This window comes from Rissa tridactyla, chromosome 2 (assembly GCF_028500815.1).
Source record: "Rissa tridactyla isolate bRisTri1 chromosome 2, bRisTri1.patW.cur.20221130, whole genome shotgun sequence".
Lineage (NCBI taxonomy): Eukaryota > Metazoa > Chordata > Aves > Charadriiformes > Laridae > Rissa > Rissa tridactyla.
In genome coordinates, this window is record NC_071467.1 from 167593561 (window position 1) to 167727700 (window position 134140).

Genomic DNA, 134140 nt, shown 5'->3' on the forward strand with positions numbered 1-134140 from the left:
GAGAAGTGGCCACAGAGTCAAAGCCCCGGCAGCAGGAGCAGGGTCAGAACAGGCTCCCAGGATCGCCGGGCGCTTTTCTGGACACATTTGATGACGCTCCGACGCAGCCTCGGAGGGCGCAGGGCAGTAAATTGCTGCTGTGGGGGACCCTGGTGACAGCTTCGGCACCCGGCACTGCTGGGGATGGCCCCAGACAGCCCCATGCCGAATTACCCTCCGTTCCCAGCTCTCCCTACTTTGAAACACCAACTGCTCTAGAACCAGAGCAGCCGCTAAATTCAAATTACTATGAAATAAAGCAATCTAGGTTAAGAAAACGAGGTGGACATGATCTCTACGCACAATAAGCGATTTCCCCTTAGAGTTTCTTCAAGAGGCTTCCCACGGCGAAACCCGGGAGTTTGGCGAGGTGGGAACCTCTGGCTGTAATGAGCCGTTGCCCGTTTCACTTCCCCACGACGCATTTTGCTACTAAAACACCGAATCAAAGCTGCAGCTGAGAAAAATAATTAATAGACAACTCCCACCCCCTCCACTCCCCCCGCCACCCACCCCCCAACAGCAGGCTGCCCTTCAGCAGAAACAAGATTTAAGTACAACCCGGACGATTCAACTGCAGCGGTATGAGCTTCATTTGACTGTATTTAAATAAAATAAAGCATTTTAAAAAAAAAAAAACTGAAAACAAACCAGACACTAAAATACCCTCACTGCTTACACCACGTACCAGCCAAGCCCCACGTCAGTGGCACGCGACAGCCTCTCCCCCCACCCCCTGGGCAGAGCATCGGGCAGTTTGTGGATGTCACGGAAGACAAGAAGCCATTTCCTCGAAGCAGCAGAACGAGAGGATTGAGAAGAGTCAGCTCCCAGGTTGCTCGGTTTCAACCTGCAGCCACAAGTTCCAGGGTGTTCCCGGTGGGACAACAGACGAGGAGGGAGCCGGTACCTGATAACCACAAGCGAGGAACAGGGTCGTCTCCCTCCCACTGCAGCCTCCCCCCGACGATGGGCAGCCTTTGCGCGTCCAGTTCAGGCCTTAGAGCTTCTTCAGGCGACTGTAGAGTTCCCTTTTGCTCTTCTCACCAGCCCAGGTCCGGCTTTTGGTGCGGAATCTTTTCAAGTCTTCTTTAAAGTCCTCGTGGTGCATGGGGCGATAGCTCTGGGGCTCGCAGAAGCTCTGGGAGAAGAGAAGATGGTTTAACCTCAGTATGTTAACTTCTGAACACGAATCCAGGCTGGGCGGAGAATGGATGGAGAGCAGCCCTGAGGAGAAGGGCTCGGGGGTGCTGGGAAGGGGGGGGAAAAGCTGGCCATGGGCCGGCAACATGCGCTGGCAGCCCAGAAGCCCCCCGTAGCCTGGGCTGCATCCCCAGCAGCGTGGGCAGCAGGGCGAGGGGGGGATTCTGCCCCTCTGCTCCGCTCTGGGGAGACCCCCCTGCAGTGCTGCCTCCAGCGCTGGGGCCTCAGCACAGGAGAGACACGGAGCTGTTGGAGCGGGGCCAGAGGAGGCCCCGGAGATGCTGGGAGGGCTGGAGCCCCTCTGCTGTGGGGACAGGCTGAGAGAGCTGGGGGGGTTCAGCCTGGAGAAGAGAAGGCTCCGGGGAGACCTTCCAGCCCCTTCCAGTCCCTCAAGGGGCTCCAGGAAAGCTGGGGAGGGACTCTGGAGCAGGGAGGGGAGCCGTGGGACAAGGGGGAAGGGTTCTACACTGGAATAGGGGAGATTTAGGTGAGATATTGGGAAGAAAGTCTTGGCTGTGAGGGTGGTGAGCCCCTGGCCCAGGTTGCCCCGAGAAGCTGTGGCTGCCCCATCCCTGGAGGGGTTCAAGGGCAGGTTGGACAGGGCTTGGAGCAACCTGGGCTGGTGGGAGGTGTCCCTGCCCAGGGCAGGGGGTGCCACTGGATGTTCTGGAAAGGTCCCTTCCCACCAAACCAGTCTGTGATTCTATAAGTCGATGTCACAGGAGCGATGATCTCAGACTTGCCAACAGAACTTGGCAGCAACAATGTGAACAAATACCACCACCAGGACTAGAGCCCCCCACTCTCTGCAGGAGCGTCATACCAGATGCTGCTGAACAAAGGCAAGTGTTACTCGGATTACAGCTCCCTCAGAAGTGATAGCTGTTAAATGAAGGACTTTCAGCCCTGTGTACAGAGCGCTCACCCCAAATTTTCTGCCAGACATCAATACGCAAAGTCAGTCTGTGTAGTATTCACCTGGAAACAGCGCCGATGTACAGAACACTTGTCCCTGGGGGCCGGCAGCCCCTGGCTCACGCACCAGAGCGCGAAAGGCTGCCGTCGGCTGTTCCATGCTGCCACCTTGAGGCCCTCGGTCCTCCCACCTCGGCAGAGGATGGATAACCATAGGGCCGAAACAAAACCCAGGCATTCACTGCCACAGGGGAGCCAGGAGACCGCAGGGAGAGCCAAAAACCAGGAGAGCACTCACTGCCGTGAACATCGGCATCCCCTACGGCAGCCCAAACGCTGGGAGACCCAACATCCCACTGGGAAACAGCACGCAGCCCCAGCCAGCCGGCCACAGGAAGGCCAAACCTCTCACATCTCTCTGAAAACGCACCAAGTGACAGAAGAGGAAGGTAATCTAGGAGATATCTAAAGCACAAGGGCCTGAGAGGGACCAAAGTGACAGTCCGTCCACCGTCTGGTTTGTGTCAGAGCAGCAGGAAGAACTAGGTGGGGAGAGAGAGCACGGCCACTGAAACGCTGAAGCAGCAGAAGCCAAGCGATACGAGAAACGCCATCCTCGCAGCACTGCGAAGAGAGCTGCTGGGCAGTTTTTACTTTCCTTTTCTGAATCAGAGGCTGAAAACTCAAAGCTCGAGTTTTTCAGCGTTGCTATTTTAGTGCCATATGAGACTTCAGGTTTCCATTTGTTATACGGCAATTACTGTCAAGCCTCCCCGCTCTCCCAGTCCTTGCAGGCTGAGCAGTCTTAAATTCCTTTCTCCAAATGACATTTTGAACTCCTACTTGGTATAAAAGGGCAGAAACCAGTTTTATATTTTACTCAAGACAAGCGGAAAAAACCTTGCAGCCACGGCAGCAAGACAGCTCTGAAGTAGGGAATAGGCTCAGAGAAGCGAGGACAACCTCACTGCCAGATTGTACCAGCGCAGGACAGCACTGTGAAACAGAGCAGGAAAAGCTACCCCTGCAAAAAAAATACACCAAAGAGAAGTCCGATTGATTACATCGGTATTATTTATCTATCGTTCCTTCTGAGCGTGAAAGCGCTGAATTTAAGAGACCGTTACTTACACGGCATCTTGAGAAGAAGTCCTTGTAACCCCCCTTCAGGACATAGAGCTCTGGGTAATGGAGGTTGGGGTATTCGTTACCCAGCCTGTCCCGCTCTCTCACAAACCGGCACCTGTCGCAGGAAAAGATCCTCTGTTAAATCTCACGTTCAACAAATAACACATTAAAAGAGCGCTCACTCAAAACTTCCCGTTCCTTGGATTATGGAAGTGAGCCGCTGCCCGTCAGGAGCAGGTGGACAAGCCACGCTGGCTGCAAAGCTGCGGCTAACTGGTTTTCTCTTTCCATCTCTAAGCATTCCAGCCCAACTTCAACTGGTCGCTTACATCATGGGTCGTGTCACCTCCCTGCCAGGTGACAGCCAACACCTACTCACGATACACCGCGTATGACGTAGCGGGCCAGCACAGTAACTGGTGCCCACCCTGAAAGCTCTGCCCTCAATTGGCACAGCAGGAAGGTCTTAGTGGGGGGAGCGTGGGGTAACTCACATTCGAGGACCCCGCTCTGAAGAAAACTCGCAGTGGAAGACGATTATCACTCGTTTGTTCTCCGACGGCTGGATTGGCTTCTTCAGCAAGTAGTCTTCCACGTCCTCCTCCATGTGTAGGTTTACAGCGCCCTGTGAAGGCAGAGTCATGCCCGAGCACAGGCGGTGAGTGGAGGAGAACAATTACAAACCCATCAGACTTCCACGCAAGCCGTTTGCTCATCTTACTTCCCTACGGGAGCTCTGGGAACCCTCTCCAGCCGTTGGGAAGGCAGCTTCAGACCCAACAGAACATCGCAGACAGCCTAACGCTGACGCTGGGGGACCTGGACCTGGTCCAGACGGACATTTCAACAGCTGTCGGTTGGGGCTCCTTGGGTTTCCCTCCCCACCTCGCTGTGTTTGAGGGGGCAGGCCAGCTTGCACAAGCAGACGACTTCAAAAATCAGTCATGTTTCACACAGCCAGTTGTTCTTTGAGGTCTCTGGTTTAAATGAAGTTTAATATTCCAATTTCAGCTTCCCTAGATATCAGGGTGCTGGACACCGAGTGTCTTACATCCTCCTCTGGAACCACCTCCCTGTTTGCCACCCAGGCCACCTCTTTTGCTTAAGGAAAGCAGAATGTTCCCTCTCTTGAGGGAAAAGTCACTTTATGACCCAAGTGCGAGCTCAGGGTCCTGAGACTCACGCAGTGCATAGGTGTGACAGGATCCCGGACACCCGTGGGGCACTCGGGCACCTCAGCAATAACAAATCCACACAGCCTGGGGTACTCGATAGTAAAGAGCGGCTCAACATGGTGCCAAGGGACCCCAGGTTGCAACTTTGACAACTCTACACTGCTCTTACCTTGATGTGTCCTCCTTCGTACTCATACGGGTATCTACAATCAATTATCACACATTCCTTGATGAAGCTCGCGAACTTCCCAGTCAGCACAGACACAATCTAAGGAGGGAAAAAAAAAAAGTTCAGTTATTTCGGGATGTTTTTGTGTTGTTCCCCCTTCCCAGTAAAGGATGTTTCTTACTGTCCCTGGAGCACATACCATTTCTGAGTCGATGTATTTTAAATCTTGATGTTTCCCATCGACAGTGTGGAATAAATAACCCTACAAGACAGACAGCGTTTAATTGAGAAAATTCCAAGAAGCGAGCCAAATAGACGATGGCACAGCGCGCAGCAGTTAATTTTGTAACACAGATACTTGGTTGAGAAGAATCTCTTCAGCAAAGCTCAAGAGTTAAAACTAAGAATTCTAAAATTCAGGGACAGAGTTGTGTGGCTCCTATACTGAAGGGATTTTGTAGATCTTTTTGAGTAACCTCAAATGAATCGCTTTGTGTCTACCCTATGATAGCACCCTTCTCACTGACAGCCTTTCCTAGTCCTTTGACTATGTACTTTAACAGTAGGGAGTGCTTTACTCGGGCTGGACATCTCTACCAAGAGAGGCCATTAAAACACTTGAATTAACACTTGACCGTTAAATCCCTTGAATTACCTTTGAGAAGTCACCGATAAGGTCTCTCTGGTCACTGTCCAAAATGCTTTCGATCTCTGCGGTGGAGGATTGTGTCTTTACCATTTTCAAACTCTAGGGGAGCAGAGGTTAGAGATCAAGGCCGAGCACCGGCAGCAGAGAGACCCTTTAACATAACAGAAAACTCTGAAATCCTGAACTACGACTCCCCCAGCTTCCCCTTTGGATTAAGGCAAAATTCAGGCTCAAGAGCAGCAACTATTGCACCAGCTCCCCCTGACCTCCTGCACTACGCATTGAAGCTGCAGTTTTGCTAGGTCAGCAATTCACCTGGAAAAGCGCTCTCACTAACCATCATAAACTAGACACCTATATTAGATCCCCTCCTAATCAATTCTTTGTTACAAAATTGGATGCCAAGCCACCAACCGTTGAGTCCTCAGAAGGTGTTCCAGGCAGGCTTTTCCTCTTCTTGCTTTTCCCTGGAGAATTCTCTTCCTGGGACCTCTCCATCCTTTTCTGGGGGGTTCTTCCGACAGCAGCAGGCAGAGATGAAGAGCCAAACAACTGGCGGCGTTTGGCCTACGAGGAAGGAAAGAAGTTACAAGTTGTCTAGCAAAGATTTAGCTCAGAAACTAAGCAAGCCTCAGACTTTGAGACATCTTTACAAGACGCCGCTGCGCAGCACCAGCAGGACATAAATATGGTCATCTAAATTCAGGACCTATGTTTCCAGTAACACTTGGTTTCTTGCTGCGCGGACGGGATGAGCTTGGAGCACCATAAGCAAAATGATGTGCTCGCAGAGTGCTTTATACCAATTAGCAGACAATCTATCAGCAGATTAAGGAGCTTTTTGCTGGAGTCTAAACTCCCTTCGCAGTCTGTTATCAGAAGATTGGGCTCGAGGCATTCCAGGTAAGGCTATGCAAAACGTATTCAAGATACATCAGCAAGGATCTGATAAGGGAAGTCAAGATCATCTTGTATTTATGAAGTGTTTTTGTAAAAACAAAAGCTAACGCCTGTATACAAACATAATGAGTATTGTTTCACGCTGACAAAGCCTTCCAGGTAAACAGGCACCAGAGACAGCCGAATACTGAAGGGGGTTTATGCCGTATCTTGTTTTGCTGTTGTTATGAGGGATATAGGAGCAGAGACAGTGTGATCACTTGTCCCAGTAGCGAGAACGGCTGCCAGAACAAAGTCCCCTTCTCTGTTCTGTTGTGCTCTCCCAGAACACTCACCCGATTGTCCGTTTTCCTCATGACTAGCGGCGCAGTCCAGAGGCTCGACACATCAGATGGCATCTCCTCATCGTTCTGCGAAAAAAAGAAAGTGCGTTCTCATCTATTTCACCGTGGGCAGAGACTGTAAATATCTACAGCTTCTGCACAGCTCGGGCAAACGTTCCAGTTGAATTCAGCTGTCAGAGCAGTTTTAGGAATTTAACTCAATTACTAGTCCCATACTCAATGAAATAATGGAACTAAGTCGAGACAGATAGGAGGAGGTAGGTTATATCAATTCATTGCCCAATTAACAATGACGGTCCTCCAAAGCTTTAAGCATTTCAAATTCAGTTAAAAACAGTCTTCTATTTAAGCGGCTCAAAAGCAAATATCACCTCTAGCTCTTACAACAAGTTTAAAAAAAAACAAAAACAACAAACCAGCCAACTGTTCAAATAATTCTCTCTAGTAACGCAGTTCCCATCTGCCAATAGGAACAGCAGCAATTCTTAAACTAACTGCTGTTCACACCCCCAGTAAATCCCTGCTGTCTGCACTAGGAAACACCACATATAAGATGGAGACACCGAAATGCAAGAATTGAAAAAGATTACGACAGCTCAGCTCCCAGGATTCCCTCGTACTTAGCTTTTTGCAGTTCGACTCGCCACGCTGACTTCTGCTAGAATATACGTGCCTCACAGACACACGGAGTTGGCAGACAAGTAACATCAGAGTGAGCTGATTTTGAGATGCCCATCGCATTTCCTTTGTACCTACCTTCAAATCTTGCTCATCTAACAGCTCTAGGAATCCATCATCATCCTCGCTTTCAGAGGATGCCAGAGAAGACTGCTGCGGGAAAGCTGGCCTGTAGTTCTCTTGTTCACCCAGGGGTAACTGAGACAAGACAGTTAGTTTTAACAACGTTTCATCTCTTTACTGCTTGATGCTGTAACCACAGAGACAATGCCCTGCCTCTCCCTGCGCTACAGAAAACACAGTGGTCGTTCCACCACCTTGAATACACTGACTTGAGCAAACCCTGAACTTGAGTTCCAATAATTCTATTTGATGCCTACAACAGCAGAGCGCTTCATCAGCCTGGTTAAGCCATAATCCTCTTCTCTGGAAGAAGCTACCCAGCAAAGGTGCTGGACACCTGTTGACACCAGCATTTCTCCATGGCGGGGGTCAACAGGAACAAGAACTAATAGGAACTCCGCAGTTGATAAGCCCAAGATCAGGAGCACCAAGCAGGATGAAGGACTACCAGATTCAAGGAGCGGAGACAAGACTTGTCCCCACCACCCAGCTCTGTTTCTGTGCAAGGACCCATCATGGTTTTTTTTCAGTTGCTTTTTCTAAGCAATAGAATATGAATAAGGTAAGTATTTTCTTCCTGGATGTCACATCTGGGCAGGAGATCCCCTTGCATCTACACAGCTTGTTTCTTTGTTCCAAAAGCCTCTGCCTCGATGTAAGTTTCTACTTTATCGATAGTGAAAACAATTTCAAACTATCTATCTCCCTCTATTCCACATCCATGTCCGCACCCCCTTGACTTACTGCAGCATAACCTCATCTTTCACAGACTACAGAACAAGCCACATTTCAAACTTCTAGCCATCTCACCAGCCAAAAGGTGAAGACAGTTTTCTTATCTGGCAGATAAAAAAAAAAAAACCCCAACATATCTATTTGGCACGTGAATAGCGGTGATTAATAGCACTTCCTCAGAACCCTGATGCAATTTTTCTTCCTCCCAGGCAGCAGGTATGGAGCAGACTGGGTGAGAATTAGTTGCAAAGAACACAGTAGCGCTTACTGTCTGAGCTGGAGACGAATTCTGCCTCGGTCCAGGAACACCTTTTCCATCACGGGAACGGACGTGCGCAGAACAACGAGAAGCTGGTTTGGTTGGCTTCTTAAACTCAAATGATTCCTGAATTAAGAAGAAGCAAAGTGATCGTTTTACCAAAATTACAAGCTGCTTACATTACTAGGATCATTTCATCTTTTTCTTTTTTCGAAGCTACCTGACATTTTGGATTTGAGTTCCCAGCTACTAACAGGAATAGTCTGAAGGTGAGTGTTTTCAAATTAAAGGTGTTACAATAGCGATTCATTTAACATAATCAAGCTTTCATCCTCTTGATATCACCTATATGCGTAAGGCTTTTCTGTTTCTTATGCGAGTCAACTTCTCAAGTCATTTTTAAGGCAGCCAAGGCTGAACCTTGGTGAACAGAATTACATCTGTTGCTTGGTGACGGGCATCTTCTCCTGACACCCGCTCTTCTGTAGCGACCTGTCGGAGTCCTTCCAATGGGATTTCCAGCAGCAAGGCCTTTGAGACCAAGCAGGCAGAAGGAGTTTTGTGCTGCTGAGGAACCAGAGCTCCCCACGCCAGCAGTGGAGAGAGATGAGGTGATCTATCTAAACAGCTTTCTGGAGGCACCCCTCGTAGCTATCTGAAGCTGGCAGCGTGAACACACCTCCCCTTGCCACAGCCTGAAGGGAGTCAGGTTCAGTAGCAGGAAAGTAGAGCTGCACAATCAAAGTCTTCCAAGTTTTTATTAACCTATAATCAATTTGCAGTCGCTGTCGCACTTCCCTGCCAGTTCCCCTAAGCTAAGCTATGCAAAACCGTGTTATGTCTGAACTACAGCCTGGCACAGAGTAGAAGCAGCCCTTTCCTCCACTTCCAATGCTGGAGCGGGGGGGGCTAATTCAGCTTCCTCGGCTTTGCCTCTTACACTGCATCATTGCGGGCTACAGAAAGCAACACTTACATTCTCCTTATTTTCATCTTGTTCCAACAGTTGAAAAGAATCACTCTCCAGAGAATCGGAATGATTTCTCTTCAGAGCAGGGCTGGATCCCAGGAGGCTTTGCTACAACATTCACACAAAAGTGCCAGTTCAGTATCGTGCAATATAGTCTTTGCACAATGACATTTTAAGCAAAACAAGGGTTAATAAAGACTGTAAGGTCTCCGATTTTCAAATTGGTGCAAACTATGTGCAGGAGTCTCTTATGCTGACATCTGGGTGCAGGTACCAAAATGCTTCAACTGCATTAGTGACAAAGCCACATCACTGACATTTCACACCAACTCAAATGAGACTTCTAGTTTACAAGCTGTAATTTTGACAGCTTTCATTAAGTACCACAGCAGCTGTTCTTGAAGACAGAAAATTAACAAGTTATGGAATGTATCCAACTAAAAAACACTTAACATGCTAAATCCTTTAACATTTATATAATATCAATACCACTTACTGGCAGTGAATGGATTCTTCTGAAAGGCATCCGAAGGCTACGATGAAAAAAGAACCAAGATGTATTTCAACATTTTGTTTTAAAAGACAGCAATGCGAGTAGAACTCACTCCCCACCCCCCCCAATAAAACTCCATGAGCTACAACAGTCACTGACAAAGAAGTTAAAATAGAATTATACTTACTTCAGTCTGCTGGATTCAAGAATTGCTTTCTCAAACCTAAAAGCAAGTGAGATGCCCTAGAGTTAGCACCAAAGGATAGCACCCTAAAAATCAACCTGGTATTTAAGTCATGAAGTGTTACGCTAAGCAGAAGCCAACATGCTTCTTGATGACACTTTTGTCTTTCTCAAAAGCTATTTATAGCCAGCTTATCCCATCCTAGTTTTTGAAACACTAGCTAGACTTCTCCCCCTCCTTTCCTTAAACTCTTTTCAGCATTGTTTAAACAAGAAGCTCAGTTGAAAGAAGAAAAGCTCAGTAAATCAGGGACCAAGGGCATCTGCCCGCCATCCCTGGGGATAAGAATATCGGGGAAAAAAATAATCTAATTGAGTGGCAAATCCAAAGCTCAGAGCAGCAGCCTCAGACTCCTGGCAAGGTGCCAACGTCATACTCAAACAGTCTGGTTGGTACAACACATTAACTCAGACCCAAGAGTCGTTACGTACTCTGGGACGCGGACAAGACAGAAAGCCTAGCGTCTCAAGCTGCCGAGCACTACAGCCCACACTTCTCGAAGCTGAAGAGAGAAGAGCCCACTGCATGCATGCCAGCAAAGGAAAAGCCACATCAAGCCTCTCATTAGCCTACGTTTGTTAATGGCGCAACGTGAAATGCCAGAAGTCAGGCTTAGCATACGGTTACATACGTTTCCTCCATGATATCGTTTGAGGTTGCAGGACCAGGCGAATCCAAGGCACAACCTGCAGAGGAGAGACAGCATTTTCTACCGAGTAGTACCTAGGAAACGCAAAGTATTGGACACAGCTACAGATTTCCTCGGAAAGACCCTGAGCTCGGACAGGAAACTAATGCCGAAAGTCCTGTCTGCAGCCTCACCTCAGTGCAGAAGTAAATAACAGAGTGTAGAAGTAAATAAGAGTTGCAGATACTCCATACCATTGGTTTCAGCCATAGATAATCAAATGTTAGTGCTTGCGGAAAACTAAGAGTAATTAAAAGAAACACCCCTAGCCCTGCCTAGAATGTCATATAGAACATGTTCTGCTACCATAGAACATGGAACACATCTGGCTTATTCGCTCACACACACAACTTAGTCCTTTAGGGTTTTTAAGCCAGGTTTTTAGTTACACCACTCCCCAGGAAGACATTTTGTGCTCATTACAAAAATAGTCAAAAGGCCCTTCTTAATGCATGCTAGTGTGCTAGAAATAACAGCAAGCACTCCATAATCACAAACCAAGCGAAACATTACAGCTACATAGCATTTAAGTACTGTCAAATACAAAGCTTACTGAAACGCAGATTCCCCAAGGAGTTTTTGTATTGTGGTGGTATTCACAAGCCTTAGTGACAGGCCAAGGGCTTCCCAGAACACTCTCTACACCATTATGACAAGACTTGTTGCTACTTCAGTGACTGTGATCTAAACAAACAACTACAAAGAATTAATTTGACTAACACGACAGGTAGTGGTCTTGGCACAGCAGAAGCCTTAATCATGAGTGTTTTGTAAGCACTTAAGGCCTGCTTTGGAGACAGGGGGTGGGGGGGAAAAGGAAAACGCCAAGAAAGTGAAGATGTAGCAAGCTTGGTTATTCTATCCTGCTCTGTGGTGTGTGAGCTGTACTCATGTTTTAGCGGTTCCTTTGAAGGCTGGAAGTACCAAGCACAGTAAGACTGATGCATAACTTCAGGCAGAGACACTGATTTCCATCGCTGGGCTCCCCTGATACTACAAGTTGTCGGGTAATAGCTTATTTCATTTTCACTGATAAAGCATCTCATCTAAAAAAAAAAAAAAACAACTTCTAGGCAAGTATCAGTACTAAGAAACAGCTCCCCATGTTTCAGATAAACAATCAGCTCATATTAACAAAAAGCCACAAAAACCCCACAAAAGAGACCCTGCTCAAGGGCCTCGATTCAAGCATGCGGAGCAGGTTAGCACAGTTTGGGTTTAAAAGAGAGAAACCACACGGTGACAACTTGCTTTCATCAAAGTTATCACCCTCAGAAACTCAAATCGGTCCCATTCAGAGCCAAATACAGATATGCAGCAGACCCTAACAATGAAGAATGGAACACTATCTCCCCATTTTCCAGCCCCAACACACAACAATAAACTCTCACAAGCCAATATCTGCAAGACACCACAGACGAGGGAATGGTGGGAACCCAATTCACCGGTGAAGCCTATCTTGGGCTATCTTTAGCAGCCTTCATCTTCAGCCGTCTCTACTGCAAGAAAGGCTGATGCACTCACGATAAGGCGTTGACCTACCGCCATGTACAGAGCAGAACATCAAGGCAATCAGAAAATGGCAGTGATAAACATCATGCTGCAGTACAAAGCCTGACAGGTCAGCAACCACGTCCTAACAGCCATCCCAAGAAAAAAGGAAAAAGCCATCTCTGTCAGAGTCCCCCTGTGGGGGCAGAACCAGTTTTTCCTTCTAGTTCTACAGTTAACATACTCCAGGACGATTAAAGCAAAATAAAAAACCACCCATCCACAACCCAAACCACGAACTGCAGAAGCTTGCCGAGCGATGGCTTGCCTGCCTCCCTCCTTTGAAGAGCAAGCACAAGGATGAGAAGCGGCTGCAGGGATTGCAGGCAGGCGATAGCTCTCTGTCCAAACCCTGGCAGCCTCTTGCAGTGGAAGCCGTGTAAAGATACAATGCTCTTCATTTCTTACCTGTTATTTATTACTTGAGAAAGCCATACCTGAGTCTGTTGATTCCGATGACACTGTTCTTTGTAAACCATTAGCATTCTTGTTTTCCAGATCTTGCTCAGCGTTTTCATGCTGACTGTAAAGGAAGTTTGGTATTTGTTTTAAATGCTCGTTGAAGTGAGAAATACGATATAGGAGTGCCTGAACGTAGATATACAGCACAGGTAATCACAACCTAAAACCCCTATCATTGGCCAAGTGAAAGGATTCCAGCCTGGCAATCCTGCAGAATGCAGACTCTCATGCTCTGCATGCTGTTGAGCACACGGACAATTCCACCCACAAATATCCTCAGATCTAATACCTACAGGGACCTAAGCTTCAGATTTTGGTTTCTTTAAACCTGCACACACAGTGCTGATAATGTTAGAAGTTAGGCTTCCGAAACAGAGACGGAAAGAGGGTCATTTAAGACAATAATTATCCTGGTTGCCTTTCTGGTCACCTCACACCCAATTACCAAGCTTTTCTCCATGACACACTAACCACAAGGGTTTTCCTTTAAAAATCATGATTTAGAGCCTGTCCTGAGCTTGTGCCTTCACAAATGAAGGTCCTAACATAACAATATGACAGACTTTGCAATAAAACTTTACGACTAAAACTAATTTAAGTGTGCAATAGGTTATTGGTGCCTGGAATCACATTACCACCTCCCAAACTATTCTCTAGAAACATCTATATCGGAGCCCCGTCACCCTTCTTGGGACTGCAACTCTCTCTTCAGCAGCAACTCACTTAATTATTGTTTTGCATAGAAGAATTACCAAACTTCTAACTCAAACTCATTTTTATAAGCAGTTAGCTCTCAAATTTTGTCTTATCAACTAAGGAGGTTCTTCTCTGCCCACATAACCGTTGGATCACTCTAAATCATTCTGCAGGGGAAGGGGCTTGAGGCATCCAGAGCCTGACGGGGTAAGACCAGTCCCTGGTGCGTATGCAAGTACAAACACCACTCTGCGAGCAGGTAGGGACCCCGGAGGCAAGCTCTCCTGCGCAGCTGCAGAGCCACATCAGACACACGTTCGTTTCATACGTGGGCAGGGATCACAGTAGCTTCAATACAGAGACATATGCATATTATGTAGCCTTACTCTATATTACCTTAAATAAGGGAAAAACAACTTGAGTGCGGCTCCTCCATCACATGGGTTAATTAAAAAAAAAATGTGCCAGGGTGCAAGCTAGGGCTACAAACTCAAAGGACAGACTAATGAGCACAGAGGGGACTGGTGCAAATCGTTTGCAGGAATTCCAGGAATCTGAAGGAGGGAAGGATCATAAAGAAAGCAGGTGATTACAGAAATGAGAATAATATAAAAAAAAAGGCAACCAAAGGGCAAATACCAGGAGGGTCAACAAGACTACAAGACTAGAGTGGGCCAGGGCAAAACAGGAACCATACAAGAGACAAACTGTAGAGGTAAGAATAATGAGATTAAAGGAGTGAGAGACTAGTAACAGCAAAATTGGATCGAGCAACTGCATGGCTGGAGTTACAGGGAGAGAGGAGAAGCAGAGCCCAGAGACTGCCGCAATTTCCATATGTGAAAGAGTAAAGAGGAGGGGTGTGCAGGAAGGTTAAAGGAGTTGGGTCACAGGAAAGAGGCAATGGGTGGCAGCGAGGAGCAAGAACAGAGCTGAGATGATGCAGCTCATGTGGGATGAAAGGCAGGAAGGATGGGCACAAAGGTAGCAGCATTAATTTGTGGGAGAGGGGAAAGCACTCAGTCCTGGAGCCAGGCACAGGGAATGACTGAGGAGCGAGGTAGGTGCCCAGAGCAGAACCAGGGGAAGATGGTGGCACAACGTGATGGGACACCACCAGGGGAAGACGGCCCACAGCGCAGGAGCCACCATCACATGTGGGCAGAGGACAGGACCGGGGTGGGGGCGGGGTGGCCTAATCTCGGGGCTCCCTAGGGATAAAGGGGCGGCAGGGCAGGGGGATATCGTGGGGTGTGTGTGGCCTCGGTGTTAAGGCAGGGATTGCGTGTGGTGGTGCTTGGAAGGAGAGGATGCAGCATGAGGTCCTCCAGGCCTCAATTCGGGGGGGCGGGGGGAAGATTAAGAGCTCCTCAAGGCCTCAACTCGGGGGGGTGGGGAGGGAAGAGAAGAGATCCACGAGGCCTCACTTTTTTTCTTGGTGAGGGTAGATGAGGTCCCCGAGGCCTTGCAGCTGGGGGCGGGGGGGTAGAAGACCTCCTTGAGGTCTTGTTGGTGGGGGGTAGGAGAATAGCTCCTCAGGGCCTCGCGGGGGGGGGTGGTGGGCCTCCCCCAGGCCTCGCTTAGGACCCGGGATCGGGGGGGAAGAGGCCCTCGAAACCCCACATGGGGCAGGGCGGGGCGGGGGGGGGGGGGGGGAGAAGGGGGGAAGGAGAAGAACAACTCCTTGAGGCCTTCCTTTTTTTTTTTTTTTTTTTTTTGTGGGGGAGAGGGGGGAAGCTCCCCCAGGCTTCGCTTAGGATCGGGGATGGGGGATGAAGAGGCTCTCGAAGCCCCGTATTGGGGGGGGGAGGGAAGTGGGGGGGGGGGGGCATTAGGCCTCGCTTGGGGTCCGCGTAGAGGTGGGAGAGGCCCTCAAGGCCTCACATGGCGTAGGGATTCCCTTAGGCCTCGCTTGGGTTCCTGAGGGGAAGAAGGGGTGGAATAGGCCCTCAGGAGGAAGGGGGGGGTGCCCGGGGGCAGCACACTGACCGTCGTCCCAGCTGCTCCATGGTGAGGCGGAGGTCAGAAACCGGAGAGAGGTCATCGGGAAAAAGAGACTTGACGACGGCGGGTGAAGCGGCAGAAGCCGGGGAGAGCAGGAGGAGGCGACGGCGGCGGTAAGCACCGCACGGTGTAGGATCCATGGAGCCGAGCCCGCTCGCCGCCGTCCTCCTGTCAGCGCCTCCCGCGCCGCTCTGACCCCAGCCGCTACCCGTCGCCCCGCTCCGAAGCTGGCGCCAAACCTCCCCTCAGCCAATCAAAACAGGGGGCGGGCGCTTTTCCTCAACTCTCCCCGCCCACCCCGCTCGTCCCGACCAGTAGGAACGGCGGCGGGAGCCTCACGCCCCGCCTCCGGCTGTTGCTTGACGTGGCTCCTGGCCAATAGAGAAGCCAGCCAATAGGGCCCTTCAAGTAGCATGGGCGCCCAAAGGGGAACTACATTTCCCAGCACGCAACGCGGAGGGCAAAACGCGTTTGACGCGTTGCCCCCTCCGCGTTGCGTGCTGGGAAATGTAGTCCCCGCATCACTGAGGCCCCTCCTTTCCCGCCCCGGGCCTGATGGGAAAAGGGTAAAAACTGGGAAAGATGAAGGGAAAAAGGACACCAACTCAGCAGGTTATGGCGCCTCGGAGCCCTCCGCGCGTCATTTCTCCTCAAGCGAGCTCTTGGTGAGAAGAAGGAACGAGCAGCACCACCCGAAAAGCAGCAGCCGTTTTTGTGAGGTGGGCGACGAAGAAGGCGGCTGCGCGTATCCCGGCTGCACTGGGATGGGGCTCATGGAGCCATGGCACTTATGAAACTGGAGCGGGAGAACGCCTTGAATGCATCCCAAGCTCGTATCAGTGTGCGAGCTACAGAAAGCAGTGCCATTAGGCCGCTCGTGTCCTCTACCTTCAAGAGACCGCGATATTCACCCAGGTGCTGCTACTTGCTTTTAAAAAATGGACACACGCCCCGCTTTTCAGAGGACCCACGACCTTGCCTTTTCCCTGCCCTGTCCCCTGCCTACAGTCCAGGATGGAGGCAGCAATGGCTGTGCTGGGGAAAGGAGGGGACCTCCCTGCGTGGGTCGTCCCACGGGCCAGCACGGTTGTGGACACCAGAGGTGCGGGAGGAGCAAGTCCCAGCGCCAGAACACACAGTCCCATTTTACAGGTGGAAAAACAGACACTGTGAAGTGCTCGGGACGCGCAGCATGGCTCCGGCTGGTCGTACGTCTTCTCCTCACATCAGGGTTTGCAGATCTCTTGCTGCTGAGCCCAGTCCCTGGCAGATGCTCTCTGCCGGACTTCAATAAAGGAACCTTCAATAAAGGTTTCAGAGGCTGCTGTCTCTGGCTGCAGGGCTGCTCTTGGGTCCAGTGTTCTCAGCCTGATGCAGAGATGTAAAGACCTGGTCAGGGGATCCCACGCCTCCAGGGCATGAGCCGTGTCCCTCTGCCTGGACCCTGCCACCCACCAGGTTCACATGATGCTCCCCGTTCCTGGATTAGGCAAGGTGGCGTTTGCTCCCTCTCTGACCACCCAGGATCTCAAAGATCCCCATCACACCCCCATCACCCTTCCAGCCTGGAGAGGCTCGGGCTGTGCCCTCACTCCAGCTCTCAGATCGGCCCTGTCCCCTCCCTGAACATTTTCCTCTCAAGCAACAGTTTTTACAGTTTTACATGAGAAGTTAGCACTGCTATTATCAGCTCGGTGGCTCCACCCCGAGCTCCTGGATGTGGGGGTGGCTGCGTCCCCATGCTGCCCACAACACAGCACACCACACCGAGCCAAAGCAAGCCATGCAGCGCTGCCAAAGACCAGCATGCGCAATCACAGCATCTTCCCTGCCTCTCTCCGGCTTATTTGTGCATGTCCTCAGTGCTCACAGGGACAGGTGGGACATCGTCGCTGTGATATCAGGCCAGGGATACCAGCATGCAGACACTCCCAGGCAGGACAACACATCTTTAATGCTCCAAGGGACTCAGCAGGAGGAGATGCAGCAATGTGCAGAGGGGATCCAGCCCAGGCAGAGCTGCAGTGAGTTTGCAATGCAATGCTCTGCCATTCCCACATCTCTTGACTGCTCAGCTAGCCACAGGCACAGGCAGGGGACCGGGAGGCATCCAAGCCCATCAGGCACAGAGTTGGATGTAGGTTTCTTGTGACCAAAGCCAAAAGTATGGGAAGACCTTCTCGGTGAAGGAGGCCTTGAGCTGCAAGATCTGCATCATGTTCTCTGCGTTGTAGAAGGTCACTTGGCCCGCTTCGTAGTCCAGGTGGACCCTGATTCTCCGGGGCTCTTCCTTCAGTGCCAGTGAGGTGGGGGGCATGTGTAACGCTGTGTATTTGCGATCCCAGTCCCGCCGCAAGGCCCAGATCTTCCCCATGGCCATGCTGAGCGAGTCCTTCCTTTGCACGGACTCCACAGCCACCCCTACGGCCCAGCTGTCTCCATCCCCTACCTCCAGCTCCCAGTAATGCCTCCCAGCCGTGAAACCCTGGCAGCCCAGGACGCTGGAGCTGCCCATGAATCTCTTGGGGGTGTCGGGGAGGTCTTCCTGTCCGTCTCCCAGGCGCACGGTTTTGCGGTCCTTCGAGAGGATCAGGAACGGGCTTGCCGTCTCCGGGTCCAGCGTCACCTTCACTGATGCACAACAGAGAGAAACATCAGTCTGTTGCCCGCTGAGGAGCGAACCAGCACATCTCCTCCTCTTCCACGGGGCTGGGATGTGTCCTGTGAGCACAGCGGGCGCTCGTGCCCTGCAAGCGCATAGAGGCAGCACCCACAGCCCCCTCAGGCCACATGGGACATGGGGCACAGGGTCCTCGTTGCCACCAGGACCCACGGGCGAAGCAATGCTCCTTGACGCAGGACTGACCCAGGCAGCGTCCCCATGCACAGGGGACAGACACAACGGACTTTGCTACTCCTCCACTGGATATCACGGGGTCTAAGTGTGATGGGGCTGCTGCCAGGCGGGGTGGGGGGAGCAATGTATCCCCCTGGGTGCAAGGAAGCGTTGCCTGCAAGGCAGCAGTGGTGCCAGGCCAGTCCCTGCTCCAGTGATGAGTGCTCACCAAAGGGAATATCAACTCCTAATCCGACTCTGCCGAGTAATCTCACTCCAGAGTCGGAGCTAGCCATTCATGTGGGATGTTCTGCTGCCATCCTGCGGCCATCCCACAAGGTCACAGAGTTGTCACCACACAGTGCCGCCACCCCAGGCCCTCTGCTAAGCCCACTCCTCCAGGGCCCCGGCTCACAGTGGGGACCACAGCGTGGGGGAAACTGAGGCACGCTCATCTTGTGCATCAGGTCCCTCATCCAGAAAACTGAGAGGGCAGAGACCGGCCTCAGCACAAAAAGCACCAGCCAGCTCTAAACCACGCCATGCTGCCAGGACTGCACGGACCCCAGGCATCTACAAAAGGATTTCTGATCTGCGCCTAAGTGCCAGCTCAAAATGTGTACAGCCCCTTTGCTTAACTAGTCACGGTCTTCTGGCTAAAGAAGATAAATTCTCCAGAGACAGGGAAGCCAAGGGCCTCGCGCTGTCCCGACCCTCATTTGGTGTTAGAGGACAGTGTCGCTGGGTGTTGCCTGGCATGGGGATGGACCTGGATTTTTATAGCAGGCCCAACCAAAACAAAGGGACCTGAATTTAGATGCGGTGCAAGCCCATCTCTGCCCCAAGGATAGAAGGAAACTCATTCTGGAAAGCTTTTCTCCCTCGTTTGTGCCCAGCAGCTCCAGAAACTTACCCTTTTCTCTGTCCATCTCTCTCAGCAGGTTCACTAGAGGAAAGAAAGGAAGATGCATGAGTCTCTCTCCTCTTGCGGCATCTTTCCTGCTCCCTATCGGGCTAGCAAGCCAGACGTGGAGCCTACTCCCCAGCTCCCGCAGCCCCTGGCTCCAGCAAAAGCCTAGCTCGGAGACGGGTCCTGTCTGTAGCAGACGTATTTCGCTCCCAAAGCCCGGGCAGAGGGACCAGGCAGTGAGGATCTCCCGCTGCGGCCAAGCCCAGGGGAAGGACAGCATGGGGACAGCAGTGCCTGAGGCCCGGACACTGACTACACAGCAAGGTGTCACTCACCGCTTCTTTGCTTTACCTTTGAATTTGGCCACTGTACCCACGACCAGTTGGCTCATCTCAGAGAGGTTCTTAATGGTCCTCTGCAGCTCCGGGGAAACTGGTTCCGGGATCGGGGCCTTCGCCACCTCGCAGCTGGGGGTAAACAACATGGACAGGAGCTCTGACCCCAGCAGCCAGCCAACACCCGGGGCCAGGAGGGAAGTGGGGGGACAATTCCCTACAGCATCAGAACTCGGGGGAGCTGTGTCCCAGCTATCGGCATGGGAACCCCATCTTTAATGGAGCTGCAACAACGTCTGCCTCCAGAGAAATCCCAAATACTCGGCAGGGCGAAGCCCCCTCCCCCCAGCTGCTGCTGTTCGGCCGCCTACAGCATTCCCAAACCTCTGCCCACGGGAGGAGAGCGACGCTGAGCCCGTTTCGTACCTGCTCAGGGTTTTGTCAACATCCTGGAAGAGAGAAAACACCAGGTCAGCTCTGGCACTGCCGAGAAGGACCACAATCCCCAGGGCAGTGAGTTACAATCGCTCCCCTGCTGCATGACGCAGGGTATTGGGGACTGGGGGGGGTCACTCCACTCTCCTGGGGACTCTCCAGTGACTCACTCACCCAAATCCTGGCCTTCCCTCAGCTCATGCTGCAGGCCCAGACTCACACCAGCCACACCACGCAACGCAGTGTCACAGCCTGGCCGCCAGCACGCTGGCCGGCACCGTGCCACCCTTCACTCCCAGGCTTTGGGCTGCAGGGGCAGCGGGATGCAGAGGGTGCCAGGTGGGTGCCCCCAGCCTCGCCGGGTGTCACAGCGCCCGTGTGGGTGACGCAGCCCTCACCATAAGGAATTCGACCACCGGCTGGTCACGTTTCTTCTCTATCTCTGCAACCAGCGTGTCCAGCAATGATTTCCTCTTCGAAACGCTGGAAACGTATTCGCAAAGCTCCGTGGTGAGCTCGTCGTGTGCCTGGTCAAGCTGGGCCAGCAGGACACCCTCCTGCTCCCGCAGGAACTGCTGCAGCTCCCTGAAGGTGTCCCGCAGCCTCTGCCGCTCCGAGGCCACCTTCTCCTGCAAGGTACCCACGCGGAGGCCCCTGAGCCAGCCCGTCCTCCAGCCGCCTCCGTGCAGGCATGGGGACCCCGTGCTGCGGAGAGCGGGACAAGGATCATGGGGAAAAGGAGGAGAGGTTTTGGGGATGAAAAACTGGGAGAGTGGAGGGCGGGGAGAGAGGTGGCAAGTCTGGGTATTGAGGGAGCCAAGATGACAGTGAAGTCTGAATGGGAGCAGGGTGGAAGAAGGATAGATGGGATGGAGAGGGGAGGAGAGAGAAAATAGTGTTGTTATGGAAAAGGATATTAATATATATGGAGAGAGGGAAACATGGGATGCACCCGTGAAGACGAGGCAGGGGTAAGCAGGCAAGGGCAGGGCGTGCGCAGGGAGAGAGAAACACATACCAGCAGGACATTGCTTTGCTTTTCTCCTTCGGGCTTAAATTCTTCTTTCTCTTTTCGTAGAAAAACCAGGTTGGTCTGGAGTGTCTCCTGGGGAAAAGAAAAAAAAAAAAAATGAAAGAAAGAAAGAAAAAAAGCATATTTGGCGCTTTTGGCGTTACGTTAGTGAGAAGATGTCACCAAACAGCCGTTGTGGGGACAATACGGCTGTGCAGGGTCACTGGGGTGGGTTCTGAGCCGTCACCCGCCTCTCTCCAAGCCTGCGTTACAGCCAGGCCGGGGAGATCCCCACGCGCAGCTGCTTTGGCCAGAAACATTTCTGGAATAGCTTCGTGGGAGCTTTCAGGGAAAACCCTGAAGTTTGTGGTTTGGGTTTTTGGTGGTTTGTTGTTTTTTGGTTTTTTTTTTCTTTCAATTAGGAAAAACAACTTTTGGTGTTGGAAGTGGGATTTGTGGGAAGAGGTTTGCAGTGACAGCAGCACTGTGTCTCAGACGCACTCCATAAATTTGCTAAAGTATTAAAAAAAAAACCCCTCCCGCTCCTCCAAGCCATGCCCTGCTGCAGAGCGAGCTGCTGGTCGGGGGGGGACCCCAGCCTGCATCTTTTGGGGACACCATGTCCTCTGCAGCCCCAGCCCCATCCCTGGGGACATACAGGGCACTAGGGACCTTGCAGGGCCACAGAGGGGTGAGCATCGAGAGGGACCTGTGCCCCTGGATGGGCTGGGGGGGGTGGCGATGGGCAGCGGGAGCCACGGGACAACCAGCAGCCCCAGCAGGGTGGCGGGGACATGACACCCCAGCCCACGGCCTGATGGGGACCCCAAGCCACGGCCAGATGAGGACCCTAACCTGTATCCAGATGGGGACCCCAGCCAGCAGCTGGATGGGGACCCAAATCTGTGGCTGGACAGGGACCCCGACCTGTGCCCCGAGGGGACCTCAGCCCATGTGCAGAGGGACTCAGATCCATGCCTGGAGGGGACCCCAATCTGTGCCCTGAGGGGGATCCTGGATCTGTGCCCCGAGGGGACACCATCCCGTGTTCACCGGTGCCCCCAAGCTGTGCCCTGAGGGGGACCCTCAGATCTGTGCCCCAGGGGAACCCCAGCCTGTGCCCCAGGGGTGACCCTGACCTGTGCCTGGAAGGGACCCCACATCCATGCCCAGAGGGACCCCAGTCCATGCCCAGAGGGGACCCCAGCCCGTGTTCAGAGGGGACCCAGATCCATGCCTGGAAAAGACACCCAGATTGTGCCCAGAGGGGACCTCAGCCTATGCCCAGAATAGACCCCAACCTGTGCCCCAGGGGGACCCCACTCCATGAATGGAGGGAGACCCCAGCCCACGTTCAGAGGAGACCCAGATTCATGCCTAAAGGGGACTCCAGACTTGTGCCTGGAGGGGACCCCTGCCCATGCCCAGAGGGGACCCCAGCCTGTGCCCTGAGGGGACGCAGACCTGTTCCTGGAGGGGACCCCCAGACCTGTGGCCAGTGAAGACCCCAGCCCATGCCCTGAGGGAAGCCCATCCTGTGCCCCGGGGGACTCTGACCTGTGCCCTGAGGGGACCCCAGCCCACGTGCAGAGGGGACCCCGACCTGGAAGGACCCCCAGATCCGTGCCCAGAGGGAACCCCAGCCCATGCCTGGAGGGAGGCCCAACCTGGGCCCCTGGGGGACACCGGCCCGTATTCAGAGGGGACCCCAACCTGTGCCTGGGAGGGACCCCAGATCCATGATTAGAGGGAACCCCAACCCATGCCCGGAGGGAACCCCAACCTGTCCCCCGGGGGGACCCCAGCCCATGCCTGGCAGGTGCCCTGCCCTGTGCCCCGGGGGGATCCCACCCGCGTCCCCCCAGCACCCCCGCCCGCCCCCGGGCTGCCACCCAGCCCGTTCCCGAGGCCCCCCAGAGCCCCCCGTCTGCCCCCTACCCGCAGCTGCCGGGCGGCCTCCTCGGCGGGGCGGGCGCGGTGCTGCCGGTGCGGGGGCTCCTCCCGGCACAGCGGGCACAGGGGCCGCCGGCAGCTCTCGCAGAAGAGGCTCAGTGCCTCGCCGTGGGTCTGGCAACGGGGCTGCCGGGCCTCGTCGCCCAGAGCCTCCGCCAGCCCGGCCACCGCCGCCAGCGAGCGGTTGGGCCGCAGGGAACCAGGGGCCACGGTGGCGCGGCACTGGGGGCAGGCGGCGGGGCGCGGGGGTTTGCCCAGCACCGCTTCCAGGCAGGGCCGGCAGAAGCTGTGGCCGCACTCGGTGAGGACGGGCTGGGAGAAGAGCTCCAGGCAGATGGGGCAAGTGGCCTCGGCCTGCAGGTCGTCGCCCAGGGCCAGCAGGGCCCGCGCCATAGCTGCCGCCGAGCGGCGTTTCCCGGAACGGGGCGGGGGGGTGGGGGAAGGCGGAGGGGGGTGTGTTTGTGTGTGTGTGTCTGCGCGCGGCTGTCACAGAACCGGGGATTAGAAATCATAGAACGGTTAGAGCCGGAAGGGACCTTAAAGCCCCCCCAGTGCCACCCCCTGCCCTGGGCAGGGACACCTCCCACCAGCCCAGGTTGCTCCAAGCCCCGTCCAACCTGCCCTTGAACCCCTCCAGGGATGGGGCAGCCACAGCTTCTCTGGGCACCCTGGGCCAGGGGCTCACCACCCTCACAGCCAACAATTTCTGCCTCACATCTCATCTCAGTCTCCCCTCTGTCAGTGGAAAACCCTTCCCCCTCGTCCCATGGCTCCCTGATCTCCCTGCGGGGCTGGAGCCCCTCTGCTGTGGGGACAGGCTGAGAGAGCTGGGGGGGTTCAGCCTGGAGAAGAGAAGGCTCCGGGGAGACCTTGGAGCCCCTTCCAGTCCCTCAAGGGGCTCCAGGAAAGCTGGGGAGGGACTCTGGAGCAGGGAGGGGAGCCATGGGACGAGGGGGAAGGGTTTTCCACTGACAGAGGGGAGACTGAGATGAGATCCCAGGGAGAAATTTTTCACGTGTGCCTTTGCATTGGTGCGCACACAAGCGTGCGCGTGCATATGTGTTGGCGTGTGCATGTGTGTGCACGACTATATGCATGTGCGTTGGCATGTACGTGTATGTCAGCGCATCTCTGTGCACACGTGTGCATACCTGTAGCCATGTGCGTTGGGGGGGGTGTTTGCGTACTTGTGTGCCTTTGCATGGGCACGTGCATGCGTGCATGTGTGTGCATGCATGCACATGCATCTATGTGCACATGCATGTTGTATGCATGCGTGCGTGTGTGCACACGGATCTGTGTGTACATGTACCTGTGCATGACCTGTGTGTACTTGTACCTATGGATGCATGTGTGTATATCCCCGCAGATGTGCTTGTGTGTTGACACATGCATGTATGTGGGTGTGAGTTTGCATGTTCGTGTACGCCTGTGTGTGAATGTGTGTGCGCGTCTGTGTGTACTGATGTGCCTGTGCACGTACGTGCGTGCGTGTGTGTACGCATGTGCACATGGGCGCAGCTGGCTGTACTTGTGTCTGCGTGCCTCTGCCCGTGCGTGCACGCGTGCGGTGCGCGGGTGTGCGTGGTGTGTACAGGTATGTGTGGGCATGTGCAGCTGTGAATGGTTTTGCACATGTGTGCCTGCATGTGGGTGCACATCTGTGTGTGTCTGTGTGTACATGCGTGCGTGTGTGTGTGTGCATTTGTGTGTGTGTGCGTGCATGAGTGCACCCTCAGTAAGTTTGCAGATGACACCGATCTAGGTGGGAGTGTTGATCTGCTCGAGGGTAGGAAGGCTCTCCAGAGGGCCCTGGACAGGCTGGATCCATGGGCCAAGGCCAACTGTAGGAGGTTTAATAAGGCCAAGTGCCGGGTCCTGCATTTCGGTCACAACAACCCCAAGCAACGCTACGGGCTTGGGGCAGAGTGGCTGGAAAGCTGCCCGGCAGAAAAGGACCTGGGGGTGCTGGTGGACGGCCAGCTTGACAGGAGCCAGCAGTGTGCCCAGGTGGCCAAGAAGGCCAACAGCATTCTGGCTTGTATCAGGAACAGCGTGGCCAGCAGGAGCAGGGAAGGGATGGTGCCCCTGTACTGGGCACTGGTGAGGCCTCACCTCGAGCGCTGTGTTCAGTTCTGGGCCCCTCTGTACAAGAGGGACGTTGAGGTGCTGGAGCGTGTCCAGAGGAGAGCGACCAGGCTGGGGAGGGCTCTGGAGACCAGGGCATCTGAGGAGAGGCTGAGGGAGCTGGGCATGTTTAGCTTGGAGAAGAGGAGGCTGAGGGGAGACCTCCTTGCCCTCTACAACTCCCTGAAAGGAGGGTGCAGAGAGGTGGGGGTTGGCCTCTTCTCCCAGGGGAATAATGACAGGACCAGAGGAAATGGGCTGAAGCTGCGGCAGGGGAGGTTCAGATCAGCTATTAGGAAGAATGACTTTACTGCAAGAGTGGTCAGGCACTGGGACAGCCTGCCCAGGGAGGGGGTTGGGTCACCATCCCTAGAGGCGTTGAAGAAACGTCTGGATTTGGTACTTCAGGGCGTGCTCTAGTGGCAGAGATTGTAGGGGTTTGGGGTTTGTTTGTGTGTGTGTATGGTTGGACTCGATGATCTCAAAGGTCCTTTCCAACCACAAAGATTCTATGATTCTATGTATGGGCACATGTGTCCGTGTGTGCGTGTCTCCGCACATGTATGTGGTTGTTGGTGTGTAGGTGTGTGTCTGTATGGGGGGTGTGTACACATCTGTGTACGTTTATGTGGCTCTGTGTGTGTGCCGGTGCATCCATGTGCTTACATGTGTGTGTGTTGTGCGTGCATCCATGTGTGTATGCAGATGTGCGTGTGCGCACACATGGGGGTGTCTCTGTCTCTCCCTTTGTGTGTAGGTTCCTGCGCCTGGGTCTCAGCACACGCGTGTGAGCGTGTCTCTGTGTGTGTGTGCGCGCGCGTGCAAGCCGGGCAGGAACGAGCAGGAAAACGCTGGGGAGGGGGTGGCACAGGGCCCCGCTGTGTGTGCGGTGCGTGTGCCCACACCTGCACACACGTGTGGCCGTGGCAGCCCATGGGAGCAGGGGATGACACTGGCAGCCACGGCCCGGGGAGGGATGGTGCGAGCGTGAGTGGGACTCCTCATCCCTCCCTGCGCCGGGGATCGGTGCAAGAGCCGGAGCGTGCCATGGGGTGCAGCGGGGCGGAGGGGGTGGGAAATGGTCCCCGTGCCCCCCAGCGCCGCCGCCCAGCAGCTCCTGGATGGAGAGGCCCCTTGAATCCCAGGGGACAAGCAGCCTGGAGCCTCCGCTGGGCTTTCACCCTCTCTGCTTTACAAATTGGTTAAAAAAGGGATGCTGCGGTTCCCCAGAGCAGTCGGAGCCCTCCTGGGCGCCCAGGGCTACAAGCCGACATGCTTCAGCCACTTCGGACACTTTGGCCGCTTAAATAAATTTAATTATTTATAACCTGAAATGCGCCAGGGAGCTTTGCCCCAGCTTGGGCAGGTCGGAGGTGCCGAGTGAGATCCTTCCCGAGGCCTCGCGTTTGCAGGAGCCACTTCCCACCCGCTGGGGTGGGTGGATGGGGGGGTTAATGCAGTTTAAGGGATTGTGTCAATGCGGCAGCTGGGACACGCGGCAGCCGAGTGTAATCCAACCCGTGAGCCGCTTCCCCAGGACCCGCTGCCACCAAATCCCACCAAACCCAGCAGCCGCCCCAGAAAAGGGGGGCTCTGGCTTCCATCCCTGCACCCCGTGTCTCCCCCAACGTCTCCTTTGCCCTCGCCCCGGCCCCAAAACACCCGGAGGGCTTTGGGTGCTTAGGGAAGCGCTGCTTTGTCCCTGCCACCCCGCTGCCTGCTTCCCCACGGGTCCCCCAGACTCCATCCCGGCGGCTGTGGTGGGGTGGACATGATGCTTTCAGGGCCCCCGTTCACCATCATCGCAGCATCCCCGGGTGACAGCCTGGTGTCCCCGCTCGGCCAGAGCTGCTGGGCTGCAGTGTGGGTGGGCACCAGGGTGCTCGGGGGGGGTACTACACTGCCCACCTCACACCCAAGCGGGGACGGTGGTGGCTTCTGCTTGTCCCCTGTCCCTGGGGCTGCTGCCCATCTCTCTCTACAACCACGAAAGGAGGGTGCAGTGAGGGGGGGGTCGGGCTCTTCTCCCAAGGAACAAGCCATAGGATGGAAGGAAACAGCCTCAAGTTACGCCAGGAGAGGTTTAGGATGGAAATTGGGAAAAATTTCTTCCCGGAAAGGGTCATCAAGCGTTGGAAGAGGCTGCCCAGGGCAGCAGTGGAGTCGCCATCCCTGGGGGGATTTAAAAGCCGGGCAGACGCGGTGCTGAGGGACGTGGGGTAGTGGTGGGCTCGGCAGGGCTGGGCTAACGGTTGGACTCCATGATCTTACAGAGTCTTTTCCAACCAGAACGATTCTATGACGTGAGCCCTCGAAGAGGTGGTCCTGCTGCATGATGGTACAGCTGGTGTTAGCATCCACCGCTCCCCAAACGAACCCGCCTGCAATTAATTGGAGGGTGTCGGGAACCTGCAGATGACCTGGGGAATGGCGAGGCCACGTGCAGCACGTGCCACCCCCAAATTCCTGCCCCGTGGCATTGCCACCTCTGCGGTTTTTCGATGCCCGCTGCCGCCCTGAGCCTGGCGCCCGCTGGGGGCTGCGATGGCCACGTGCCCCCCCACAGCGTGGGTACTGTGGCTGCAGCCGGACTGTTGACATTCGGGCCGCTGAAGGTCACCTGGATGTTGTTAAATTCCAGCAGCATCCTGCCACCGACGCCGTTACGTGGTTGCGTGGCCGGCAAGGAGCAGCACGAGTGGGTGCCGCCAGCCCCTGCCCATGCCGGGGTGAGGAGGGGGCTGCCCATCCCCGGGGCTCCCCGGGCAGGTCCCAGCGCCGTGGGGGAGCAGCCAAGCCCCCTTGACTTTTTTGGGCACCTAAGTGGCTGCTTTGCCAAAAAAAAAAAAAAAAAAAAAGCTGAATCTATCCGTTTTTAGGAAGAAAAATTGACAGCACCATGTCAGTGGCACTGCTGGTGCGATGAACACGAGCTGCTGAGAACCAGACTCAGTTCTGCTTTTAATTTCCTTATGCCCCCTAATTGCATTTAGCCCTGATGAGGGATGCGGGGAGCCAGGCCCTCCTGTCCCGCTCCGGCACCTCCCTCCCGCTCCGGCACCTCTTTAACCCCCGTCAGACTGCACACCCCGACCTGGAACCCCAAACTGCTCCCAGGGAGGTTCAAGCAGCGCCCCGACATCGGGAACGTAGGAACCTCGCCTGGACCCTGTCCTGGCAATCCCAAAATGCTCCTCTCCTGGCAGCTCTCAGCACCCCAGTGCCTTTTCTAGCATGGAAGAGGCTGTAAATTACAAATTTCGGAGGGGTTCATACGCACAGAAAACCCTGCAGTGAGGACTTTGGTTCTGCAAAGGCATTAAGAGGTCCTGACAACTTCTCCCATCATCGCTCTGTTTATTGATGCCACTGTCCGACACGAGATCCGACACTGCCGCCCCCAAGGCACCCGTCGGCCAGGAGCCCGGTGTGCGCCGGGGAGCTGGTGTCACCGCTCCGGCCACAGCCCGGCCCTTCGGGCGCATCTCACCCAGCCGCAGCCCAACCACGACGGGAGCTGTGAGGAGGGCGAGCCAGGAACGCAGAGAACTGGAGCTGCCGGAGACGGGAGCTCAAACCGACAGCGAGGAGACGGGCCCGTGTCCCACCCACCGCGACTACAGCCGTGCGGCAAGGGACTCCGGCAGCCTGGGAGCCGGGTGGTCTCCCATGGGCGACCCTGAGCTGGCTGGGGCTTTTCTCGGAGCCAGCCCGGGATCGGAGTCCTGCTTCTCCCGCCGCCGGGAAGCACGCGCTCGATGCTACCAGTGAGGGCAGCCCGCTCGCCGCCGTGGGTTTTGAAGAGAGCAGAGGATCAGTTAAACCACGGCGAGGTCCTGCGCACAGGTACGTCACGGCCCCACCGCACACCGCAGCGAGACTCCGCGTCTACAAACCGCTCCCGCGTCTCGTGCCGGCCGGTGATGCCTCCGGTGACGCTCTCATGGCGCCCGGCGTCACCGCTCACCGAAAGGCGTCTGCCGCTGCGGGAAGGACTAAGCGCTAGAAATGAGTGTCTGGAGGAGCCTTGCTGATGGGGTCCTACCAGAAAAAGGTTCTTTTGCTGCAACTAGTATTTTATTCTATTGTATAATTCATGAGTGCATCACAGCGCCGAGAGCCGGGCAGGCACCTATCAGCGCTTCGAATCTAGACACACACGGAGAACTTCCTTGTCATCTGGATCTATTTATTACTCACCTCCCCCTGGCCGGCAGCTCCTTGTCCCCACGCGCTGCGGAGCGACTGTCGCGTCCAGCCCACGAAGCTGGGACGAGGCAGCGCCTCTGCAGAGCTCCTGGGCAGAAGTGACTGTGCCAGAATCAGCCTACAGAGCACTTAAAAAAAAAAAAAATAAAATAAAAAAAAAAATATCTTGGCGATCCTAGGTTTGCTTATCAAATAAAAAGTTCCTCCACATTTATTAAAAAAAAACAAACAGTAGATTTAAAAAGCAGTTAAGAGTCCTACTCCGGCAAAACACCCTGTACAGGTTTCTTTTGTTGTTGGTTTGTTTGCCTTTTTTTTTTTTTTTCTGATGGTGAGGATTCCCCCTAAATCAGCTGCTTCTGTTAATTTTATATATATATAATCTTTTAAATTTTGCCGCGCGTTGCTTGCTTTAATTAATTAATTTATTTTTCCAATCAGCCTAGCCGTCTCCACCAGACCAGCGGCGCTACCACACAAAGCTTCCTTGATGTCCATGCCCTGAGCCGGGGGTGGGGGGTGGAAGGAGGGTGGGAGAGATGAGCGGAGGAGGAAGAGGAGGAGGAGGGCTGGAGGGATGGATGGAGGGAGGGAGGGGAGGGAGAGGAAGCCGTCGGCAGCCCCTCACTCTCCCATGTGCGTCCTCAGGTGGTACTTGAGGGACTGCTTGTAGCGGAAGCACTTGGTGCACTCGGTGCAGGGGTAGGGCCGCTCGCCGGTGTGCGCCCGCTGGTGCTCCAGGAGGTGATGCTTCTGGGTGAAGTTCTTGCCGCACTCGGTGCAGTGGTAGGGCCGCTCGCCCGTGTGGATGCGCTGGTGCTCCAGGAGATGGTGCTTGCGGATGAAACCCTTCCCGCAGACGGCGCAGGCGTGCGGGCGCTCCCGGGTGTGGATGCGGTAATGGTTGGTGAGCTTGGACTTCTCGCTGAAGGTCTTCTCGCACTGGCTGCACTGGTAGGGCCGCTCGCCGGTGTGAGTCCGCTGGTGCCGCAGGAGGTGGGAGGGCCGGGTGAAGTTCTTCCCGCACTGGGGGCAGAGGAAAGCCATCTCGCTCTTGCCGGCGTGGATCCTCTGGTGCATGATGAGGCTGATCTGCAAGCGGAAGCTCCTCCGGCACTCGCCGCAGGTGAAGGGCCGCTCCCCGACGTGGGTGATCTGGTGTTTGCTGAGGCTCGACTTGTGGCTGAAGCTGCTCTCGCACTCGGAGCACTTGTAGGGCTTCCCCGGCGGCGGGGGCCGCGCCTGGGGCTTGAGGCCGTGCTCGGGGCGCCGGGGGACCCCCACACCCCGGCGCGTATGGCTGCGCTGGTGCAGCAGGAACTGCTGCTTGTTGCGGAAGCTGAGGTCGCAGTCGTGGCACTCGTAGGGCCCTTCCTTGAGGTGGTTGCGCTGGTGGATCATGAAGTTGATCTTGAGCATGAAGCTCTTCCCGCACTCGGGGCAGATGTAGGGCCTCTCCCTTGTCCGGTTCCGCTGCTGGGCGATGGCCGGCTTCATCTCCCCGGAGTCTCTCTCGCAGGCGGGGGGTTTTCTTACCCGGGCGGCCGCCAGGCTCCTGGGCTGCGTTTTGGAGCTGCACTGCGCCTCGCAGCCCAGCCCGGCCTCGTGGCTGGGGAACGCCGGCGGCTCGGTCCTGCCCGAGAACATGGCGCACGGCTCCAGGGTGTCGGGGTCGTCCTCCTCCTCCTCCTCCTCCTCCTCCGTCTTGATCACGATCCCGTCCTCTGCGGGGGGAAAAAACGGAACAGCGTTAGGGTCACCGGGTGGGATGAGGTGGCCTTTTATGCACCTGGAGGGTGCTACAGAAACATCCGCATGGGCTTCTGTTTGTCCCTCCTTGCTCTGCCCGAGCACCCAGACACGAGCTGGCTCCAGCCCGGAGCCCTGGGACAGGGCACGTCCTCTCGCAGCGGCAAGGTGAGCCCACACACCCCCAGACAGGCAGGACAGAAAAGCGCCTCCCGGCCAGGCTCCTTCGGAGGGTGCGGTGAGACCTGCCTGCCAAAAGGTTTTGCAATTTCACGATGCTGCGAGACGGGGATAAAAGCGCCATCGATTTGCGAGGACTCGGGCAGCCGAGCGATTTCAGAGCAGCTCCATCTGCTGCCGTTTCGCTGGGCTACAACAACGCTCCCCACACACCGGCACGGCACCGCTCGAGGGAAACACGGCCGGGCTCCAGCTCCGCTCCCGAGACAACGCGCCCACCCTGGGACTGTCCCCTTCCTTGGGCCTCCCCGTGACGGGGCACCGGGAGAGAATCCCCATCCTTCCCAGAGACAAACAGCGGTGGGATGGATGGCCGCACGCGGGCTCCCGCCTTGTGTCACCGATGCCGGAGGTGACCTGGTGGTTTTGTTTGGCCAGACTGGCCCTACCGGGGACACGTGTAGCAGGACGCGCAGCCAGCGTGTCCCGAGGAATGGCCCGCGGTGGATCCCTCGCATGTCACCCCGCGCCGGACTTTGAGCCAGGCCTATGTACTTTTCTAGGAAGAGCAGCCACGCTTTCCCTAGAAGAGGCAGCCGACGGGAGCGGGATGTATCAAAGCCCTGTCCCTCTCCTCTCCGATGGAGGGGTCAGCAGGGAAAACCCATGTTCCCAGGCAGGAAGGTGTTCCCACCTCCTCGAAGCAAGGAGGACCCGGGGGGCTATCGCTGCTCAAGTGCTGGCCACTGGCACCCGCACCCTGGTCAGAAAGTTGCCGCAACTCCCGTTCAGCCCCACCAGCCCCACACGTTGGCAGAGGTCCTGGGTCTTGGATGAGGATCGGCTCCAGCCCCACTGGTGGCTTGGTTGGTTTCCTTTAGAAAAGCGGGAGGAGACCACAGGACCCAGGAGATGGAGTTGAGGAGGACCTCAAGAGCCCAACTCCATCTTTCTTGGTTTGCGTTATACCATCGCAAAGCCGTCAGAGGGCAGGGAACCCACCGCTCCCGACAGTCCGTCTCCCCGCTTTCCCATCACCACCCTCAAAGCACGTCTGGAGAACCTGGCCCGTATCTCCCACCCAGTCGGCAGACTTCTTCACACGAAGCACCCAGTGCCACCTTCTTGTCTCTCCACTAAATAACCTCAGCGCACCCTTCTCTCCTGGCCGCTCACACGCCACAGGCCTCCAGCCACCCTTGTACCCATCCCCCAGACCTGCCCCAAGCGACGATGTGAGGATCCCACACATTCCTCCGGCAGAGCCTGGAGTCCCACATCATTCCTCCATGACTAACAACCAGGGCAGGAACCCTCAACCGACGTCCTGCCCTCTGCAACGACGGGATTTGGGCAGCGGGGACTCACTGGGGCTCTCAGAAAATGCTGCCTGGGACACGTCTTCCCTTGCTCTCATAACAAGGGCTTTTCCCACCCATGGAGGACCGAACCACGGCTTGCTCCACTCTGGAGCAGGTCAAGTGCGCTCAGAGACCGTGCTCTAAGGCCTACCACGTGTGTGCTGCCTCCTCCTCCCGGCCTGAGGTCTCACCACAGCTGCTCTTGAGGTTTGCTGCAGCCAGAAACTCTCCTTCTGGTGCCGGTTCTGGGAGGATTTAACCCTTCTCTTTCGCCCAAACAATTTCCCTGACCCACCACAGCCCCTCCTGAGCCTCCCCGGCCCCGCGACGTGCCACATGCCGCGGAGCTGCGTGCCGAGCGTCCCACCTGTGCAGCTCCCGTGGTGAACGATGACTCTCTGGATCTCGTTGAAGTCAGCAACATATTCGGATGAGTCACCCAGGCTGGTTCCCGGGAGGTCCCTCGGTGGGGAGACGGAGCCGTAGGGGCTCTCGCAGGCTGCCTCCTCGTCCGGGCTCTGGAAACTCCCCTCTGACTGCCCCGACATCCCGTGCAGCTCGGGGTTTTCAGGGCTGTCTTCAGGTAGGAGCTCCTCCGTTTTGATCACAACCCTTATGCCAGCTGAAGCAAAGAGAGATTCCCACCCGCCATCATTCCCGGGAGCCAGAAGGAAGAAACCGCTCGCAACAATCCCCGCCGGCTCCGGCTGCTGATCCCGCAGAGGGGTTTCGTTTGCTTGGACACTTCTCTCCTTTCAGCCCCTGCCCTTCAGCCATCCCTGCCATGCTCCTGCCTCTCGCCTGGGATCCTCCGCAGGCACAGGGGATTTGGCGCCTGCAGCTCAGCACCCCTCCGCCATCCCACAGCCCCCAGCCGTGGCGCTGGGCCGGTAGCAGAGGATTGTTCTTCTCCCATTCACCTCAGTTCAACTTCAAGATCCTCATGACCAAGAGCACAGGCAGGGGATCGGGGCCACCCCACGTCCGCAGGCCAGGGACAAGGACCCGTGCTGGTGGTGGCCTTGGCAGTGCTGGGTTAATGGTTGGGCTTGATGATCTTAAAAGTCCCTTCCAACCTAGATGATTCTATCACCAGTGGCGGAGCTGACACCATCTCTTCTAGGACACCTCCATACCTCCTTATCAGCCCCCCCTTATCTCAGAGCAAGAGTTGCTCCGGGACTTGGCATCCCCAGTGCCCCGCTCCCAGCCCAGCCCTGCCCTTGGAGAACCCCCTCGAGACCCCGGGTCCCTGCGTGCTGGACGGGAGCAGCCTTCCCTGCCCTGGGAGGATGCTCCAAGGATAAACCCAGGCACCATCTGCACAATGGGAGGGGCTGGAGAGGACTTTTTTGGGTGAACAAGTTGTCTCAATGGGACCTGATTCTCCTTTCCCGCCAGGCACCCCACACGTCCTCAGGACCTGCGCTGGCTGCAGACGTTTCCCTTGCTGACGGCTCCCAACTCTCCGTGCTCCGCTTGCCCTGGTTTATTCGTTAAGCCGTACCTGGACATCAAATCTCTCACCAGCAGCTCCTCTGAACCCAACCTACGGCTCCCCTGGCGCTAAAGCTGCCGTCTCACCTGCGGTGGCATCAGTAATGATCTCGCTCTCCTCCAAGTCCTGCTCATTCCTGACCCGCGATTCTTCTCCTTGCTCGATCTGAGACAAAACACCAGGTTTGGAAATTGCATAGTCTGTTGAGAGACAGAGAGATGGAGGGAGGGATTACTGCACAGGGAATCCGAATATCGGCTTCCACCTCGCCCCAGCGCCCTGGGGGGGACACACGTGAAGACACTCGGGAACATCCACAAAGGGGCTGCAGCAGAAAAGCCTGGTGCTGCAGGTGGGCCAGGCTCCCCGGACGGGCAGAGGAGATTCACCGAGGCAGGAGCTGAGGTGCCACGCACAGATGAACTACCTTGGAGAAGAAACCTGACCCGCACGTTTTCCTGGGAGGGTTTTAGAACTTCTCAAGCAAATTCCTGGCTCTCCTGAAGCCAAAAGCGTTTCACCTCTAGCCCCAGCAGAGCCGGAATTTCTCCTGCAGCTTCAGCAGGAAAATGCCCCAAAGGAGCGTAGCTCTGATGGTATCAGACAACTCTTCACTCTGCAGAAGTTTCCTCTAAAGGGAAAAGTTTCCTCCAAAGGTACCAGCATGGGCTGGTACTCGCTGCTGACCCAGAAGATGATGGGAAGCCCTCCCAGCAGCCACGGGGAAGGTGCTGGCTTTTCATCAAGTAACCTTGGCTGGAAGGAGCCTCAGGAGGTCTCCAGCCCACCCACCCACGGGTGGCCTCTACCCAGCCAGGACAGCACCGCGCCCCAAACCCAGACGTTGCCGGAGGGATGCCCTTTCCCAAATTACAAACATCCTCCTGTGTTTTTAGGTCTCCATTTAAAATGGGACATTTGGGTCTCAGGGGGATCCAAGAGGATCTCCAGGGAGGACCTGGAAGATGCCCAAGCCTGCAGGCAACCAGGAGCCCCAGAGAACGTGCCTTTCGCCAGGGCGAGGGTAGCCCGTATTTACCCAGGGAGATCAGCGACTCGTAGTTCCCCTTCATCACATTCTTGTACAGCTCCTTCTGCCACTCCTCCAGCTTCTCCCACTCCTTGTTGTTGAAATACACGGACACGTCGTCAAACGTCACCGGCACCTGCAAACCACAAGCAGCACGGGTTCGGGCGGCCGCCTCGCTTCCCCGGGAGCCCAGCGCCTTATCTCCAGCCGCCAGCAGCGGCAGCTCATCCCACTCAGACACGGCCAGGCTTCAGCTACTTCACAGCCACCACCGAGTTGGGTTTTATATTTAAAACAACTCCCGGACAGGAATTTCTATGAGATTAAAGGTCTCAGCCCAACGGCTGGATGCCGGTGCTGAATTCCCAGCTTGATTTCCCCAAACGACACCCAACTCTGGGTCCCCGCACCAGCAGGGACGGCTCTGCAGAGGAGACCGGACTTGCGCCCGCCTGGAGGCAGCGTAAAGGAGATAAAAATCGGGCACCAGGGCTGGACCTCATCTCTATTGATGAGCTGACGTAAAAACCCAGATTCAATTACCCCAGAACTCCAGGGAAAACTCTCCCCGGGCCTGAAGAGCTCCCGGTTATCCTTAGTTATTGTGTGCAAATTGGCCGGCAGCAGCCCGCAGCCTTCAAGCCTGTTCGCCAAGTAATAATTTCTAAGGAGAAATTCAGGATGCGGAAGCCGGGCTTCTGCACCCTGACTGTACTAACGGGGTGTCGGGGTGTGAACCCCCCTCTTCCAGCCCCTCCTCCGGCAAAGCGGTGACATTCCCTTTGCCGTGTCCCCCGTGGTCCCATCTGCAAACTTTCTTTTAGCGAGACCGTCGCGAAATGCAAACAGGAACTGAAGAATATTTGAAGAATATCGGTGGTGGCTCCTTCTGATGCTCGGCTGAGCCCAGCCGCGAGTGCAGGGAGCCCGTCTGCTTTCCCTCGAATCCCAGAGATTCCCCCTTCCCCGCAGCAGCAGCCCCCCACCCTGGGTCCAGGAGAACCCTTGGCGGCACCAAGGTGGGAAAAGAAACGGTGGCGGAAAAAAAAAGAACCTCCAAATGTGCCAGGTTTCTCTCAAAACGGTGGTAAAAAAAATAAAATTAAAAGAGTAGATGGTTCCCGGGCTGCGCAGCGCGGTGAAGCAGAATTGAACCCCCCGGCCCCTGTGTGGGGGGACGTTCCCCACGGGTCCATCTCCCACCGCTGGTGGGTCCCAGCGGGGGGGACACCGGGAAGCGGCGAGGGGCAGATCCAGGTCCCAACGACGAGCGACTTACCTGCGGCAGGGCCGTCCCCGCTCACCCACCGCCTCTCCCCCCGTCCACAAGCGTTTGGGGAGCGTTTTGGGCGCAGACCCCCACCCCAGGACACCGTTACCTTGGGGACCTCCCCTTTCCTGCCCGGTGGCAGCCGCAGGATCCAGAAGTTCCTGTTCTTCAGGAGGTTCTCCATGTTCTCCAGGCGCCGCTGGAGCAGCCCGTACTCCTGGATGAGGGTGCCCAGCGCCGCGCACTTGCTCTCCAGCTGGTTCCCCAGCTCCGCCGCCGTCTTCTCGCAGTCGATCAGCTTCTTCTCCGCCATCCCCGTCCGCCCCTCCAGGTCGAGCAGGCGGGTGGAGTGGGAGTCCACCTTCCTCTCCACCGCCTGCACAGCCGCCACCACCGTCAGGGACAGCTCGGCCGTCTGCGTCTCCCGCTCCGAGGTGCGCTCGGGGACGGCCGCCGGCCGCCGGGGCGAGGGGCAGCGGGGCTGCAGCACCGGCTCCTGCGGGCAGAAGGGTGCAGGGGGGTCACGGCGGGGGGACGGGGGACACCCCCAGGGCGATGGGGGCCACCGCAGAGCAGGGTAGCGGGGAAGGACGTCCCCATGTCCCTGAAGAGCGTTGGGGACGCACGCCCCCATGTCCCTGAAGAGCGTTGACCCCGCTAAGCTGCTTACGGTGGTGGCCCCGGGTCCCACGGGACGGGAGGTGACACTGGGGGGGGGGGTGTGTGTGTGTGACACAGGACAACCGAGCCCCGTTGCCATGGGCACGGCGAGGGGACACCCGGGGCGCTGTCAGGGGCCGGGCGGTGACAAGGGAGGGGGTGGCCTGTCACCGCGGGGGGTGGTTGGCGATGGCGGAGGGTGGCCGAAGCCGCTCCCCGACCCGCAGGGCCCAGCCGCCGGGACGGGCAGGCCCGGGCCCTCGACGGCAGCTCGGGCGCCGCCGCCGGCGGAGGCCCGGCCGCGGCTCGCCGCACCCCCGGGGCCGCCCGTCCCTGCCCGTCCCGTCCCGTCCCCCCCCCGGGGGGCGCGGCGGCCCCGTGGGCTGACAGATCCCCCCCCCACCCGCCCTCGCCGCGCCGCCCTCCCCGCCGCGGCCCCGACGGCGCGGCCCGCCCCGACGTGCGGCCCGCGGGGCGCCGGGCCGGGCCGGCCCCGCGGCGGGGGGCGGCGGGGGGGGGGACCTTACCTGAACGGGAGCCCCCTCGGCCATGGCCCTTTGTTCCCTGCCCGGGGCCCCGGGGGCCGCGGCCGGGGAGGATCCAGCGCCCGTTCGCTCCTTCACCTCCGCCCGCCGCCGGGCATCGGGCTGGGCCCGGGGCGGCGCGGCGCGGCGGGGGCGGCGGCGGGGCGGGGGGCGGCGGGGCGGGGGCGCGGCCCGACGCCACGGGGTGGGGGGGAAAAGGCGGCGGGGCTGCGGGGTGTGCGTGAGTGTGTGTGTGCGGGGAGAAGCGGGGCGGGGGGGGCGGGGGGAGCGGCGGCGGCGGCGAGAGACCGAGCGCGGCTCCGGGTCCCGGCTCCGCCGCTCCGCGCTCCGGCCCCGCCGCTGCCCCGCCGAGCCGGCAGGGGGCGGCCCGCCCGCCGCCGCCGCGCGCCCGCCGCCCCGGGGGCCGCGCCGGGCGGGGCCGAGCGGGGACGGCGCCGCCGCCGCAGCGCCCCCTGCCGCACCGACGGCATCACCGCCCCGCCGGTCGCCGGCACCGTCGGGGCCCCCCCCGCCCCCCCCCCCCTCCATTACACCCACCCCCCCACCGCGACCCGCCGCGCCGGGAACCGGGCGGACTGGGAAGGACTGGGGGAACTGGAGGGAACCGGGGGGACTGGGGGGAACCAGGGGGACTGGAGGGGACTGGGGGGACTGGAGGGAACCGGGGGGACTGGGGGGACTGGGGGAACTGGAGGGAACCGGGGGGACTGGGGGGAACCAGGGGGACTGGAGGGGACTGGGGGGACTGGAGGGAACCGGGGGAACTGGGGGGGACTGGGGGAAACTGGAGGGACTGGAGGGAACTGGGTGGGACTGCGGAAATTGGGGGGGACTGGGGGGAACCGGGGGAACTGTGGGGGTGTGGGGAAACTGGGAGGGACTGGGGGGATCGGGGGAACTGGGGGTACTCGGGGGGACTGGAGAAATTGGGGGGGACTGGGGGGAACTGGGGGTGTGTGGGGGAACTGGAGGGGACTGGGGGAACTGGGGGTACTCGGGGGGACTGGAGGAATTGGGGGGCACTGGGGGGAACTGGGGGTGTGTGGGGGAACTGGAGGGGACTGGGGGAACTGGGGGTACTCGGGGGGACTGGAGGAATTGGGGGGCACTGGGGGGAACTGGGGGTGTGTGGGGGAACTGGAGGGGACTGGGGGAACTGGGGGTACTCGGGGGGACTGGAGGAATTGGGGGGCACTGGGGAGGGGCGGGGAAATGTAGGGGCTGGGGGAGACTTGGGGTAACTGGAAGGAACTGGGGGGGACTGGAGGGAACCAGGGGGACTGGGGGAACTGGGGGGGACTGGGGAGGACTGGGGGAACTGGAGGAACGTGGGGGGACTGGGGGGAACTGGAGGGGACTGGGGGTACTCAGAGGAACTGGGGGGACTGGGAAGGGATGGAGAAATGGAGGGGCCGGGTGGGACTGGGGGGAACTGGGGGGGGGTCTGTGAGGAACTGGGGAGGGGCTGAGGGGGACTGGGAGAACTGGAGGGAACCAGGGGAACTGGGGGAACTGGAGGGGACTGGGGAGATCGGGGGAACTGGGGGTACTCGGGGGAACTGGGGTGGACTGGGGACGTTAGAGGGGCTGCGAGGGACTGGGGGGACTGGGGAGGATGGGGGTAACTGGAGGCAACTGGGGGGGGACTGGGGGGAATTAGAGGGCCTGGGGGTAACTGGAGGGAACTAGGGGGGACTGGGAGAACTGGAGGGGCTGGGGGGGACTGGGTGAACTGTGGGGGAACTGGGGTGACTGGGGAGAACTGGAGGGACTGGGAGGGGACTGGGAAGAATGGGGAGGGGCTGGGGGGGAACTGGGATGACAGGGGAGAACTGGGCGGGGGGAGCTGGGGGAACTGGAGTGAACTGGGGGGGACTGGGGAGGGAGTGGGGGGAACCGGGGGGGCTGGGGGAAACGGGGATGACTGGGGAGAGACTAGGGGGAACTGGGGAGGGGCTGAGGGCTACTGGGGGGAACTGGGGAAGGACTGGGGGGAACTGGGGAGACGCTGGGGGTGGCTGGGGGCGTTGGGGGAATGGAGGAGGGTCTGGGGGAAACTGGAGGGGCTTGGGGCGACTGGGGGAAACTGGTGAGGGACTGGGGGGAACTGGGGGAGACGGGGAAGGGTTGAGCGGGGGGGGGTGAGGGTGATGGAGGGGGGGGAGTTGGGGCGGCCCCGGGGGTAACTGGGCCGACTGGGGAGAGACTGGGGGGGCACTGGGGCTGTCGTGGGGGTAACTGGTCGGACGGGGAGGGCTGAGGGGTGACAGGGGGGTCCCGGGCGGGGGGGGTGGGGGGCTGGGGAGGGGCTCCCCGGGCCGCACCGTCGGGCGCCGCCATGGCGGGGGGCGGGGCTGGCGCGGCGCCCCCTGGCGGCCCCCCCCCGACACCGCGCCCCCCCCCCCCCCCCCCCCCCCCCCCCAACCTCGCGCGCCCGGCGGCCTCGCGCCCCGCGGGCCTTGAAATGGCGGCCGAGGGCGGCGTCGCCATGGAAACCGACCGGCACCCCCCTCCCACACACACACACATCCCCCCCACACACACACCGGACACCCCCCCACCGATCCCGGGATGCGGGCGGGGCTCGGGGGACACACACACACACAGCGCCCGCCGCGACGGACCGTCCCCTCCCGGCCGTGACATCCCGGCCCGGCCCGTCCTGCTCCGTCCCGTCCCAACCCCACCCCAGCCATCCTGTCCCGCCGCACCCCGTCCCGTCCCATCCCATCCCCATCCCATCCCATCCCGTCCCATTCTCCCCCTGTCTGCCCCTGTCCCATCCCCATCCCATCCCATCCCCCCTGTCTGATCCTGTCCCACCCCATCCCTCCCCTCCCCATCCTCATCCCATCCCATTCCATCCCCACCTCTTCCCATCTTCATCCCATCCCCATCCCCTCCCCATCTCTTCCCATCCGCATCCTCATCCCATCCCCATCCCCTCCCCATCCGCATCCTCATCCCATCCTCAACCCCATCTCTTCCCATCCGCAGCCTCATCCCCAACCCCATCCTCATCCCATCCCATTCCATCCCCATCTCTTCCCATCTTCATCCCATCCCCATCCCCTCCCCATCTCTTCCCATCCGCATCCTCGTCCCATCCCCATCCCCTCCCCATCCGCATCCTCATCCCATCCTCAACCCCATCTCTTCCCATCCGCAGCCTCATCCCCAACCCCATCCTCATCCCATCCCATTCCATCCCCATCTCTTCCCATCCCCATCCTTATCCCATCCCATTCGCATCCTTTCCCATCCCCATCCCATCCCCACCCTCATCCCATCCCCAAGCCCTCCCCATCCTCATCGCATCCCATTCCATCTCTATCTCTTCCCATCTGCATCTTCAACCCATCCCCTCTCCATCCTCATCCCATCCCATCCACATCTTCAACCCATCCCCTCTCCATCCTCATCCCATCCCATCCACATCCTTTCCCATCCCCAACCCCTCCCCATCCTCATCCCATCCCATTCCATCCCATCCCCACCCCACTCCCCATCCCATCTGCATCCGCATCCGCATCCCATCCTGTCCTGTCCCATTCCCATCCCATTGCTATCCACATCCCATCCTGTCCTGTCCCGTCCCCATCCCAGCCACCCTGTCCCATCCCAGCCCCATCCCATCCTCATCCTATCCTGTCCCGTCCCATCCCATCCCTATCCCTATCCCTATCCCATCCCTGTCCCATCCCCGTCCCATCCCATCCCTGTCCCTACCCCATCCACCCTGTCCTATCCCATCCCCACCCCATCCCAATCCCAATCCCAATCCCAATCCCATCCGCCCTGTCCCATCCCACCCTGTCCCCATCCCCTCCCCTCCCACCCCGGCAGAGTCCCCTGCGTGGCAGCAGCCCCCTGGCACACGGCCCTGCTCCCCGTCCTGACCTCAGGACCCCCGGCACGGGGTGACAATGGGGGGGAAGTCGGTGACACCGCACACGGGGAAGGGCAGGAAACCCTTTGGATTGCGGAAAAAGGGAGGGGACGAGGGGGACACGGGGACGAGGCCACATCCCGTCACTGCTGCGATGCCGGAATGGGGGCATGGCCGCGGCATGGCAAACACGCCTGTGGCTGGGGGGGTTCAGTGCCCGTCCCCACCCACCCATGGACATGGTGGCAGGCGGGGACCCGGATTAGGGACCCCCGTCCAGGCCCCTCCCGAGGTGTCCCAGGGAGCTGCAGCCCCCAGCGCAGGTGACACCCGTCAGGAGGGGACACCGGGAGCAGCTCTGGGATGAGGGGAGAGGGCACTGCCCCGGGGCTTGGATGTCCTGGTGCAACTGGGTAAACTGGGATCCAGGGGCAGCTACTGGGCTGCATGGATATATATACACATATATATATATTTATGTGCATTTATTATATATATTTATTTCCCACTAATGGCACCGTGATCAGACAGAACGGGATCAGGATGCGGCCCCTGGTGCTGTGTTCGTGTGAGCTGCTGTCTGCCCGTGGTCTGGGCTGCAGGACGTGTACGTATGCGTGGAAATATATACATATATATATATTTAAAAGTACATATGTGTGTATTTCTGGCCTCTCCATGTGCTCGTCCCAGGAGCCACGCTCAGCCTCGCTGCTGGCCACAGCCGGGGCACGGAGCCACCCTGCGCTGGGGCGGCCGGATCCAGCACGGTGCTTTGTCCCCTGTCACCAGTCGCCCCTTTCCCCTCCTCCTCTCCCTCCTCGGCATCCCCGTCCCCGCACCCCGCCCTGCGTGGGGCAGCCCCATGGAACCACAGACTGGTTTGGGTGGGAAGGGACCTTAAAGGCCACCCAGTGCCACCCCCTGCCCTGGGCAGGGACACCTCCCACCAGCCCAGGTTGCTCCAAGCCCCGTCCAACCTGCCCTTGAACCCCTCCAGGGATGGGGCAGCCACAGCTTCTCTGGGCAACCTGGGCCAGGGGCTCACCCCCCTCACAGCCAACAATTTCTGCCTCACATCTCATCTCAGTCTCCCCTCTGTCAGTGGAAAACCCTTCCCCCTCGTCCCATGGCTCCCCTCCCTGCTCCAGAGTCCCTCCCCAGCTTTCCTGGAGCCCCTTGAGGGACTGGAAGGGTCTGGAAGGTCTCCCCGGAGCCTTCTCTTCTCCAGGCTGAACCCCCCCAGCTCTCTCAGCCTGTCCCCACAGCAGAGGGGCTCCAGCCCTCCCAGCATCTCCGGGGCCTCCTCTGGCCCCGCTCCAACAGCTCCGTGTCTCTCCTGTGCTGAGGCCCCAGCGCTGGAGGCAGCACTGCAGGGGGGTCTCCCCAGAGCGGAGCAGAGGGGCAGAATCCCCCCCTCGCCCTGCTGCCCACGCTGCTGGGGATGCAGCCCAGGCTGCGGGGGGGTTTCTGGGCTGCCAGCACTCGTTGCCGGCCCATGGCCAGCTTTTCTCCACCCCAGCACCCCCAAGCCCTTCTCCTCAGGGAGGAGATCTCCATCCCACCTGGTTGCTCCAGAGCTGGGGGGACTCAGCCGGGGGCTCACACCCCGGCTCTGCGGGCACCCAGCCCGGTTTGTGGCGGCCGAGGAGCCCCAGCCCCGCAGTAAAGCCAGGGACCTCTGGGGCCATGAGTGCCACGTCCCTGTGCTGCCTCTGACCCACAGGCCCCACGGGGTGCCCCTGCCTGTGCCCCACACTTGATCCCAAGCCAGAACAACCCCTTGTGCCTCATCAGAGCTGTGGGGTGGTGTCCGGTGGCTGCTCCCCGGGGAGGCCAAGCGGCAGGGCTGGGAGAGGGGACAGTCCCCCTGCACCGGGCTCTGCCTTCACCCAGGGCAGCCAGGCTCTGGCAGGGAAGAACCGGGGGAACACTGGGCTGGGGGCAGCTCCTGGAGGGGTAACGTGTCCCCCCCCAGCACCCTGTGTGCGGCATCGCCTGGGCACGCCGGTATCTCCTTGCAGTGGTGGAGGGGAGCAGGAGCCGGGCGGCTCCAGGATGGGAATGTGGGAGAAACAAAGAGCTTCTTCCACCAGCCAGGGCTTGGGACGTGTGTGCTGCAGCCTGCAGAGCTGCGCAGCAGGTCACCAGGAGGAAGGTGGCAGAGGGGACACGGGGACAGATGGCATCTGGGTGCAGAGACCCAGCAGCAGCCCAGGGAGCTGGTGCCAGATGAGCCAGACCCAGCCTCGGGGCAGGGACAGGCTGTGCCAGTGTCCCCTCCGCAAACACCAGGTACGTCCCCATGGGTTGAGATGACAGGCTACAAGCCCAACCTCCTGGGGAAGGGCAGGACCCTCCTGGGACATCATGGGGCACCCGCTGCCCCCCCCTGCCAGCCCCACATCCCCAAGGCCACCCGGTTCAGCCCTGCCAACCCCACGTCCCCAAGGCCACCCGGTTCAGCCCCGCCAGCCGGCACTGCCGTCCCTGGGACGCGCGAGGCCCGGGCGCAGCGAGACAAAAGGGCGCGTTGCCCTGCAGGACCAGGCCTGGCAGGAACAGTTTATTGGCAGCCCCGGTACAAAGAGCTCGGTTACGTGTGAGCGAGGAAGCGGCGACGCAAACCCCCCCCGATGGGCAACGGGCACAAAGCGAGCCCGGCCCCGCGCGCCAAGGTCCCTCCAGCTCCGCTGGGACACCGGGGGGCCAGGCCACCTTCTCCTGGGTGATGTAGGAGAGATGAATGCACACCATTATTGGCTGGACCCTTGTCAGAGCACTCCGGGGCCCTTCTCGCACGCAGTCGGTGCCGGAGGGTCAGTCTGGCATGTCCCAGCCCCGAGGCAGCGCCACAGCCGCACACCGGTGCTTCTCCCGGCACGGGACTGTCCCGGCTCTACCCCGCAGCAGAGCCCGGCAGCCCCTCGGCCATTGCTGCAGCGCATTTCTGCACGGCCCGGGGCCAGCTCCCAGAGCGCGATGTTATTCTTGTGTGTAAAACCCAAATCTGCTTCCAGCTGTAGCAGCAGCAGAAGAAACGCATAAAAACACGAGCCCCAAAAGCCGGACGCCGACCGCGGCATCCCCAGGGCGGCGCAGCCTCGTTTGCCGGACCTGCCTCCCCGGCGTGGGCAGTAACGGACTCGAGCAGAGCCCGTTCGGTTCGTGGGTTCGTCAATTCTGCGAGTTACCTGGAAAACGCTAATTAACACCAGCCGGGTGGTGGGCAAGGGCGCTGGCAGGCGTCACGGCAGGAGAGGGGCGAGCACGGACGAAACACGGAGGCCAGCGAAGGGACCGGGGCTGCGATCACTCAACCCGACACGGGCTTCAGAATGGAAACACTGTATTGACGGACTTTACAAAAAGTTATTACAAAAACACGATCACGAACCAGCAGCTGACGATAACACAGCGGAAGAGACACCACTTACAGCCACCTCAGGAACAACACCGATTAGCTCCGAGAAGTCAACCAATATTTACACAGACGTTTGAAAAACTCCGGTCAGTTATCTCATACATTTAAGTGTTTTAGATCAACTGTGAAATATAGTGCCACATGTTTCCTTGTAGTATTATAATAATAATAATAATAATAATTAATAATAATAATAATAATAATATAATAATATACTACTTCTAGATTAACTAAAAACCAAACAGCTCTTTACAGGGGTTAGGAGAAGTTGCTTTCACTCTTCTGACTTACCTGAGTGTGAGACCAAACCCAGTTAAAAAATTATAATAAAATCGCCTTCATTGACAGGAGTTCGTGTGAGGGACCAGCGGCTCCGTTCCCTTGGGCCAGAGGGAAACTACAGCCCGACTGGCGCCAGTAACATCCTTCGAAAGAACAAAGACGCGTCCTCCTCGGGCGAGTTACCCGACCGCGCCTCCGCACGCTGCCCTTCCCAGCTCCTCCTGCTCCAAATGTCCTCAGCCCCTTCTCCTGCCCGTCCTTTCCTCCTGCACCTACTTTTTCTCACCTTGCTCTTTGCCGCTCTCTCCTCTCCACTTCTTTTTTTTTTTTTTTTGCCTTCGACAACTCCTGCGTCGTGCCCCTAACCACGTCTCTGCCTCGCCTCTCTTCCCTTCATCCCAGCCCTGGCCTCGCAGCACGGGGCTTGCCGTTGGAAGCGCGGCAACGCAACGGGAGCGGGCGGCCAGTTGCCTGGGAACGGCACCTTCCTTCCCTTCCCTCGCGCTTCCAGCCTCGCGGTGAAAACGAGTGGAAAAAAGAAAGCGAAAGCTCGTCACTCCTGAATATGCACAAAGATAGGTGGGGAAACACCTGTTAACACGGCCCCCAGAGAATCGCTCGGGATTGCTCTCCGCAGGCAAAATCCAAACCTGCGCAGGGGACAACTAGTACAAGGCCTACGCCGCTATGGAAGTCTCACGTAACCCCGCGGGGTCGAAGAGGTGCCCAGGCCGTCCGGATCAGAGTTTTTAAGAGGAATTTTCCTTTTGATGCTTCAACAAAGCGGGCTTTGTAGCATGACCACATGGATTAGCTGCGATACAAGTTCACCTCCCATCATGCTGCACGTCCACCTGCCAGACCGTTACCGTAACCGCGAGCCCTTCTGCCCCGGCCTCCCACCGCAGCCGCTACTGCTTAGTTTCTTTTTTCACGCAGAAATGGCCGGTTTGAGTTGCCGACTCCAGGTTGTGCTGCGAATCCTCCAAGGGCCGGGGGTTGCGGGAATGGATTTTCTGGTGGCAATTCAGCGACTCTTTGTAACGGAAGTGCTTCCCGCAGACGGGGCACTGGTAGGGGGTCTCCCCGGTGTGGACCCGCCAGTGCTTGAGCAGGTGGTCCCGCCGGATGAAGCTCTTGCCGCACTCGGTGCACTGGTAGGGCCTCTCCCCGGTGTGGATGCGCTGATGGCGGATGGCTTTGGAGAGGTCTCGGAAGTCCTTCCCGCAGTAGGTGCACGTCAGCGGCCCGTCACCCTTCCCCGTATGGAGCTTCTGGTGCAAGATAAGGCTCACTTCCAGGCTGAAGCTCTCCTTGCACTGGGAGCAGGTGTACGGTCTCTCCACCATGTTGTTCACCTGCCTGACAAAACCGTACTTGAAACCGGAGCTTTTCTCCCCGTCAGAGCGCTTGGAGGGTTTGGAGCGGGAGGCTCCTTGGGCTTTCGTAGAGGACGCTTTGGATTTCTGCCTGAAGCTTTCTCCGTGCTCCAGGGAAGTGCAGGCTTCCTCGCTGGCGTGCGCTTTCTGATGGGTGGCAAAGAGCTGCTTGTCCAGGAAACTCTCCCCGCACTCGCAGCAAATGTACGGCCCCTCTACTGCGGCCACGTCCTCAGGAGCGTCTTTCTTGGCCAAGTCTCTCCCGCGGCGAGAGGAGCGCCTCAGCCCGTTGCCTGTTCCGGTTCTCTGTTGCGGGGTCGATCCGCTCCGGCTCTTGCCGCTTGGCTTCATCTCTTCCTCTGGGCTTGAGAAAACCTCTTCCCACTTTCCTGCCAACGAGCCAGGAAGCTCAAGGCTTTCGGGACCTTCCTCATCACACTGCTGTTCATCTGGCAGAGCAGAGACATTCATGTCATTTCTCTCAGATAAGAACTGCCTCATTATTTAGACCGCAATTCTCTCGGGTCTCTGCTTTGCACGCTCAAGACAGTACCTGGCACTACGGGGTTGCAAGTCCCGTCTGGGAGCTACATAAGCAGTACCGGAATATAAACAAAGCCAAAGTATATTGACTTAGAACCACAGAATCACTGAGGTTGGAAAAGACCCTTAAGATCATCGAGTCCAACCATTAGCCCAGCACCGCCATGTCCACCACTACCCCACGTCCCTCAGCACCACATCTTAAATCCCCCCAGGGATGGCGACTCCACCACCGCCCTGGGCAGCCTCTTCCAACGCTTGACGACCCTTTCCGGGAAGAAATGTTTCCTAACATCCATCCTAAACCTCCCCTGGCACAACTTGAGTTTCCTCTCGTCCTATGGCCTGTTCCTTGGGAGAAGAGCCCGACCCCCCCTGGCTGCCCCCTCCTTTCAGGGAGCTGTGGAGAGCGAGGAGGTCTCCCCTCAGCCCCCTTTTCTCCAGGCTGAACACCCCCAGCTCCCTCAGCCGCTCCTCACAAGACTCCTGCTCCAGACCCCTCACCAGCTCCGGTGCCCTTCTCTGGACACGCTCCAGCCCCTCCGTGTCTTTCTTGGCATGAGGGGCCCAAAACTGGATGCGGCCCTCGAGGTGGGGCCTCACCAGTGCCCAGGACAGGGGGACCATCACTGCCCTGCTCCTGCTGGCCACACAATTCCCAGTACAAACCAGGATGCTGGTGGCCTTCTTGGCCACCCGGGCACGCTGCTGGCTCATATTCAGCCGCTGTCGACCACCACGCCCAGGTCCTTTTCCACCGGGCAGCTCTCCAGCCACCCTGCCCCCAGCCTGGAGCGTCCATGGGGTTGGGGTGACCCAAGAGCAGGACCTGGCACTTGTCCCTGTTGACCCTCACACCATTGGCTTCGGCCCGTCCATCCAGCCTGTCCAGATCCCTCATTAGAGCCTTCCTACCCTCCAGCAGATCCACACTCCCGCCCAACTTGGTGTTGTCTACAAACTTACTGAGGCTGCACTCGATCCCCTCGTCCAGATCATTGATAAAGACTTCTTGGGAAAGCTCAGACAGTACAATGGTGAGATCTCTATATATAGCTAGACAAAGGGAAAAAGTGGGTTCCTTAGCAGGAGGTGAAGCAGAACAGGTCTTTCAGAACATGTGGTTTAGGATAAAGGCCAAAAAAAAAAAAAAAAACCAAAAAAAAAAAACCTGAAGGAAGGGGAATAAAACCTCTTTTCCTTCTGGGCTCGTACAGTGCCTGGGGCCGAAGGATCTCCCGTGGTATAAAGGGTAACTCAAAGCAACAGCCAAGGACCCCGGCAAAGGGAGGATGAAAAGAGCTCAGAGGATCTGGGGATATGGAGAAGAGGGTTGAAAACCCAGAGGTTTCTGCAGAGCGCGAGAAGGTAAAGCTGCACCGAGCACTTGCGTGCCCAGAGAAGACTGCTCGGCACTGCCTGTCACAGGGCTCTTCATCTGCTTCTCGCTGTGTCAGACATCTAAACGCGCGGCTTGAAAACGGGCCGCTTTGTTCGCATCGGGCTGAAACTCTGGAAAAGCATCAGCCAGAACAGTTGAGCTGCTTCACGTTGTCCCCACGCTTCAGAGCGGGGACCCAGAGTGACGGGGCGGTGACAAGGACGCGCCTTTTGCTGCGCCACAAGAAGCCTCACATTGGGCTGACAGAGAAAGCCGCGAAAAATATCGCTTTGCGTATTCATCAAAGAGACAAAACGTCAAGAACTTTGCTGCTCACGTCAGCGAAGCTTGCCTGCACTACGCATGCTCTCGCTCATCTCCACTTCAAGGCTGGCCAAACACGCTACCTCACCCAGTGAGGCGACATCGGAGAGGTGATCTGCACCCCCCCAGCCAGCCCAGAGATGCTTTTACAGCCCGCTGCTCACGTACTGCAGCTTCTTCTGCACGTGTGCTCTCCATCTGCCTCGGCTGCCATCCAGCTCCCACGCTGGCCCTTGAGGCAAGCCTGGCAGAGACCACGGCGAAGGCAGGATCTCACCCCGGGCAATCTTGGCACCCCGGCAAGTGCCAAAAGCCTGAGCCCGCCTCTGTCTCCCCCTCTGCACAGCGCTCGGCGAAGCTCTGCGCTTCTAACTCACATGTACTAGGAACCTCCATGCTTTCCTCTTCTTCAGAGCCCTCGTGGCTTTCAGCCAGAGTCTCTTCGTATTTACTCCACGAGCTGTCATCCGGACCAGGAAAGGAAAACTCTGTGCATAGGAGAAAGAACGACAGGAGTTGACGCTCACACCTCCCAGCTGCTTTACAGAGGGTTTCAGGAGAGATGGCCACATTGGATAAGAGCCGATAGGAAAAGCAAAATCACCGCCGTCCCCAAGGACAGAGCTGGCAAAACTCAACAGCAGGGGCCGGGGGGGCGCTGGCAGCCACGTGTCTGCTTTCCACCTCCCCACTGTGTCCTAGGAACCTTATGGCTCACCGGTGCTGGGATCTGTAGGGGTTTCTCCTCCCTCAGAGTCATCCTGATCCTCCGCGTTGGGATCCTCTCCTTGCTCAATCCGTGACAGGAGGTCAGGCTTCGAAATGGCAGCATCTGCACGTAAAAAGAGGATCAGGACGTCTCCTTTGCCCTCGCAGGGGAGAGAGACTCTCACACCTTCGCCCACCAACCTTCCTTCGCTGCTGGGGATGACGGGTAACGGAAAGAGAGGCTTAGGAAGATGCTCTCACACATCTGCACCGCTCACCTTGTCTGGGCCCTGGGAACATGAGCGGACTGCAGGAGCACACTCTGCTCAGGTGAGGAGCACCTCCCAGCCTGCAGCGTGAGGAGGAGAATAAGAAAATGCATCTGTGCTTACCTCCGGGCTTCCTTTCTTCTCCTCTCTGCTAAGGTCCGCGGATCCATTACAATGGGGACTTCAGCTCGGGGACAGCACCAGGGCTGTCAGCCAGCGGCAGCAGGGGAAGTGCCCTCCCCATGCGGTTCCCTCCAGCCAGGACCGCTCCATCCTACTCGTCCGAGTCACAGGCTGCTTGCGGATTTTGGTGGGGGAAAGGGGACAATCACAATCTCTCCTAGGGTGGAGAGCGGAAAACTTCATTTCCAAATAAGTGTGAGCCTCTGGGTATTAATTTCCACCGCTGCCCTAGTGGATCCGTTTGCCTTATACGAGGGCCAAACCCCTAAACCTCATTACTCAAAGGAAACCTTCAGATGAAGCACAGATACATTTTTCTAAGCTCCAGGCTCAGATCCACAGATCCCCTTCAGTAGGACCGCTACGCTCCCACGCCTCTAGCATAGGACGCAGGATTGGTTTTTAAACAGGAGAAAGAGGAGCAGTTTTTATCCTTCACCTTTTTCCCTTGCACACAGGGACTGCGGAAGACCTCTGTCCAAAAAAAAAATAAAGGAAGAAAGGAGAAAAAAAAAGGATAAAAGGCCTGGATTGGCCAGGGTTGGACAGCCAGGTGGCAGGTGAGCCACACCAGTGGCCTCAGCACAGGGAGATGTCTATCTGCCAGGGACTGCGTCTGCCCTCCCACCCACTGCACACAGACGTCCAGGCAAGGCAAGGTCATTTCTCAGAACACACGTAGATGCTTGTGAAGGCAACGCGTCCCCCAGAGGGAATCCTCGCAGCCAGGACTGGAAAGAGCGAGCAGAGCACGTTCGTTTAGCCCTGAACGTGCCGCCCTGAGCCGCTGGAGGGGAAAGTGGAAGGCAGAGCCTGCCTCTGCCCGCTGCTTCTCCCCAGCTCTACCCTGCACTACAGGAACAGATACTGCAACAGCTTGCGCAAGAATCGTTCCCTGGGCTGAGGCTGGAGTCAGACAGAACACCAAGCGGCTGACAAGCCTTGCTCTCCTCCCTTACGAAAGGCTCTGCAGCTAAAGGACTGACCACCCACAGAAAGGGCTGGAAGGAACCTCAGAGGCAGGACACCCCTCTGCTGCCCTAAGCGGCGAGCGGGCTGATGCACCCAGCGCAGTGGATGTGTGGACCTTTGCGTGGCAAAGAAACTCCCCTCTCCCCCGTCTTTACTTGGCTTGAGGCTCCTCTCGATTCCCCTCCTCACAACCCAGGCGCTCGTTCGGCTCCTACCGGCCACAGAGACCATCAGGGAGACGTGGTCACTGCAGCGATGCTGGGGACGTCCATCCAACGCTAAACCAAACCGGTGAGGGCTGACCTAATAGCCAGGGCTGCTGCCGAAAGTTCCCAGACCGGCACAACATCCACCCTCCCCGATCCCGCCAGGTACAGCAGCGCTTCTATCCACCAGGCCCCGGGAAAACCTGGCACATCAGAAGCCTCAGAGGAAACCCCAGCTTGTCTTTACCCATCGAGATGACGGCCTCATAGTTGCCTTTCATGATATGCCTGTAAAGCTCCTTCTGCCACTCGTTCAAGCTCTTCCACTCCTCCTCAGAGAAGTTAAACGAAGCATCGTTGAACGCCACGGGGACCTGCAATTAGAAGCATCGCGCTCTCAGATGTTTTCCGACCCAACACATTCTATGATTCTATGAAAACATCCGGGGACGTTTTCTCATTCAAACTCCTCAAGCACGGCACAGGACAGTCCCACAGAGCCACGCCTGCTCCTTCCCGTGCACCTCGCTCGGCCCCCCTGCCTGCCTCAGGCAGCTTCACCCCTGGCTGCAAGGCACGCGTCGGGGTTTTCCCTCGTCACCCGCCTGCAACCTGTCCCCTGCTCAGCCTCCTCGCGCTGCGGGTGACGTCTCATACATGGTGCCCAACACAGCCTCTCTTCCCACTTCGTTTTTGAGGCAGTTTTGCTGCAATTGCCTCTGAAGAGGAACTGGAGAGACGTTACCAAACCTGCCAGGCACCAGGGGGCCGAGCCACACAATTTTGCGTGACTCAAAGACGGCTCCGGCCATGCTAAGCGGTTTGTGATCCCGATGCATTTTGGCGAGGATCACGCAAAGATAACAAGCGGTGTTTTAATTATGTGTAATTAATGCAAAGGGACCTGTGCCGATGCTTCCCACTGAGTGCTAAAGGAAAGACACCGCTGCAGGGAAGCTCCGTGTCCCGCTCAGCACTGCAGCTGCCCTGAAACGGGGCTGCAAGCGCGGAATACGAATGGAACAACCCGGTTTCAAAGATGGAGCAGAGGACCGTTACCTTGGGGACCTCCCCCTTCGCCCCCGGGGGCAGCCGCAGGATCCAGAAGTTCCTGTTCTTCAGCAGGTTCTCCATGTTCTCCAGCCTCTTCTGTAGCTGCCCGTACTCCTGGATGAGGGTGCCCAGCGCGGTCCACTTGCTCTCCAGCTGGTTCCCGAACTCCACCGCCGTCTTCTCGCAACCGATCAGCTTGGTCTCCGCCATCCTCATCCTCCCCTCCAGGTTCATCAGCTGGGCGGCCTGGGCGTCCACCTTCCTGTCCACGGCCTGGATCTCGGTGACCAGCGTCAGGGAGATCTCGGCGGCCGGCAGCTCGGCCTCCCCGGCGGGGCCCTGCTCCGGGGCGACCAAGGGCTGCTCCAGGGCCAGCTCCTGAGACTCCATCTCCCACTCCAGCTCCTGCGGGGGGGACACACACACAGACCGCGCCGTGGGCTCCGAGCGAGGGGCTGAACGGGGCTCCGTGAGCGGCCGGGCCGGGCCCGCACCACCGCCGCCGCCAGGGAACGGGGAGACGGGGCCCGGACAGGGGGCGTCGGCCGGCGCGGGGGGGAGCCGGCAGCGCTTACCTGAGCGGGGGCCCAGTCGGCCATGGCCCTGCGGGTCGCGGCGGGCGAAGGGGGGTGCGGCGGCGGAAGGGAAGCGGGCGGCGGCGGAAGGGAGCGGGCCCGACGGCTCCTCAGCAGCGGCGGGGCAGAGCGGCCATGCCGAGAGCGCGGGGCACGCTGGGAGCTGGCGGCGGGGCAGCAGTTGCCGGGGGGGGGGCGGGGGAAGGGGGGGGCGGCGGCGGCGGCGCAGCGCCACCTAGCGGCGGGCGGACCGTGCAAACGCCGCCGGCCCCGGTGCTGATTGGGCGGTGGCGCTGCCAATCGGCTGGCGGCCGGCCAATAGCGAGGCGGGGGCGCCCGGCGCGGGGTGGTGCGGGGAGGGGGCGTGGCCGCCGAGGCACCGGGACCCACCGGACGGGAGGGGACAGGGCCCGGCCCGGGGACGGGGCCCACCGGGGCTCGGTCGTGCCCGGTACCGCCCGCCCGGCATCCACAGCCGGCCCCGCCGCCGCCCCGTCTCCCCTTTCTCCCGGCCCCGCCGTGCGCCGTCATCCCGGTGCGGCGCATCGTTCAACCGCCGCCGTCCCCGCGCCGCAGGTGAGGCCTCGCCGGGAGCGGCACCGGCACCGGGAGCAGCACCGGGAGCAGCCGCCGCATCCCCCGAGGACCGGCCCGGTGCCATGAAGGAGGACCGTGAGCGTCCCGTTGCCCTGGGTGAGGGATGCGGGTCCAGCCCGGCACCAGCCCCGGTCGTGGCCTGGCCACCAGCGAGGCCAGTGGCACCTGTGGCACCGGCGGTTGGCGGGAGCAGCCCAGCCTCGTCACAACGGGCTGCCGTGCAGCGGCATCACCGGCCGTCCCTCTTCTTATCTCCGCGACAGGTTACGGCATCACCAAACCCGACATCCTGGCTGAGGTGGAGCGAGGGGAGACGGCGGCGGCGGTGGCGGGGCGCTACGGGGAGCACCGGAGCCCCCAGCCACGTGTGGCACCCACCGGCCCCTCCCAGGGTAAGCGGGACACAGGTGGGACCGGGGCATGGGGGATCCCACCGAACCGGAGGGCTCAGGCCCCTGGGATCCCCGGTGAGGGGGTGGCTCCCCAACGCACTCCTGTCTCCGCAGGGACGGAGGTGAAGAGTGAGGAAGGGGTGTCCCCGCCGCCTGCATCCCCCCCGTCCTGCCACACCGGCCCCGGCTGCAGCTACTGTGGCGTCCCCGAGCCAGAACCGAATCCCGATGCCAGTAACGGGGGGTTCATCGCCCCGCCACCCACCTTCGAGAGCCGCTGCCGCCGCTCGGCAGAGCCACCGCTTGAGTGCGCCGAGTGCGGCCGCGGCTTCGGGCAGAAACCGGACCTGGTGCGGCACCGGCTGGCGCACGGCAGAGAGCGCGGCTATGCCTGCGGCCGCTGTGGCAGAGGCTTTGCCGAGCCAGTGGGGCTGGGGGTGGTGGGCAGCCCCTGCCGCCCCACTCCCTGCCCCAGCCGCTCCCTGGGGATGGCGGAGGGGGGACCGGCGGCCCCCCGAAAGGAGCGGAAGGAGCTGTCACTGACGGAGAAAGTGCGCGTCCTGGAGATGCTGGAGGGCCCCAAGGTGTCGCAGAGCGAGCTGGCTAAGCGCTTCGGGGTGTCGCAACCCCAGATCTGCCGCATCATCAAGAACAAGGAGCGGATCTTGAGCGAGTGGCACCGCAACGGCGACCCGGAGCGCAAACGCAAGCGGGAGGGGAAGGACGCGGCCCTCGAGGCCGCCCTACTGCGCTGGGTGGAGGGCACCCACGCTGCTGACCTGCCCGGCACCGGTTCCCTCCTCCATCTCAAAGCCAAACACCTCGCCGAGGCGCTGGGCCGGCCCGACCCGGAGCCCAGCGGCGGCTGGCTGGCACGCTTCGGGGCTCGCCACAACCTGGCCTTCAAGAAGCCGCCGGCAGAGAAAGGGGACGCGGAGCAGCCCACGGCCGAGCGCTGGGCCAGCGTGGTGCTGCCCGGCCTCCTCCGCAGCTACGCGCCCTCTGAGATCTATGTCTGCGGGGAAACGCGGGTCCTCCTCCCAACCGGCTGCCCTGGTAAGGGCGAGAGCGCCAGTGACCAGCTGACGCTCCTGCTCTGCACCAACGCCGACGGCTCGGAGAAGGCCCCGCTGCGGGCGGTGGGGGAGAGCCCCCGGCCCCGCTGCCTTCAGGGTGTCAACCTGGGGCAGATGCCCTGGAGCTACCGCGCCGGCAGCCTGGCCGGCGTGACAGCCCCCCTCTTCACCGAGTGGCTGCGAGAGTTCAACGAGGGGATGCGGCGACAGGGGAAGAACGTCCTCCTCCTCCTCACCAAGCACGAGGCGCACCCCTACCTCCAGCTCTCCAACGTCAGGATGGTCTTCGTCCCGCCAGCCACCACCTTGGACCGCGGCATCGCCAACGACCTCAAGGGCCACTACCGGCGCCGGTTGCTGAGGTGGCTGCCGGCGGAGCGTGGCGCGGGGCAGCCGACCCTCCTGGATGCCCTGCACATGCTGGCGCAAGCCTGGGGCGACGTGCGCCCGGGGCTCATCGCCGGCTGCTTCCGTGCCGCCGGCTTCAGCCCTGACGCCGGTGCCAAGGCCTCAGCCCTCACCCCAGCGTCCAGCCTGCTCGGCCAGGAGGAGCTGGAACGCAACGGGGAGCCGGCGGACGGGGATGAGGGGACATCGGAAGGCGAGGACGCAGGAGAGCTGGTGCAGCCCTGTCCCTCGGAGCGGGAGGTCTGGGGGAGCCTGGCCACGCTGCGGCGGTATCTGGAGTGCCGGGCCACCTCGCCGGACCTCTTCCAAGCCTTCTATGAGCTGGAGGACGTGTTGCACATGGTGTCGGCCAGCGCCGGGCGAGCCCTCGTGGGGGACACCCCTCCCAAGCAGTGAGCGGAGCAGCCAGACCCGCTCACACCCGTGCCGGGGACCAGAGCTCATCGGGGTTGTCACCGGACTGGCCTGGCCACCATCCCCTGCAGCGGTGCCAGCTGAGTTGTGCCGTGGGGTTTGCTGTGGGTCCGTGTGGCGCAGGGGCAAAGCAGGTGCCCGGTGGGGGCTGTGGACCCACCACGCTTTGGATGTCACCTGTTGGGGCAGTGCCGGGGGCTGGCGGTGGCAGCGCCGGGGACACGAACCCGCTGCCAAAACCTTCTCCCACGGGGTGGCTTCTGCAGGCAGCGGGAGCCGTTGTGGACTGACCCTGTGGGGATTTGCCCTGAGTGGGGTGGTTGTGTTTGCTGGGGGGGGATGTGGGGTGCCCCGTGCTGGGGGCAGTGGCTCCCCGTGGGGGCTCGGGGGGACCGGGTGCCACCGGCTGCTGTCACCACGTGGTGCCCGGAGGTTTGCGGCAGGCATTAAAAAGGCGGAATTCAGCAAAGCGCAGTGTGGGTGGCGATTGTCATATTTTAACGTCACTTCAAGCCCTGCCATGAGCCGGGCAGAGCCCCCGCACTCCCCCCCGGGGCTGCGGGGCCACCCCAAACCTCCCCTTCCCCTCCCTCACCCTGGCCTGAGGACACGCACCCCGTGGCCCGGTGACACCGTGGCCGCTCCTGGGCCCCCACAGCACCCCAACGCCTGCTGTCCCCACCCGGGTGACAGGGCCATGGGCAGCACCCGCGGGCAGCGGGGACCTGGCTGACAACCCATGTGCACCCGGGGGTCCCCTGCGCAGCCCCCTCCCCGTGTATGTGGGACCGTGTGGGCACCCTGGGGCACCCTGTCCCTGCCCTGGTGACCCCGCTGCACTGGGGTCCCTGAGACGGGACGGGGCATGGGGACGGACCCCACCCCCGTGTGTGCACGGAGGACCAGGGGCAGCTGGGGGCCACCCCCCCCCCCCCCCCATGGTGGGGACAGGCGTGTCCCCACAGCACTGTGGCACCCAAGGGTGGTCTGCAGCCACCCCAGTGGAGGGGAAGCCAGGATGGGGGGTCATGGGGGATTTTGGGCAGGAGGTACCTGTTGGGACACACCTGGGTAGGACACCCAAGGGGTGCTCGTTGGGATGTCCAGGGTGGGGGGCTCCATTGGGGTGTCCAGGCTGGGGGGCAATTGGGGTGTCCAGAGTGGGGGGGGGGGCATTGGGGTGTCCAGGTTTGGGGGGGCCATCAGGGTATGCAGGGTGTGGGGAGCGATCAGGGTGTCCAGGGTGGAGGGCGATTGGGGTGTCCAGGGTGGGGGGTCCATTGGGGTGTCCAGGGCAGGGGGTCCATTGCGGTGCGCAGGGGGGGATGTCCATTGGGGGGGTCCAAAGCAGGGGTCCATCCCGGTGTCCAGGGCAGGGGACCCATCGGGGTGCCCGCTGGGACAGTGGTGTGTGCGAGGGGCACCCAGGGGTCTGTTGGGGTGAAGGGGGCACCCCCGGGATGCAGGGGGGGGGGGGGTGCAGCCAGCTGCCAGTCAGGGTGCGTGGGACATGGGGTACAAAGGCCCCCCCCCCGGGCCGCAGGATGCACGGGGAGTTATCGATGTAGGTGCAGGGGACAGGGTGGGCTGGGGGGGGTCCGTGGGACAGGCTGCACGGGGGCTACCGACTGGGGATGCACCATCATGGGGGTGGCACGCAGCACCTGGGGGGGGGGGAGGGGCGGGGCGCAGGGACAGAGTACCGCGGGGGGGGCATCGGGGTGCAATGGGTACACGGGGGTGCAGGGACACGCAGGGACGGGGTGCACCGGGGGGGGGGTGCCCACAGGGACGCACAACCCCAGGGGTACGCGGGGCTCCCCGTGGAGCGCAGAGACAGTGAGCGCTGGGGGCGGGGGGGCATCAGGGCCCAAAGGAAGGGGGGTGCAAGGGACAACTGGCAGGGGGAGGGGGGCACGGGAAAGTGCCCACCGGGATGCACAATCACGAGGGTGCTGGGGGCTCCCCCGGGGGTGCAGGGACAGTGGGTACCGGGGGGAGGGCAGCATTGGGGTGGGTGGCAAGGAAGGGGGTGCAAGGGGCACCCAGGGGGGCGCAGGGCAGCACCCAGGGGGATGCACAGTGACGGGGTGCAAGGGCAGTGAATGCTGGGGGGGGGCCTTGGGGTGCATGGCACACGGGGGTGCAGGGACACGCGGGGGTGCAGGGATGGGGTGCACCAGGGGGATGCCCACAGGGATGCACAATCACGGGGGTGCAAGTAGTGTCCGGGGGGGGGGGGGTGCAGGGCCAGGGTGCACCGAGGAGGGTGTGTGTGTCCCCACGGGGGTGCACACAGCACCCAGGGGGGGTGCAAGGCCCGGTTGCGCCAGGATTGGGGGGGGGGTCCCCACCGGGATGCACCCCCACGGGGTGCACACAGAGACTGGCGGGGTGGAGGGTCGGGGTGCACCGGGGGGGGGGGGTGTCCCCGCGGGGATGGACACCCACGGGGGTGCACCGGGGCTCCCTCGGCGGGGGGGGGGCAGAGACAGTGAGTAACGGCGGGGGGGGCATCGGGGTGCACAGGAAGGGGGTGGACCCCACGGGTGGGTGCATGCAGCACCTGGTGTTGGTGGGGGGGGTGTCCCCACGGGGATGCACCCCCACGGGGGTGCACACAGGGCCCCGGGGGGGGGGTGCAGAGCCGGGTTGCACCGGGGTTGGGGCATCCCCACGGGGATACACAATCACAGGGGTGCATGCAGCACCCGGGGGGGGGGTGTGTGTGTGTGTGCAGGGCCGGGGTGCACCAGGGTTAGGGGGGTTCCCAGGGGGATGCACAATCACGGGGGTGCACGCAGGGCCCGGGGGGGTGTGTGCAGGGCCGGGGTGCAGCGTGGGGGGGGGGGGGGTTGTGTGTGTGTATGTCCCCACGGGGATGCATAATCACGGGGGGTGCAGGGCCGGGGTGCAGCGGGGGGGGGGGGGGGGGGAGCGTCCCACGGGGGATGCGCAACCACGGGGGTCGCAGCGCCGGGGTGCGCAGGGCTGTGCCCACCGGGATGCACCCCCCCGGGTGGGGGCGTGTGTGTGGGGGGGTGTGGGGGGGTGTGTACGCGTGTTTCCCGCCCCCCCCCCCCCTCCCCGCCCCCCGCAACTCCCGCTCCGCGCCGCTGCTCCGCGGCGGTGCCGCCAGGGGGGCGCCCTGGGGCGGGCGCGCGCAGGGCCCCGCGCCGCGCCGCGCCGCCGCCGCTCGGAGGCGGAGGAAATGAAGGCGAGTTCCGCCGAGGCGGGAGCCATTACCCCGCCGCCGCCGCCGCCGCTGGACCTGAGCCCCCCCCCTCCCCCTCCCCCTCCCCCCCCTCCCCCAACCATCCCAACCCGGCCCCGCCGCCGCCGGTCCCCGCTTTTCCCCCCCCCCCCCTTCCCCTTTCCCCCTTCCCCCCCCTTCCCCCCCCCCCCCCCCACCCCTTCACACGCCCGTCCCGGCACAGGTAGGCGCCGCCGCCCTGCCCCCGGGGGGTGTTGAAGGGGTTGGGGGGGGGGGGAGAAAAGGCCTGCGGCCGGGGCCGGTGCTTGCCCCCCGGCCCCCCCCCCTCCTCCCCGGGGGCAGGCACCGACCCCTTTGTCCCCGGTGCCCGGCGGAAGCGCGAACAAAAGCCGCCCGCTGAAGGCCCCGGCCATGCCCTGGGGGGGGGAAGCCGGTAACGGTTTGCCCCCCCGCCTCCCCGCCCCGTCCCGGGGCACCGCTGAGGGGGGGAGAGGCCGTCGCAGCGGGGAGGGGGGTGGGTGGGGGTCCGAGGTGCTCAGCCGAGGCCGTGAGGTGGCCGCTGGAGGGGTCTTGGTGGGGCCTGGGGATGCTGGGGGTGGCCGAGGGCTCTGCCGTGGTGCTGGGGGGCTGAGGGGGGTCGGCGGGGACAAGGCCTGCGCCGTGGCACTTGGGGTGCGCCGCGGGCGAGAGCCTTGCCGGGGTCCATGACGTGGCCGTCAGGTGCTCACCGTGGCCAGGGTCTTCGCTGGGGCCTTGAGGCAGTTCCTGGGGCCATGGCATTCACCGTGGGAGCTTGAGGTCTTCACCATGGCCAAGGCCTTCGCCAAGTTCTTCGCCATGGCCCTAAGGCCCTTACCAGGACCTTGAGGTGTTCACCATGGCCAAGGTCTTCGCCATGGTCTTGAAGCACTTGGCATAGTCTTTGCTATGGCCCGAAGGCCTTTGTGAGAGCTTGAGGTGTTCACCATGGCCAAGGCTTTTTTCCACGGCCTTTGCCATGGCTCCAAGGCCTTCAGTGGAAGCTTGAGGTGTTCACCATAGCCAAGGCTTTCGCCATGGCCTTGAAGCACTCACCACGGCCATGGTCTTTGCCATGGCCCCAGGGTCTTCAATGTAAACTTGAGGTGTTCACCATGGCCAAGGCCTTCACCATTGCCTTGAAGCACTTGCCATGGCCATGGTCTTTGCCATGGTTCCAAGGCTCTCAGTAGGAGCTTGAGTCTTCACCATGGCCAAAGCCTTTGCCAAGGTCTTCATCACAGCCTTGAAGCGCTTACCATGGCCATGGTCTTCACCATGGCCCAAGGTCCTCACCAGGAACCTGAGGTGCTCGCTGGGGCCCTGAGGGTCTCGCCATGGCCAAGACCCTTGCCAAGGCCTGCATCATGGCCAGGGGCTTCACTGTGGCCTTCAGATGCTCACCATGACCAAGGCCTTTGCCACAGCCCCATGACCTGTGCTGTGGCCGAGGTCTGTGTCATGGCCCTGAGGCCCTTGCTGGGAACCTGAACACCATGGCCAAGGCCTTCACCGTGGCCCTGAGGCCTTGTGCTGCAGCCCTGGTGCTGTGTCTCTTGCCACGGTGCTGAGGTCCTTGCCATCACCAAGGTCCTAGCTGTGGACCTGAGGTGCTGACCATGGCCAAGGTCCTTGCTGTGGTGCTCACTGTGGCCCAGAGGCGATGGCCGTAGCCCTGAAGTTGTTGCTGTGGCTCCTGGGGCGCTTGCCATGCGGCCAGAGGCACTCCCCATCACTGCCAACGTGGCTAGGAGGCCCTCACCTCAGCCTGGCCCCACGGCACTTGCCATGGCCCCGAGGTGTGTGCTGTGGCCCTCGCCGCAGTTCCAATGCGCGCACCGTGACCACGACCCTCTCCGCGGCCCCCGTGGTAGCTGGCTGGGGGTCCCCGGGTGCCTCTGGTTGGAGAGGGCCGGGGGCCCTCGCCGTCAGCCCGCACTGCCGCCACCCACCGCTGCCCTTTCCTTTTCTCCCCTCCCAGGTGCTCTCGAGCTGGGGCGAGGGGATGAGGTGCCCCCCTGCCGCGTGGTGTGCCGAAGCGGCTCTTTAGATCCTCCCCGGCCCAAGCCTCCCCTGCCATGGATGCCTCGGGGGCTCTTGCTTCGGCTCCCTCCTCCGCGGCTCCCTCGGGCTCCCGCAGCCCCATGTTCCCCCCAGGAGCTGACAGAGAGGAGTGGGGACCGAGGTTCAATTGTGCCCCTTCCACCTCTGCCGCAGCCTCGCAGGCGATGCCAGCGTCTGGCCGGAAGAGGAAGGCCAACTTCTCCAATGACGAGACTGAGACGCTGGTCTGGAATGTGGTCCGGCATTTCAGCGCCCTGTATGGGTCTGAAGCCCTGCGGGCTCACCCCGTGCGGCGGAAGCAGCTCTGGACCCAAATCCAAAGCCGCGTCAACTTCCTGGGCTACACCGAACGCTCCATCGACGACCTCAAGCACAAGTGGCGCGACCTGCGGTTGGACGTCAAGAAAAAGATCACCTCCAAGAAGCACCTGCCCATGAACCGCGCCGGCGGGCCGCTCCACAAGCCACGCCTCACACCCCTGGAGAAGATGGTGGCTTCCACCTTCTTGCAGGCCAGCCACGACTCGGAACCCGAAATCATCTTGGACCCAGGTCAGTCGTGGTGTTTCTCTGGGAGAGTTGGAGTAGCAGAGTCCCCGTGCTGCCTGTCCCCACCTGCGCTCTCCAAGTGATGTCCGGCCTGGTCACGTCACCAGGCTGAGGTCCCCCCGAGCTCCTGGGTCTGCCGAGCGTTTGCGTTCTGTGCTAGCCATCGCGGCGTGGATCATGGAAGGAGACCTTGGGGTTTTGCTCTCGTATGCGGTTTGTGTCGGGATCGCAGCATCCGGCAGCGCCGCGGTCCTGTCGTATCTGAGTAGCAAACCACCAGGGTTGGAAACTACGTGCGCTGGAATTAAAAATCCACCATGGAAATAACCTGGGATCAACAGGAACACCTTAAACTTTGTGGGACCAGGCCTTTTTGGTTATGTTTTTTTCTTTAATTTGATCCAGTGCCTGGCCTTGCTGGATACCGTCTAAAGGCAGCCGGTAAAAGACGGGATGGGATTTTATTTCCCCCCTTCCTTCCGTGGTTGGTGTCCCACCTGGTTAGCTGAGGTCAGAGGGAGCAGGAGCAGCTCCTTCAGTGCGGAATCACGCTGCAGTGTCTCACACCGGGGTGCCGTGCGTTGCCGGGGGGGAGCCGACGGGTCCCTGGGTGGGCTGTGCCTTCTCGATGGGGCTGTGCCTTTGACCCCTGCAGAGCAAACCTGTGTCTCCGCGTCCTGCAGAGCCGGTCCTGCTCTTGGATAATGCCTCTTTAGCTCAAATGCCCAAGAGATGCTCCGGGGGAAGACGTTGGCGAAAGATCCAACATCGGTCTTGCAGCAATGCTGGGCTGGGCCTGTGGATACACCCCAGCTGGGCTTTGTAGCTGACCAGGAGGCAAATAGCTCCCCAGCCCTTTAATTTCCAGAAAGGGAATGTGTCTGGCTTCTTTGTGTCCCCAGAGGACACCAGGGATAGTCGTTCCTGCTCCTTGCTCTGCTCTTTGATTTCAGCCCAGACCCGTCAGGTCTCACTGGGGACGGGTGGGCGCTGTGGGTCTTGTTTCACCAGACGCCTGACTTGCTGCAGAGCAGAAGGTCTCTGGGCTGGAGGAAGAATTCCTTGTGGGACATTTAGGGGATGCCAGCCCTCTTGGGGCTGGGTGAGTTCAGGACAGTCCTGGGGGGTTGAGGGCGAGCGATTATGTGGGCTGGCCTTGCAGGAGGAGCTTCTGCACCTCGGTGCAACCCCCACGCAGCATCGCTGCCCTGCTGAGTCCCGCGGACCCTTCTCCTAGGGAGCCCCAGCCACCCTTCCACCGGAGCATGTGAGCCGCCGGTGCTGTTGTCGCAGCGGCTGAGGCTGGATTCTCTGTGTCCCGCAGATCTGTTCTTCCCGGGCGCGACCAAGCAGTCCTTCATGCACCTGCAGCCCGGCGTCAGCCACCCCAGTATCTACATCGACACCAACGGGCAGCCCTCGTCCCTGCCGGACGTGGAGGGCTCCGCGGTGCCCCGGCTGGCGGTGCAGAGCCCCGACCCCTCTGTCATCTGCGAGTACAGCCGAGGGGAAGGACAGAGCAGTTCGGGTAAGGGGACAGGCTGCGGCGGGGATTTAGGTGGCGGAGGGATGGATGGAGATCCCCTGGGAGCATGGCAGCCGGTAAAAGGTTGCGGTGGTGGTTTGCACCGAGAGCCTGGTCCCGGCAGGGCTGGGTGCAGCCCTTGGCACGGTACTGGGGGTGACACTGCGGGGGACACCCCAATCCGTGATGCTTCCCTGCGCCTGCCCAGCCTGTGAGATTGTCTCCTGGTCTGGGAGTCCCGAAGGGCTGCGGATGCGTAATGTGGAATCCAGAGCACAGTTTCGTAACCATCAAGGGTTGTTCGGTGGCAGAAGGTGGCAAACCCAAGGGAAGGCAAAGGCTGCTGCCGTCCCTGCGTCATGCAGGAGCATGGGGAACTTGCTGCGGGGGGGACAGAGGGGCGTGCGAAGCAGGCAGGAGCTAGGGCTGCACAGACGGGGCACGTTGTTTCTTCTGTGTCCCGCAGGGATGTCCGTGAGGGGGACATCCATGTGTTGGGGAGGGGCAGGGGACCGGGACAGCGGCTGGGGCTCACCGGACGGCTTTTCTTCTCTTCCAGCTGAGTCGGGACCGGAGCTGCGGACCCCGGACATGTCAGCCATTTCCCCATCCCTGCGAAACGAGTCCCTCGTCTCCTATGCCTCCATGTCAGAGGAGGAGGAACGGGAAGGCCGGGAGGTGGAAAGGGGCCACGGCGGGGCCGTGGGGATGCAGCCCGGGCCCGAGGCCGCCATGTCTTCAGAGGAAGACATGAAACTGTCCCGACAAGCCATGCTGATCCGCCGCTGCAGCTCCCAGGGCTCTGTCACCTCCCTGCCCGAGGACCCTCTCAACCCCGTGGACGCTCACTCGGACTGGGGCCACGAGGGGGTGTCCGACCTGCCCCCCATGGCCCGCGGGCTCGACTCCTCGCACCCCGAGGAGCAGGCGGGGGGCCCGGGCCCGGAGATGGGCGCTTTGCCCAGGGTACTGATGGGTCCCACCTGGGAGAAGCCGACGGCGGAGGAGGAGCCCCCGGCCCGCTCCCCGCTGCATGGTGCCCTGACCGAGGAATCGCTGCCCTCCTCCGCCTCCCCCCCGGGGGACGCCCCCGCTGCCCCCGGCCCCCCGCGCGGCCTGGGCTGCTCCCGCCTGCGGGAAGACCGGCGGGAGAGCTGGAGGACTAACATCCATCACCTGCTGGACCTGGAGGAGCAGTGGGACCAGCTGTACCACCAGGAGTTGGCCATGTGGCAGGAGGAACGGGCCACCCAGCGCGAGGAGAGGGCCCGTGACCGCGAGCTCCAGTTTCGCCTGCTCGGCGTCCTGACGGACATCCGCGACGAGCTGCGCTACCTGCGCCAGGAACGGGCCAGCGCCCGGCAGAGCCAGGCACCGCCAGCCGAGCCCCGGCCGGACCCCAGCCCGCTGCTTGAGCAGCCCAAAGCCGAGCCCACCTTCCCCGAGCCCCAGGCCGGGACCCCCAGCTGGGGAGAGACCACCGTGCCCAGCCGAAGCCCCTTCGGAAACCGTGGCCGGGGCCGGCGTCGGGGACGGCCGCGCGGCTCTGCCTCCAGACACAGACGACTCTTCCTCACCAACAGCTAGGGACGGGCAGGGACGCTGTCCCGCGAAAGGACATGGTGTGCCTGCGGCCCTCCCGGGGCTCCGGCCGCGCGGTGGGTGCCCGGCCTCGGACAGAATGGCGCGTGCGTAGGGGAACGGTGTGCGTGGGAGCTGCCTGGGTCGCGAGCGTGCGGCTGCCGGCGATATTGGCGCCTCCGAGCGCAGGGAAGGTACAAGGGGATGCAGGCAGCCGGCCCTGCGCGTGCTTGCCGTGCGCTGGGAGCGCGCCGGGCACCCGCCCACGCCCCAGGGAAGATGGTGGCGTTACACACACGTGTGTAAGGCGTGCGAGCGGCCGGGAGGCCCGCCTGCACCCACGGCCGTTGCCTCTCTGCCTGCAGGGCACGCGTGAGCCGGCGGGGAGCCCCCATGCGCGCGCGCGCAGGGGCGTCAGTGGGGCCCGTGTGACAGCGCTAGTCGAGTAGGATTACTACCTTTTGGGGGGGTGGGGAGTTAGGAACACTTAGTCGCTGATGTGCGAACATTTTATGCAAATCATTTAATGACCTAATTTGCATATAACCATAAACTTCTGTTAAAAAAGGAAAAAAAACAAAAAAAAGAATCCCCAAAAAAAACAGAAAAGCCGTCTCTGGCGTGTGGAATCCAGGGCGAGGGGGACCTGCTGTCCCCGCGTGAGCCTTCGCGTGCCACCTCGCCGAAGCCATGCTCCCCTCGACCTGACGAGCCGGCAGCGATGCCCACTGTGGCGCTGGCACGGGCGACAAGACCCTGGTCCCCTCCCCTGCGTGGGTCGTGGGTCCTTCCTCCTCCTGGCACCCCACGTAGCCTCGGGGAGCCTCCTCCGCCACCCCGGTCCCTGCTCGCTTGTGCCAAACGCCGCTCGCCTGCTGCGTCATGCTGCTGATCCGTGGTTCCTTCCCCGCTGAAATCCCCGGTGTCGCTGACACGCAGCGCCCCGTGATGCCGACTGGGTACGATATTGCGATATGGGGGTCGTTTGCCCCACGGGCTTGCCCCGCGCAGCCCGTACCGGGCAAGCCCGTGGGGCAAACGACCCCAAGCTCATTTTGGGGAGCCCAGTAGTCTCGGGTCCTGTCCCCAGGGGGTGTGCAGTGTCCTTTGCATCATGCAGGGTCCCTTGGGGAGCGTGCAGTGTCCTGCGGCACTGGGCCGTGTCCCCCGGCAGCGTCCCTAGGGAGCTCCGGCCCCCCACCCCCTCCCTCCTCTTCAGGCTGCAGCCCACGCTGGGGGGACAGCACAGCCGAAAAGCCCACCCTGAGCTGGTGTCCGTCCCACCCTCCCCCAAATGGCAGCACGGGGGGACCCGCGGCCACCTCCCTGCTCGGTGGCAGCTCCCGGCTGGGATGGGACGGTGGGACAGCACCGCCAGTGCCAGCCGCGGGGCAGCAGCTACTGGGCAAAGTGTCGCCAGACGTGGCACTTTCCGGGTCACCGGCTCCGCTCGGGGCCTCCCAGGGTGACCATCTCCCTCGGGGGGGGGGACGGGACGGTGACAACCATCTCAGGGGTGCCTGGGGAAGGGGCTGTGGTTGAAAAAGATGGGTAAACTAACTTATAGCCCCAAATCAAGGGTAGGAGGGAGCTGGGACTGGTTCGGTGATGGTGGCGGGGGGGGGGGGGGGTGGGTTTGGCTGGTTTAAATGAAGGCAGGACACGGAGGAGGTAACAGAAGGGTTTGGGTGGGAAGGGACCTTAAAGGCCACCCAGTGCCACCCCCTGCCCTGGGCAGGGACACCTCCCACCAGCCCAGGTTGCTCCAAGCCCCGGCCAACCTGCCCTTGAACCCCTCCAGGGATGGGGCAGCCACAGCTTCTCTGGGCAACCTGGCCCAGGGGCTCACCCCCCTCACAGCCAACAATTTCCTCCCAATATTTCATCTCAATCTCCCCTCTGTCAGTGTAAAACCGAGCCCCCCCTCCCCGTCCTATTGCTACATGCTCGGCTAAAAGTCTGTCCCCAGCTCTCTTATAAGCCCCTTCAGGCACTGAAGGTGGGGGGGGGGGGGGGACCCTGTGGGACCCGGGGAGGGGGGGGGCCAAGGCGCTGCAGCCCAGCATGACTTTATTCCGTATCGCATCGTCCATACAAAACTACACCCCCAAAGCACTGTACAGAGCGGGACGGCGTGGGGCTGGGTGTGGGGGGGGGGGGCAGTAAAAATAAGCAGTGGGGGCAGGGGAGCAGAGCGGCAGGCGGGGGGCGGTGGCGGCGGGGGGGGACGGGACGCGGCATGGGGTGGGGGGCTGCTCCCCATCCTGTGCAGCGAGATTGTCTGGGGGTGGGGGTGGGGGGGGAGCGGTGTTGGGGGGGGGGCCAAAGAGTGTCCATCCATGGTGGGGGCCGACCCCGGGTGGGGGGATCTGGGGGTGCATGGCCCCCCCCCCCCCCCCCCCCCCGGGGTCTCCCCGTGCCCCCCGGCCCCGTCCGGGCGCCTGTATTTGGTAGGAAGCTGCGTGGCCGGCGCCTGCCCCCGTCCCCGGGAGCCGGGGGGGTGTCAGTCCACGGCGGGGCGTCCCCTAGTCCCCGGGGGGCATGATGCCGGGTGGGGGCAGCGGGGGGGGTCCCGCCTCGGCCCCGTGGATCCGCTGGTGATCCTTGAGGGATTCCTTGTAGCGGAAGCTGCGGCCACAGGCCGGGCACTGGTAGGGCCTTTCGCCGGTGTGGATGCGCTGGTGCTTGAGCAGGTTCTGCTTGCGGATGAAGCTCTTGCCGCAGGCGGCACAGGCGAAGGGCCGCTCGCCGGTGTGCAGCCGCTGGTGGTTCTGCAGGTGCTCCTTGCGGCTGTAGCACTTGCCGCACTCGGCGCACTTGTAGGGCCGCTCGCCGCGGTGGATCATCTGGTGCCGCACCAGCCCCGAGTGGCAGTTGAAGCTCTTGCCGCACTCGGCGCAGGGGTAGGGGCGCTCGGCCGCGTGGCTCCGCTGGTGGATCCGCAGGCTCTTCTTCCCGCTGAAGCTCTTCCCGCACTCGGCGCAGCCGTGCGGACGCTCCTCGGCGGGTCCCGGCGTGGCGGTGGGGACCCCCGTCGCCTCGGGCCCCGGCTCCGCGCCTGGGGCTTTGCCCAGTCTGTGCTGTGCCGGCAAAGCCACCGCCGCCGTTGTCGCCGCCGCCTGTCCCTCGGGGCTCCCGAAACCGGCGCTGGGGAAGAGCAGCTCCCCGGAGCCACCCGGCAAACCCACCTCCTCGGGGGGCTCAGCGTGGGGGCACCGCTCCTCCGTCTTCACCAGCAGCCCCTCGCCGGCTGCAGGGGAGGGAAAGACTCCTGTCAACGCATCCCGGGGGACCGGGGATGTCCCCGAGCCGCAGCCCACCCTGGGTGGGTGCTTTTACCCCCCCAGCCCCGTCCCAGCCCTGCAAAGCCGGGCTCAGCATCGCTCACCGGGACCGGGACCCGTCAGCATCTCCCTCTCCGGCAGCTCCCAGGGCTCGCGGACGCAAGGCTCTTCCTCCTGCTTGATCCATGACAAGAAGTCGTGCGCCGTGATCAGGGCGTCCGCGCCTGCAGGGAAGGACAGGGACGGGGACTCAGCCGAGGAGGGGGGGGGCCGCATCCTGCACCGGGTGGGCCTGGGGGGGGGCCTCCCCCAGCATTGGGCAGCCGGAGGGTGCGCGGGCACGGCCCCGGACTCACCTGCGCAGGGGTCCGCCGGCATCCCCCGCTCCTCCGGGAACTGCTGCTCCCCGACAAAGGCCACCTCCTGCTTGATCCGGGACAGGATGTCGGAGGTGGAGATCAGCGACTCTGTTCACAAGGAGAGACTTGGCCGGCGCCAGGCTGCGGCTGCCCACCGCGACCCCGCGGCCGACGCGCCTCAGGGGGGTGGGACCCCCAGGCTCCGGCCATGCGGGACATCCCCGTCCCACAGCAGTTACGGGGCATCAAACACCCCCACAGATGTAGGGACGGGTGACCGTGGGACAGCCCATGGGGACAGGTCCCCTTGGGACAGCTCATGGGGATGGGTGGTCATGGGACAGCCCATAGGAATGGGTCCCCTTAGAACGACCCATGGGGATGGGTCACCTTGGGACAGCCCATGGGGATGGGTGACCATGGGACAGCTCTTGGGGATGGGTCACCTTGGGACAGCCTGTGGGGATGGGTGACCATGGGACAGCTCTTGGGGATGGGTCACCTTGGGACAGCCTGTGGGGATGGGTGACCATGGGACAGCTCTTGGGGATGGGTCACCTTGGGACAGCCTGTGGGGATGGGTGACCATGGGACAGCTCTTGGGGATGGGTCACCTTGGGACAGCCCGTGGGGATGGGTGACCATGGGACAGCTCTTGGGGATGGGTCACCTTGGGACAGCCTGTGGGGATGGGTGACCATGCGACAACCCATGGAGTTGGGTCACCTTGGGACAGCCCGTGGGGATGGGTGACCATGGGACAGCTCTTGGGGATGGGTCACCTTGGGACAGCCCATGGGGATGGGTGACCATGTGACAACCCATGGAGCTGGGTCACCTTGGGACAGCTCTTGGGGATGGGTCACTTTGGGACAGCCCATGGAGTTGAGTCACCTTGGGACAGCCCATGGGGATGGACGGGTGACCGTGGAACAGCCCTTGGGGACAGGTGACCATGGGAGAGCCCGTGGGGATGGATGACCATGGCACAGGCCATGGAGATGGGTGACAACAGCACAGCCAATGGGCACGGGTGACTGTGGGACAGCCCATGGGCTCTGATGTGACGTGGGGGCGGTGGGGGACACATGGATCTCCCAGTGACGGATGTCCAAGACCCAGCACATCAGTCCTGGGGGATTTTCCGGGGTCACTCGCAGTGGCCCCCTCTCACGCAGTGGGGCGCAGAGTCTGGCCAGGGCTCGAAAACTTGGGTCCTGGGGGTCTGGGACGGAGGAGGGACATCCCCGGGGTGAGAAATGGGATGGGGGGAACACGAGGTGGGAGGCAGCGGGGATGGCGGGGGGGGACCCGGCCGGTGCCTCACCCGCGCAGGCGTCCGGCGGCAGCTCCCTCTGCTCCATCTCCCTCTGCTCGGGGACGCAGGGACCCTCCCCGCGCTCGCCGCGGGGCTGCGCCTCGCTTCTGGAGATGGCACCGTCTGCGCGGGGAGACAGCGGGGCTGGCACCGGCGGGGGGGGCTGCGCCCGCCTGACCCTCCCTGTCACGCGCAGGGGACACACTGGCATCTCCCCTGGCGGAGAAACTGCCTAAATTTGGCGGGATCTCCGTGCCGGGAGGCCCGTGCAGCGCAGATGCTCAGTTCCCTTGATTCTGGGGGATGAGGACCCGCTCCAGCTCCCCGTTTTGGGGGATGAGGACCCGCTCCCACTCCCCGGGACTGGGTGGCACTGGTCGCCCCACGCGGCGGCACCGGCACGGCACGTCATCCCACACGACCTGCACGGATTCCTTCCGAAAGGGGAGGTCCCGGAGCCACGGCGCGTGCCCCCACCGTCCGCTGGTGGAGGACAAGGGCACCCGCATCCGCGACCCGCCGGGGAGACGCGGCCATCACCCCGTCCTGCCGGGAAAGGGGCGAAAAGGGATGTTTACCCAGGGAGAGCAAAGACTCATAGTTCTCCTTCACCAGGTTATTGTACAGCTCTTTCTGCCACTCCTCCAAATTCTTCCACTCCTCCGCCGAGAAGTAGACGGCAATGTCAACAAACGTCACCGGCACCTGCAGGGACAAGCCCCCGGCAGCTCAGCGGCACCACTCCCCACAGGAGCGGAGGGTCCCCCCGCCCGGCCCGCAGCCCCCCCGGGAGCCATTACCTTGGGGACCTCACCCCGGGGGCCGGGGGGCAGCCGCAGCACCCAGAAATTCCTGTTCTTCAGGAGGTTCTCCACGTTCTCCAGGCGCCGCTGGAGCAGCCCGTACTCCTGGATGAGGGTGCCCAGCACGGCCCACTTGCTCTCCAGCTGGTTCCCGAACTCCATGGTCGTCTTCTCGCAGTCCAGGAGTTTCTTCTCGGCCGTGCCGGACCGACCCTCCAGGCTGAGCAAGCGGGTGGCGAGGAGGTCGATCTTCCTCTCCATGGCCTGCACCGTGGCCACCACGGTCCAGAGCGAAGCCTCGGCGGAGTGGAGCTGCGCCTCCCGCACGTGCGCCCGCTCCGGCAGCAGCGGCGGCTGCAGCGGCATCAGGTGGGGGGCTTCCACGTTCCACTCCTGCACCTGGGACGTGGGGAGGACGCAGGTGGGAGGGGGCCCATGGTCAACCCCAACCTTGGGTCATGCCCGGAGCCCCGGCCCCACGGCAGGCATCGCTTCCCCCAGTTCAGGAGCTTTTGGCCACCACTGGCCCCAGCACCAGTGGGGACATGCCCTACAGACGCCACCATGCCCGCCGTGTGCCAATGGCTCGGCCGGGCAGGATTTGGCCCCTGGAGTGGTCTGTGGAGGATGGTGCCAGGGAGGCACCGGGCCGCCCGGATCAGGGATGTCTGGGGACATCCTGGGGACACACGTGAATCCCAGGTCAGAGGTGCCTGGGGCACCCTGGGGCTGAAGCCTGCACGGAGCACCCCAGGGGCACTAGGACGTCCTGGGGGCACGGGGACATCCTGGGTCAGAGGTGCCCTGTCACATCCTGGGGACACACGGGTATCCCGGGTCAGAGGTACCCAGGGACATCCCGGGTCAGCAGTGGCCTGCCACGTCCCTGGGGCACCAGGGAATCCTGATGACATGGGGACATCCAGGCTCAGAGGTGCCCAACCACATCCCAGGGACACTGGGACATCCCAGGTCAGAGGTGCCCAGCCACATCCCAGGGACATCGTGGGTCAGAAGTGCCTGAGAACATCCTGGGGACACACGGGTATCCCAGAGCATGGGGACATCCTGGGTCAGAGGTGCTCCAGGGTCATCCTGGGGACACATGGGCATCCCGGGTCAGCGGTGCCCGGCCACATCCCAGGGGCATGGGGACATCCCAGGTCAGTCCCAGAGACATCCTGGTGACACAAGGGGACATCCAGGGATCACGGGGACACCCCAGGTCGGAGGTGCCTGGTCACATCCCGGGGACGTCCCGGGTCAGAAGTGCCCAGGAACATCCTGGTGACACATGGGCACCCTGGCTCAGAGGTTCCTGGCCACATCCCGGGGGCATGGGGACACCCCAGATCGGAGGCGCCTGGTCACATCCCGGGGACACGGGGACACCCTGGGTCAGCAGTGCCCGGCCACATCCTGGGGACATGGGGACATCCCGGGCCAGCAGTGCCCACATACATGACATATGGGGACGCGCCAGGTCAGAGGTGCCCAGGGACATCCTGGTGACACATGGGCATCCCGGGTCAGAGGTGTCTGGCCACATCCCGGGGACATGGGGACATCCTGGGTCACAGGTACCTGGTCACATCACGGGGACACCCCTGGTCAGCAGGGCCAGGCCACATCCCGGGGACATGGGGACATCCCGGCTCAGCGGTGCCCAGGGACATCCCGGATCAGAAGTGTCTGGCCACATCCCAGGGACATGGGGACATGCCAGGTCAGAGGTACCCAGGGACACCCTGGCTCAGCGGTGCCCGGACACATCCCAGGGGCACAGGGACACCCTGGGTCAGAGGTGCCTTGTCACATCCCGGGGGACATGGCAACGTCCCAGGTCAGAGGTGCCCAGCCATATCCCGGGGGACATGGGGACATCCCGGGTCAGTGGTGCCCGGCCACATCCCGGTGGCACGGGGACACCCCGGGTCCAAGGTGCCTGGTCACATGCCGGGGGACACGGGGACACCCTGGGTCAGCAGTGCCCGGCCACGTCCTGGGGACATGGGGACATCCCGGGTCAGAAGAGCCCAGGGACATCCCAGGTCAGCGGTGCCCAGCCATATCCCAGGGACATGGGGACATCCCGGGCCACAGGTACCTGGTCACATCCTGGGGGCACAGGGACATCCCGGGTCAGTGGTGCCCAGGGACATCCCGGGGACGTGGGGACATCCCGGGTCAGAGGTGCCCAGGGACATCCCGGGTCAGAGGTGCCCGGCCACATCCCGGTGGCATGGGGACACCCCGGGTCGGAGGTGCCTGGTCACATCCCGGGGGACACGGGGACACCCCGGGTCAGCGGTGCCCGGCCACATGCCGGTGGCACGGGGACACCGCGGGGGCAGCCCGGGTCGGGTCCCCGGGGTCCGGCGGGGTCCGGCGGGCGCAGGGGGTGGCGGGGGGGGGTCCCGACGGCGTGGGGGGTCCGGGCCGGTGCCGGCGGGGCCGAAGCGGGGCCGCCCCTCCCCCGGTGCCGGCGCCGGTGCCCCCCGGAGGGCTCCGACCGCTCTTACCTGGGCGGGCGCCCACTCGGCCATGGCCCCGCGGTGCTGGGCCGGGCCCCGGCTGGGAGCGGGCCGCGGCGGGGAGGGCGCGGAGCGGAGCGGGGCCGCGCTGCCGCCCGCCGCCGCGCCGGGGCCGGGGCCGGGAGCGGAGCCGGGGCCGGGGCCGCTGTCGGTGGCTGCGCGCTGCGGGCCGGGCCCCGCCGCCCCTCCGAGGAGCCAGGGGCAGCCGGGGAATTGCATCCGCCACCTCCGGGCTTGGCGGCGGCGGGCGGGGGGGAGCGAGCGGCGCCGAGCGCGGAGCACTGCCGCCTACCGGCACCGGGGCCGCCGGCACCGGCACGGGTGTCAGTACCGGCACAGGCACCGGCACCGGCATCCGTACCGGCGCCAGCATCAGTACCGGCACCGGCACCGGCATGGGCATCCGTACCAGCACCAGCATCAGTACCAGCATCGGCACTGGCACCGGCACCAGCACTGGCATGGGCATCTGTACTGGCACCAGCATCAGTACCAGCATCGGCACCAGCACCGGCACTGGCACTGGCATGGGCATCCGTACCAGCACCAGCATCAGTACCAGCATCGGCACCGGCACGGGCATCCGTACCAGCACCAGCATCAGTACCAGCATCGGCACCGGCACTGGCACCGGCACTGGCATGGGCACCTGTACCGGCACCAGCATCAGTACCGGCATCAGCATTGGCACCGGCACCGGCACTGGCATGGGCATCTGTACTGGCACCAGCATCAGTACCGGCACCGGCACCGGCATCGGCACCGGCACTGGCATGGGCATCTGTACTGGCACCAGCATCAGTACCGGCACCGGCATCGGCACCGGCACTGGCACTGGCATGGGCATCTGTACCGGCACCAGCATCAGTACCAGCATCGGCACCAGCACTGGCACTGGCATGGGCATCCGTACCAGCACCAGCATCAGTACCAGCATCGGCACCGGCACCGGCACCGGCACTGGCATGGGCATCTGTACTGGCACCAGCATCAGTACCGGCACCGGCATTGGCACTGGCACTGGCACTGGCATGGGCATCTGTACCGGCACCAGCATCAGTACCGGCACTGGCATCGGCACCGGCACTGGCATGGGCATCAGCACTGGCAACAGCATCAGTACCGGCACCGGCATCGGCACCGGCATGGGCATCAGTACCAGCAACAGCACGGGTATTGGCACCAGCATCAGCACTGGCACTGGCAGTGGCATGGGCGTCAGTAATGGCACTGGCATGGGCATCAGTACCAGCACCACCATGGGCACTGGCATCAGCATCAGTACCGGCACAAGCACTAGCATTGGCACCGGCACTGCCACCAGTACTGGTACCGGCACCAGCATCGGCACCAGCATCGGCACCAGCACTGCCATGGGCATCAAGTACCGGCACCGCCACTGGCATGGGCATCAGTACTAGCACCAGCATTGGCACCGCACCAGCATGGGCATCAGAACCAGCGCGGGCACTGGCACGGGCATCAGCACCAGTGTCAGCATGGGCATCGGTATCGGCATCGGTACCAGCATCAGCACCAGTACCAGTACTGGTGGTATCTCAGGACCAGTATCAGCACCAGTGTCAGTGCTGGTACTGGCATCGGCATGAAGTCCTGGCATCGTCACCGGCATGGGCATCAGTATCCACACAGGCACGGGCATTGGCACCAGTGTCATCAGGGGCATTGGTATCGGCACTGGCACCAGCGTTGGCACCAGTATTGAGCCCCAGGACCAGTATCAGCATCAGGTTGGACTGGGTGGTCTTAAAGGTCCCTTCCAACCCAGGCAATTCTATGATCCTATGATCAGCGCCAGTGTCGGCACTGGTATCGGCACTGACATCAGCACTGGCATGGGCATCAGTATCAACACTAGCATGGGCATGGGCATCAGAACTGGTGTCAGTACGGGCATCGGTATCAGCCCTGGCACCAGCATCAGCCACTGGTACCAAGCCCCAGCACTGGTATCAGCATCCACACCAGTATCAGCACTGGTATCAGCATTGGTGTTGGCACCAGCACCAAGCCCTGGCACTGGCATTGGCAGGGGCATCAGTATTGACACCGGCACAGGCATGGGCGCTGGCACCGGTGTCAACGTGGGCACTGGTATTGGCACTGGCACCAGCATCAGCACCAGCACTGACACCAGCACCAGTACTGAGCCCCAGCACCGGTGTCAGTGCTGGTATTGGCATTGGTATCGGCACCAAACCCTGGTGCTGGCATTGGCACAAGCATGGGCATCAGTATCGACTCTAGCACGGGCACCAGCACCGTGCTGGCATCAGTATGGGCATTGGTATTGGCACTGGCACCAGCACGAACATTGGTATTGGCAGAGGCACCAGCACCGGAATCGAGCCCCAGCACCGGAATCGAGCCCCAGCACCGGTATCAGCATCAGGACCAGTGTTGGCAATGTTACCGGCGTTGGCATCAGCACTGGCACCAAGCCCTGGCACTGGCATTGGCACCGACGGCATCAGTATCAACACGGGCATGGGCATTGGCATGGTGTCATCACACACATTGGCATCGGCACTGGCACCAGCACCGGTACCAAGCCCAGCATTGGTATCAGCATCAGCACCGGTATCGGCACCGGTACAGGCACCAGCACCAAGCCCCAGCGCCTGTATCAGTATCAGCATTGGCACCAGTATCAGCATTGGCACCAGTATCAGCGCTGGTATCAGTATTGGCATCGGCACCAGCATCAAGCCCTGGCATCGCCACCAGTATTGACACCGACACTGGCATCGACGTCGTCACCAGCATCACCACCCGAACCAGCACCAGGCCCAGCCCCAGCCCCAGCCCCGGCTCCAGGATCAGCCCCAGCCCTGAGCCCAAAGACCCCGGGTCGCCCTGCTCAGCCCCCCAGGGTGACAACCCCCCGACGGGGCTGGGGATGGGGGTGTCTCCCCACGCTCAGCCTTGGGCTGCGCTGCTGGGACCCCCGGTGTCCCTCCAGCAAACACCGGGTGACACCATCGGGTCGGGAGCCCGGGCGGTGACGGGGGGCTGCGCTCTGCCGGAGGGGGCAGCGGGACAAGAAGGGTTAACGGGCCGAGCAGGCGTCACGGGAGCCCGAGCAGCCATTTCGCTGGAGGATGCCGTCGCTTCCCGCCGCCGCGTCCCCTCCAGCGCCGCGTCCCCCAGCTGCGGCACCCCTAAGACCCCCCCCCCAGCCCCTGCCCCATGGCCCGGCATCCGCAGGGCTGAGCCCACCCGGTGAGCTGGCACCCACCCGAGCAGGAGGAGGGGACCGGGGTGTCCCCTGGGACCGAGGGTGCAGACCCAGCCCATGGCTGGGCGGCTGGTGACATCCCACGGGGGCTGGGGAGCTCCCAGAGCTGGGGGAGATGGGACAGGGACCCCAAAGGGCCCCCCTGAAAGCAGTTTTAGGGGAGCTCGTTCTCCCTCTGCAATTAAAGGAGCGGGTGGGAAACGATTCTTCGTCAAAATAAAAAAAACAAACCAGCTCGTGATTGCAGAACTGCCACCGTCCAGCACCGTCCCCACCACCCCACTCCCCGGGGACCAGGGTTCCTCTGCATCCCCTCGCCCGGACCTCGGCACGCAGCACCCCCGGCACGACCGCGGGGCCGGGAGGGCACCAGGGACCGGCATGTGGCAACGGGGACCAGCAGTCAGACACAGCACGGCCACGTAAGCCCCGTTTCTTTGGGAAACCAGCAAATAACGGCAGTTTACTGGTGTCTTCTCCCCGCTCCCCACCATCCCCTCGCACCCAGCAGCTCCGGGTGGGAAGGAGCCGGCTCCTGCCCAAGGGCAGGGATGTCCCTGCCGGGAGGGGACGGGGACCAGCCGCTCTCCCACCTTCTCACCAGCTCTGGAGGGCAGGTCCGTGCTCGCGGGGAGCGGGCGCGGTGATGAACGGGCACAAATCTGACACCTCGAGGTACAGGGGCCAGCAGGGACCCCCGCGGTCACCGCCGGCCGGCAGCGGGTTTGGTCACAAAAAAAATAAAAGCGTTTCCATAAAACCTGCTCGGAGCTGTTTGGGATCGGTGACCCGCGGAGACCAGGGTACGAAACCAAGCCCTTTGGGTGACGGGTGAGAGGAAGGACCCTCTGCATCGCTGCCGCAATCCCTCGGCATCTTCTGCCTCTTGCATCCCCTCCCAGTTTCCCCCACCATGTCCAAGGACACCCACCAGGCGAGGCCACCGCCGCCGTGAGGGCACAGGACCTAAAGAACTCCCTGGACCCCGCGGGAGGATGACGCAGGAGGGTTTTGGAGCGCGCAGCACCCCACGGGCAGGGCGTCGAGCCCCTCGTTTTCGCCTCTCCTCCCACCAGACCTCTCCTTTCCCGTGGGTTCGGCAAGGTTTGAGGTTACGGCTGCTCCTGCGCCGGGTAAAACCGCAGGTTGAACCAAGAGCCGGGGAGCAGCAGGCAGCGGCGGAGGGTCAGAGACACCCCGCGCCCGGAGCCGGCGCTGAGTTGCCAGAGTAGACCGGGAATTCCCGTGCTGGGGACACCGTGAAGGAACATAAAACATCTGCTGGGATCCAGGGGTTTCTTTTCCTCGGCCACGGATTCAGCCAGCGTCAGCTCGGGCAGGGTTTGCTTGGTTTATCCCTGAGATTTTTCAAACGTCTCTTACCGCGTAGGGAATATTTCCCCGGGAATGCCAAATCCTCCTGCGGGAAGCTTTGCTCACCCAGGGCAGCAGTTGCTGAAGACCCCGCTCTTTGCGGCACTGGGGAATTAAAAGCACGGTCCGATGCTGGGGGCCGGGAGCGTCCCGCGGGATCCAGCGCTCGGGAGGGGGAGGACTCATCCCTCTGCATGGGCCGAGCCGCTTCCAAGCCCAGGAGGATGCATTGTCCCCGCCGGGGCTCCTGGGGGGCTGAGAGCGGTGCAGGATACCCGGGTTGTGACACCGTTTCCCAAACCGGAGCATCCCGAGCGTCTCCAGGGTTGGGTGAGTTTTGCCCGTTTTGGGGACGACAGCTCAAGAGATACCCGTTTGCTGCCACCGATCCGGGGCTCCCTCCGGAGCCTCTCGCTCCCCACGTCCTCTCCGCGATGTTCCTCCGAGGGCTCCTGAAAGGTCCCACAAGGACCCAGCTCCACAAGAAGAGCAGCAGGAGGCCACATCCAAGATCCATCCGGGCTCGGACCCGTCCCAGGGTGTGAGACCACAGCGAAGGTGCCGTACTAACGCCGAAGCATCGCTCCGCAGCCCAGGGACACCCTGAGCCAGGAGCGGCGTCCCCGTATTGAAGAATTTCTATCGTTTTCTTAATTCCGGGAATTTATCCGACCCGGCGTAACGCCTCTGCAGCTGCAGCACTGTCATGGTTTAGGCTGGGATGGAGGTGACTTTCTTACTAGCAGCTGGCGTAGTGGTATATTTTGGATTTGGGGTCAAAATCGCGCCGGTAAAAAAGTGGTTTTGGTTGTTTCTAAGCAGCCAAAGGCCTTTTCTGCTCCTCACCTCACCCCCGCCAGCGATGGGCTTGGGGGGCGCAAGGGGTTGGGAGGGGACGCAGCCGGGACAGCTGACCCCGACTGACTAAAGGGATGTTCTACGACATGTAATTAGAGTTTAGAGTGATGGCGTTTGTCTTCCCAAGCCACCGCCACGCGGGATGGAGCCCGGCTGTCCTGGAGATGGCTGAACACCCGCCTGCAATGGAGAGCCGGGAATGAATTCCCTGTTTCGCTTTGCTTGCGTGCGCCGCCTTCGCTTTAGTCGTCAAAGCGTCTTTATCTCAACCCACGAGTTTTTCCTCACTTTCACTCTTCCCATTCCCCCGCCGGGGATGGGGATGCGCAAGCTGCGCGGTCCCGCTTGTCGTCCGGGTTAAAGCGCGACATCCGCGGAGGCCACCAGCCTCGCCGACCCCTGCGGGAAGAGCTGCCCCCTTCCCTCGGCTCGCAAACGGTTTCACTTGGCGTCTCCCAGGCACCTGCCATGAAACCGCTTCCAGCTCTGCCTCCAAACTGGGGCAACTGGAAACACCTGGACGGGATGGGACAGACCAGACTAGAATAACGCTCAGTAAACCGAGATAAGGCCAAACTCGCCCCCCCCCCCCCCCCCCCCAAAAAAAAAGCAGACGGAGCTTTATGGGAAAAGGGTTGGGGTTTTTCTTGATGGCTTTTAGCAAAAAGCCGCATGGAAAGGGAAGACGATCTCTTCCCAGAAAGGGCTCGTCCGAGACCTCAGATTCTGTCATTTTGTGTTTTATTCGCATCACGGCAGCGCCCGCAGCCCAGGAGGCACCGGTCGAACACGCAAGATGAGACCCTTCATCTGACGGGGCAAGAGGAGAGAGAGACAAGCACGGAGGAACTTTAAAGAGGAATAACCTTTTCTCAACATCAATCTCTTAATTTGCAAACGGAAGAGAAGGGAACGGGAGAGGACTCTTCAGACGGCAATCCCTAGAGCAGAATTAAGCCAGAAAAGGGGAGAAAAGCCCCACATGCCACATCCCGATCCCATTTCTACCGTTCAGAGAACATAAGGGCTCTTAAAACTAAAAAGGTTTTCTAAAATTCTCAAAATGTGTAAAATTCTCCGAGCTGAAAAGCCTCAGACGTGTTTCTGTCGCCGCTGCTCCTGACAAGGCGGGACATAGCGGGGCGAGCTTTACACCTGCAGACTAAACATGACCTAAAGCTTTTTAAAAATTAAAAATAAAAATCAAGAAACGAGCTGGAAATCCTCTTTAAAGAAAACCCGTCTCGCTAAAGATCTGGCTTTTTTTTTTTTTTTTTTTTTTTTTTTTTCCCCCTCTGGCCACGCAAACCCAGGAGTTTATGCAGTCGCTTGTTGTTTCCCCAACGCTGGAACGTCATTTCTCAAGGCCAACAGAGGGATTCTCAGCTTCGGTTTCTTATTAAATTACGTAGTTTACGAAAAACCTCTTCCTCTCCCTGCTCCAAGAGAACGAAGAGAGTTTCCCAGCGAGGAATTGAGAGAATCCCGCGATTCCCGCGCCTGTTCCTGTGAAAAGACAAGGAAGGGTGAATTTCTACATCCCTTCTACCCATTTCGACTGATCCCGCGACGAAGAATTACCCGATTTTCACCCCGTTTCGGGCAAGTTTGTTGTGTTCTCCCTCAGCCTAAGCTTTGGGCTGGGATAACTCTTCATCCGGTGGCGCTTTCCGCTGCGTAACTCACGCTGCTGCCCTTTAGAGTTATTTTTCCAGGGAGACTGGAAACACGACGTTCAAACACAGCTTCGGAAATAACTATTTTTGAAGTTTCTAACGGCGACGCACGGAGGGAACGAGGATTCCCGCACGTAAATGATTTGTTTAATCGTTCTGGGCTAAGGCGAGGCAAAATTCCTCCCGGTGGAAGGGGAAGGAGGGTCTGTACTACAAAGAAAACCAACAAAACTTAACTTTTTTTTTTTTTTTTTTTTAAGAGCCGGATCTGTGTATGAACATCTCCGCACTTTTTACATCCCAAGCAGACGGCATTTCGCCGAGACGCTGTAAGAAGTCGCATTCCTCTCGGCGTTTCGGGCGAGAGGGTCGGGACGGTGGGAGAAATCCGCCCGCCGCACCGGAGCCCTTCTGCTTGCAGGAGGGAGAAAATGGTCAGGAATTACAGGAATTGAAAAGTTTTCACCGAACCACAGGTGCAGCGTCTCTCCCCCTGTTCTTCTGGCGCTCTTTTGTCAGGACACAAGTCACCTCAGCGAGGTCCGACCCTGGATTTCCACTCCACTTCTCCATTTTTACAGGAAAAACACACCCATGGAACGCGCTTTAAAGGGATCGATCACGACTCCTCCAACTCCTCTGGCTGTTCACCCTCACCACCACGCTGCTGCCGACCCGAGGAACTAACCTTTCGATGCCTCTCACGGGGGAGACACCTAGTTGTACTACCGAACCTCTTCATCTTTTTTTCTTTTTTTTTTTTTTTTTTTCCTTAATTTTACCGTTTAAGATCCGCTCGGCATGTTGAACAAGCGTCACCCCGCGCACCGCCATGGTTTCCCATCGCCCGCGTGGCTTTCCCTGATTCCATTCCCCCTCTGTCTCCACTTAAACCTCTAAATAAGGTGATTATTCGCATTCCAGCGCACGCAAAAACCTCAGATTTAAGCGAGCGTCTCTGCCTGGTCGGACGCTCCTTCGCTCTGTGCTTGGGGAAGGAGGAAGAGCTTCATCCAGGATTTACTCTCGGCAGCTGCGGAATGAACCGCTCCGGGCACGCGACCAGGCGTCGGATTCAGCCCCGACTTTCCGGGTTGTCCAACTCTTTCACAAAGGGAAGGGCGGTTTCGGCAGGACGGCTTTTTTACGGGATTTCCTCCGCCAGGAATCACCTCACTCCAAGGAATCCTCATTCAGGAGCACACAGCGTCCGCGTGACCGCTAAGGCATTAAGCTGCGGAGGAGAAGAATAAAAGAAAAGCCGTCCCCAGGACAATTATGAGAAGGAAATAAGGAGAAGCCGGCGATAAGAGTTTTCTGGAAGTTACTCTCATATTTGGGACGGGCAGGGATCCCTTGGGGCCAAGTGCATCCCCCCCAACCCCCTTCGGAAGCTGTGGAGCTCCACCACAGCACCAGCGGGGTCTCGCTCTGCTGCTCCTCACGGGAAGCTGAGGACACCAACTCCGCCCAGGGGCTCACGGCAAAGCTCAAACCGGAGGGAAAAACGACTTTTGAAACATCTGCACTCAACCGGAATAAGCAAAAACGCTGAATATCCCCAGCCCGCGGAGAGAAGAGGCGCCTCTGCGGGACTCCCTTCTGCTGATCTTGTCCCTGCAGCTGAAGCCGCAGCTTTGATGTCACCTGTACTTGGCACAAATACGAAGAACAGACCCTCCCTCTTTTCCAGACTCTCAGAAATTAAATTGGCATCTCGCCTCCAGCGAACAGATGCTTGAAGCAACTGATTCTGGTCATGGCTACACCCTCAGCAAGTTTGTGGACGCACCTGAGCGATGGGATGCCATCCAGAGGGACCTGGACAGGCTGGAGAAGTGGGTCCATGTGAACCTCAGGAGGTTCAACAAGGCCAAGTGCAGGGTCCTGCACCTGGGTGGGGGCAGCCCCCGGTCCCAGCACAGGCTGGGGATGGAGGGATGGAGAGCAGCCCTGAGAGAAGGGCTTGGGGGTGCTGGGGGGGGGAAAAGCTGGCCATGGGCCGGCAACGTGCACTGGCAGCCCAGAAACCCCCCCACAGCCTGGGCTGCATCCCCAGCAGCGTGGGCAGCAGGGCGAGGGGGGGATTCTGCCCCTCTGCTCCGCTCTGGGGAGACCCCCCTGCAGTGCTGCCTCCAGCGCTGGGGCCTCAGCACAGGAGAGACACGGAGCTGTTGGAGCGGGGCCAGAGGAGGCCCCGGAGATGCTGGGAGGGCTGGAGCCCCTCTGCTGTGGGGACAGGCTGAGAGAGCTGGGGGGGTTCAGCCTGGAGAAGAGAAGGCTCCGGGGAGACCTTCCAGCCCCTTCCAGTCCCTCAAGGGGCTCCAGGAAAGCTGGGGAGGGACTCTGGAGCAGGGAGGGGAGCCATGGGACGAGGGGGAAGGGTTTTCCACTGACAGAGGGGAGACTGAGATGAGATGTGAGGCAGAAATTGTTGGCTGTGAGGGGGGTGAGCCCCTGGCCCAGGTTGCCCAGAGAAGCTGTGGCTGCCCCATCCCTGGAGGGGTTCAAGGGCAGGTTGGCCGGGGCTTGGAGCAACCTGGGCTGGTGGGAGGTGTCCCTGCCCAGGGCAGGGGGTGCCACTGGGTGGTCTCTAAGGTCCCTTCCCACCCAAACTGGTCTGTGGCTCTATGATTTCCATGTGACGGTGCTTTCTCTGCCACCACAGCTGTCCTATGACTGTAACTGCTGAACTAACGTAACCTTTTTTTTTTCAGTTGCTAATTTTACATCAAACCCAACCATTCGCCTTATCCTACCCTCTTAGAAGCTCCACTTCCCGCTCACAGCTCTGCGGACAATCCTGTGCTGATCATGACATTTTCTCTGCCTTCTCATACCCGCAAAACTCCCAGCATTTTTCTGCATTAATACAGACGTTCTCTACCACGTGCCGTTTGGTGCACCAGAAGATTTTTTTTTTTTTTTAATAATGCTTTTGGGTACAGTCAGCACTGCTCTGCACAATTCCTCCTCCCAGAGATGAATCATCTAGCCGCTAATTAAAATCAGCTCCTAATCAATGACTGTTAGGCTGGCGTCAACCCGATGCTTCTCGCGCTTGAACTTTATTCAGTCTTATTGAATTGTCTTATCCTAAAGCTTCCCCCGTCATCGCCGTATGCCTATAAGCCATCACCTCCGGACGGAGGGGGATTTTTTGGTAACTGAATGGAAAAAAAAAAAAAAAAAAAATCTCTCCCAGGAAAGCTTTTGGCACACCGATTACGTGTATATGTTATGAGTTCGCAAATGATTGGTGAGTCTCGGCTTTTCCATGAAGGTTTTTTCACATTCCGTGCACTTGTAAGGCCTCTCCCCCGTGTGAGTTCTCTGGTGGCGAATCAAGTCCGCGTGGCGAGCAAAGCTTTTGCCGCAGCCTGTGCATATGTACGATGACGCCCGACTCTTTTTGCTGTGAATTTGCTGATGTTTCAGAAGGCCAATTTTCAATTTAAAAGCCTTCTGACATTCTGGACACAGATAAAGTCTTTCCCCCGTATGGGTTTGCTGATCAAAAAGGATCTCTTTGAATTCCTTCGGTTCTCCTTCCTCAAGGGAGCCGTTGCCCCTTCTGCTTCCCGTTGGATTTGCCTGACCTGTTGCTGAATTCCGATGGCTCTCAGATGTTACCCCCTTGGCTGAAATTTGGCGAGTCAGCTCCCGGGATCCTCCTGAGGATGATCCACGCAGTTCTGTATTTTCTGCACTCTTGGGGTGACTCTGCACCTCGGCTCTGACGGCAGCCCCGCCGCAGCCTGGAAGAGAAACATTCCAAACGCTCCCTTTACCTGACGTGGAATACCGTAAATCTCCAAAGAACAACCATTCCCGATTCACCGCCGCTACGTCCGTCCGAAGAAAACAAGTTTGGGGTAAAAAAAAAAAAAAAAAAAAGCAGGACTGCAGCAGAAATTCCCCCTCCCTCTAACCCTACGAGCCCGGGCGGTTTCACCGTGTTGCCAATTTAATTTCTGACGAGCCACCACACACCTGCGCCAAGACTTGCGGGGGTCTCCCTTTCCGCAAAATCCCGCTGATCCTCGGCGTGCTGCGCTTCTCTTGGCTGGACGCTGCTTCTGGGAGCAGGATAGTCTGCAGAAGGAACAGAATACGGAAAGGATGCTTAATATTTTCCTCTGATTTCCCCCCCCCATCCCCCCCCCGTTATTACAAAGATATTTCCTAACCTACTTTAATCGCATTGATGTAGACAAAGGCAACGTTGCACAAAGACCAGAGCCGAAGGCAGCTTTTTGTCAGCCTGTTCGCTTCAACCTCTCTGAGCCCTGCAGATTCCTTACGCCTTTTCTTTTTTTGTACTGTGACTCATTTTTGTTAATTTCCATGAAAACCACTGCCTTTCGCTTTCTCAAAGAAGAACAATTTTTCTAGTTGTTCCTAGAACCGCGAGAAAAGCCTTTGCGAGGCCGTTTTCTAGCAGATACCTGCAGAACCCACGGTCTCTTTTACGCTGGGGAAAAGGTCCAACGAGGAGGCAACAGCAAGAAATCTAGAGAGGGCGGCTGGGAAGCAGGCGAGCGATATTTGGCTTCCAATTTTTTCAATATTCCAGAAATTATATCCAAAAGGTTGAAAAGAGAAACGTTTAGCAGGGGAAAGTGTTGAATTGATGACGGCTATAAAAGCGTAGTTCAGCTGTCTGCTGCTGTGTGTTTTCATTCAGGCCTTTCTGATCCACGAACTGATTTTCCCCCAGCTAATCCCTCCTCACCCAACGCACTGCACGTGCTTTTTTAACAGATCAGAACTGTACAAAAAAAAAAAAAAATATAGAGGCAGCTGTCTGCAGACTCTAGCTTTTCTGCTGTAAAAACCAGAAGGTATGGAAAGAATAACAACAGTTAAAAAAAAGTGGAATTACACTGTCTCGCTGTTGCATGTCATTTCAGATTTGACGGTGCAGAAGCAGCAACAGAATGAGGTTGGGCTAAATCAGCGTTTCTTAGAACTGAAGAGCGTCACAAAGCGCAAACTAGAATAAGCAATGCCGGAGGCTCCTGGGGTTCACAGCACTTCTGTTCCTCCAGCGCGGAGGACAAGTGAATGCACTTTTAGCCACTAATTACAGCGGGTTCTTCTATTAATCCGAGGAATTACTTGAAAGCTGAGGAGCCAGCGAGGGCTCACATCTTCAAATTTAAAAAAAAAACCAAACCAATGACTTCAAACAAATGCATAGTTGGGCACTTAAAACTAAAGGCTTCTTCATTTTCTTGGGCATCATTCATATTATTTAACAATTTCTGCATCAAAATAGTTCCACATTCTATTATTCTACCTGTATCAAGCAGACACGGTCTCCCCTACAGGCACAGATTGGGTATCTGACTCCAGCAGAGCACGTGGAGGCGTTAGGAAAGGGACTGTCCTTCGGTCTTGAAAGGAAAGATTGTGGAGCTTACAATCCCTGACAAAAATTCAGAAGCACCTAAAGATTAATCCACTCGAAACCAAAGGATCTGAGGAGTGACTGTTAGACAAGAGCCAGGCCAGAAACAGCATCGACCTGTTAGCCTTCAGCGAGAGAAAGGGAAACCTAACCTTTACCCAGGGCGGTTAAAGAGTCGTAATTCTCCTTTATCACTTTCTTGTAAAGTTCTCTCTGCCGGTCTTCCAAGTCCGTCCCCTCAGGCGCCGCAGCGTCGTCACACGTCCCAGGGACCTAAAACAAAGCGTTCCATCGTCAATGCCATTGGAGAGTCGCATATCCTCAAAAACCCTCTTTTTCAACCGTTTCTAGCAATGCCCGTGTTACGTATAACCAGCACATGAATTAAGGACTTTATGTATAAATCTTCTACTGTTATTTCTGTACGTAGCTCAGAATGAGTGAGATTACTTGAAAATAAATGACTCAACTGAAACAATGACTTTCTATAACGACTGAGTCAAGAATTAGTTGTAAAAAGATATAAATGTATGTGGTCACCATCGACACCCAGCCCCACGAGGGAATTTGGTTCTTCCTTTCACTGAAAACCAGAAAATACTCCAGAGTGCTTTAAATCGGCCCTGAGGCAGTGCCACAGCCTGTCAGATCCAGCTGTGAGCGCTCTTCCCTAATAATAAAAGCTAACGCAAACAAAAAATTAAGCCCTACAAATTCCGAGAGACGGACACCGCACACGCCACGCGCATATCCGTGCTTTATATCTACAGAGCACCGTGTCCGCACGGGCTCGCCTCTGAAAACGCTTTGATTTGCTTTTCAGACCACCGCGCATCTCACCGGTGCGGGTGCTCTGCCGCTTGCGCCACGTACGAACCCCATCGTACGAATCGGCTGCCAAGAGAAAGAATTCGTTTTCATTAATTTGTCGCTAGATGGGCTCGCCAGCCGAATGAAATACACGGGGGAGAAGGCTGAAGAGAAGTCAAGCCTTTGTCTCTGCCCCAGACCCCCACGCCGTGGGCACTGCGCCACCGACACATCATCGTAGTGACTCGAAAGGAAGTTTTTCCACGCCTGAGGACTCTCGTGCACAAATAAAGGTCTGCAGGGAGTGAATCCATTTTACAGCAGGAACTGGGACCGCATTTCCAACAAGCAGCAGGTTTCCCCCCCCCCCCAACACTGTGCTCGAATTCCAATTTTGCGCCTAAAAGAGCACCGAGATGCCTTTAATTTCCCCAGTCACCGGCTTCCCAGCGCCACCTCCGCACTCCGACGTATCAGGGAGAAAAAACAAAACCCGCTGCGTCACTAGCAATGTTTTACTGCCACGTAGCGCATTTCAGCTACTGCCGCTGCCTTCAAGTGCTTCACATGCAAATCTTCTTTTAATTTAAGGGAAATAAACACAATAGCAAACATCTTAATTACCCTCGACTGCTCGGGATTCCGGATTCGTTTTCGAGTTTTATTACTTATCCCACCACAGAAACTCCGAGGCGTGCCGACGAGCCAGTTTCCGTCTTCACCCAAAATGAACTTTTTGGGAACAGCTTCTTTCAGCAGACGTCTGTTTTTTCTAATTTTCAAGGGGTCAATTTCAAAAGAGCTGTCCTCAAAATGCTTCGAACACAGTCGCTGGTGCTTGGACGGCGTTCCCATGTCCCGGCCCATGTTGTGAATCCACTGCTTCAAGAGAGGTTTATTTTGTAAAGGAAAGCCATAAAAAGTAACGGTGCTGTTCTTGTACACCCCGCTGGTGGCGTTTTGACAGTTCAGCGCCGAGCAATAAACCATCGTAAAACGAGAAACAGAAACAAATCCCAAAATCACGTGCCAGGAGCAGGGTTTAAATAGTTTTTAATCAATTTTACTATTAAGCGGGCCTAAACTTGTTAAGAAAAAGCATCTTTTTTTGAAAGACAGAATGAGCTGAGGTCAGGAAGAAGTGAAACGCGGTGCTGAACTTCGCTGCCAGAGGCGCGGAGCTCACCACAGCTGATGTCTGCAGAATACGGAGAGGAGGAGCCAGGTGCCCTTCCACAGCACGCAGCTCGCCCGCTTCAAAGCCACAGCGTACAATCTGGAAGACAAAACCCCTTAAAATCAGCTTAATGGGCCGTTACTATGCAGATTTACATGTAAAGTAAATTCTGCTATGTACACATGAATATGCACTTCATTAATTTGCGTATTCATGAGGAATCCTCTCACGCTCCACAACAAAGCTTATTATAGTTATTCAGAAGGCGGCAACAAAAGTGTGATAGCCAAATAACTTCCAAAAAATGAATCATGGAATCATTTAGGTTGGAAAAGACTCTGTAAGATCATGGAGTCCAACCGTTAGCCCAGCCCTGCCGAGCCCACCACCACCCCACGTCCCTCAGCACCGCGTCTGCCCGGCTTTTAAATCCCTCCAGGGGTGGCGACTCCACCGCTGCCCTGGGCAGCCTCTTCCAACGTTTGACAACTCTTTCGGTGAAGAAGTTTTTCCTAATATCCATCCTAAACCTCCTCTGGCGCAACTTGAGGCCGTTTCCTCCCATCCTATCGCTTGTTCCTTGGGAGAAGAGACCGACAACGCCCTCACTACAACCCCCTTGTGGAAAAAGGGCCCTGCAGAGCACACGGGGAACGCTTCTGGAAACGAACGCAGCCCAAATCTAATGTTCACGACCACTCTCGCCATCACAGTGCGCTTCCGGGAACACCTATGGTCCGCCACCCACCCTGGTATCGGACGCAGGAGGAGACGGGGCACCTCTGCCCCAGGGCGCACCGCCGGCTCACAGCCCTGCTGCGGACCCCACTCGCTGCTCGTTCCCCTGCACCGCTGGGGCAGGAGGAGCTCGGTAATTCCCCCCGGGCCGACACCCGACCCCGGGGGACACAGGCCCACCCGACCCCGGGGGCAGCCACAGGCCTCAGGGGGCAGCCACAGGCCCTCCCCGCGGCCCAGGGCGGCCGCTCTCCCGCCCCACGCCAGCGCGGGGGGAGCCGGGCCTCCTCTCACGGACACCGCTGCCTCCCCCGGGCCCCGCCGGCCGCTCACCGGCCCCGCCGCGCCGCCATCATCCCTCCGCGGCGCCAGGCCCCGCCCCTCACGCGGGCAGCAGCCAATCCGAGGAGCCAGCCGGCCCACCTCTCCTCGCTATTGGCCGGCCGCCGCTAGGACCCGCCCTCCCGTTGGCGCGCGCTGCCGCAGGCCAGCCAATCACCAGGGGCACCTGCGGCGCGGCCACGGCGAGGAGGCGGGGAATGGGCCGGTACGTTCATTCCCATTGGCCAGCACGCGAAGAAGCAGGGTGCTGATTGGAAGGGAACGAGGATGACCTCACGGGCAGGGAGGCGGGGATCGCGAGCTCGGCGCCTGCACGTTGTCGTGGCAACGGCGGGGCAGGGGCAGGGCCCGGCCCGAAGCGCTTCCCGCCGCGGCGGGGCCCGGGCGGCGGAGCGGCGCCGTGAGACGGCCCAGAAACCACCCGGCCGCTCCCGGAAAGCGGCTCCGCGGCCGGCCGTGCTCCAGGAGGAAGGGGAGAAGGCCCGGGGTCCCCTCACGGAGAACTGAGAGCGGGACAGGGCCCGGGGGAGCAGGGCCAGAGGAGGCCCCGGAGATGCTGGGAGGGCTGGAGCCCCTCTGCTGTGGGGACAGGCTGAGAGAGCTGGGGGGGTTCAGCCTGGAGAAGAGAAGGCGCCGGGGAGACCCTCCAGCCCCTGCCAGTCCCTCAAGGGGCTCCAGGAAAGCTGGGGAGGGACTCTGGAGCAGGGAGGGGAGCCATGGGACGAGGGGGAAGGGTTTTCCACTGACAGAGGGGAGACTGAGATGAGATGTGAGGCAGAAATTGTTGGCTGTGAGGGTGGTGAGCCCCTGGCCCAGGCTGCCCAGAGAAGCTGTGGCTGCCCCATCCCTGGAGGGGTTCAAGACCAGGTTGGACGGGGCTTGGAGCAACCTGGGCTGGTGGGAGGTGACCCTGCCCAGGGCAGGGGGTGCCACTGGGTGGCTTTTAAGGTCCCTTCCCACCCAAACCAGTCTGTGGTTCCCCCTTCTCTATTGACAGTTATTTCCACAAAGCTTTGCCTTGAAAATGGGGGTTTGGGGACGGCAGACCCAGCGTTCCTCCTCTTGCTCCAGCCTTGCTCATCTTTTCTCCTCCTCCTGCAGAACGATGCATGGCATTTCCCTAACACTATTATTAGGTTTTTTTTAAGAAAAGAGAACTTTCCAGCCAACAAAGAAGCATCTGAACAAAACTTAAGCCGAAATATGCACGTAAAAAAGGGTATTTAACAAAATTTGTCCCAATTATCTGACAGTGAAGGAGCCCTGAATCAAAACAGGCTCTTGCCTGACTCAGACGGAGCTGCTGCTTCTGTATTTTTTTTCCACGAGGCTCAATGCCATCGACAACAAGGTGCCAGATGATATATCCAGGCTCTTTTATTACCAAAAGGAATGAATCGTGTCCTTGCAGTGTCACCAACACGTCAGACTCCCAGCAGTGCTCTCCCCCTTTGGAGACACTGACTATGAGGAAAAATACAGTTTCTGAAAGGGGATGTTTAACGAGTATTAAATTTTCTGTTTCCATAGGATTTGGAAAATTATACAAACAGAGAAGACCTGCAACAACGTGGTAAATTAAACGCAACACAACTTTAAACGAAAACCGTATTCCGGGCTCCCCCGTCATTTTACAATCCCAGGTGAGGACCCCAGCCCTCAGGAACCCTCTCTCGGGGCTCCGTGCTGCTGAACCCCAGGAGCTCTGTGATTTAACTGCGGGAACAAGCTGCCTCTCGGGCTCTGTGCCCCTTTGCTCCTGAAGAGGCTTCTTTCAAACAGCCACAGGGTCAACACTTCCTTTCCCAAATCACTTCACACAGGTGGGTGTTTCCCAACACTTGTTTAGTGGACAATTAGTAACTTTAACTCACTTGTTTTCGGCTCCGTCCCTGGACTCTGGACTCTCGGCAGCCTAGGGATAACACTTCAGATATTTTCCAGCCTGAAGCGTTACAAACTGTTCCGTGTGCTGATGTGATTTCTCTCCTGCATGGATTCGTGGCTAGCAGTAACTCTGAGCACCGCAGACTTCCTACACAGCTCCAGCACATCCCGACCAGCTACAGGCACCGGTGAAAGCTGTGAAACAGCTTCGCCGACCATTTTAACACAGTCTGCAGAAAATAACCCCCCAGCCTTCTGCCTTTTACTGGGAGGGGGCTCAGGACAGCTGTTCGACAGCCGCCTCCTCCCGCCGCAGCCCAGCATGGAGCTGGGAGATCCTGCCACGGCCCAGCAAGGGTGATGGCCGAGGGTGCAGTGAACGCCCCGGCTGGACGGGATTTTTTATACAGAGTGCATTACAGACCCCCTGATCTCTGTGCAGGGCCAACCCGCCAACGTCAGGTGTGTTTCTTCCACATGACTTTCCTGATGCTTCATGAAACTCCTCCTGAGCACAAACCTTTTCCTGCAGAGGGGGCACTGGAAAAGCCCCTCTCCTGAGTGCTGGCGCTGGTGTTTTAGAAGATAATCCTTTCTCCTGTAGCTTTTGTCACACTCGGAGCATTTGTATGGCCTCTCTCCCGTGTGAGTCATCTGGTGTCTAACGAGCCACGAATGGCAAACGAAGCTTTTCCCACAGTCGCTGCAAATGTAGGACTTTCCCCGGCCCTGGCTCTGCCCCTGGCTTGCAGGGCTGCCCCTGGGCATGAAATGCTGCCTGCATCTGCCGCACGCCTCCGACTTCTCCTGCGGGTGATCCCAGCAGGGGCTGGCTAACGGGTTTTCTGCGGGGAAGTTCTCCTCGCTCTCTGCGGACGGCTGCTCGTCTCCCACGAGGCCGTTGTGGTCACGAAGCCTGGTTCCGCCCGCAGGGTTGTGTCCACGCTCGGTACGGGCCACTGTGGGCAGCCCCTCGCAGGAGGCGGGAGCAGCCCCCTGCCCAAGGGAGCTCGTTTCTTTCTCACCGGGAGCACACAGCTGTGAGTGAAGTAGATGGAACATCCTTTCGCTAAGACTCTTCTCACACGTAGGGCTTGGAAACATCTCCCCTTCTCGGGCTCCCTGGAGAGTCGGAAGATGTTCCTGCTGGCTGGAGTTTCTCTCACATTTGTTGTACACGCACGGTCTCTTGCCAACACCGTTTTCCTGAGTGCTAAAGAAATCTAAGTGCTCACCAAACCCTCGGTCATACCGAGCGTCACCCCCAAGGCTGTTCCCAGCGGTGTTTGTTTCCATTGTTTCTGAATTCCACTGATTGTCCCATGTTACTCCAGCATTAGGATCCTTGGAAAACTTCTCTCCAGGTCTTCCTGGTACCTCCGAGTCACACACCGTGCTTTCAAAGCAGTCTGCCGGAGGGTTCCTCTTTGTGTTTTCATCGTGCACTGAAACAGAGAGATTTCAGTCTTTCAATTAAGGAAGACTCTTAGGAGTGTCCCTCCAAGTCTACAGCCACGTCATGCTAATGGACAGAGAAAGTAAATAAGGGGAGGTTTTAATACTTAGGGGGAAAGCAAATACCAGTGTTCCACCAAAACAAAATCTCCTGGAAAACAGAAGATCTTTTTGCAATTATTTTTTTTTTTTAAATCTACACAAAAAAATTACTAATGCAACGTCTTATCTTCACCCTCTCAATTCAGCTGTCTGAAGTGTGAGATCTAAGGTCCCTGACAGAGTGGACACCAGCACATCTCGGTTCTCCCAGCTGCTCTCTGGACACTCCACCGAGCATCTAGAGAAGGAAGAGTCCAAGCCGAGGCACCAAAATAAGTCCCTGCAGGTTCACCACTTCTCATATGTGAGCCGATGTCTCTGCAGGCTGGGCTTCTGCGGGGAGACACTCTGTGGCCGGGTCTTTGTTCTGCGAGCTCGGAGCAGTGCGGAGCGGAGGAAGCTCTCGCACCGTCCAAGTAATCCCCAGATGGGCACACGGCTCCGGCTCGGTGAGGCAGAGCTGTCGGTCAGACTGCCTCTCCCCTGGGCGCCTCCTGCTTTCCTCAAAAACCCTGACTCCTGATAATCCATCCCCAAAAGGCAGCTGGTGCCCGAGCTGCTTGGGCACAGCTCTAGATTTGCCATTGGACAAAACCGTTCTGCTGACCTGCAAATTCCCTCTTTCTGTAATTTCTGTTTGCTGCGAAAAATACCCAGTGTTGCATTTTCCAGATTATTATTTTCACCAATGCTCTTCAACCTGGCTTTCTAACACTCCGTGATTTTTCTGTCCCCTGAGACCCGTGACCCTTCCAACACCTACAGAAAAACTCCCCTGAGTATCGCGAAGGACCATGGGTCTCTCAGCACTGCCAGCTGGCCGAGCCCACAGTTACTGGCATCGCACAGACCCCCTCAGCTCTTATTTCTCTGCCTGTGTCCTGGGACATCAGCAGACAAACGTGTTACGCAGGCTAAAGCGTCAACGTAAAAGGCACTGGTTGTTCTACAGGGATTGTCTAAGTGTGTCCTCTCACCCCGGTAACTCCAGGTTCCAGACTGGAAGATCTGGAACAGAGTCGGCTGGGGAGCCCACCCTGGGAACTCTCTCAGAGCGGTGGGAACAGGTCTCCCTCGGGGAGGAGTTAGGTGCCTGGTCCAGCCTTACACCAGGGCAATATCCTGGATGACCTTTTTTGGTGGGGTAAAACCATTCACATAGGCAGTTCCCGGCATACTGAGAGTTTACCCCTTGACTTACTCTATAGTAACTTCATCACATACCCATGAATGTTTAAATAACTCACATGAAGTGAACAAATTCCAGGCTACCAGCTGATTTCTACACACGATATTCATTCCTCTGCACCCCCCCCTTGGTTACCCACTTGAGAGCTACACGGAGTGGTCCCAGGTTGCGGCCCAAGAGATCGTATTTAGAATGATAGAATTGTCTCGGTTGGAAGAGACCTTTAAGATCCTCAAGTCCAACCATTAACCCAGCCCTGCCAAGGCCACCACTAACCCACGTCTCTCAGCACCACATCTGCCCGGCTTTTAAATACCCCCAGGATGGCGACTCCACCATTCCCCTGGGCAGCCTCTTCCAACGCTTGACAACTCTTTCCAGGACGAAATTTGTCCTAATATCCATCCTAAACCTCCCCTGGTGCAACTTGAGGCCGTTTCCTCTTGTCCCGAATTTAATATCCCTATCCAAACTTGCACACCCGTTCCCTGAGGTTAACCCCTGATCTGAAGATGAATGTTAACTCCACCTCAAGCATGACCCATACTCCGAGTGCGCTCTGCACAAAACCAAACCAAACTCCTCTGGATGAATGTGTGCATCTACATCTCCAAATAGCATGTCCTAAAAGTGTTTTGCATGAAAGCTGCCTTTTCTTTTGCTGCAGGAGAGCTCTCCTTCTTGGGAGCGTGAAATCAGGGCTCCACATTCATTGGTACCATGTTTGGAAACCAGCAAGTCAGCTGGAAGCACAAACTTGACCCCAGCTGGAAGCACAAACTCGATCCGTAAGGCCTGAGCACACCACTGTGCTTGCCCAAACAGAAACCTCTGGCAGTTTTAGGCCAGCTGAAGGAGGAAGGAGCCCCTTCAGCTGACAGAACCTGAGCATTTTGTGAACAAATATTAACTATCAGTCTTGAGGTTTGCTCCAGTTCTTTCATGGCTTACATTATAAGGTCGCGATATTTAATATAGTATTAAAAAATGGCTCTAAATTCGATTTACTGTCCCAGAAATCTCAGCTGAAGTCCATTACTGACCTGTACTCGGATCTGTAGAGACTTCTTCTTTCTCCACCCCTTGTTGTTCAGGGCAGCGTGGCTCCTCCTCTTGCTTAATCCATGATAAAACATCAGTTGCATAAGTCTGAAATCCTGCTCATTGGGGAAGAATTTACACAACTGAGAAACAATGGAGAAAGATGCAAAGCACGGAAGATTCAGGAATTCACAAAGATGAGAAAAACGCTAACAAAGCCTCAGGAAAGACACGAAGAGCCACCCGAGGGGTAATTCCTGCAGCGGGAGTTTTTACCAGGGAATCCTCACCTGCGTCGGGGTCTCTGGGGAGGTCCTCGCCCTCCGCGCCTGGCAGCTCCCTGGCGTACACCTCCTTGCCTTTCTTGGTCTGACTTGAAGCCTCGGGCTCACAAAATGCTTGCTCTGCTGAAGGAGAAAATTCAGGACAAGCACATCATAAGAGCATAAGCTCGGGATTTCACAAGGGCGAATGAAACCCGCTCTTGTTTCGGTTTTTGTTTTCCCCCCAAGTCAAGCTCCCGTAAGCCCAGTTTCTAAACGAAACCTGCTGGAAAGGTCTAAAAACCCCAGTTTGCTACATACACTGGAAGCCAAGCAAAACGACAGCGGAGCCAACAGACAGAGCTGCTACTTTTTGTGAAGAGGAAGGACAGCCAAGCTCCAAAGCAGAATAGTTTATTTGTAACGCAAAAAGGTACTACCAAGTGAGAAGGCAAGAAACAGGTCCCCGGGCTGCACAGCCTCACCCTGTACAGCAACAGCACTACCAAAGAGCCGGTGCGCTCGCTCACGTACGCAGAAAAACCACCGAAGAGAAGGGAGGAGGGAAAAGGCAGCCTGAAGGCTCTGGTTGTGCAGGAGGAGAGGGACTGCGCGCCTGCAAGAGAAGGCTGCGGGGGACGCGGAGTTGCCACAGCTCCGATTCCCCTGGAGCCAGCGCAGCACACGCAGTCCTGCCTCCAGTGCATGGCACCAACCACAGACCTCATTCCGACACTGGTTTTTGCCTTCCCCAAGCTAATCCATGGGCCCCCAAAAGTGACTAACGGCCCACTTTGGACTACATATTTAACCATCTTAGAGCTATCAACCTGAGGGAAGCAAAGTAAAGGAATTTAAGGGAGAACAAAACATTTCCTATTCTACACTGCACCGCTTGGATGAAAACCAGCCACATACTCTGCAAACTCCAAAATGGCCTTGAGATGGGAAAAACGAAATACCAGCCCTTACCGTCAGGCCTGGTGGCGAGTCTGTTCAAAACTTGTGAGCTTTTTGTAAAAGATTTGGAATACATGAGAAGAGGTGGGAAAACAAAACAAAAAAAAAACACCTTGGGATTTAATCCCCGTTTCATTTTCCCTGCGAGGTATGCAGTTACTCACCCGGGCAGGGCTCTTCAGGAGCTTCTCCAGCCTCCCTCTCCTGCTGATCTGCAGCGCACAACTCATCCTCTTGCTTAATATGGATTATGTTGTCTTCTGTTAATAGGAAACGATGCTATTTTAATTCCACACACAAAATTAATTCCAGTTCTCATCCCCTCCCAGGCACAGCATCTCTGTTCTAGCTCACATTCTAGAGAAAATCTCACCTCAGTTCTAGTTCTCGCTGACCAAAGCCTCTTAAACAGACCTAAAATATTTGTCACAAAACCCTCAGTAGATGTTTGAGCTTCAGAAACGCACAAGAGTTTCACGCACGTGTAATGTTCGTTTTGTTGCAGCACCAATTAGCGAATGAAAACATGTTCTACTTGGCCCCCGGAGAGGAGAGTGCCACTTGAATTCTCCCTTCTGGAGTTTTGTTTCTCTTTTGGCTCTACCGGAGTTATGTTGTTGCTTTTTCAGTCGCTCTTGATAAAACACGCACGGCGTCTAGCCCGTCAGAAAAGCACTAGCGAGAATTATGAATGAAACTTATCAAAAAAAAGAAAAAAAATAGTCCATGAAATCAATAAGGAAAAACAGATGGGCTAACACTCTTGCGTGTTACCTTTATAACTCCGTAACACAATCAATGAATTAGAGGAATACTTTGCACGAGCGTAAAAACAACTGTGTGTGTGCAGGGAGAAATCAAAGTCCTCTTGACAGCCAGCCTTCCGAGTGGAAAACCGAACATCACCCCACTTTGGCACGGCCTGACGGCTGCGGGTTTGCCACGGGCGACCGCAGGCAGCTCGGTGACCAGGAGAGGAAAAAAAGGGCGGTTTGATGCCGTGTTTTGAGACATACGCAACAGCCGAGCGTGGAAGACCACCACGCTCCAGACTGCAGGTGCCGTGGGGGGAGGCCGATGTCCCAAACAGACCCCAGCTGCCGGGTTTTTGGGTGCTCCGCGTCTTGCAAAGCCTGAAGTCACTCACCGGTGCCGGTCTCCGCAGGGTCACCTCTCCCGTTCCCGTCCTCGCAGCTCGGAGCTCGATGCTGGTTCCCACCTTCCGACCGGGCCTGGGCATCACCCCTGGGAGGGTCCGGCTCTGCGGGAGGCGTGAGGTGAGGCGCGGCCGGGGGTCCCACCGCAGGGGGACCATCGCGGGAGACGGCGGGGACCCCTGGCCACCTGCTCGCGGTGGCCACTCGCCCGCCTCGAGGCCGCGGCCCTTACCGAGGGCGAGCAGCGTGTGGTAGTCGCTCCTCATGACGGCGCGGTGCAAGGCCCGCTGCCAGCCCCGCAGCGCCCGCCGCTCCCGCTCGCCGAACTGCCCCCACGCCTCCTCCGGCCTCGCCGCCGCCCGAGGCCGCGCCGCCTCCCGCCCGCCGCCGCCCGCTCCGCGCCTCGCCGACATCCGAAGGGCCCCGCCGCCGCTCTCCAGCCGCCGCTCCAGCGCCTGGAGGCGGCCGCGCAGAGCCAGCGCGGCCCGCAGCTGCCGCTCCGCCCGCGCCAGGCGGGCTTCCAGGCGGAGCAGCCGCGCCGCCACCGCCTCGGCTCGACCCACCCGGGGACCGGCCATGGCCGCCCACACCGGCCCCACACCGGCCCCGGCCGCCGCCGCCGCCGCCGCCGCGCCCGGCCCGCCCCGGCCCTGCAGCGCCCCCTGCCGCCGCCCCGCCACCCGCGCTGCGGCGCCCCCCGGCGGGAGGGCCCGGGAACGGCGGGACGGGGCGGGACCGGCGGGATCGGGGCCGGAGGAGCGCGGGGTCGCAGAGCCGGCAGGGACCGGGGTCCCCTCAGGGCCGGGAGGGCCGGGAGCCCTCTCGAGTTGTGAGGGACCGGGTTGCTCTCAGAGCCGTGAGGGACTGGCGTCCCCTCAGAGCCATCAGGGACCGGGGTCCCCTCGGAGCCGTGAGGGACCAGGGATCCTCTCAGAGCTGGGAGGAAAGAGGGTCCCGTCTGAGCCATAAGGGACCAGGGGACCTCTCTGAGCCATGAGGAATTGGAGGTGTTCTCAGAGCCATGAGGGATTGGCGTCCCATCAGAGCCATCAGGGACGGGGGTCCCCTCAGAGCCGTGAGGGATTGGGGTCCAGTCAGAGCCATCAGGGACTGGGGGACTTCTCTGAGCCATGAGGAACTGGGGGCGGTCTCAGAACCATGAGGGATTGGGGTCCCCTCAGGGACAGGAGGAACCGGGGATCCTCTCAGAGTGAGGAGGGATCAGGGTCCCTCCTGAGCCGTGAGGGACTGGGGATCATCTCAGAGCAGCGAGGGAGGGTCCCCTCAGAGCCATCAGGGAACAGGGATCCTCTCAGAGACGTGATGGGCCAGTGTCTCCTCAGAGTTATGGGAGCCCAGGATCCCCTCAGAGCCATGAAAGCTCAGGGTCCCCTCAGAGCCATGAGGCACCAGGGACCCCTCAAAGTTGTGAGGGATCGGGGTCCCCTCTGAGCCGTTAGGGACTGGGGATCCTCTCAGAGCCCTGAGGGACTGGGGGACCTCTCAGAGACGTGAGGGACCAGCATTTCCTCAGAGTTATGGGAGCTCAGGATCCCCTCAGAGCCATGAAAGCTCAGGGTCCCCTCAGAGCCCTGAGGGGCTGGGGTTCTCTCTGAGCCATGAGGGACCGTGGATCCTCTCAGAGCTATGAGGGGTCTGCATCCCCTTAGATCCATGAGAGACCAGGGATTCTCTCAGAGACATGAGAGATCGGGGTCCCCTCAGAGCCATCAGGGACCAGGGTTCCTCTCAGAGCCATGAGAGATCAGGAATTCTCTCTGAGCTGGGAGGGACTGGGGGTCCTCTCAGAGCCATGAGGGACCAGAATTTCCTCGGAGGTATGGGAGCTCAGAATCCCCACAGAGCCATGAGGGATTGGTGTCCACTCAGCTCCATGAGGCATTAGGGGTCCCCTCAGGGCCATGAAGTGTGGGGGTCCCCTCAGAGCTGTGATGGACCCATGTCTCCTCAGAACTATGGGAGCTCAGGATCCCCTCAGAGCCATGAAAGCTCAGAGTCCCCTCAGAGCCATGAGGGACCAGTTCCCCCCAGAGCCATGGGGGCGCAGTGTTCCCTCAGAGCTGCGAGGGCTTGGGATCCCCTCAGAGCTGTGAGGGCTTGGGGGTCTTCTTATAGCACCTCTCTGATGAGGAAAGGCCAAGAGCCCCGGGGCTGTTGAGCCTGGAGAAGAGAAGACTGAGAGGGGATCTCATCAATGCTTATCAATATCTAAAGGGCGGGTGTCAAGAAGATGGGGCCAGATTCCTCTCGGTAGTGCCCAGTGACAGGACAAGGGGCAATGGACACAAGCTAGAACATGGGAAATTCCATCTGAACACGAGGAAAAACTTCTTTACTGTGAGAGTGCCAGAGCACTGGAAGAGGCTGCCCAGAGAAGTGGTGGAGTCTCCTTCCTGGTGTCTCCTTCCCGGACGCGTTCATGTTCAGCCTGCTCTGGGTGACCCTGCTCTGGCAGGGGGTTGGACTAGATGATCTCCAAAGGTCCCTTCCAACGCTGACCATTCTGTGATTCAGTTACTTGGGCTGCTGTAGCTTAGGCTGGAGTAGGACAGCAGCCTCCACCGCAAAGCCAGATGTCTAGGCTGAGATATTCTTCACAAGAGAAAGCAAAGTCATGCGCAGAAAAATAAGAGAAAAAAAATGAACTGACCCTGGTGTACTCAGGACAGCGAGGTCTTACTCGATTCTCAAGTTCCAGCAAATGCAAACCCCCCTGCCAAAGCAGGGTCACCCAGAGCAGGTTGGACAGGAACCCCCAGGTGGGTTTTGATCATCTCCAGAGAAGGAGACTCCACCACCTCCTCTGGGCAGCCTGTGCCAGGGCTCTGCCACCCTCAAAATAAAGACGTTTTTCCTCAGGTTGAGATGGAACCAAGGGTCAGAAAAAGGCTGCGCGCTGAGAAGCACTACCCAAGGGCGATGAAAGCTCAGCGCTCGTTCATGGGAGGTGTGGAGACTTCAAAATACACCTCAAGGTGGGTGTAGGAGACCTCGTGCTCCCAAAATGCTCACTGTCTCCCCATCGCGTCTTCTCTTGCCTTCCTCTGTGGCTTCTGCTCTTCCCTGCAAGCATCACTCTCCCTGCGCAAGGGGAGAATTGCTCTTCTTTCTCTTGGTCTTGGAAGAGCAGCGCATTTCTATGTCACTTGCCGCTTCTTGGATTCAGGGTTGAATTTCTGCCATTTAAGCAGCACGAATCTCAAAATAGCTCTGAGCTTTGTTATAAATACACATATTTGCCTCTGAAACACCGGGGAGCTGGGCTAGAACAGGGAAGCGATGACTCACGGTGCGAAACACTGCTTCATCTGTATTATCAGAGGCAGCATCAAGAAGTGATGCACATCATCTTGATGCACAGGAGCACATCAAGCGCTTCTGATGATGCTCAGGCAGCGGTTAACATATGAAGTCTCCCAGTCAAAACCAGGAGAGTGCCGTTGAGATGGTGTAACCCTCCCCAGCTCACCCTTCTAAAACGCCCCATCTCTTCGCTACCCGAACGCCGATTCTTTTACTTTGGTGTTTCTTGTTATTGTCCTCTTGCGAGATGCAGAAACGGCCCAGAAAAAGCTACCCGAAGTTGTTTTTTTGTAGAATAACCAACGAGCACTGCCGGAGTGGTCCTAAGATCCAGGATGTTCTGGCTACGGGGGAATGCAGCAGCGTCTTTATCCCAGAATACATCCTGCTCTTCCCAGACCCCACCGAGTGGGCTAAACGGATAACAACCGCGAGGCTGCGGTTGCTGAAAACTTTGCGCTGGCAGCAGGAGCGATGCGATCTGCCTGCAGGAGGGGAATCGTGCGGTGAGCTTATTTACGTCCTGTTTTTAGACGCTCTCACCATTCAGGCCCTGTTCGGATGGCGGAAAACAATTCTCCCACTCGGGTTCCACCGCCATATTGAAAAAAGAAATGGCAACGAAAACCCGCTCCACTTTTTTTCTGATTCCAGGTAGACTTTTGCCTCTCCATCAGTAAGGTGCGATACTACAAACTGCCATTTGCCAGCACGTAAAGTGATTTTTAAAAAAGACCCCCCCAAAAAGGAAGCACTTAGAGCTTCACAGCTCCACATTCAAGTTTAATGTTATTAAAAATCAAGTATCTACTGCAAATTTGACTGGCGTTTTACAAACAGACGGAAACAAGTTCCCTGCCCTGAAGGCTCACAGTCTAAGAACCAAAAGTGTGAAACATAGAGAAGCAGCTTAACCGGACTCAGTAGGAAACCACTGGAGAACTCGTCAATTTACCTGCTTATTGGACAAGGCCCAAACTTCTTGTCTGGGTACCAAATGCCCCGTACCGCCACCTGCCAAGAGACTCCTCTTCAGCACAGCGGGGAAAAACCGTTCCGTGTTCACTGCTTTGTGGTAGCAAGTGGCCACCGAACACCGAGAAGTGACAAAATACAGACCGCTTTGCCCTCACAGATTTCTTATTTGGAAAAAAAAAAAAAAAAAAAAAGGATCCATACAGAGAGAGGGGCTCACCACGCACAGACCTACTCACACACGTGAAATCAAAGACCTCAGCCGCACCAGGACGAGAAAAGGCGGCAGACGGTTGGTCACGCGGCAAACACCTGCAAGCGGTTGAAGACGCTTCGGCACACGTGGCTCTGTGCCAGCTCCCGCAGGGCGGGTTCAGAGCGGTTCCCATGAGATCACCCCGATCTGCTCCCGGCAACAATCAAATGAGCTTAAATGGCCCAAAATTCTGAGCTGGCCACGCTGGCTGGGATGAAGCAGGCGCCAGAGTGCTCCTGCCTTGCGCTCTGCTGGGCAGGGCCAGTGACGGTGAACTTGGAAAGAGATCTCACTCCTTGGACAAAAGAGTTTCCAAACTAAACCATCAGCCACAGCAGCCAGCTGGAGCCAGAGGAACATCCCTGTCTCTGTGGGGATGAGCCAGTTGCCTGCACCCTCTCCATGGCAGTTGCCTGCACCCTCTCCTGCCAGTTGCCTGCACCCTCTCCATGGCAGACCCTTTGGGGCCAGGAAGCCCAATTAGTGATGAGGAAAACGAGCAGCAAGTTTGAAACAGGTCAGGCAGCAACGCCGGCCCTGAAGTTGCACTACGTATTTGGGCAATTTGCTATAAACACATTTCATCTGCTGGGAATTTTTTTGGTTTGGGATATGATGAAAGCTCATCCCCAAGAACAAAAAGCATCCGTCCCCCAAGCTACCGGGGGCAGAGGGAGATGAAGGCAATAACGAAATACAAAGAAAAGAAGTGTTAATGTGCAGGGAATCAGTGTCAGCCCGGGACGACAGGTGTGCCCCACCTCTGGCTTACAAGTGGTTTCCCCATCAGTTCCACTGGGAGTATCGTAGAGATATGAGAAGGGGTTTGGGGGATGCCACCTCCTTTGGGTGTGCTCAGAAGGTGATGGATAATGCAGCCAATTCCCCTCAGTTGCTGCGGTGCCAACCCAGCACCTCCAGCGGAGCGTGTCCCAGCACACATCAGAACAACTCCAAGCAGAACGCGGCCCCGTCACCATAATTTACAGCAAACTAAATCCCATTTCAAGCTCTAGAGAAGGAACTGACCCTATCTTTTCCAGCTAGCTTCCTGGGTGGGAGCGGCAGTGAAAATGTCGTTTAGCCTGTGCCGAAGCACGGAGAGAGCTGGGAACCGACCGGCTGCCCCTCCTTGGCAAAGGGATGGGCATCCGCGCAAGCCGTCAGCGAGGCCTCACCCTGTGCATGTGTTTAGGTGCCAGGAGTCTTTTGCGAAGGTGCAACAACTCAAACCGGCCCATGAAATTGAGGACAGCAAAACTTTGTCTGGGGGAGCAGCCAGGGAAACTCCAGGCCTTCAGAAGAGTAGGTGCTTAAAAAAAAACCCCAAGCTCGCTGGAACCCTTTCAGAAAACTGACTCGAACTTAGAGAGGCCTGAAACACTTTTGTTCTTGAGAGATTTTGGGGCAAACTATGAGGTACTGTGGCAAACCGTCACCACCACGCAGAAAAGGGCAGTGGTACCAAGGTGGATCCTAATTCTACTTTGCTTGGATCTTTGGGATAAATTGCTAGAGAGACTTTATCGCTGAGCGGCAGAGACTCTCTCCTCTCCTACCTCCAGCCTAGAAGCCGTGTCGCGGTGCCTTCCTCCTGCTCCGCGTGACCACACAGAGGTGTGTCAGATCTCACGCAGGTGGATCTTCTCGTGCTGGAGGAGGTGCTGCTTCTGAGTGAAGCGCTTTGGGCACTCGTTGCATTGGTACGGCCTCTCCCCGGTGTGGATCCTCTGATGCCGGATGAGATTGGAGGGGTGGCTGAAGGTCTTCCCACTGTACGAGCACCAAAGGACCCTTCCGGTCCGGCCCGAGTGCATACGCTGGTGGATGAGGAGGGTTTTCTTTTGGGAGAAGCACTCCTGGCACTTGTCGCACTCGTAAGGCCTCCCCCACAGGTGGCCCCTCTGACTTGGCTTGCAGCTGCCGTTGGTGTTGACGCTTTTCATGCACCAGGGATCACAGAATCATAGAATCATTTAGGTTGGAAAAGACCCTTGGGATCATTGAGTCCAACCATCAACCCCACTCTACGGAGTTCTCCCCTGCACCACATCCCCCAACACCGCATCTAAACCACTCCTAAACACATCCAGGGATGGCGACTCCACCACCTCCCTGGGCAGCCTGTTCCCGTGTCCGACCGCTCTTTCCGTAAAGAATTTTTCCCTAATGTCCAGCCTAAACCTCCCCTGCTGCAGCTTGAAGCCATTCCCTCTTGTTCTAGCGCTAATTACCTGTGAGAAGAGACCAGCACCAACCTCTCTACAACGGCCTTTCAAGGAGTTGTAGAGAGCGATGAGGTCTCCCCTCAGCCTCCTCTTCCTCACACTAAACAGTCCCAGCTCCTTCAGTCGCTCCTCGTCAGATTTATTCTCCAGGCCCTTCACCAGCTTCGTTGCCCTCCTCTGCGCTCGCTCCAGCACCTCGAGATCTCTCTCGTATTGAGGTGCCCAGAGCCGGACACAATACTCAAGGTGTGGCCTCACCAGTGCTGAGTACGGGGGGACAATCACCTCCCTCCTGCTGCTGCTCACACTATTTCTAATACAAGCCAGGATGCCATTGGCTTTCTTGGCCACCTGGGCACGCTGCTGGCTCATGTTCAGCTGCTTGTTAATTGCCGTACACCTTGCCTGTGGCTGGGATGCTGGTTTGGGCTTTCGCATTGAAGGGCGATGAAGATGATGAGGGGATTGGAATACCTCTCTTACGAAGAAAGGCTGAGGGATTTGGGGCTCTTCAGTCTGGCAAAAAGACGGCTGAGGGGGGGCCTTATCAACACTTATAAATACTGAAAGGGGGGGTGTCAGGAGGATGGGGCCAGGCTCTTCTCAGTGGTGCCCAGCGACAGGACAAGAGGTAACGGGCACAAACTTGACCATAGGAAGTTCCATCTCAACATGAGGAGGAACTTCTTTCCTGTGAGGGTGGCAGAAACCTGGCACAGGCTGCCCAGAGAGGTGGGGGAGTCTCCGTCTCTGGAGACATCCCAAACCCACCTGGAGGCGTCCCTGTGCCACCTGCTGTGGGTGACCCTGCTCTGGCCGGGGATTGGACTGGGTGATCTCCAGAGGGCCCTTCCAACCTTTACCATTCTGTGATTCTGTGATTCTGCTTCTGCTTGAACCTCTCTGTGGCCACATGGGTCCTGTCTTCCACATGGGTCCGCTGTTTCACGTGGGTCCGCCAGCGCTGCTGATGGAGGAAGCCCTCCGCGTCTCCAGCGTGCTCACTGCTGCACTGTGTGCCGTGGCTCTCCTGGTCAGTCGTCAGCATCTTCTTGAGACAGAAGCCCTTCCCACCGCAGTAAACGAGCGAGGTCTCTTGTTGGGATGGTTTTGCCCATAGAACATGACAGGGCTGCTTTCACCGAGACCCTCTTCCCCTGGCGTGGATGGCACCAGCGTGCTCATGCTCTGGTTTCCCTGCTGCACAGGAGAGCTGAACGGACTATCAAAGGGCGTCGCTTCGCTGGGACCATGGAAAACCAGCTCCTCTGACTCCCTGGGTAAAGTCGTGGGGGGCTCTGAGCTTTGGGGATGTTCCTCAGAGTCCAGCTGCTCTATTTTGGACCTTTATCACCTCATCTACTGGAACTGACAAGAATAAGAAAGGGGGCAGTCAGCGGTGTGAGACACAAGACGCTTCTGAAATCCCCCCCGGCTCCTTCCCCCGCCACCCGTGAATCAAACAGGCCCGTCTTACACGGCAGCTGCGCTCACAGACCAACAGCCAGCTGAGAGAGCGAAAGACAGAATACAAGGGAGAAGCACAGGGATGCTTCCCTCTCCGCTGGCTGAGCAGCGAGTGCGAGTAGCTGGGAGGGAGGGGGCAGAGGGAAGTGCTGCCGTCCAAAACAACAGAGTCTTCTCCTTCTTCTCCAAGACAGCAGATGTCTCCATCCAAGACATCTCCATCTCTCCTTCTCCTAAGCGCAAAGATCTCCTGGACCCGGGGCGGCCCTTTGCTTCCCTTGCCCGCACATATGCCTCCCTCCCCACGCCAACGACTCGGTACTTCTCTTCAGAGAGCACCAGCTTGTTTTCCATGAGATCCACCTTCCCTCCGCTCCCAGGACGTGGTGACCCACCTGCGTAGCCCCCTTCTTGAAAGGGGACACATGAACACTGGCTAGTTTTGACTCCAGGCATGCCTGCTACTGCTCAGGGTACGTATGTAATGAGGAAGCCTCCTCTGCAGCCCTCACTGAGGCAGTACAAGTGCGTTTTCTCTGAGGGTTCATCGCTTTCATCTCCCAGCTAGGTGCCTGGAGCTTTCTACTCACGTTAAACGTGTCTTGGACTTTCTCTTGACTTTCATTCCTACCTGAATATTTAATTTCAGTTGACCTGGATATGAATATGGTGGAAAACCAACCAAAGGTCAAGGATGGAAACCGCGAAAACAGAACCACAGAACGCTGGTGTCTAAATTGGAAAAGCATGGATTTGATGGATGGACCACTCGGTGGATAAGGAACTGGCCGGATGGCCACACTCAAAGGGTTGCAGTCAACAGCTCAATGTCCACATGGAAACCGGTGATGAGTGGAGTTCCTCAGGGGTCAGTAGTGGGACCAGTGCTGTTTAACATCTTTGTCGGTGACACGGACAGTGAGATCAAGTGCACTCTCAGCAAGTTTGCCGACGACACCAAGCTGTGTGGGGCGGCTGACACGCTGGAGGGAAGGGATGCCATCCAGAGGGACCTTGACAGGCTGGAGAGGTGGGCCCATGCCAACCTCATGAAGTTCAACCAGGCCAAGTGCAGGTTCCTCCATCTGGGTCATGGCAATCCCAGGCACAAATCCAGGTTGGGCGGAGAATGGCTTGAGAGCAGCCCTGAGGAGAAGGACTTGGGGGTGCTGGTGGGCGAGAAGCTCAACACGAGCAGGCAATGCGCACTCGCAGCCCAGAAAGCCAACCACATCCTGGGCTGCATCAGGAGAAGAGTGGCCAGCAGGGCGAGGGAGAGGATTCTGCCCCTCTGCTCTGCTCTGGGGAGACCCCACCTGGAGTCCTGCGGCCAGCTCTGGAGTCCTCAGCACAAGAAGGACATGGACCTGTTGGAGCGGGGCCAGAGGAGGCCATGAAGATGATCAGAGGGCTGGAGCACCTCTGCTGTGAGGACAGACTGAGAGCGTTGGGGTTGTTCAGCCTGGAGAAGAGAAGGCTCCGGGGAGACCTTATAGTAGCCTTCCAGTACAGGAAGGATGGGGAGGGACTCTGGATCAGGGAGTGTAATAATAGGACGCAGGGTAATGGCCTCAAATTGAAAGAGGGTAGATTTAGATTGGAAATCAGGAAAAAATTCTTTACTGTGAGGGTGGTGAGGCACTGGAACAGGTTGCCCAGGGAAGGTGTCGATGCCCCATCCCTGGAGGGGTTCAAGGCCAGGCTGGACGGGGCTCAGAGCAACCTGGGCTGGTGGGAGGTGTCCCTGCCCAGGGCAGGGGGGTTGGAACTAGGTGATCTTTAAGGTCCCTTCCAACCCGAACCATTGTGTAATTCTGTGATTCTGTGATTTTGAAAGCTGTTGACAGTGTGAGGGCAAAATCTAAGCAGGGATCAGCCTCCTCTCTGGAGAATGTCACTTCCCAGTTGACTAGTGCCGTGCAGTGACTGACAGCGGAGAGGTGACAACGTGACACAAGGGACATGAGAAAAAAGCTTTTAAGGTTTAGTCACAGCATGGTAAATACCATCAAAACCCAAACAAGCCCCACTGACACCTCTGATGTGCCACAAGGAGAATAAACAGAGACCAGGACAGAGGGTGAGGAAGTGACTGGTGAGCTGGGGATGGTCTACTAACCAGGTAAATATTACATGGTTTGGGGGAATAACAGAGCCATCCCAGCTCGCCGGGGACTTCCCCAGCCTCTACGTAGCTGTTGAGGCCCTGCTCTGGAGCTCTGCTCCCTCTTCTGAGGACGCAGCCGCCAAGCAGAAGGAATTCCAGCAGAAGAGCAGCAGAAGCGTTCTGGAGGACATGAACCAGGACTCACAAGAGGGAGTGGAACTTTCTGGGCCGGTGTCACGTCCCACTCTTAGGAAAGACGGGGGGTAAGTGACTTCAGATTCGTAAATCCCCAACGGCGTGGACTAAGGTGAGATAAATCTCAAGGTCCATATAGAAACATTTATTAGCTGCCCAAAATGACTAGCACAGGTGTTAACAAGTCCACGCTAATTGGTCAGGTATATAACAAATTACGGCAAAGGGGGAGGGGTGCATTGTGTTACTTAACAACAGGGACAGGACAACTTACGGCAAGCGGTACGTAAGGCCGTACTTAAGGTCGTTACTTCACAACTCTAACCGTTACTTAACAATTCTAAGAGAAAAGAGAAACTGAGGGATAGAGAAAGGAAAAGACGGAGAAAAAAGACAGAGAGAAAGGGATCGCCCATCCTGCTTCCAGCGTCTTTTTCAGGGAAGCTTCCCAGGCATGATTTTCTTTCTTGGAAAGAATCTTCCCCGGCACAATCTTCTTTCTTGGGAACCATTTTCCCAGGCACTACCTTCTTCTTTTGTTTCCTCTTTGTTCCCCGCTAGGGGCACTTATTTTCCCCTTTTCTGTTTGCTCAATTAGCACAGTCCACCCCCCTTGCTGAGGACAGCCTCGGCTCAGGTTTCTCCCTTCTCCCAGGTGACGTCTAGCGTGATTCGGGTGGAGAGACGAGTGCCATCGTCATACATGTTTAGCATGATCTCTGTAATCTTCATTAGCGTATGCAGGGTGTGCGCTTCCATATGCATTTCACGGATAACGAAGCAAAGGTCACTCATCGGACACAATGGCCTTGAGAACTGAGAACTAGCGAGCTCACCACACGAGTGGCAGAACTATCCTGTGTTCACAAGATGGTTCTCCCACACTTTCAGGCGCCAGAAGTGTGAGCCTTATCAGTTCTTTGAAGGCCAGGCCTGCATTATTTATTTCCTTGCGAGCGTTTGAGGCATTCCATTGAAGGCTTGGAGGGCCTCCTGCCCCTCGGCAGGGAATTTACAGTCCATCTCTTACAGACAGATACCAAGGAGCCCAGGGGCTGCAGGGAAGAGCTGAGCTCTGCATCAGCCACGGCCTTGCTGAACACTGGGGATGGCCTCCCTGCAGCAGGATGGGAGCCGGAGGTGACATTCCATCCGGGAATATGCCCAAACCCCTTCTAAGCCAGCTTTGCTTTCAGCCTTTGCCGTGCCCCATGGCAGGAGGTTCTACATCTTGCACACGTCCGATGACGGACTTTGCCCTACTCGGGTTAAAGCAAACGCCTGCTCATTTCACGGGGTGCTCACTGGATCTCGGACAGCGAGAAAGAGCGAAGGTTCATTCCTTCAGCTCCTGCTGGGCCCCGCTCGCCCAGGCACAGGCCCGTGTCGTGTCCCCCTCTCTGCCGCGGCTTCCTCAGGCTGAGTCGTCCTACTGCCTTCCGTCTCTCCCGCTACGGAAGCTCTCCACCTTGCCGCTCAGCTCTGAACCGCGTCCCTGCCTACTGCATCTCTTTCGAGACTGAGCGAGCAGAACTTCACGCACTTCCCCAGATACTTTGGCCTAACACCATCTTTGGAGAAGACCTTAAGAATTGTTCTGGACTTCATTCCTAATGGTTCCTTCTATTTATTCCAGGGATGCCTGTCTCCTCACCTGCAGTGTCTTGTCTACCCAGGACTTTAATCTTCCTACTAGTGAAACAATCCGCATGCTTTTTGCCCACTTTCCTGACCTCAGCGTGGCTCTTGCTCTTTCCCCGCCTGCCTCTCCTCAGTCCCCGTGTCCCACGGGGAGACGCCGTCCCACACCGGGAACGTCAGGGACTCCCCGCATCTCCAGCCGCACAGCGCACCGTGGGATCGCTCGGAACTCACCCATGCTGAGCTCGGTAAACTCCGCATCCTCCGTGGCTCCCCGCTCCTCCCCGCACAGCTCTTCCTCTTACTTCACAATGCCCGCAAAGCTCGGCTCGGGAACGCCGAAGTCTGTTGATGGAAAGAGGAAACTTCTTTACTGGTTTTCACAGCGCCGCTCAGCTCTTCCTTTGCCCAGGAGGTTTGCTGCCAGCTTGCGTGAGCCGATACAGGCAGGACGCAGGAACAACCACACGCCACGGATGGAAAGCAAAGAACGAATTTAATCTCGATACCTCCCAGACCGGGGAATCCCCGAAGTAACACCCGGGCAGAGACACGCAAGCAGGGACCACGGGCACCGTGGAGTGAGGGACAGTCCTTGTTAGCGAGAGTCCTTGGCAGCGAGAGAGTCCTTGTTAGCAAGGGCGCGCGCGGACTCCCTGTTCTCACTGGTATCTAAAGGGTTCAAACAGGCACAGTTTTCCCACTGTGCTTTGATCTTCTTCAACAACAGGCCAGGTGTTTGCTGACGACACCAAGCCACGTGGGGTGGCTGACACACTGGAGGGAAGAGGTGCCATCCAGAGGGACCTTGGCAGGCTGGAGAGGTGGGCCCATGCCAACCTCATGAAGTCCAAGCAGGCCAAGTGCAAGGTCCTCCACCTGGGTCGGGGCAATCCCAAGCACCGATATGGGCTGGGCAGCGACTAGCTTGAGAGCAGCCCTGAAGAAAAGGACTTGGGGATGCTGGTGGATGAGAGGCTCAACATGGGCCGTCAGTGTGCACTAGCAGCCCAGAAAGCCAATCGTATCCTGGGCTGCATCAGGAGAAATGTGGCCAGCAGGTCGAGGGAGGTGATTCTCCCCCTCTACTCCACTCTCGTGAGACCCCACCTGGAGTACTGCCTCCAGTTCTGGAGCCCCTACTACAAGAGAGATACGGACGTGCTGGAACATGTCCAGAGAAGGGCCACGAGGATGATCAGAGGGCTGGAGCACCTCTCCTATGAGGACAGACTGAGAGAGTTGGGGTTGTTCAGTCTGGAGAAAAGGAGGCCCCGAGGAGACCTTCTAGTGGCCTACCAGTATCTTAAGGGGGCCTCCAAGAAAGCTGGGGAGGGTCTTTTTAGGATGTCGGGTCATGGTAGGACTAGAGGGAATGGATTAAAACTAGAGATGGGTCGATTCAGACTGGACGTTAGGAAGTAGTTCTTCACCATGAGGGTGGTGAGACACTGGAACAGGTTGCCCAGAGAGGTGGTGGAAGCCCCATCCCTGGAAGTCTTTAAGGCCAGGCTGGCCAGGGCTCTGAGCAACCTGATCTAGTGGGAGGTGTCCCTGCCCATGGCAGGGGGGTTGGAACTGCATGATCTTTAAGGTCCCTTCCAACCCTGACAATTCTATGGTTCTATGATTCTCAAGCGCCTAGACAAGGTGCCCCCGAGTCCATCGCAGACTTACATTATCTAAGTGCAAGTGTTTTACTTGCAAGCGCCCAAGACAATTGGTGTGACAGATGTGTTTCCCAGCACCCCAGGTGTGAGTCACTTGAGCGTATTTACAATCCTCCTCGCTGATCTTCCGTTGCTTTCCCACACAGCTACCCCGCTTTCATACACGGCCCCTCTCCAGCATCTCCCGTTCCCGCTTCTGGGAGCTTCACTCCGCCCTGTAGAGAAGCGGTTTCCCCTTTGCCCCCCATTTCAGGAGTGCATCCTCCCTGCCCCTGTGTCCAAGCGTGCCCTTGCAGAACAACGCCCACCGGCTCTGGGTTCAGCCAGCGTTGTTCTTCCTTCCAGGCTTTCCTGTCCCGTCAGGCACCGCGCTCCTTCTCTGCTGTCCTGGCTGCTCCCATCAAGTTTAAACAGCAGAGACTCTGCTAACGAGAAAGGTCGAACCCATTATATTTTCTTCTAGCACACTGTTACTCCCCCTGAACCCGCTCCTCCTGCGATCTGAGAGGTCCCCTCCGCAGCAAATCACGGCTATCACCTCGTGACGTGCTCTCTCTGGTGACAACAACACGCCAACGTTACGCCTGAGAATAAAGCTGGAATTTATCAAGCATTGATCAAGCTGGAATTTATCAAGCGTTGGAACAGGCTGCCCAGGGAAGTGGTGGAATCGTCGCCCCTGGAGGGATTCAACAGCCGGGCAGACGTGGTGCTGAGGGACATGGGTTAGGGATGGTTTAGGTTGATGGTTGGAGTCGATGATTTGAAGGGTCCCTTCCAAGCCAGACAATTCCATGATTCTATGAATTCATCTCTTGCCTGCACTTAGTTCTGCTGGAATCTCTCTCCAAGCCGCCGTGTCCCTATTGCAGGGCGTTTCTCCCCTCTGAAGCCGGGACAGGAGGTCAGGTTTGGAGATGGCGTAATCTGGTGAGGAATAGAGACGTGAAGGTTTCTGTGCTGCCTCAAAATGCCTGCTGCGTCCACAGGGAGCGACGCACACCCAAACTGGCTCTGTTGGCCACAACCCACCACTGGGCAGCACGGAGAGCCCTCTGCATGGCCACTGGGAGACGGCGGCTTCCGTCTCTGGCAGCCAATGCCACCCCAGCAGGGAAAAGCCCCACGGACCAAGGGAATGTGACACGGAGGTGGCTGCAGCCAGTGCCCACCCCCAGTAAGCGCTGGAGACAGAGGGACTGGAAAAAACACAACGCCAGCGGGCACCAGCTTCTCCACATTTCTACAAATCAGCTGCCCAGGTGTGGGGAAAAGTCCCCAAAAGGGAGTTGCTCCAGAAGAAGCGACAACTGACTGACACGTACCCAGAGAGATGAGCGATTCCTTCTTCCCTCTCAGCACATTTTTGTACGGCTCCCTCTGCCATTCCAGAGGCAGATTCTCCCACTCTTGGGCAGAAAAGTAAACGGCGTCACTTTTGAACGCTGCCGGGGCCTGAAATGGCAAAAGTGACACATTCGGCACCGGGTCTGGAACCGAAACATCCCGAGGAAACGTCCTCGTTTCTATTTATTGCTGCTGCCGGGTATCAAGTGCTGAAAGGAGATAAAAATGCCCTGTGGGGCATTCTTGTGACACAAAGAGAGTCAGCTCTTCAGTTTAAAGGACTTTGTTAATTTGCGCTAACAAACTGTGAATTCCACAATATTCTCACCTCGCCCTCTGCAGAGCCTGACCCCACCGCCCCATCGTGGACCTCGGTGTGGGGGAAGAACCTACCGTGGGGGAAGAACCTACTGTGTCCTAAAGTGCCACAACTTCTCATAGAATCGCAGAATCATTAAGGCTGGGAAAGACCTTTCAGATCATCGAGTCCAACCGTTAGCCCAGCCCTGCCGAGCCCACCACTACCCCACGTCCCTCGGCACCGCGTCTGCCCGGCTTTTAAATACCCCCAGGGATGGCGACTCCACCACTGCCCTGGGCAGCCTCTTCCAACGCTTGACAGCCCTTTCCGGGAAGAAATTTGTCCTAATATCCATCCTAAACCTCCCCTGGCGCAACTGGAGGCCATTTCCTCTTGTCCCATGGCCTGTTCCTTGGGAGAAGAGCCCGACCGCCCCCGGCTGCCCCCTCCTTTCAGGGAGCTGTGGAGAGTGAGAAGGTCTCCCCTCAGCCCCCTTTTCTCCAGGCTGAACACCCCCAGCTCCCTCAGCCGCTCCTCACAAGACTCCTGCTCCAGACCCCTCACCAGCTCCGGTGCCCTTCTCCGGACTCGCTCCAGCCCCTCCGTGTCTTTCTTGGCGTGAGGGGCCCAAAACTGGACCTGGCCCTCGAGGTGGGGCCTCACCAGTGCCCAGGACAGGGGGACCGTCGCTGCCCCCATCACGACCCTCCCCTCCCGGGGCTACGGAACACCGGGACTGACCCTCCCCTCTCGCCCGGAGCCCCGCTGCACCGGGACCGACCCTCCCCTCCCGGGACCGCGGAACACCGGGACCGACCCGACCTTCCCGGTGCCCCGCCGCACTGGGATCGACCCGACACTCCCGGGACCGCAGCGCACCGGGACAGACCCGACCTTCCCGGGGCGACGGAACACCGGGACTGATCCTCCCCTCTCGCCCGGAGCCCCGCTGCACCGGGACCGCGAAACACCGGGACCGACCCGACCCGACCCTCCCGGGGCCCCACCGCACCGGAACCGACCCGACTCTCCCGCCCCGCGACCGCGGCGCACCGGGACCGACACGACCTTCCCGGGGCCACGGAACACCGGGACTGAGCCTCCCCTCTCGCCCGGAGCCCCGCTGCACCGGGACCCCGGCCCCCCTCCCGGGACCGCAGCACGCCGGGACCGACCCAACCCTCCCGTCCGGGGCTCCAGAACACTGGGACCGACCCTCCCCTCCCGTCCGGAGCCCCGGAACACCGGGACCGACCCGACATTTCCGCCCGAGGCACAACGGGACCGACCCGACCCGACCCTCCTGGGGCCCCGCCGCACCGGGACGGACCCGATCCTCCCGGGACCGCAGCACACCGGGACCGACACGACCCTTCCGTCCGGGGCCCCAGAACACCGGGACCGACCCGATCCTACCGCCCCGGGGCCCCGCCACACCGGGACCGGCCCTTCCCTGTACCCCCGTCCCCGTCGCACCGGCACCAACCCTTCGCGGTAGCCCCGACCCCGCTCACCTCCGCGCCGCCCCCCGCAGCCGCCAGGGGGCGCCCCACTCCCGCTCGCCCCAGCGCGGCGGCGGCGGTGATTGACAGCTGTCAATCAACCGAGAAGCGGTTGATTTGAAGGCCTTTCCCCCGTTCTCCCGCGGGTGACACCCACTCCCCCTCCCCCCCCCCCCAAATTCCCGGTGGCCACCGGGGAAAGCCCCTCCCGCTGCGACACCGGGCGCGGCACCGCCCGGCCGGCAGGGGGCGCTGTGGCGGGGCGGCGGAGGGGGCGGGCCGCGGCCGGACGCGGGGTCGATGGCGGGGACGGCGACGGCGGTGGGGACCATGGCGGAGAGCGCGGAGGGGCCCGTGGCCGCCCGCCTGCGGGAGCTGGAGCGGCGGCTGGAGCGGGTGGAGGCGGCGCTGCGGGACCGGCCCCCCTGGGGGCTGCGGGGCCCCGAGGTACCGAGCGGGGCGGGGGGCGAGCCGGGGGGGGTCGGCCGTGAGGCCGTTGTGGGGCTGAGAGGGGGCTGGTAGTGAGCCATGGGGCCACTCAGGAGGCTGTTGGGGGCAATGGGAGCTGGAAGGGGGCTTGTGGAGGTCACTTCTGAGGCCATTGTGGGCCTGAGGGGTGGTGTGCTGGGGGGGATGGGGGCTGCGAGTGGGTCTGGGGGGTCACTTATGGGGCCATTGTGGGGCTGAGAGAGGGCTGGGGGCTGGTAGTGAGCCATGGGGCCACTTAGGGGTCTGTTGGGGGCTGGAGGTGGGCTGCGAGGGTCATTTATGGGGCCATTGTGGGGCTGAGGGGTGGTTTGGGGGCTGGTACTGAGCCCTGGTGCCGCCTAGGGGGCTGTTGGGGGGGGGGTGCTGCAAGTGGGTCTGGGGGGTCACTTATGGGGCCATGTGGGGCCGAGGCACGGCTGGTGGCTGGTAATGAGCCCTGGGGCCACTCAGGGGCCTCTTGGAGGGTGGAAGTGGGTCCGAGTGGGGTCACTCATGGGGCCGTTGTGGGGCTGAGGCGGGGCTGGTAGTGAGCCCTGGGGCCACTCAGGGGGCTGTTGGGGGCAATGGGAGCTGGAAGGGGGCTTGTGGAGGTCACTTCTGAGGCCATTGTGGGGCTGAGGGGTGGTTTGGGGGCTGGTACTGAGCCCTGGGGCCGCTTAGAGGGCTGTTGGGGGCTGGAAGTGGGCCTGGGGGCATCACTTGTGGGGCTGAGGTGTGGTTTGGGGGACTGGGGGTGAGCCTGTGGGACCACTTAGGGGGCTCTTGGGAGGTTGAGGGCGCTGAGAGTGAGCCTGGGGGTCACTTATGGGGCCATTGAGGGGCCGCGAGCTGTTTGGGGGGCGACAGGGGGGGAAATCCAGGGGGCTGTTGGGAGCTGGTTGCTGGGGAAGGGGGCCTTTGTGGGGGCTGGGAGCGAGGGTGTGGAATTCCTTCGGGGGGGGGGGGGGCTTCTGGGGAGCTGCTTTTTGGGCTGTTGAAGGGCTGGGGGGTGGTGTCGGAGGGGCTGGGAGCTGTTTTTGGGGGGGCGTGGGGGGGTGGGGGGGGGAGCTGCCCCCTCCTTCAGCCCAGCCCCTCTGCTCCCAGGTGCCGGTGACGTTCCAGGACATCGCGGTGCGGTTCAGCAGGGAGGAGTGGGCAGGCCTGGGCGACGAGCAGAGGGAGCTCTACAGGACGGTGATGGAGGACAACTACGAGACGCTGGTGTCCCTGTGTAGGCTCCGTTTGCGCTGGGTTGGCAGCGGGCGGCGCTGCCCCGGGGACCTCTCTCGCTCAGGGTTGCTTTTCTACCTCTTTGTGTTTCCTGGGGATCTCCAGCCCTCAACCCTTCCGCTCGACTCCCCGTCCCCTCCGGCAGCGGTCGGAGGTTGGCAGGTAGACGCAGGAGGGGGTGGTGAGCGCTCAGTATCTTCTTCTCGCGGGGAACAGGTACTCTGAACTCCTTGCGTTGTCATCGCGGACGTTCCCCCTTCCTTTCCCTTCCATCGCGGACGTTCCCCCTTCCTTTCCCTTCCATCGCGGACGTTCCCCCTTCCTTTCCCTTCCATCGCGGACGTTCCCTCTTCCTTCTCTTCCACCGTGGACGTTCCCTCTTAATTTCCCTTCCATTGCCGACATTCCCTCTTTCTTCCTTTCTATCACCGATGTTCCCTCTTCCATCACCAACGTTCCCTCTTCCTTCCCCTCCATCACCAACGTTCCCTCTTCCTTCCCCTCCATCACCAATGTTCCCTCTTCTGTCGCAGACGTTCCCTCTTCCTTCCCTTCCATCACCAACGTTCCCTCTTCTGTCGCAGACGTTCCCTCTTCCTTCCCTTCCATCACCAACGTTCCCTCTTCCATCGCAGATGTTCCCTCTTCCTTCCCTTCCATTGCCGGCATTCCCTCTTTCTTCCTTTCCATTGTGGATGTTCCCGCTTCCTTTCTCTCCATCACGGATATTCCTTCTTTCTTCCCTTCCACTGTGGATGTTCCCTCTTCCTTTCCCTTCCATTGCCGACGTTCCCCCTTCCATTGCCGACGTTCCCCCTTCCGTTGCCGACGTTCCCCCTTCCTTTCCCTTCCATTGCCAACGTTCCCCCTTCCGTTGCCGACGTTCCCTCTTCCTTTCCCTTCCGTCGCAGATGTTCCCTCTTTCTTCCCTTCCACCGTGGATGTTCCCTCTTCCTTTCCCTTCCATCGCCGACATTGCCTCTTCCACGTCTGTCTGGATCCTCGTGTGGTTTCCCATCAGCGTGGAGGCCGTGCCGTCCGTTTGTCCTGCTGTGGCGAGTGGGGCTGGTGGTGCTCCCTCGGAGCAGGGGGAGAAGGTCTCACGGGGCAGCATTTGGGGTGCTTCCGGCTGGATTTTCAAATGCGGGGCCCTGGCAGCTGGAAATGAACTTTCCAAAAAGTCCGGTTGGACTCGATGATCTTAAAGGTCTTCTCCATCCTAAATGCTTCCGTGATTCGTCGAATTTGAGCAACGTGGTCTAGTGGGAGGCGTCTCTGCCCAGGGCCGGGGGGTGGGTTGGAACGAGATGGTCATCACGGTCCCTTCCAACCCAAACCGTTCCGTGATTCCGTGACACCCCGCTTCGCCCAGCCCATCTCGTGGCAGTGCCTCTTGGCACCGTTCATTTAGACAATTATTCTCTCACCCGATGAGCCCTCCCCACCCGGGAAGGGGAATCGGGGAAAAACCAAGGAAACCCCGGGGTTGAAATATTAATAGATTTGACGGGATAAGACTAAATAATTAACTTTACTAACACTAAAGAACCAGTCTTGATCCCGATCCCAATATAAAACACCCCCGGACTGTCCCCAGCCCGTTCCACCAGCAGGAGCCGTGCCCTCCCCGCAGGGACAGCCCATGGGGGACCCTGCAAGGAAGGGAAGGGCTCAGGGCTCCGGCACCGGGGCGAGGAGTGCTCGGGATGGCAGCCGTCCCGGGGGAGAGAGAGAGAGAGAGAGAGAAATCCTCAGCAAACTCTCTAATTTCTCTGGAATGTGCCGTTCACGGTATGAAATAACCCTGTTGGCAGCTGGGGGCAAGCGCCCGGGTCTCGCTCCTCCTCCTCGTCCCCGCACCAGAGGAGCTCGAAAACACCGAGACCTTGAATCCCGCACACCGGAGCTGGCTGTAAAGTAAATATTTTCACAAATTCGGACACTAGAGTCTCCTAAAAATGCAGTTTTCCCAAGCATTGGAAGAGACCTTGCTGAAAAGTGAAATTGCTGAAAGAGGAATTAATCCTGTGTCACCCGAACCAGGGCAAAGCTGGATTTCTCGGGGCTTTCTGGAGCAGGGATGGATTTTCTTGCTGTTGTTGCCGGGACGGGGCTGTCAGACATGCCAGAGGGTGCTTTTCATGCTCCCCCCCTTTCCCCCCCCACCTAGAACTGCTGCCTGCCGGTCCCTGCCTGTGTCCGTAACTCCCGGTGTGCCGGCACTGACTCTGCCCCAGTTGGGGATGAAGATTTTGGGGGCTGGGACTGTCGCGTCTTGCCTCTGATGTCTGTCTTGCTCCGTAACAGACTGTGACCTCTCCAAGCCTGAACTCTTATCTCAGATGGAAAGAGGAGAAGAGCTGTGCGCGCTGCCGGAGTTAGACCTGGAGGGAGCAGATCTATCTCCGGAGCCGGCCGTAGGTGCGTGACACTGAGCTTCTTCCGTGCCAGAATCCTGGCTCCTTACTGGGAGCCAGCTTACCGGCACGATTGTAGTCCCTGCCCTCAGCCGCAGGGACCGAGGTGTCTCCCGTGGTGGCTGTGGATGGTCTGTGCTGGGAGAGGACACGGGGAATGTGTGCTGGGACGCCTGGATAGCCTGGAAACCCTCCCCTGCCCCAGCAGCCGCTGCGTGCTGCAGGGATCCTGATGCCCTGTGGGCTCGGGAAGGGGGGGGACCCCTGGGCTCGCTCCGCTGAGCTCCCAGCTGGCTGCCAGTAAAGCCCAGTGCTCTTCTCCTCCCCAGAGCCCCCGAGCTGCCCGAGCGATGACGGTCTGCTGGAGATGAAGACAAAGGAGTCTCGCGAGGGGAGCTGTAGGGACCCGGAGGAAAGCAGGAGCCTGGCGGTGACGCCAAACTGCAGTGCACGTGAGTAGCTGGCAAACCCAGCCCACGCCGGGGGTCCTGCACCCCTGCCTGGCTGTTACCATCGTCATCGTCATTATCGCTCCTCTTGCATTTGCAGCGCACGTCCCTCACGAAGCCACTGCTGTGCCGGCAGATCTCGGCCAGCCAACCCCGTCCCCTTCCTGCCCTCTCTCCACGTGCTGTCGTGAAGCGGGGAAACAGAACCCGTCTCCATCGCCTCCCCCCGCAGCAGGTACCGGGGCGCAGCCCTTCGTCCCTCCTCGGCGGGGCCGGCAACCTCTAGGGGCCACCGGCACGCTCGGAGAGCGGCAGGAGGTTTGCGCGGGGCTCTCTTTGGGCCTGGGGTTTTCAGGACAGGTTTTACGTGATTTATACGGGCCAAGAAAGGGTTCTGACAGCGAATCCTGCTGCCGGCCTTGAAACCGTAAAGGATGAGGCATGGTGTGGCGTGAACCAGCCTACCCAGTTGATTTGCTTCAAAGGATATGCCCCGATGTTTCTGTTGGAGACCCCCCCCGTCCTACCTAGGTGACGTTTGTCATCTCAAGAGGCCCTTGGGGTGTCTGGAGGGACGAGCTGTAGCTGCGCCTGGCCTTTATGCAGTCCAGGTGTGAAAACACCGAGCTGGAAGAGAAGCGAGGGTGAGATTGTACCGGCTGCTGGCTGGGGAGGGGGTGGGAGGCGAGGGCGGGAGGAAGGCCCCGTGCTCTTTGCGCCTTGTCCTCAAAACCAAGTGGAAGAGTGATCCTTGCGTTCTGAAAAATTTCCAGCAGATGCAGAGGTGGGGATCCCAATGGAGGCTCCGCAAGAGGAGGTCACTGCGGAGGAGCCGGCAGTGCCCGAAACGCCCTCCAAGGGTCTGGAAGAGGAGAACGTGAAAGATTCAGGGAATGGTGGCCAGGGTCCGGCGGCAGACGTTCCCGAAGAGCCGGGAAAGGCGTCGATCCCAGATGTCTGCAGCGCGACGGCGCAGGCAGATCCCGGCTGCGCGGTCGCCGAGCCGGGAGAGCCCGTGGAGGGCTCCTGCACGAGCCGGACTGCGGCCTGCCAGCGAAATTCCACCCGGGAGAAGTGCTACTCCTGCCCCGTGTGCAGGAAAACCTTTCTGCTGAAGATCAACCTCGTCATCCACCAGCGGAGCCACAGCAACTGTGTGCCTTACATCTGCGCCCACTGCGACCGGAGCTTCATGTCCAAGAAAAAAATCCGGCGTCACCTCCGGGCCTGGGCGGCCAAGGGGTTCTGCCAGCCCTCGGAGGCAGAGGAGTGCTCCGGCCGGGCGCCGTGCCCGGCTTCCCAGCCCCGAACCCCCAGCAGGGACTGCGGCACGGTGCGGGGGAAGCCCAGCCCCAACAGATACCCGCTGTCGCCTGGAAAAATGATGTATTCCTGCAAGGAATGCACGGAGAACTTCTCCAGCGAGAGCTTTCTGATCCTGCACCAGCGCCGCCACACCAACCACCACCTCATCCTCTGTCCCTGCTGCAACAGGACCTTCACCTGGGTCTCTGACTTTGTCCGCCACCACCGCAACCACACCGGCGAGCGGCCCTACCAGTGCGGCATCTGCCAGAAGACTTTCAAGCGCCGTTACCACCTGAACGTCCACCAGAGGATCCACGTGCGGCAGGGGGGGCTCTACGCCCACGGGGACCAGCTGCCGATGCCGGTGGCACCCGTTTAACCGCCGGCGGGGACGTGGGGAGCGGGAAGTGTGGGAGAAGGCGGGGTGGGAAGGCGGGAAGCGTCCTCCCGGGGACAGGAGGACACCGTTGGACCTTCTCTTGACCGTGGGTTGGAAGCTGGAGCGCAGGATGGAGGGTGCCCAGCCCTGGCCGTGCAGAAGCAAGGGTCCAAGCCAGGACACCGAAGCCAGCTCAGCGCGTCCCTGCGGGCGCACCCCTTCTCCTTCCAGCCTGTGGAGACACTCTGTGGCCGGGTCTTTGTTCTGCGAGCTCGGAGCAGTGCGGAGCGGAGGAAGCTCTCGCACCGTCCAAGTAATCCCCAGACGGGCACACGGCTCCGGCTCGGTGAGGCAGAGCTGTCGGTCAGACTGCCTCTCCCCTGGGCGCCTCCTGCTTTCCTCAAAAACCCTGACTCCTGATAATCCATCCCCAAAAGGCAGCTGGTGCCCGAGCTGCTTGGGCACAGCTCTAGATTTGCCATTGGACAAAACCGTTCTGCTGACCTGCAAATTCCCTCTTTCTGTAATTTCTGTTTGCTGCGACAAATACCCAGTGTTGCATTTTCCAGATTATTATTTTCACCAATGCTCTTCAACCTGGCTTTCTAACGCGCCGTGGTTTTTCTGTCCCCTGAGACCCGTGACCCTTCCATCACCTGCGAGTCGCTACAGGAAGACCCCCGCCGAGCGTCACGAAGGACCACGGGGTCTCTCGGCACCGCCAGCCGGCCGCGCCCACGGTTATCGGCGCCGCAGAAGCCCCCTCAGCTCTTGTTTCTCCGCCTGCGTCCTCGGCCGTCAGCACAGAAACGCCTTCCCATGGGCCGAGCTAAAGCATCAACGTAACAGGCCCCGGTTGCTCTGCAGGGATTGTCTAAGCGTGTCCATAGGACGAGGGTGGGGCCTTGGTCCTGAGCCCCGGTGGGACGCCGGGAAGAGATGGGGCACCGGGAGTGGGTGGGACACTGAGGACAGATGGGGCACCAGGAGTGGGTGGGATGTCGGGAAGAGACGGGACACCAGGAGTGAGTGGGATGCCACGAAGAGATGGGACACTGGGAGTTGGTGGGATACTGGGAAGAGATGGGCCACCGGGAGCAGGTGGGACACCGGAAAGGGGTGGGACGCTGGGAAGACATGAGACATCAGGAGCGGGTGAGATGCTGGGAAGACAAGGGACAGGGGGCGTGCATGGGACACCAGGGCCAGGTGGGACGCTGGGAGTGAGTGGGACACGGGGAAGAGATGGGACACCAGGAGCAGGTGGGACACTGGGAGTGAGTGGGACACTGGGAAGAGATGGGACACCGGAAGCAGGTGGGATTCCAGGAAGAGATGGGACACGGGGAAGACGTGAGATGCCAGGAGTGAGTGGGATTCCACGAAGAGATGGGACACTGGGAGCGAGTGGGACACTGGAAAGAGATGGGACACCAGAAGCAGGTGGGATGGCAGGAAGAGATGGGACACTGGGAGTTGGTGGGACACTAGGAAGAGATGGGGGACACTGGCAGTGAGTGGGACACTGGGAATGGATGGGACACCAGGAGCAAGTGGAATGCCAGGAAGACATGGGACACCGGGAATGGATGGGACACCAGGAGTGGGTAGGATGCCAGGAAGAGATGGGACACCGGGCGTGGATGGGACGCTGGGAAGACATGGGACACCAGGAGTGGATGGGATGCTGGGAAGAGATGGGATGCCAGGAGTGAGTGGAATGTCAGGAAGAGATGGGACACCGGGAATGGATGGGTCACCAGGCATGGATGGGATGCTGGGAGCAGGTGGGATACCGGGAAGAGATGGGACACCAGGAACAGGTGGGACATCAGGAGAAAGATGGGACACCAGGAGTGGGTGGGACACCAGGAGCGGGTGGAATGCCAGGAAGAGATGGGACACCAGAAGCAGGTGGGACACTGGGAAGAGACGGGACACTGGGAGTGGGAGGGACACCAGGAATGGATGGGGCACCAGGAGTGGATGGGATGGTGGGAGTGGATGGGACACCAGGAAGAGATGAAACACTGGGAGTGGATGGGACACCGGGAGTGGATGGGACACCGGGAATGGATGGGATGCTGGGAGCGGGTGGGCCGCTGGGACGAGATGGGACACCAGCACCGGGACCGGGCACAGCGGTGGTGCTGGCCTCATCCCTTTTCTGGCGAGGGCCCATGGATGCCGCAGCAACGGAGATGCCGAACGCGCCTCCCTTCGGCACCGGGGGCCTGGCCGGTACCGGGGGCTACCGGGAATGGCGCTGGGCTCCTCCCGGTGAGGCGGGGCGGGGGGGTGGATGAGGCCGGGGAAGCACCGGGCGAGGGGAGGGGGTCGGGGAAGAGGCGGGGGGGGGATCCGGGCTGGGAGCGGCGGTCCCGGTGTGGCGGAGCGGGGGGGGGCACGACGACGACACCGTGGGGGGGACCCGGGGGCGGCGCGGTGTGTCGGTCGGTCCGGCAGGGGGCGCTGTGTCGGGGCGGCGGCGGCGGCGCGGGCGGCCATGGCCCGCTGGGGCCCGGCGCAGGTACCGCGGGGGGGGGGGGGGGGCGGCGGGTCCCCTCACACCCCCCCCCCCCTCGCCCCCCCCATCCCCTCACACACACCGGGACCGGGGAGTCGGCGGGGACACGGGGCGGGGAAGCGGGGGGGGACGACACACACACACGGTCCCGTCCCGCCGCCCCTCACCGCCCCCCCCCGCTCCCTCCCCCCCTCACAGGAGCCCGGGTGGGGGCCCGAGGCCTGGCAGCCGGTCCCGCCGCAGCCCCACGGTCCCCCCCCCGGGCAGGGGGAGAAGGCGACGGCGGTGCCCGAGATCTCGCTGTGGACGGTGGTGGCGGCGGTGCAGGCGGTGGAGAGGAAGGTGGAATCGCAGGCCCGGCGGCTCCTGAGCCTGGAAGGGAGAGCGGAGACGGCGGAGAAGAAAGTGTCCGGGCTGGAGAAAGCGGTGCTGGATTTCGGCAACCGGCTGGAACGCAAATGGGCCGCCTTGGCCGCCCTGGTGCAGGAGAACACGCGGCGGCTGGAGCACGTCGAGCGCCAGCTCCAGCACAGCGGCCGCTGGGCAACCAGGCCCGGGCCGGGACCCGGCGGGGACGAGGCCAAGGTAACGGGGACGGGCTCACGGTGACCAACGGGGACGAGCCCCGGCTTATGGGGATGTGCCCACAGTGACAGGGACGAGCCCAAGGTAATGGGGACGTGCCCAACGTGTCAGGGACGAGCCCAAGGTAACGGGGACGGGCCCATGGTGACAAATGGGGATGAGCCCTGGCTAATGGGGACGTGCCCAAAGTGTCAGGGACGAGCCCAAGGTAACGGGGACGGGCCCACGGTGATGAATGGGGATGAGCCCCAGCTAATGGGGACATGTCTGAAGTGACAGGGACGAGCCCCAGCTAATGGGGTTGTGCCCAAAGTGACAGGGATGAGGCCAAGGTAACAGGGACGGGCCCACGGTGACCAACGGGGACGAGCCCCGGCTAGTGGGGATGTGCCCAAAGTGTCAGGGACAAGCCCCAGCTAATGCAGACAGGCCCATGGTGACCAACGGGGATGAGCCCCAGATAATGGGGACGTGCCCAAAGTGACAGGGACAAGGCCAAGGTAATGGGGACGGGCCCATGGGGACAAATGCGACGAGCCCCAGCTAATGGGGACATGTCTGAAGTGACAGGGACATGCCCCAGTCTATGGGGATGTGCCCAAAGTGACAGGGATGAGGCCAAGGTAACAGGGACGGGCCCACGGTGACCAACGGGGACGAGCCCCAGCTAATGGGGACGTGCCCAAAGTGTCAGGGACAAGGCCAAGGTAACGGAGATGGGCACATAGTGGCAAACGGGGACAAGCCCCGGCTAATGCAGACATGTCTAAAGTGACAGGGATGAGCCCCAGCTAATGGGGATGTGCCCAAAGTGACAGGGATGAGCCCCAGCTAAGGGGGACAGGCCCACGATGACAGGGACAAGGCCAAGGTAACGGGGACGGGCCCGCGGTGATGAATGGGGACAAGCCCCAGGTAATGGGGATGTGCCCAAAGTGACAGGGACGAGCCCCAGCTAACAGGGACATACCCAAAGTGACAGGGGCAAGCCCAAGGTGACAGGGACAAGCCCCAGATAACGGGCACGTGTCCCAGGTGACAAACGGGGACAAGCTCCAGGTAACGGGAATGTCCCCAAGGCAGCGGGGATGAGCCCAAGGTAACGGGGACGTGCCCACGGTGACAAACAGGGACAAGCCCCAGCTAACAGGTACGTGCCCAAAGTGACAGGGATGAGCCCAAGGTGACAGGGACAAGCCCCAGATAACGGGCATGTGTCCCAGGTGACAAACGGGGACAAGCCCCAGGTAGCGGGAATATCCCCAAGGCAATGGGGACGAGCCCAAGGTAACGGGGACGTGCCCACGGTGACGAAGGGGGACAAGCCCCAGCTAACAGGGATGAGCCCAAAGTGACAGGGACAAGCCCCAGATAACGGGCACGTGTCCCAGGTGACAAACGGGGACAAGCCCCAGGTAACGGGAATGTCCCCAAGGCAGTGGGGATGAGCCCAAGGTAATGGGGACGTGCCCACGGTGACGAAGGGGGACAAGCCCCGGCTCACAGGGACGTGCCCAAGGTGCCTCCTGCCGTTTCAGGTGCCAGCGGCGTGCGCGGATGAGGCGGCGGGTTTGCCGGAGCCGGAGTGGGGCAGGGCGGAGAGCCGGCAGAAGGAGCTCTGCAGGGTGGCGACGAAGGGGAGCGGCGAGGCTGTGGTCTCCCTTGGTGAGGATCCGTCTCTCCTGGCGCGGTCGGACACAATCGTCACCCCCCGGGCCCGGTCGCCCCCCAGGGCTCAGTGTTGGGGCCGTTTGGGTTTAACGTCTTTATTGACGATCCCGATAAGGACGTAGAGCGTAGCGTCGGGCAGCTCGCAGGCGGCGCCAAGTTAAGCGGGAGCGTTGATCCGCATGAGGGTGGGGAGGCTCTACGGAGAGACTCGGATAGATCGGATCGATGGGTGTCGCCTTAAAAAGACTGTAGTTCCGGTATTTGTCTGTCTTTCGCTGATTTAGGACTTTCGCTGATTTAGGATCAGAGTCCCGCCAAGGGACTTTTCACTGACTCAGATTCACAAACAGCCGAAGTCGGTTACTTTGTTGAGAGCGACGGTCGCAGATTCGAGAGTGCCGTCGATAAAGTCACTGACTACGGTAGCGCTAATTACTCGAGCTTAATACGGCTCGCAAAAAATAACGCGACTACAACAACCCGGGGTAACGTTGCCCAGCGGGGGGAAAGATGCAGTGCTTGCCCAGCATGGCGTCCCGGCCTGGGGCGCAGGAAGAGAACGCAGCCCCTCGACTGCTCCCTCGCGTATCAAGTTTCTCCTCTCCCATTTGCTCCGTCCTTTTATCCCCCGGGATTACGAGGTTTCCCTCCCCTAGGTGACGCGTGGTGTGATTTGGGTGGAGAGAGGAGTGCTATAGCCGTACGCGTTTAGCATGATCTCCAAAATCTTCGTTAGCGTATACAGGGGTGTCAACGTTAATACGCATTTCGCAGGTAACGGGGCAAAAGCCAGTTACCGGGCAACGTGGTCTCTCAAGGAAACGGGGACCTGCACAAAGTCTCGGTTCTCTTGATTTTTACTGGCTCTGCTGGCGAAAAGCAGGGCTGTCCCGGCTCCCCAGGACTCCCCCGTTATTTACGTGCCCTGCGATGGCCAGACAAGCCTTCCCTCCCCTGGGCTGCGCGAGAGGGAGCAAAGCCAGCCTTAATCGCTCTTCGAGCACGGAGACTTCACCTCATCATCCAAATTCCGCAACGGGCCACAACGCTAACGGGCACGAGCTTCCACAAGGCCAAGCGCCGGGTCCTGCCCTTGGGCCACAACAACCCCGTGCAGCGCTACGGGCTTGGGGCAGTGTGGCTGGAGAGCTGGAAAAGGACCTGGGGCTTCTAATCGACAAGCGGCTGAACACGAGCCAGCAGCGTGCCCAGGTGGCCAAGAAAGCCAATGGCATCCTGGCTTGTATTAGAAATAGTGTGAGGAGCAGCAGGAGGGAGGGGATTGTCCCCCCGTACTCAGCACTGGTGAGGCCACACCTGGAGTATTGTGTCTGGTTTTGGGCACCTCAATACGAGAGAGATCTCGAGGTGCTGGAGCGAGCGCAGAGGAGGGCAACGAAGCTGGTGAAGGGCCTGGAGAATAAATCTGATGAGGAGCGACTGAAGGAGCTGGGACTGTTTAGTGTGAGGAAGAGGAGGCTGAGGGGAGACCTCATCGCTCTCTACAACTCCTTGAAAGGCCGTTGTAGAGAGGTTGGTGCTGGTCTCTTCTCACAGGTAATTAGCGCTAGAACAAGAGGGAATGGCTTCAAGCTGCAGCAGGGGAGGTTTAGGCTGGACATTAGGGAAAAATTCTTTACGGAAAGAGCGGTCGGACACGGGAACAGGCTGCCCAGGGAGGTGGTGGAGTCGCCATCCCTGGATGTGTTTAGGAGTGGTTTAGATGCGGTGTTGGGGGATGTGGTGCAGGGGAGAACTCTGTAGAGTGGGGTCGGTGGCTGGGCTCGACGATCCCGAGGGTCTTTTCCAACCTGAACGCTTCTGGGATTCTGGGAATCCGGCTTGCGGTGGCTCGTGGGCTGCCGCGCGCTCTGGGTGTCAGAACGGGCAGCGAGAGGCGACGCCTTGAACGCCTCTAAGGTTTGGTGCCCGTCGGTTGCGGGTGACAACCGTGCTTCGTGCTGCCCCCCCCCCCAACCCCGTGCGTCCGACGCACACCAACGCAGCGGTGCCAGCGTCAGCGGGGGCGCTGGGACGCTGCCGGCGTTTGTCCCTCTGTCAGCCCTGCGAGGCTTCCCCCCAAAACACCACCACCACCGTCGCCCCCCGCGCCGTGAGCGGGAGCACTGCAGGAGGAGCGGGCGTCCGCTGGGATCCCGGGACTCCGCGCGGCGTCTGCGGGAGCGGAGGGAGAGCCCTCCCGGCGCGGTCAGGACGGTGCGTGGTGGGGATTTCAGGCGACGTCCCCACGCTGTCCCCGGCAGCCTGCGTTCCTGCACGCTTTTTCGCCAGGACACGGGCCGTACATACACCCCCCCCGCCCTCCCCCCGCAGGGATTTGCCGCGGACAGCCCTAAATTTTAGCACTAATTATTTTTTGGCGAAATTTTGAAGGCTGAGTGCCTGACAGTCGCTTCTTCTTGGGGTAACCGAAGTCATTTTGCCTGGTTTGGCTGACGCCACCCCGTTTGCTGGGACGGTCCTGGGAACCCCGAGCCGCTGCTCTGGGAGCCCAGGGCCGCCACCCCCCCACGCCTCCCCCGGACACCCCCCGGCTCCCGCTGCGCGAGAGCAGCCCTTTATCGAGGCCGGGGGCTGGTGCTGGTCCCCGGTGTCAGCGGTTCGTTCCGCTGCTTCCTCCTTCCCAGGGTCTGGGGACGCCAGCTCCAAACCCGCTCCGCCGCCGCCGGCCGAGGACGGGGAGGATTCGGGTGCGAGGACCCACCTGCTGTCGGAGAAGGGAGCGGTGTCGGGGCCCCTCGGCGGGGGTGAGTCACAGCGAAGGCTGAGAACGAGCATTTGGGTTGGGCTGGGTCTGTCCCTGCCGCCGCCGCCGCCGCTGCTGCTTCCCCACAAAGCCGGGGGTTGGATCCTGCCCGCAGCGGTGCCCCTGCCTCCCCCGGGGGCCAGCGGAGCCCATCACGCCCCTGCCGGGAGCGTCTCCAGCCTTGCACGGGGTCAGGAGCTGTCGGGAATTTAAGCCATGCCATTGGGACTTCCTTAAAACTTTGAAGACCAAATCTTTTTTAAGTCTGGAAGAGCCAAAAAGAGCGGAAAACAGGGCGACCCGGGGCAAAGCGTAGCGCGAGGGTGGCTCTGCGGCTGCACGCCTGCAGACAGACCCTCCTCCCTGCTCCCGGAAGGTTTTGCTTTGACCCTTTTCCCCAGATTCACCCACCTGAACTCTGCCGTTCGTGACAAAATTCCACCCGGGACTCTGCGGCCTCAGTTTTTGCCTTCGGGTTTCCTCAGTTTTGGTTTCCTTTCGAGTCTTGGCGTTGCCAGGCCAGCAGCCGTCCCTGAGCTCCACCAGGTCACCCCCACGAGGTGCCAGTGCCCCTTCCCCCCTCGCGTGCCCTTCTCCCGCGTTGCTCTCGGTGAAGCCTTCCCGCTCCTTTTCTAACGGCCCGTTTGCTGGTTCGTGTCGCCAACGCGCCGGCGTGCGGCGGGGGGGGGGGAAGCTCAGCTCCCGCACTGGCACTGCGGGCACGGGGAGAGCTTTCCCTGCCGGGAATGAACCTCTGTCTCTCGGCAGGTGAGAAGATCGTCATCAAGACCGAAGAGCAGCAGCCCCAGGAGGAAGGAGCTGAACTCCTGGCTCTGCCGCAGGCACCCTCGGGGAGCCTGGAGGAGGAGGTTCCCCTGAGCCAGGAGCAGCCGGTGTCCTGGCAGAGCCACGCCGGCTTGGACGAGCAGAAGGCGGCAGGAGAGGCCTTCGGGGACTTCTGCAAACACGGGGCCGCCCAGCCTGAATTCAAGCCCGTGGTGGTGCCGGTGGAAGCTCACCCTGCCCCGGGTTTGCCTTTCCCGGCGGAGCACGTGCTCGGCGTGGGGACTGACCAGCCCTTCGCCCTGCCCCAGGGAATGCCGCTGGGAGAAGACGTGACCACGGAGACGGCCTCGTCCCAGCCCACCTTGGAGGAGCTTCGTCCCTGCGCCGTGGGGGAAGAGCCCCGCGCGCTCCCCTTGGGCTGGAAGAGCGTCCGGCTGAAGCGCAACCTCCTGGCGCGGCAGCAGAGCCACCAGGCGAGGAAGAGCAACGGCTCCTTCATCTGCACGGCCTGCGGCAAGAGCCTGGCCCACCACGCCGCGCTGCTGCGGCACCAGCGCCTGCACACGGGCGAGCGGCCCTTCCAGTGCCCTGCCTGCGGGAAGAGCTTCAACGAGAAGTCCAACCTCAACAAACACTACCGCATCCACACCGGAGAGCGGCCCTACCGCTGCCCGGCCTGCGGCAAGGGCTTCATCCAGAAGCACCACCTCCAGAAGCACCAGCGCATCCACGGGGTGCAGCTGCGGGGCGGGTGGGCCGGCCGGCCGGCGCGGGCCAGCGCCGCCGGGGAGCGGCTCTACCGTTGCATCGAGTGCACGGAGAGCTTCCCCCAAAAAGCCTCGCTGGAGGAACACCAGCGCCGGCACACCCAGCAGCGGCCCTTCCAGTGCAACGGCTGCAGCAAGAGTTTCCGGCACCGGCAGTCTCTGAACCACCACCAAAAAGTTCACGCCGTGGCCAGCTCGCCTGCCGTCAGCTTGCCCATCCACGAGACCAGCCCCTGCAAAGCTTTGACCCAGGATAATCCGTAGCGCGAGGGCTGGAGAAGGGAAGGGGCGGCGTTTCTCCGGGCTGCTCCGCAGAGGTGCAGCAGCCTGCGACGACGGCACACGCCCGGCAGCTGGTGTGGCACCGCCGTGGGGCTCGTGGCACCGCCGTGGGGCTCCGCACCGCTGGGTCTCCAGGAGGAGGAGGAGGAGGAGGAGGAGGATGGAGGCAGGTTGATGTGCTGCGCGGGCAGGAAAACGCGCCGGGGGTGAAGAGACTGGCCCAAGAGGCAACGGAGAAGGTTCGGTAGCCGGGGCTGAGCCAGGTTGTGCCGCCGCCCCGTGGAAGAGGGATTCGGCTGAGGAGCCGGATTCGGCTGCGTCGGGTCCGGCGGGGCGGGCAGCGGCGCGGTCGAACTCAGGGTTATTCAGACACTACCAGCGTGGAGGGGGCGTTGGGTGGCCCGGGAAGGGGCTGTTGCGGCCGGGCAGCAGCCGGGGTCATCGTGTTGTCCCCAAAGCATCAATCGGACGAGCCGGGAAGAGACTCGGATAAAAGACTGGGCTGACGGTGGTCTCCGGTTGTGGTCTCGGGGCGGGCTCGGGGAGGGGACGACTGGGATCGCGCCGAAGGGAGTTTGGGTACGCGATCCCTGTAAATCATAACATACGTCTCTCCCGTGGGTGCGGCTCCTGCTCGGCACCCCAGGGGCAGCCACCCCGTGTGTCCCCCCCTCCCCGGCATCCCATCCGTGTGACGCGCGAGGTCCTTTGCTCTGGGGGGGGGCGGGGAAGAGCCCAGCCCTCGCCCCGGGCGGTGTTGGTCACCCTTAATGAGGCCTTGATTAAGGCAGGCGAGGAGCCCTGAGGGGCCCCTGGACTCGCTGCCAGGGAGGAGAAGGCCACGGGCCAGGAGGGGAGGATCGCGGAGCCCCCCTACGGCAATACGGACCTGCCTGATGGGAACGCGGAGCTGCCCCATAGGAATGTAGGAGCCGCCCCGCAGGAATGCGGGGGCTGAGATGCCAGGGACCCACGGGACTCCCTCCCTCCCTGCCTGTGGCCCTGCCCTTCCCCGGTCCCCTTGGCCGCTCGTCCTGTCCCCTGCGGAGGGCTCGACCTTCCTGGCCGTGGTCGGGGTGTCCCCAGGGCTCGGCCCCCTGTGCCCGCTGTGTTTGTCCCCATGTAGGAGCACCCAGCACGGCTCCGTGGGCCCCGGCAGCCCGAGTCCCCCCATGGACCTGCCCTGGTCCACGGGGGCAGCATTCGCAAGGCAGTGGCACCCCGGGGCACAGACAGTGCCCCTGTCCCCGCGCTTCGGCCCAGGGGGTGACAGGTGACATCCCTGGGGTGTGTGGTTGACAATCCTGCCGGTGTCCTGGTGGCACCCAGGGTGATGGTGACATCCTGGGGGACAGTGGTGGGCGACAACACCCCGGAGACACCCCTACTGTGGCTCTGCCCTCACCCAGCGTGGCTGCTGCCATGGGCTGAGGTTTGGTGGCCGTTTCCACTGAGGGCACCCACGTCACCTGCGGGCAGCGTGGCTCGGCGGGTGGCGGGAGCTGGGGGGGTCCCCAGGGCTTGGACTGCCCCAGGCAGAGCACCGGGGGGTGGTCCTGCCCCTCTGCCCGGCCCTGGGGCTCACGCCAGGGTGCTGGGTCCAGTGCAAGGGGCTGGGATGTACTGGGGGGTGTCCAGCAAGGCCTGGGATGGTGGCAAAGGACCACAACGTCCCCTTGCATGGCCCCGTGTGGCCGCGGAGGCTCAGGGACTCCTCACGGTGACAGGAGGGGACACAGAGGCTGCGGGGCCTCGTGGTCCCGCTGCCCCAGCCCCGCTCTCGGGCCTGCCCCGGCCCCCGCTGCAACGGCAGCTGACGGTCCCAAGCCATCCCCGCGCCCTCGCCCCTGGGACACTCCCTGGGGGCTTGGCCACCGTGCGCAGAAGGGGGTGAGGGAGCTGCTGGCGATGACCCCATGCCCCCCCCCTGCGCCCCCTCCCCCAGGCTGGAGCTGCCCTTTGCCTGGTTACCCCATCCCCGGCAGCGCGCGAGGGGGCCAGCTCAGCACCCCCCGCCAGGAACCGGGCAGCTGGTACAGACAAATACTTTATTGACTCCGTAGCCTGAGAAAAGGGTCTGGGATTTCACGGGAAACGCCGGTCCCAGTCACAACGGCTTCAGAAGGAAAGCTCTGGGCTGGGGCGCTTGGCCCCCGGGAGGGGCCGGCCCCTCCACGCCACCCAGGCATCACCCACCAGCGATACCGTCACACCGTCACTGGGATCGACGGGGGGGTCTCTACCTGGGTTGGGATGACCAGTTTGGTCACTACAGGCTGTGCCGGAGCACCAGACCCACCGTCACCGCGCCACCATAAGGCATCAACCATCCCCGCATCCTCCCGGGCTTGGCAGGAGGCAGCGTCATCCCTTGGGGACGCGGGGCCAACGTGTCTGCCACCGTCACCTCCTCACGGCTGCGGTCCAGGCACGCGCCGCAATCCCGGGGGGACGGGATTGTGAGAAACCAGGCCCGAGGAGCAGTGGGACGTCGTGGTGTGTCGTCCCCAAGGAGCAGCTTTGACGCCGCCGTCCCTCCCGCGGGGCAGGGGGGTGGCCGGGCACCTCTCGGCGCTGAGCGTTACACCAGGACGCGGCACGGGCATTTCCTCGGTGCCCAAAACGCGCTGCCCGCAGCAGCCCACCAGGACCTCGCGAAGGGCCAGGAATGAAAAATCCGAGCAGCAAACCGGTTCCTCGCGCTCCCCGCCGGGAGAGGGACAGAGACACAGTGACGTCAAATAATTACATCAAGCAACTCAATGGAAAAAAAAAACCCAAACAAACAAAACACACACAGACACACACAAAGAAAACTAAACTCAAAAAGAGTTCTAACCGCTGCTCCGTTTGGTCTGCACGGCGATGCCCCCAGGAATGATTTTCCTCTCTCTGTCTGTACACGATTCCATGCCACCAGGAATGGTTTCCTCTCTCTGTACACGAGTCGCGCTTCCCAGCGGCGCACGTGACGCACGCGGGGCTCTGGCCCGTGGACGCGAGCAGTTGGGAGCGATTCCTGGGGAGGCCGGAGCCGCACCTGGGCTGGTTGCCGTCACTCGCCGGGCTCCGCTGACCCGCGGGCTTCTTGGGCAGGTCTCACTCCGCGAGACGTTTGAGGTAGTTCGCAGAACTAGTCTTCACACAGGATTAGTTACAGTGGGATTTCGCACGTGAGTCGGTTTGGAGAGTTGGGGGGGGGTTTGGAGAATGGGGAGGAGGGGGGGGTTCCTTCCGCAGCCGACGCGCCTGAGCCCCCCAGGAGGGGTCCTGGCGCCGACCGCCGCTGCCGCGGCGCAGGGGTAATCTCACCCCTGAGTTATGTCTAAAGTGACTCTCCGTCTGTGCAGGCTGGTCCTGAGGGAGTTCGCTCTCGCGGGCGTTCCTGGCTGTCGCGGGACGACCCCCTTGGGGAAGGAGCGCTGCTGGCACCTCGGAAACGCCCGCGGCGCAAGCCGAAAATGTCGCGCTGCGATTTGTTCGACGTCTCTCCTAACGCAAGGCTCGGGTGTTCCCCGCCTGATCGAGCGGGTTTCCTCAGGAGAGCGAGTTACTCAAGAAGCGTGGCCAGGACGCGGTGGGGTCTTGGAGATGCCGCACTCTCTTCATCCGGCGTCTTGGGTCAAGAAATTTTGTCAGTGAGGCGAAAAGCTCCTTGGGAATCCCGCCTGGCTCGCCAGCTTCATTCCCTTCTCTCTGTGTCCTCTTCGCCGGTGTCGCTGGATTTCCAGACGCGAGGGGGGGGGTCAGCTCCGACAGCAAATAACGGGTGAGCTCGACGGCTGTTTGCGATTCCTCTAGCTGGGCTGCAGGGTTTGTACCCGGTAACCTCCCAGCAAGGTCAGCTTGAGAAAACTTCACGCGTCAGCCAGCGGACGCGAGAGTCCGAGGAATGATAAAGCATTTTGGATCACCGGAGGCTTCTGTCGTGGCGGTATCCAACCTTTTGATTCCTTCTACAATTCAGGAAAGCTCCTAAAATCCAGCGGACAGACGGTTTCGCAGCCCCAGCGCCCCCGCCATGTGCAAAAATCCACGCTCGCGCAGTTTCTCTCAACAGTTGGGATCCCTCCCGTCGTCATTTCTCTGTCACCCCCGAAACCACCGCCCTATTTCCCAGTCTAACCACAGGCTGGGCGGCTCTCCCACCCCAGTCGTGGCAGTTCCTGTCCGGCGGTCCGAGTTCTCCGGGACCGACCGGGAGCACGTTTGCTGGAACTCCTTTGCTTGCGTTGGCCGCATTTTTCTCGGATGCCTGCGCCGCTGAGCGAGGAGCCTCCGGGCTTGCCCGCGGTTGGGGCTGCCGGGGCGCTGGCGCGACGGTGGCGGGCTGTTGCAGGGCGGCCAGGGCTTTCTGGCGCTCGTGTATTTTCTGGTGGCGCGAGAGGTGAGTCCTGCGGGTGAAGCGTTTCTTGCAGGCGGTGCAGCAATACGGCCTGTCCTGCGAGTGGATCTGCAGGTGCCGCTGGAGGGAAGAGGTGCAAGAGAGAATCTTTTTGCAATGGCTGCACTTCAGCAAAGGCTTCCTAGGAGATTTGGGACTCTGCTGTCGGGAGAAACACGTGCTGGACAGGCTCCCTCTGTCCGGTTCCTCCTTGGCCTGGCCCAGCCAGGCCCCCGCAGCGTACGTCCCGTTGCTCAGGCTGTTGGCACCTCCACAGAAAGCCCCGTAGAACTTCCTCCTCGGCCGGATCCTCAGCTCTGGGTGGACGTTCCCCCAGACCTTGGCCCCAAAGGCCCTGTCTTTTATGTGGATGCTCTGGTGAAGGTCCAGGTGGCTTTTGTCGGCGAAGCTGATCTCGCACATGGTGCATTCGTAGGGCCCCTCTTTGGCGTGGCTCCGCTGGTGGATGATGAGGTTGATTTTCAGGCGGAAGCGCTTCCCGCACTCGGTGCAGGGGTGCGACCACTCGCGCACGTCGCCACGCCGA

General features: G+C 59.7%; 11 protein-coding genes across 16 annotated transcripts in view; 4 read left to right on the plus strand and 7 right to left on the minus strand.

Moving 5' to 3' along the window:
• Positions 1 to 614: 614 nt before the first annotated feature.
• Positions 615 to 17367, minus strand: CDC25A (cell division cycle 25A). The gene is made up of 17 exons (XM_054189506.1): positions 17296 to 17367; positions 15411 to 16793; positions 12701 to 12786; positions 10656 to 10710; positions 9968 to 10003; positions 9784 to 9820; positions 9294 to 9395; positions 8327 to 8443; positions 7279 to 7398; positions 6514 to 6588; positions 5693 to 5845; positions 5285 to 5377; positions 4829 to 4891; positions 4630 to 4728; positions 3780 to 3910; positions 3289 to 3400; positions 615 to 1180 (listed from the first exon to the last, which is right to left on the minus strand). The coding sequence occupies exons 2-17, from the start codon at positions 15563 to 15565 to the stop codon at positions 1040 to 1042; spliced, it is 1575 nt and encodes a 524-aa protein (XP_054045481.1). The 5' UTR covers positions 15566 to 16793; positions 17296 to 17367; the 3' UTR covers positions 615 to 1039.
• On the minus strand, positions 17360 to 23322 carry LOC128904793 (E3 ubiquitin-protein ligase TRIM7-like). Its single transcript, XM_054189517.1, has 7 exons — positions 22892 to 23322; positions 20960 to 21046; positions 20340 to 20570; positions 19933 to 19955; positions 19523 to 19638; positions 19175 to 19207; positions 17360 to 18056 (listed from the first exon to the last, which is right to left on the minus strand). Exons 1-7 carry the CDS (start codon positions 23297 to 23299, stop codon positions 17545 to 17547), a joined length of 1410 nt encoding a protein of 469 aa, XP_054045492.1. The 5' UTR covers positions 23300 to 23322; the 3' UTR covers positions 17360 to 17544.
• A 6115-nt stretch (positions 23323 to 29437) lies between these two features.
• Positions 29438 to 72943, minus strand: LOC128905119 (uncharacterized). Its single transcript, XM_054190605.1, has 26 exons — positions 72848 to 72943; positions 70323 to 70724; positions 70101 to 70227; positions 69532 to 69645; positions 68202 to 68312; positions 67950 to 68069; positions 67091 to 67811; positions 63830 to 64111; positions 56678 to 56745; positions 55047 to 55219; positions 54176 to 54376; positions 53978 to 54040; positions 52155 to 52553; positions 51343 to 51469; positions 49858 to 49921; positions 49476 to 49678; positions 49135 to 49245; positions 48019 to 48108; positions 46046 to 46958; positions 45831 to 45903; positions 37518 to 37673; positions 36440 to 36826; positions 35070 to 35196; positions 34117 to 34230; positions 32900 to 33154; positions 29438 to 30966 (listed from the first exon to the last, which is right to left on the minus strand). The coding sequence occupies exons 1-26, from the start codon at positions 72869 to 72871 to the stop codon at positions 29867 to 29869; spliced, it is 6525 nt and encodes a 2174-aa protein (XP_054046580.1). The 5' UTR covers positions 72872 to 72943; the 3' UTR covers positions 29438 to 29866.
• Positions 49480 to 52868, minus strand: LOC128904800 (zinc finger protein 398-like). Its single transcript, XM_054189530.1, has 5 exons — positions 52724 to 52868; positions 52155 to 52553; positions 51343 to 51469; positions 49744 to 49814; positions 49480 to 49589 (listed from the first exon to the last, which is right to left on the minus strand). Exons 1-4 carry the CDS (start codon positions 52745 to 52747, stop codon positions 49792 to 49794), a joined length of 573 nt encoding a protein of 190 aa, XP_054045505.1. The 5' UTR covers positions 52748 to 52868; the 3' UTR covers positions 49480 to 49589; positions 49744 to 49791.
• Positions 53088 to 55931, plus strand: ZNF589 (zinc finger protein 589). The gene is made up of 3 exons (XM_054189505.1): positions 53088 to 53416; positions 53584 to 53712; positions 53827 to 55931. Exons 1-3 carry the CDS (start codon positions 53383 to 53385, stop codon positions 55590 to 55592), a joined length of 1929 nt encoding a protein of 642 aa, XP_054045480.1. The 5' UTR covers positions 53088 to 53382; the 3' UTR covers positions 55593 to 55931.
• Positions 59008 to 65462, plus strand: LOC128904784 (uncharacterized). The gene is made up of 4 exons (XM_054189492.1): positions 59008 to 59047; positions 60824 to 61458; positions 62780 to 62983; positions 63540 to 65462. The coding sequence occupies exons 2-4, from the start codon at positions 60921 to 60923 to the stop codon at positions 64565 to 64567; spliced, it is 1770 nt and encodes a 589-aa protein (XP_054045467.1). The 5' UTR covers positions 59008 to 59047; positions 60824 to 60920; the 3' UTR covers positions 64568 to 65462.
• Positions 72944 to 82746: 9803 nt separating the features above from the next.
• On the minus strand, positions 82747 to 88557 carry LOC128904795 (zinc finger protein 189-like). 3 transcript variants are annotated; one of them, XM_054189523.1, is made up of 5 exons: positions 88175 to 88400; positions 86874 to 87525; positions 85598 to 85712; positions 84020 to 84121; positions 82747 to 83784 (listed from the first exon to the last, which is right to left on the minus strand). In XM_054189523.1, exons 2-5 carry the CDS (start codon positions 87237 to 87239, stop codon positions 83252 to 83254), a joined length of 1116 nt encoding a protein of 371 aa, XP_054045498.1. In that variant the 5' UTR covers positions 87240 to 87525; positions 88175 to 88400; the 3' UTR covers positions 82747 to 83251. The 3 variants fall into 3 exon arrangements, with proteins under 3 accessions (XP_054045498.1, XP_054045497.1, XP_054045496.1); XM_054189522.1 differs by lacking the exon at positions 88175 to 88400 and adding an exon at positions 88498 to 88557 and having other exon boundaries at positions 82750 to 83784; positions 85592 to 85712; XM_054189521.1 differs by having other exon boundaries at positions 82750 to 83784; positions 85592 to 85712.
• A 1190-nt stretch (positions 88558 to 89747) lies between these two features.
• On the minus strand, positions 89748 to 97138 carry LOC128905120 (zinc finger and SCAN domain-containing protein 2-like). The gene is made up of 6 exons (XM_054190607.1): positions 96793 to 97138; positions 96551 to 96664; positions 95568 to 95663; positions 94471 to 94587; positions 94183 to 94296; positions 89748 to 91838 (listed from the first exon to the last, which is right to left on the minus strand). The coding sequence occupies exons 1-6, from the start codon at positions 97136 to 97138 to the stop codon at positions 90796 to 90798; spliced, it is 1830 nt and encodes a 609-aa protein (XP_054046582.1). The 3' UTR covers positions 89748 to 90795.
• Positions 97139 to 113869: 16731 nt separating this feature from the next.
• LOC128904789 (zinc finger protein 777-like) lies at positions 113870 to 121755 on the plus strand. Of its 3 annotated transcripts, XR_008464636.1 has the most exons (7): positions 113870 to 114020; positions 115146 to 115272; positions 117579 to 117692; positions 118018 to 118140; positions 118238 to 118372; positions 118911 to 120745; positions 121160 to 121755. XR_008464636.1 is itself a non-coding variant. In XM_054189507.1 (6 exons), exons 1-6 carry the CDS (start codon positions 113874 to 113876, stop codon positions 119822 to 119824), a joined length of 1560 nt encoding a protein of 519 aa, XP_054045482.1. In that variant the 5' UTR covers positions 113870 to 113873; the 3' UTR covers positions 119825 to 120792. The 3 variants fall into 3 exon arrangements, 2 of the variants coding, with proteins under 2 accessions (XP_054045482.1, XP_054045483.1); XM_054189507.1 differs by lacking the exon at positions 121160 to 121755 and having other exon boundaries at positions 118911 to 120792; XM_054189508.1 differs by lacking the exon at positions 121160 to 121755 and having other exon boundaries at positions 118914 to 120792.
• Positions 121756 to 122317: 562 nt separating this feature from the next.
• LOC128904785 (zinc finger protein 398-like) lies at positions 122318 to 129715 on the plus strand. Of its 2 annotated transcripts, XM_054189493.1 has the most exons (5): positions 122318 to 122354; positions 122550 to 122936; positions 124475 to 124601; positions 127256 to 127375; positions 128143 to 129715. In XM_054189493.1, the coding sequence occupies exons 1-5, from the start codon at positions 122331 to 122333 to the stop codon at positions 129189 to 129191; spliced, it is 1707 nt and encodes a 568-aa protein (XP_054045468.1). In that variant the 5' UTR covers positions 122318 to 122330; the 3' UTR covers positions 129192 to 129715. The 2 variants fall into 2 exon arrangements, with proteins under 2 accessions (XP_054045468.1, XP_054045469.1); XM_054189494.1 differs by lacking the exon at positions 127256 to 127375.
• A 1528-nt stretch (positions 129716 to 131243) lies between these two features.
• LOC128904780 (zinc finger protein 777-like) overlaps positions 131244 to 134140 on the minus strand; it is a 10933-nt gene continuing 8036 nt past the window's right edge. Inside the window, exon 7 of the mRNA XM_054189480.1 lies at positions 131244 to 134140. This exon is cut by the window's right edge and continues 217 nt beyond it. Within this exon, the coding sequence (XP_054045455.1) occupies positions 133288 to 134140 (853 nt within the window). The 3' untranslated portion in view covers positions 131244 to 133287.

Coding starts and splice junctions, on each gene's coding strand:
- LOC128904800 (XM_054189530.1), bottom strand. CDS start 52,747: ATGGCCGACTGGGCCCCCGCTCAG. Junction 51,470..52,154: donor CGAAGGGGGAGGTCCCCAAG/GTAACGGTCCTC, acceptor TTCTAATTGCAG/GTCCCCGTGGCGTTCAACGA. Junction 49,815..51,342: donor TGAGGCCGTCATCTCGATGG/GTAAAGACAAGC, acceptor CTCACGCTGCAG/GCTGGGAGGTGCTCCTCACC.
- LOC128904784 (XM_054189492.1), top strand. CDS start 60,921: ATGGATGCCTCGGGGGCTCTTGCTTCGGCTCCCTCCTCCGCGGCTCCC. Junction 61,459..62,779: donor CGAAATCATCTTGGACCCAG/GTCAGTCGTGGT, acceptor TGTGTCCCGCAG/ATCTGTTCTTCCCGGGCGCG. Junction 62,984..63,539: donor GGAAGGACAGAGCAGTTCGG/GTAAGGGGACAG, acceptor CTTCTCTTCCAG/CTGAGTCGGGACCGGAGCTG.
- LOC128904795 (XM_054189522.1), bottom strand. CDS start 87,239: ATGGTTTATTGCTCGGCGCTGAACTGTCAAAACGCCACCAGCGGGGTG. Junction 84,122..85,591: donor TTTAACCGCCCTGGGTAAAG/GTTAGGTTTCCC, acceptor TTCCTTCTGCAG/ACTATCCTGCTCCCAGAAGC. Junction 83,785..84,019: donor CCCCGCAAGTCTTGGCGCAG/GTGTGTGGTGGC, acceptor TTTCTCTTCCAG/GCTGCGGCGGGGCTGCCGTC.
- CDC25A (XM_054189506.1), bottom strand. CDS start 15,565: ATGGATCCTACACCGTGCGGTGCTTACCGCCGCCGTCGCCTCCTCCTG. Junction 10,004..10,655: donor AACGATATCATGGAGGAAAC/GTATGTAACCGT, acceptor ACTTGCTTTTAG/GTTTGAGAAAGCAATTCTTG. Junction 5,378..5,692: donor CACCTTCTGAGGACTCAACG/GTTGGTGGCTTG, acceptor CTGCTCCCCTAG/AGTTTGAAAATGGTAAAGAC.
- LOC128905119 (XM_054190605.1), bottom strand. CDS start 72,871: ATGGCCGAGTGGGCGCCCGCCCAG. Junction 45,904..46,045: donor GTGAAAAAAGAAACTAAGCA/GTAGCGGCTGCG, acceptor GCTTTGTTGAAG/CATCAAAAGGAAAATTCCTC. Junction 30,967..32,899: donor TCACCACGGGAGCTGCACAG/GTGGGACGCTCG, acceptor TTCCCCCCGCAG/AGGACGGGATCGTGATCAAG.
- LOC128905120 (XM_054190607.1), bottom strand. CDS start 97,138: ATGGCCGGTCCCCGGGTGGGTCGAGCCGAGGCGGTGGCGGCGCGGCTG. Junction 95,664..96,550: donor CCCTGCGGAGACCGGCACCG/GTGAGTGACTTC, acceptor TCCTATTAACAG/AAGACAACATAATCCATATT. Junction 91,839..94,182: donor CTCTACAGATCCGAGTACAG/GTCAGTAATGGA, acceptor TCTCTGTTTCAG/TGCACGATGAAAACACAAAG.
- ZNF589 (XM_054189505.1), top strand. CDS start 53,383: ATGAAGGAGGACCGTGAGCGTCCCGTTGCCCTGG. Junction 53,417..53,583: donor TGAGCGTCCCGTTGCCCTGG/GTGAGGGATGCG, acceptor TCTCCGCGACAG/GTTACGGCATCACCAAACCC. Junction 53,713..53,826: donor ACCCACCGGCCCCTCCCAGG/GTAAGCGGGACA, acceptor CTGTCTCCGCAG/GGACGGAGGTGAAGAGTGAG.
- LOC128904789 (XM_054189507.1), top strand. CDS start 113,874: ATGGCGGGGACGGCGACGGCGGTGGGGACCATGGCGGAGAGCGCGGAG. Junction 114,021..115,145: donor GGGGGCTGCGGGGCCCCGAG/GTACCGAGCGGG, acceptor CTCTGCTCCCAG/GTGCCGGTGACGTTCCAGGA. Junction 118,141..118,237: donor GACGCCAAACTGCAGTGCAC/GTGAGTAGCTGG, acceptor TTGCATTTGCAG/CGCACGTCCCTCACGAAGCC.
- LOC128904793 (XM_054189517.1), bottom strand. CDS start 23,299: ATGGCGCGGGCCCTGCTGGCCCTGGGCGACGACCTGCAGGCCGAGGCC. Junction 21,047..22,891: donor AGGCCGCCCGGCAGCTGCGG/GTAGGGGGCAGA, acceptor TCTTTTCCCCAG/GAGACACTCCAGACCAACCT. Junction 18,057..19,174: donor AGAGATGGACAGAGAAAAGG/GTAAGTTTCTGG, acceptor GTTGTGCATCAG/TGAAGGTGACGCTGGACCCG.
- LOC128904785 (XM_054189493.1), top strand. CDS start 122,331: ATGGCCCGCTGGGGCCCGGCGCAG. Junction 122,937..124,474: donor CCGGCGGGGACGAGGCCAAG/GTAACGGGGACG, acceptor CTGCCGTTTCAG/GTGCCAGCGGCGTGCGCGGA. Junction 127,376..128,142: donor GTCGGGGCCCCTCGGCGGGG/GTGAGTCACAGC, acceptor GTCTCTCGGCAG/GTGAGAAGATCGTCATCAAG.